This window comes from Rhinoderma darwinii, unplaced genomic scaffold (assembly GCF_050947455.1).
Source record: "Rhinoderma darwinii isolate aRhiDar2 unplaced genomic scaffold, aRhiDar2.hap1 Scaffold_439, whole genome shotgun sequence".
Taxonomy (NCBI): Eukaryota; Metazoa; Chordata; class Amphibia; order Anura; family Rhinodermatidae; genus Rhinoderma; species Rhinoderma darwinii.
Genome location: NW_027463865.1, coordinates 102,501 through 218,438, shown reverse-complemented (window position 1 = coordinate 218,438; position 115,938 = coordinate 102,501). Strand labels below are relative to the sequence as shown.

Here is a 115,938-nt window from a genome sequence, read left to right as displayed (position 1 = left end):
TCTATCAGTGTATAGATATATGCCTGTGTACTATCAGTATATAGATATATGCCTGTGTACTATCAGTATATAGATATATGCCTGTGTACTATCAGTATATAGATATATGCCTGTGTATTATCAGTGTATAGATATATGCCTGTGTACTATCAGTATATAGATATATGCCTGTGTACTATCAGTATATAGATATATGCCTGTGTATTATCAGTGTATAGATATATGCCTGTGTATTATCAGTGTATAGATATATGCCTGTGTACTATCAGTATATAGATATATGCCTGTGTACTATCAGTATATAGATATATGCCTGTGTACTATCAGTATATAGATATATGCCAGTGTACTATCAGTATATAGATATATGCCTGTGTGCTATCAGTGTATAGATATATGCCTGTGTACTATCAGTATATAGATATATGCCTGTGTACTATCAGTATATAGATATATGCCTGTGTGCTATCAGTATATAGATATAGGCCTGTGTACTATCAGTATATAGATATATGCCTGTGTACTATCAGTATATAGATATATGGCTGTGTACTATCAGTGTATAGATATATGCCTGTGTGCTATCAGTGTATAGATATATGCCTGTGTACTATCAGTATATAGATATATGCCTGTGTACTATCAGTATATAGATATATGCCTGTGTATTATCAGTGTATAGATATATGCCTGTGTACTATCAGTATATAGATATATGCCTGTGTACTATCAGTATATAGATATATGCCTGTGTATTATCAGTGTATAGATATATGCCTGTGTACTATCAGTATATAGATATATGCCTGTGTGCTATCAGTATATAGATATATGCCTGTGTGCTATCAGTATATAGATATAGGCCTGTGTACTATCAGTGTATAGATATATGCCTGTGTGCTATAAGTATATAGATATATGCCTGTGTGCTATCAGTATATAGATATATGCCTGTGTACTATCAGTGTATAGATATATGCCTGTGTACTATCAGTATATAGATATATGCCTGTGTACTATCAGTATATAGATATATGCCTGTGTACTATCAGTATATAGATATATGCCTCTGTACTATCAGTGTATAGATATATGCCTGTGTACTATCTGTATATAGATATACGCCTGTGTGCTATCAGTATATAGATATACGCCTGTGTACTATCAGTATATAGATATATGCCTGTGTACTATCAGTATATAGATATATGCCTGTGTACTATCAGTATATAGATATATGCCTGTGTACTATCAGTATATAGATATATGTCTGTGTACTATCAGTATATAGATATATGCCTGTGTGCTATCAGTATATAGATATATGCCTGTGTACTATCAGTATATAGATGTATGCCTGTGTGCTATCAGTATATAGATATATGCCTGTGTACTATCAGTATATAGATATATGGCTGTGTACTATCAGTATATAGATATATGCCTGTGTGCTATCAGTATATAGATATATGCCTGTGTACTATCAGTATATAGATATATGCCTGTGTACTATCAGTATATAGATATATGCCTGTGTATTATCAGTGTATAGATATATGCCTGTGTACTATCAGTGTATAGATATATGCCTGTGTACTATCAGTATATAGATATATGCCTGTGTATTATCAGTGTATAGATATATGCCTGTGTACTATCAGTATATAGATATATGCCTGTGTGCTATCAGTATATAGATATATGCCTGTGTGCTATCAGTATATAGATATAGGCCTGTGTACTATCAGTGTATAGATATATGCCTGTGTGCTATCAGTGTATAGATATATGCCTGTGTGCTATCAGTATATAGATATACGCCTGTGTACTATCAGTATATAGATATACGCCTGTGTACTATCAGTATATAGATATATGCCTGTGTACTATCAGTATATAGATATATGCCTGTGTACTATCAGTATATAGATATATGTCTGTGTACTATCAGTATATAGATATATGCCTGTGTGCTATCAGTATATAGATATATGCCTGTGTACTATCAGTATATAGATGTATGCCTGTGTGCTATCAGTATATAGATATATGCCTGTGTACTATCAGTATATAGATATATGGCTGTGTACTATCAGTATATAGATATATGCCTGTGTGCTATCAGTATATAGATATATGCCTGTGTACTATCAGTATATAGATATATGCCTGTGTACTATCAGTATATAGATATATGCCTGTGTATTATCAGTGTATAGATATATGCCTGTGTACTATCAGTGTATAGATATATGCCTGTGTACTATCAGTATATAGATATATGCCTGTGTATTATCAGTGTATAGATATATGCCTGTGTACTATCAGTATATAGATATATGCCTGTGTGCTATCAGTATATAGATATATGCCTGTGTGCTATCAGTATATAGATATAGGCCTGTGTACTATCAGTGTATAGATATATGCCTGTGTGCTATCAGTGTATAGATATATGCCTGTGTACTATCAGTATATAGATATATGCCTGTGTACTATCATTATATAGATATATGCCTGTGTGCTATCAGTATATAGATATATGCCTGTGTGCTATCAGTATATAGATATATGCCTGTGTGCTATCAGTATATAGATATAGGCCTGTGTACTATCAGTATATAGATATATGCCTGTGTACTATCAGTATATAGATATATGGCTGTGTACTATCAGTGTATAGATATATGCCTGTGTGCTATCAGTGTATAGATATATGCCTGTGTACTATCAGTATATAGATATATGCCTGTGTACTATCAGTATATAGATATATGCCTGTGTATTATCAGTGTATAGATATATGCCTGTGTACTATCAGTATATAGATATATGCCTGTGTACTATCAGTATATAGATATATGCCTGTGTATTATCAGTGTATAGATATATGCCTGTGTACTATCAGTATATAGATATATGCCTGTGTGCTATCAGTATATAGATATATGCCTGTGTGCTATCAGTATATAGATATAGGCCTGTGTACTATCAGTGTATAGATATATGCCTGTGTACTATCAGTGTATAGATATATGCCTGTGTACTATCAGTATATAGATATATGCCTGTGTACTATCAGTATATAGATATATGCCTGTGTACTATCAGTATATAGATATATGCCTCTGTACTATCAGTGTATAGATATATGCCTGTGTACTATCTGTATATAGATATACGCCTGTGTACTATCAGTATATAGATATACGCCTGTGTACTATCAGTATATAGATATACGCCTGTGTACTATCAGTATATAGATATACGCCGGTGTACTATCAGTATATAGATATATGCCTGTGTACTATCAGTATATAGATATATGCCTGTGTACTATCAGTATATAGATATATGGCTGTGTACTATCAGTATATAGATATATGCCTGTGTGCTATCAGTATATAGATATATGCCTGTGTACTATCAGTATATAGATATATGCCTGTGTACTATCAGTATATAGATATATGCCTGTGTATTATCAGTGTATAGATATATGCCTGTGTACTATCAGTGTATAGATATATGCCTGTGTACTATCAGTATATAGATATATGCCTGTGTATTATCAGTGTATAGATATATGCCTGTGTACTATCAGTATATAGATATATGCCTGTGTGCTATCAGTATATAGATATATGCCTGTGTGCTATCAGTATATAGATATAGGCCTGTGTACTATCAGTGTATAGATATATGCCTGTGTGCTATCAGTGTATAGATATATGCCTGTGTACTATCAGTATATAGATATATGCCTGTGTACTATCATTATATAGATATATGCCTGTGTGCTATCAGTATATAGATATATGCCTGTGTGCTATCAGTATATAGATATATGCCTGTGTGCTATCAGTATATAGATATATGCCTGTGTGCTATCAGTATATAGATATATGCCTGTGTACTATCAGTATATAGATATATGCCTGTGTACTATCAGTATATAGATATATGGCTGTGTACTATCAGTGTATAGATATATGCCTGTGTGCTATCAGTGTATAGATATATGCCTGTGTACTATCAGTATATAGATATATGCCTGTGTACTATCAGTATATAGATATATGCCTGTGTATTATCAGTGTATAGATATATGCCTGTGTACTATCAGTATATAGATATATGCCTGTGTACTATCAGTATATAGATATATGCCTGTGTATTATCAGTGTATAGATATATGCCTGTGTACTATCAGTATATAGATATATGCCTGTGTGCTATCAGTATATAGATATATGCCTGTGTGCTATCAGTATATAGATATAGGCCTGTGTACTATCAGTGTATAGATATATGCCTGTGTACTATCAGTGTATAGATATATGCCTGTGTACTATCAGTATATAGATATATGCCTGTGTACTATCAGTATATAGATATATGCCTGTGTACTATCAGTATATAGATATATGCCTCTGTACTATCAGTGTATAGATATATGCCTGTGTACTATCTGTATATAGATATACGCCTGTGTACTATCAGTATATAGATATACGCCTGTGTACTATCAGTATATAGATATACGCCTGTGTACTATCAGTATATAGATATACGCCGGTGTACTATCAGTATATAGATATATGCCTGTGTACTATCAGTATATAGATATATGCCTGTGTGCTATCAGTATATAGATATATGCCTGTGTACTATTAGTATATAGATATATGCCTGTGTACTATCAGTATATAGATATACGCCTGTGTACTATCAGTATATAGATATATGCCTGTGTACTATTAGTATATAGATATATGCCTGTGTACTATCAGTATATAGATATATGCCTGTGTACTATCAGTATATAGATATATGCCTGTGTGCTATCAGTATATAGATATATGGCTGTGTACTAATATATGCCTGTGTTCTATCAGTGTATAGATATATGCCTGTGTGCTATCAGTATATAGATATATACCTGTGTACTATCAGTATATAGATATATGCCTGTGTACTATCAGTATATAGATATATGCCTGTGTATTATCAGTGTATAGATATATGCCTGTGTACTATCAGTATATAGATATATGCCTGTGTACTATCAGTATATAGATATATGCCAGTGTACTATCAGTATATAGATATATGCCTGTGTGCTATCAGTGTATAGATATATGCCTGTGTACTATCAGTATATAGATATATGCCTGTGTACTATCAGTATATAGATATATGGCTGTGTACTATCAGTGTATAGATATATGCCTGTGTGCTATCAGTGTATAGATATATGCCTGTGTACTATCAGTATATAGATATATGCCTGTGTGCTATCAGTATATAGATATATGCCTGTGTGCTATCAGTATATAGATATACGCCTGTGTACTATCAGTATATAGATATATGCCTGTGTACTATCAGTATATAGATATATGCCTGTGTACTATCAGTATATAGATATATGCCTGTGTATTATCAGTGTATAGATATATGCCTGTGTACTATCAGTATATAGATATATGCCTGTGTGCTATCAGTATATAGATATATGCCTGTGTGCTATCAGTATATAGATATAGGCCTGTGTACTATCAGTGTATAGATATATGCCTGTGTGCTATCAGTGTATAGATATATGCCTGTGTACTGTCAGTATATAGATATATGCCTGTGTACTATCAGTATATAGATATATGCCTGTGTACTATCAGTATATAGATATATGCCTGTGCACTATCAGTATATAGATATATGCCTGTGTACTATCAGTATATAGATATATGCCTGTGTACTATCAGTATATAGATATATGCCTGTGTACTATCAGTATATAGATATATGCCTGTGTACTATCAGTATATAGATATATGTCTGTGTACTATCAGTATATAGATATATGCCTGTGTGCTATCAGTATATAGATGTATGCCTGTGTACTATCAGTATATAGATGTATGCCTGTGTGCTATCAGTATATAGATATATGCCTGTGTACTATCAGTATATAGATATATGGCTGTGTACTATCAGTATATAGATATATGCCTGTGTGCTATCAGTATATAGATATATGCCTGTGTACTATCAGTATATAGATATATGCCTGTGTACTATCAGTATATAGATATATGCCTGTGTACTATTAGTATATAGATATATGCCTGTGTACTATCAGTGTATAGATATATGCCTGTGTACTATCAGTATATAGATATATGCCTGTGTGCTATCAGTATATAGATATATGCCTGTGTGCTATCAGTATATAGATATATACCTGTGTACTATCAGTATATAGATATATGCCTGTGTACTATCAGTATATAGATATATGCCTGTGTACTATCAGTATATAGATATATGCCTGTGTACTATCAGTATATAGATATATGCCTGTGTATTATCAGTGTATAGATATATGCCTGTGTACTATCAGTATATAGATATATGCCTGTGTACTATCAGTATATAGATATATGCCTGTGTATTATCAGTGTATAGATATATGCCTGTGTACTATCAGTATATAGATATATGCCTGTGTACTATCAGTATATAGATATATGCCTGTGTGCTATCAGTGTATAGATATATGCCTGTGTACTATCAGTATATAGATATATGCCTGTGTACTATCAGTATATAGATATATGCCTGTGTGCTATCAGTATATAGATATAGGCCTGTGTACTATCAGTGTATAGATATATGCCTGTGTGCTATCAGTGTATAGATATATGCCTGTGTACTATCAGTATATAGATATATGCCTGTGTACTATCAGTATATAGATATATGCCTGTGTATTATCAGTGTATAGATATATGCCTGTGTACTATCAGTATATAGATATATGCCTGTGTACTATCAGTATATAGATATATGCCTGTGTATTATCAGTGTATAGATATATGCCTGTGTACTATCAGTATATAGATATATGCCTGTGTGCTATCAGTATATAGATATATGCCTGTGTGCTATCAGTATATAGATATAGGCCTGTGTACTATCAGTGTATAGATATATGCCTGTGTGCTATCAGTGTATAGATATATGCCTGTGTACTGTCAGTATATAGATATATGCCTGTGTACTATCAGTATATAGATATATGCCTGTGTACTATTAGTATATAGATATATGCCTGTGTACTATCAGTATATAGATATATGCCTGTGTACTATCAGTATATAGATATATGCCTGTGTGCTATCAGTATATAGATATATGGCTGTGTACTAATATATGCCTGTGTTCTATCAGTGTATAGATATATGCCTGTGTACTATCAGTATATAGATATATGCCTGTGTACTATCAGTATATAGATATATGCCTGTGTATTATCAGTGTATAGATATATGCCTGTGTACTATCAGTATATAGATATATGCCTGTGTACTATCAGTATATAGATATATGCCTGTGTACTATCAGTGTATAGATATATGCCTGTGTACTATCAGTATATAGATATATGCCTGTGTGCTATCAGTATATAGATATATGCCTGTGTGCTATCAGTATATAGATATATGCCTGTGTACTATCAGTATATAGATATATGCCTGTGTACTATCAGTATATAGATATATGCCTGTGTACTATCAGTATATAGATATATGCCTGTGCACTATCAGTGTATAGATATATGCCTGTGTGCTATCAGTATATAGATATATGCCTGTGTACTATCAGTATATAGATATATGCCTGTGTACTATCAGTATATAGATATATGCCTGTGTACTATCAGTATATAGATATACGCCTGTGTACTATCAGTATATAGATATATGCCTGTGTACTATTAGTATATAGATATATGCCTGTGTACTATCAGTATATAGATATATGCCTGTGTACTATCAGTATATAGATATATGCCTGTGTGCTATCAGTATATAGATATATGGCTGTGTACTAATATATGCCTGTGTTCTATCAGTGTATAGATATATGCCTGTGTACTATCAGTATATAGATATATGCCTGTGTACTATCAGTATATAGATATATGCCTGTGTATTATCAGTGTATAGATATATGCCTGTGTACTATCAGTATATAGATATATGCCTGTGTACTATCAGTATATAGATATATGCCTGTGTATTATCAGTGTATAGATATATGCCTGTGTACTATCAGTATATAGATATATGCCTGTGTACTATCAGTATATAGATATATGCCAGTGTACTATCAGTATATAGATATATGCCTGTGTGCTATCAGTGTATAGATATATGCCTGTGTACTATCAGTATATAGATATATGCCTGTGTACTATCAGTATATAGATATATGCCTGTGTGCTATCAGTATATAGATATAGGCCTGTGTACTATCAGTATATAGATATATGCCTGTGTACTATCAGTATATAGATATAGGCCTGTGTACTATCAGTGTATAGATATATGCCTGTGTACTATCAGTGTATAGATATATGCCTGTGTACTATCAGTATATAGATATATGCCTGTGTACTATCAGTATATAGATATATGCCTGTGTACTATCAGTATATAGATATATGCCTCTGTACTATCAGTGTATAGATATATGCCTGTGTACTATCTGTATATAGATATACGCCTGTGTACTATCAGTATATAGATATACGCCTGTGTACTATCAGTATATAGATATACGCCTGTGTACTATCAGTATATAGATATACGCCGGTGTACTATCAGTATATAGATATATGCCTGTGTACTATCAGTATATAGATATATGCCTGTGTACTATCAGTATATAGATATATGGCTGTGTACTATCAGTATATAGATATATGCCTGTGTGCTATCAGTATATAGATATATGCCTGTGTACTATCAGTATATAGATATATGCCTGTGTACTATCAGTATATAGATATATGCCTGTGTATTATCAGTGTATAGATATATGCCTGTGTACTATCAGTGTATAGATATATGCCTGTGTACTATCAGTATATAGATATATGCCTGTGTATTATCAGTGTATAGATATATGCCTGTGTACTATCAGTATATAGATATATGCCTGTGTGCTATCAGTATATAGATATATGCCTGTGTGCTATCAGTATATAGATATAGGCCTGTGTACTATCAGTGTATAGATATATGCCTGTGTGCTATCAGTGTATAGATATATGCCTGTGTACTATCAGTATATAGATATATGCCTGTGTACTATCATTATATAGATATATGCCTGTGTGCTATCAGTATATAGATATATGCCTGTGTGCTATCAGTATATAGATATATGCCTGTGTGCTATCAGTATATAGATATAGGCCTGTGTACTATCAGTATATAGATATATGCCTGTGTACTATCAGTATATAGATATATGGCTGTGTACTATCAGTGTATAGATATATGCCTGTGTGCTATCAGTGTATAGATATATGCCTGTGTACTATCAGTATATAGATATATGCCTGTGTACTATCAGTATATAGATATATGCCTGTGTATTATCAGTGTATAGATATATGCCTGTGTACTATCAGTATATAGATATATGCCTGTGTACTATCAGTATATAGATATATGCCTGTGTATTATCAGTGTATAGATATATGCCTGTGTACTATCAGTATATAGATATATGCCTGTGTGCTATCAGTATATAGATATATGCCTGTGTGCTATCAGTATATAGATATAGGCCTGTGTACTATCAGTGTATAGATATATGCCTGTGTACTATCAGTGTATAGATATATGCCTGTGTACTATCAGTATATAGATATATGCCTGTGTACTATCAGTATATAGATATATGCCTGTGTACTATCAGTATATAGATATATGCCTCTGTACTATCAGTGTATAGATATATGCCTGTGTACTATCTGTATATAGATATACGCCTGTGTACTATCAGTATATAGATATACGCCTGTGTACTATCAGTATATAGATATACGCCTGTGTACTATCAGTATATAGATATACGCCGGTGTACTATCAGTATATAGATATATGCCTGTGTACTATCAGTATATAGATATATGCCTGTGTGCTATCAGTATATAGATATATGCCTGTGTACTATTAGTATATAGATATATGCCTGTGTACTATCAGTATATAGATATACGCCTGTGTACTATCAGTATATAGATATATGCCTGTGTACTATTAGTATATAGATATATGCCTGTGTACTATCAGTATATAGATATATGCCTGTGTACTATCAGTATATAGATATATGCCTGTGTGCTATCAGTATATAGATATATGGCTGTGTACTAATATATGCCTGTGTTCTATCAGTGTATAGATATATGCCTGTGTGCTATCAGTATATAGATATATACCTGTGTACTATCAGTATATAGATATATGCCTGTGTACTATCAGTATATAGATATATGCCTGTGTATTATCAGTGTATAGATATATGCCTGTGTACTATCAGTATATAGATATATGCCTGTGTACTATCAGTATATAGATATATGCCAGTGTACTATCAGTATATAGATATATGCCTGTGTGCTATCAGTGTATAGATATATGCCTGTGTACTATCAGTATATAGATATATGCCTGTGTACTATCAGTATATAGATATATGGCTGTGTACTATCAGTGTATAGATATATGCCTGTGTGCTATCAGTGTATAGATATATGCCTGTGTACTATCAGTATATAGATATATGCCTGTGTGCTATCAGTATATAGATATATGCCTGTGTGCTATCAGTATATAGATATACGCCTGTGTACTATCAGTATATAGATATATGCCTGTGTACTATCAGTATATAGATATATGCCTGTGTACTATCAGTATATAGATATATGCCTGTGTATTATCAGTGTATAGATATATGCCTGTGTACTATCAGTATATAGATATATGCCTGTGTGCTATCAGTATATAGATATATGCCTGTGTGCTATCAGTATATAGATATAGGCCTGTGTACTATCAGTGTATAGATATATGCCTGTGTGCTATCAGTGTATAGATATATGCCTGTGTACTGTCAGTATATAGATATATGCCTGTGTACTATCAGTATATAGATATATGCCTGTGTACTATCAGTATATAGATATATGCCTGTGCACTATCAGTATATAGATATATGCCTGTGTACTATCAGTATATAGATATATGCCTGTGTACTATCAGTATATAGATATATGCCTGTGTACTATCAGTATATAGATATATGCCTGTGTACTATCAGTATATAGATATATGTCTGTGTACTATCAGTATATAGATATATGCCTGTGTGCTATCAGTATATAGATGTATGCCTGTGTACTATCAGTATATAGATGTATGCCTGTGTGCTATCAGTATATAGATATATGCCTGTGTACTATCAGTATATAGATATATGGCTGTGTACTATCAGTATATAGATATATGCCTGTGTGCTATCAGTATATAGATATATGCCTGTGTACTATCAGTATATAGATATATGCCTGTGTACTATCAGTATATAGATATATGCCTGTGTATTATCAGTGTATAGATATATGCCTGTGTACTATCAGTGTATAGATATATGCCTGTGTACTATCAGTATATAGATATATGCCTGTGTATTATCAGTGTATAGATATATGCCTGTGTACTATCAGTATATAGATATATGCCTGTGTGCTATCAGTATATAGATATATGACTGTGTGCTATCAGTATATAGATATAGGCCTGTGTACTATCAGTGTATAGATATATGCCTGTGTGCTATCAGTGTATAGATATATGCCTGTGTACTATCAGTATATAGATATATGCCTGTGTACTATCATTATATAGATATATGCCTGTGTGCTATCAGTATATAGATATATGCCTGTGTGCTATCAGTATATAGATATATGCCTGTGTGCTATCAGTATATAGATATAGGCCTGTGTACTATCAGTATATAGATATATGCCTGTGTACTATCAGTATATAGATATATGGCTGTGTACTATCAGTGTATAGATATATGCCTGTGTGCTATCAGTGTATAGATATATGCCTGTGTACTATCAGTATATAGATATATGCCTGTGTACTATCAGTATATAGATATATGCCTGTGTATTATCAGTGTATAGATATATGCCTGTGTACTATCAGTATATAGATATATGCCTGTGTACTATCAGTATATAGATATATGCCTGTGTATTATCAGTGTATAGATATATGCCTGTGTACTATCAGTATATAGATATATGCCTGTGTACTATCAGTATATAGATATATGCCTGTGTATTATCAGTGTATAGATATATGCCAGTGTACTATCAGTATATAGATATATGCCTGTGTGCTATCAGTATATAGATATAGGCCTGTGTACTATCAGTGTATAGATATATGCCTGTGTGCTATAAGTATATAGATATATGCCTGTGTGCTATCAGTATATAGATATATGCCTGTGTACTATCAGTGTATAGATATATGCCTGTGTACTATCAGTATATAGATATATGCCTGTGTACTATCAGTATATAGATATATGCCTGTGTACTATCAGTATATAGATATATGCCTCTGTACTATCAGTGTATAGATATACGCCTGTGTACTATCTGTATATAGATATACGCCTGTGTACTATCAGTATATAGATATACGCCTGTGTACTATCAGTATATAGATATACGCCTGTGTACTATCAGTATATAGATATACGCCGGTGTACTATCAGTATATAGATATATGCCTGTGTATTATCAGTGTATAGATATATGCCTGTGTACTATCAGTATATAGATATATGCCTGTGTACTATCAGTATATAGATATATGCCTGTGTACTATCAGTATATAGATATATGCCTGTGTACTATCAGTATATAGATATATGCCTGTGTGCTATCAGTATATAGATATATGGCTGTGTACTAATATATGCCTGTGTTCTATCAGTGTATAGATATATGCCTGTGTGCTATCAGTATATAGATATATGCCTGTGTGCTATCAGTATATAGATATATGCCTGTGTACTATCAGTATATAGATATATGCCTGTGTGCTATCAGTATATAGATATATGCCTGTGTACTATCAGTATATAGATATATGCCTGTGTACTATCAGTATATAGATGTATGCCTGTGTACTATTAGTATATAGATATATGCCTGTGTACTATCAGTGTATAGATATATGCCTGTGTACTATCAGTATATAGATATATGCCTGTGTGCTATCAGTATATAGATATATGCCTGTGTGCTATCAGTATATAGATATATACCTGTGTACTATCAGTATATAGATATATGCCTGTGTACTATCAGTATATAGATATATGCCTGTGTACTATCAGTATATAGATATATGCCTGTGTACTATCAGTATATAGATATATGCCTGTGTATTATCAGTGTATAGATATATGCCTGTGTACTATCAGTATATAGATATATGCCTGTGTACTATCAGTATATAGATATATGCCTGTGTATTATCAGTGTATAGATATATGCCTGTGTACTATCAGTATATAGATATATGCCTGTGTACTATCAGTATATAGATATATGCCTGTGTGCTATCAGTGTATAGATATATGCCTGTGTACTATCAGTATATAGATATATGCCTGTGTACTATCAGTATATAGATATATGCCTGTGTGCTATCAGTATATAGATATAGGCCTGTGTACTATCAGTGTATAGATATATGCCTGTGTGCTATCAGTGTATAGATATATGCCTGTGTACTATCAGTATATAGATATATGCCTGTGTACTATCAGTATATAGATATATGCCTGTGTATTATCAGTGTATAGATATATGCCTGTGTACTATCAGTATATAGATATATGCCTGTGTACTATCAGTATATAGATATATGCCTGTGTATTATCAGTGTATAGATATATGCCTGTGTACTATCAGTATATAGATATATGCCTGTGTGCTATCAGTATATAGATATATGACTGTGTGCTATCAGTATATAGATATAGGCCTGTGTACTATCAGTGTATAGATATATGCCTGTGTGCTATCAGTGTATAGATATATGCCTGTGTACTGTCAGTATATAGATATATGCCTGTGTACTATCAGTATATAGATATATGCCTGTGTACTATTAGTATATAGATATATGCCTGTGTACTATCAGTATATAGATATATGCCTGTGTACTATCAGTATATAGATATATGCCTGTGTACTATCAGTATATAGATATATGCCTGTGTGCTATCAGTATATAGATATATGGCTGTGTACTAATATATGCCTGTGTTCTATCAGTGTATAGATATATGCCTGTGTACTATCAGTATATAGATATATGCCTGTGTACTATCAGTATATAGATATATGCCTGTGTATTATCAGTGTATAGATATATGCCTGTGTACTATCAGTATATAGATATATGCCTGTGTACTATCAGTATATAGATATATGCCTGTGTACTATCAGTGTATAGATATATGCCTGTGTACTATCAGTATATAGATATATGCCTGTGTGCTATCAGTATATAGATATATGCCTGTGTGCTATCAGTATATAGATATATGCCTGTGTACTATCAGTATATAGATATATGCCTGTGTACTATCAGTATATAGATATATGCCTGTGTACTATCAGTATATAGATATATGCCTGTGCACTATCAGTGTATAGATATATGCCTGTGTGCTATCAGTATATAGATATATGCCTGTGTACTATCAGTATATAGATATATGCCTGTGTACTATCAGTATATAGATATATGCCTGTGTACTATCAGTATATAGATATACGCCTGTGTACTATCAGTATATAGATATATGCCTGTGTACTATTAGTATATAGATATATGCCTGTGTACTATCAGTATATAGATATATGCCTGTGTACTATCAGTATATAGATATATGCCTGTGTGCTATCAGTATATAGATATATGGCTGTGTACTAATATATGCCTGTGTTCTATCAGTGTATAGATATATGCCTGTGTACTATCAGTATATAGATATATGCCTGTGTACTATCAGTATATAGATATATGCCTGTGTACTATCAGTATATAGATATATGCCTGTGTATTATCAGTGTATAGATATATGCCTGTGTACTATCAGTATATAGATATATGCCTGTGTACTATCAGTATATAGATATATGCCTGTGTATTATCAGTGTATAGATATATGCCTGTGTATTATCAGTGTATAGATATATGCCTGTGTACTATCAGTATATAGATATATGCCTGTGTACTATCAGTATATAGATATATGCCAGTGTACTATCAGTATATAGATATATGCCTGTGTGCTATCAGTGTATAGATATATGCCTGTGTACTATCAGTATATAGATATATGCCTGTGTACTATCAGTATATAGATATATGCCTGTGTGCTATCAGTATATAGATATAGGCCTGTGTACTATCAGTATATAGATATATGCCTGTGTACTATCAGTATATAGATATATGGCTGTGTACTATCAGTGTATAGATATATGCCTGTGTGCTATCAGTGTATAGATATATGCCTGTGTACTATCAGTATATAGATATATGCCTGTGTACTATCAGTATATAGATATATGCCTGTGTATTATCAGTGTATAGATATATGCCTGTGTACTATCAGTATATAGATATATGCCTGTGTACTATCAGTATATAGATATATGCCTGTGTATTATCAGTGTATAGATATATGCCTGTGTACTATCAGTATATAGATATATGCCTGTGTGCTATCAGTATATAGATATATGCCTGTGTGCTATCAGTATATAGATATAGGCCTGTGTACTATCAGTGTATAGATATATGCCTGTGTGCTATAAGTATATAGATATATGCCTGTGTGCTATCAGTATATAGATATATGCCTGTGTACTATCAGTGTATAGATATATGCCTGTGTACTATCAGTATATAGATATATGCCTGTGTACTATCAGTATATAGATATATGCCTGTGTACTATCAGTATATAGATATATGCCTCTGTACTATCAGTGTATAGATATATGCCTGTGTACTATCTGTATATAGATATATGCCTGTGTGCTATCAGTATATAGATATACGCCTGTGTACTATCAGTATATAGATATATGCCTGTGTACTATCAGTATATAGATATATGCCTGTGTACTATCAGTATATAGATATATGCCTGTGTACTATCAGTATATAGATATATGTCTGTGTACTATCAGTATATAGATATATGCCTGTGTGCTATCAGTATATAGATATATGCCTGTGTACTATCAGTATATAGATGTATGCCTGTGTGCTATCAGTATATAGATATATGCCTGTGTACTATCAGTATATAGATATATGGCTGTGTACTATCAGTATATAGATATATGCCTGTGTGCTATCAGTATATAGATATATGCCTGTGTACTATCAGTATATAGATATATGCCTGTGTACTATCAGTATATAGATATATGCCTGTGTATTATCAGTGTATAGATATATGCCTGTGTACTATCAGTGTATAGATATATGCCTGTGTACTATCAGTATATAGATATATGCCTGTGTATTATCAGTGTATAGATATATGCCTGTGTACTATCAGTATATAGATATATGCCTGTGTGCTATCAGTATATAGATATATGCCTGTGTGCTATCAGTATATAGATATAGGCCTGTGTACTATCAGTGTATAGATATATGCCTGTGTGCTATCAGTGTATAGATATATGCCTGTGTGCTATCAGTATATAGATATACGCCTGTGTACTATCAGTATATAGATATACGCCTGTGTACTATCAGTATATAGATATATGCCTGTGTACTATCAGTATATAGATATATGCCTGTGTACTATCAGTATATAGATATATGTCTGTGTACTATCAGTATATAGATATATGCCTGTGTGCTATCAGTATATAGATATATGCCTGTGTACTATCAGTATATAGATGTATGCCTGTGTGCTATCAGTATATAGATATATGCCTGTGTACTATCAGTATATAGATATATGGCTGTGTACTATCAGTATATAGATATATGCCTGTGTGCTATCAGTATATAGATATATGCCTGTGTACTATCAGTATATAGATATATGCCTGTGTACTATCAGTATATAGATATATGCCTGTGTATTATCAGTGTATAGATATATGCCTGTGTACTATCAGTGTATAGATATATGCCTGTGTACTATCAGTATATAGATATATGCCTGTGTATTATCAGTGTATAGATATATGCCTGTGTACTATCAGTATATAGATATATGCCTGTGTGCTATCAGTATATAGATATATGCCTGTGTGCTATCAGTATATAGATATAGGCCTGTGTACTATCAGTGTATAGATATATGCCTGTGTGCTATCAGTGTATAGATATATGCCTGTGTACTATCAGTATATAGATATATGCCTGTGTACTATCATTATATAGATATATGCCTGTGTGCTATCAGTATATAGATATATGCCTGTGTGCTATCAGTATATAGATATATGCCTGTGTGCTATCAGTATATAGATATAGGCCTGTGTACTATCAGTATATAGATATATGCCTGTGTACTATCAGTATATAGATATATGGCTGTGTACTATCAGTGTATAGATATATGCCTGTGTGCTATCAGTGTATAGATATATGCCTGTGTACTATCAGTATATAGATATATGCCTGTGTACTATCAGTATATAGATATATGCCTGTGTATTATCAGTGTATAGATATATGCCTGTGTACTATCAGTATATAGATATATGCCTGTGTACTATCAGTATATAGATATATGCCTGTGTATTATTAGTGTATAGATATATGCCTGTGTACTATCAGTATATAGATATATGCCTGTGTGCTATCAGTATATAGATATATGCCTGTGTGCTATCAGTATATAGATATAGGCCTGTGTACTATCAGTGTATAGATATATGCCTGTGTACTATCAGTGTATAGATATATGCCTGTGTACTATCAGTATATAGATATATGCCTGTGTACTATCAGTATATAGATATATGCCTGTGTACTATCAGTATATAGATATATGCCTCTGTACTATCAGTGTATAGATATATGCCTGTGTACTATCTGTATATAGATATACGCCTGTGTACTATCAGTATATAGATATACGCCTGTGTACTATCAGTATATAGATATACGCCTGTGTACTATCAGTATATAGATATACGCCGGTGTACTATCAGTATATAGATATATGCCTGTGTACTATCAGTATATAGATATATGCCTGTGTACTATCAGTATATAGATATATGGCTGTGTACTATCAGTATATAGATATATGCCTGTGTGCTATCAGTATATAGATATATGCCTGTGTGCTATCAGTATATAGATATATGCCTGTGTACTATCAGTATATAGATATATGCCTGTGTATTATCAGTGTATAGATATATGCCTGTGTACTATCAGTGTATAGATATATGCCTGTGTACTATCAGTATATAGATATATGCCTGTGTATTATCAGTGTATAGATATATGCCTGTGTACTATCAGTATATAGATATATGCCTGTGTGCTATCAGTATATAGATATATGCCTGTGTGCTATCAGTATATAGATATAGGCCTGTGTACTATCAGTGTATAGATATATGCCTGTGTGCTATCAGTGTATAGATATATGCCTGTGTACTATCAGTATATAGATATATGCCTGTGTACTATCATTATATAGATATATGCCTGTGTGCTATCAGTATATAGATATATGCCTGTGTGCTATCAGTATATAGATATATGCCTGTGTGCTATCAGTATATAGATATAGGCCTGTGTACTATCAGTATATAGATATATGCCTGTGTACTATCAGTATATAGATATATGGCTGTGTACTATCAGTGTATAGATATATGCCTGTGTGCTATCAGTGTATAGATATATGCCTGTGTACTATCAGTATATAGATATATGCCTGTGTACTATCAGTATATAGATATATGCCTGTGTATTATCAGTGTATAGATATATGCCTGTGTACTATCAGTATATAGATATATGCCTGTGTACTATCAGTATATAGATATATGCCTGTGTATTATCAGTGTATAGATATATGCCTGTGTACTATCAGTATATAGATATATGCCTGTGTGCTATCAGTATATAGATATATGCCTGTGTGCTATCAGTATATAGATATAGGCCTGTGTACTATCAGTGTATAGATATATGCCTGTGTACTATCAGTGTATAGATATATGCCTGTGTACTATCAGTATATAGATATATGCCTGTGTACTATCAGTATATAGATATATGCCTGTGTACTATCAGTATATAGATATATGCCTCTGTACTATCAGTGTATAGATATACGCCTGTGTACTATCTGTATATAGATATACGCCTGTGTACTATCAGTATATAGATATACGCCTGTGTACTATCAGTATATAGATATACGCCTGTGTACTATCAGTATATAGATATACGCCGGTGTACTATCAGTATATAGATATATGCCTGTGTACTATCAGTATATAGATATATGCCTGTGTGCTATCAGTATATAGATATATGCCTGTGTACTATTAGTATATAGATATATGCCTGTGTACTATCAGTATATAGATATACGCCTGTGTACTATCAGTATATAGATATATGCCTGTGTACTATCAGTATATAGATATATGCCTGTGTACTATCAGTATATAGATATATGCCTGTGTACTATCAGTATATAGATATATGCCTGTGTGCTATCAGTATATAGATATATGGCTGTGTACTAATATATGCCTGTGTTCTATCAGTGTATAGATATATGCCTGTGTGCTATCAGTATATAGATATATACCTGTGTACTATCAGTATATAGATATATGCCTGTGTACTATCAGTATATAGATATATGCCTGTGTATTATCAGTGTATAGATATATGCCTGTGTACTATCAGTATATAGATATATGCCTGTGTACTATCAGTATATAGATATATGCCAGTGTACTATCAGTGTATAGATATATGCCTGTGTGCTATCAGTGTATAGATATATGCCTGTGTACTATCAGTATATAGATATATGCCTGTGTACTATCAGTATATAGATATATGGCTGTGTACTATCAGTGTATAGATATATGCCTGTGTGCTATCAGTGTATAGATATATGCCTGTGTACTATCAGTATATAGATATATGCCTGTGTGCTATCAGTATATAGATATAGGCCTGTGTACTATCAGTATATAGATATACGCCTGTGTACTATCAGTATATAGATATACGCCTGTGTACTATCAGTATATAGATATACGCCGGTGTACTATCAGTATATAGATATATGCCTGTGTACTATTAGTATATAGATATATGCCTGTGTACTATCAGTATATAGATATATGCCTGTGTACTATCAGTATATAGATATATGGCTGTGTGCTATCAGTATATAGATATATGCCTGTGTACTATCAGTATATAGATATATGCCTGTGTACTATCAGTATATAGATATATGCCTGTGTACTATCAGTATATAGATATATGCCTGTGTATTATCAGTGTATAGATATATGCCTGTGTACTATCAGTATATAGATATATGCCTGTGTACTATCAGTATATAGATATATGCCTGTGTATTATCAGTGTATAGATATATGCCTGTGTACTATCAGTATATAGATATATGCCTGTGTACTATCAGTATATAGATATATGCCAGTGTACTATCAGTATATAGATATATGCCTGTGTGCTATCAGTGTATAGATATATGCTTGTGTACTATCAGTATATAGATATATGCCTGTGTACTATCAGTATATAGATATATGCCTGTGTGCTATCAGTATATAGATATAGGCCTGTGTACTATCAGTGTATAGATATATGCCTGTGTACTATCAGTATATAGATATATGCCTGTGTACTATCAGTATATAGATATATGCCTGTGTACTATCAGTATATAGATATATGCCTGTGTATTATCAGTGTATAGATATATGCCTGTGTACTATCAGTATATAGATATATGCCTGTGTGCTATCAGTATATAGATATATGCCTGTGTGCTATCAGTGTATAGATATACGCCTGTGTGCTATCAGTGTATAGATATATGCCTGTGTACTATCAGTATATAGATATATGCCTGTGTACTATCAGTATATAGATATATGCCTGTGTACTATCAGTATATAGATATACGCCTGTGTGCTATCAGTATATAGATATAGGCCTGTGTACTATCAGTGTATATATATATGCCTGTGTGCTATCAGTGTATAGATATATGCCTGTGTACTGTCAGTATATAGATATATGCCTGTGTACTATCAGTATATAGATATATGCCTGTGTACTATTAGTATATAGATATATGCCTGTGTACTATCAGTATATAGATATATGCCTGTGTGCTATCAGTATATAGATATATGGCTGTGTACTAATATATGCCTGTGTTCTATCAGTGTATAGATATATGCCTGTGTGCTATCAGTATATAGATATATGCCTGTGTGCTATCAGTATATAGATATATACCTGTGTACTATCAGTATATAGATATATGCCTGTGTACTATCAGTATATAGATATATGCCTGTGTACTATCAGTATATAGATATACGCCTGTGTACTATCAGTATATAGATATATGCCTGTGTACTATTAGTATATAGATATATGCCTGTGTACTATCAGTATATAGATATATGCCTGTGTACTATCAGTATATAGATATATGCCTGTGTGCTATCAGTATATAGATATATGGCTGTGTACTAATATATGCCTGTGTTCTATCAGTGTATAGATATATGTCTGTGTGCTATCAGTATATAGATATATACCTGTGTACTATCAGTATATAGATATATGCCTGTGTACTATCAGTATATAGATATATGCCTGTGTACTATCAGTATATAGATATATGCCTGTGTATTATCAGTGTATAGATATATGCCTGTGTACTATCAGTATATAGATATATGCCTGTGTACTATCAGTATATAGATATATGCCAGTGTACTATCAGTATATAGATATATGCCTGTGTGCTATCAGTGTATAGATATATGCCTGTGTACTATCAGTATATAGATATATGCCTGTGTACTATCAGTATATAGATATATGCCTGTGTGCTATCAGTATATAGATATAGGCCTGTGTACTATCAGTATATAGATATATGCCTGTGTACTATCAGTATATAGATATATGGCTGTGTACTATCAGTGTATAGATATATGCCTGTGTACTATCAGTATATAGATATATGCCTGTGTACTATCAGTATATAGATATATGCCTGTGTACTATCAGTATATAGATATATGGCTGTGTACTATCAGTATATAGATATATGCCTGTGTACTATCAGTATATAGATATATGCCTGTGTACTATCAGTATATAGATATATGCCTGTGTATTATCAGTGTATAGATATATGCCTGTGTACTATCAGTATATAGATATATGCCTGTGTACTATCAGTATATAGATATATGGCTGTGTACTATCAGTGTATAGATATATGCCTGTGTGCTATCAGTGTATAGATATATGCCTGTGTACTATCAGTATATAGATATATGCCTGTGTGCTATCAGTATATAGATATATGCCTGTGTGCTATCAGTATATAGATATACGCCTGTGTACTATCAGTATATAGATATAGGCCTGTGTACTATCAGTGTATAGATATATGCCTGTGTGCTATCAGTGTATAGATATATGCCTGTGTACTGTCAGTATATAGATATATGCCTGTGTACTATCAGTATATAGATATATGCCTGTGTACTATTAGTATATAGATATATGCCTGTGTACTATCAGTATATAGATATATGCCTGTGTACTATCAGTATATAGATATATGCCTGTGTGCTATCAGTATATAGATATATGGCTGTGTACTAATATATGCCTGTGTTCTATCAGTGTATAGATATATGCCTGTGTGCTATCAGTATATAGATATATGCCTGTGTGCTATCAGTATATAGATATATACCTGTGTACTATCAGTATATAGATATATGCCTGTGTACTATCAGTATATAGATATATGCCTGTGTACTATCAGTATATAGATATACGCCTGTGTACTATCAGTATATAGATATATGCCTGTGTACTATTAGTATATAGATATATGCCTGTGTACTATCAGTATATAGATATATGCCTGTGTACTATCAGTATATAGATATATGCCTGTGTGCTATCAGTATATAGATATATGGCTGTGTACTAATATATGCCTGTGTTCTATCAGTGTATAGATATATGCCTGTGTGCTATCAGTATAATAGATATATACCTGTGTACTATCAGTATATAGATATATGCCTGTGTACTATCAGTATATAGATATATGCCTGTGTATTATCAGTGTATAGATATATGCCTGTGTACTATCAGTATATAGATATATGCCTGTGTACTATCAGTATATAGATATATGCCTGTGTACTATCAGTATATAGATATATGCCTGTGTATTATCAGTGTATAGATATATGCCTGTGTACTATCAGTATATAGATATATGCCTGTGTGCTATCAGTATATAGATATATGCCTGTGTGCTATCAGTATATAGATATAGGCCTGTGTACTATCAGTGTATAGATATATGCCTGTGTGCTATCAGTGTATAGATATATGCCTGTGTACTGTCAGTATATAGATATATGCCTGTGTACTATCAGTATATAGATATATGCCTGTGTACTATCAGTATATAGATATATGCCTGTGTACTATCAGTATATAGATATATGCCTGTGTACTATCAGTATATAGATATATGCCTGTGTACTATCAGTATATAGATATATGCCTGTGTACTATCAGTATATAGATATATGTCTGTGTACTATCAGTATATAGATATATGCCTGTGTGCTATCAGTATATAGATGTATGCCTGTGTACTATCAGTATATAGATGTATGCCTGTGTGCTATCAGTATATAGATATATGCCTGTGTACTATCAGTATATAGATATATGGCTGTGTACTATCAGTATATAGATATATGCCTGTGTGCTATCAGTATATAGATATATGCCTGTGTACTATCATTATATAGATATATGCCTGTGTGCTATCAGTATATAGATATATGCCTGTGTGCTATCAGTATATAGATATATGCCTGTGTGCTATCAGTATATAGATATAGTCCTGTGTACTATCAGTATATAGATATATGCCTGTGTACTATCAGTATATAGATATATGGCTGTGTACTATCAGTGTATAGATATATGCCTGTGTGCTATCAGTGTATAGATATATGCCTGTGTACTATCAGTATATAGATATATGCCTGTGTACTATCAGTATATAGATATATGCCTGTGTATTATCAGTGTATAGATATATGCCTGTGTACTATCAGTATATAGATATATGCCTGTGTACTATCAGTATATAGATATATGCCTGTGTATTATCAGTGTATAGATATATGCCTGTGTACTATCAGTATATAGATATATGCCTGTGTGCTATCAGTATATAGATATATGCCTGTGTGCTATCAGTATATAGATATAGGCCTGTGTACTATCAGTGTATAGATATAGGCCTGTGTACTATCAGTGTATAGATATAGGCCTGTGTACTATCAGTATATAGATATATGCCTGTGTACTATCAGTATATAGATATATGCCTGTGTACTATCAGTATATAGATATATGCCTCTGTACTATCAGTGTATAGATATATGCCTGTGTACTATCTGTATATAGATATACGCCTGTGTACTATCAGTATATAGATATACGCCTGTGTACTATCAGTATATAGATATACGCCTGTGTACTATCAGTATATAGATATACGCCGGTGTACTATCAGTATATAGATATATGCCTGTGTACTATCAGTATATAGATATATGCCTGTGTGCTATCAGTATATAGATATATGCCTGTGTACTATCAGTATATAGATATATGCCTGTGTACTATCAGTATATAGATATACGCCTGTGTACTATCAGTATATAGATATACGCCTGTGTACTATCAGTATATAGATATATGCCTGTGTACTATTAGTATATAGATATATGCCTGTGTACTATCAGTATATAGATATATGCCTGTGTACTATCAGTATATAGATATATGCCTGTGTGCTATCAGTATATAGATATATGCCTGTGTACTATCAGTATATAGATATATGCCTGTGTACTATCAGTATATAGATATATGCCTGTGTACTATTAGTATATAGATATATGCCTGTGTACTATCAGTGTATAGATATATGCCTGTGTACTATCAGTATATAGATATATGCCTGTGTGCTATCAGTATATAGATATAGGCCTGTGTACTATCAGTGTATAGATATAGGCCTGTGTACTATCAGTGTATAGATATATGCCTGTGTACTATCAGTATATAGATATATGCCTGTGTACTATCAGTATATAGATATATGCCTGTGTACTATCAGTATATAGATATATGCCTCTGTACTATCAGTGTATAGATATATGCCTGTGTACTATCTGTATATAGATATACGCCTGTGTACTATCAGTATATAGATATACGCCTGTGTACTATCAGTATATAGATATACGCCTGTGTACTATCAGTATATAGATATACGCCGGTGTACTATCAGTATATAGATATATGCCTGTGTACTATCAGTATATAGATATATGCCTGTGTGCTATCAGTATATAGATATATGCCTGTGTACTATCAGTATATAGATATATGCCTGTGTACTATCAGTATATAGATATACGCCTGTGTACTATCAGTATATAGATATACGCCTGTGTACTATCAGTATATAGATATATGCCTGTGTACTATTAGTATATAGATATATGCCTGTGTACTATCAGTATATAGATATATGCCTGTGTACTATCAGTATATAGATATATGCCTGTGTGCTATCAGTATATAGATATATGCCTGTGTACTATCAGTATATAGATATATGCCTGTGTACTATCAGTATATAGATATATGCCTGTGTACTATTAGTATATAGATATATGCCTGTGTACTATCAGTGTATAGATATATGCCTGTGTACTATCAGTATATAGATATATGCCTGTGTGCTATCAGTATATAGATATATGCCTGTGTGCTATCAGTATATAGATATATACCTGTGTACTATCAGTATATAGATATATGCCTGTGTACTATCAGTATATAGATATATGCCTGTGTACTATCAGTATATAGATATATGCCTGTGTACTATCAGTATATAGATATATGCCTGTGTATTATCAGTGTATAGATATATGCCTGTGTACTATCAGTATATAGATATATGCCTGTGTACTATCAGTATATAGATATATGCCTGTGTATTATCAGTGTATAGATATATGCCTGTGTACTATCAGTATATAGATATATGCCTGTGTACTATCAGTATATAGATATATGCCTGTGTGCTATCAGTGTATAGATATATGCCTGTGTACTATCAGTATATAGATATATGCCTGTGTACTATCAGTATATAGATATATGCCTGTGTGCTATCAGTATATAGATATAGGCCTGTGTACTATCAGTGTATAGATATATGCCTGTGTGCTATCAGTGTATAGATATATGCCTGTGTACTATCAGTATATAGATATATGCCTGTGTACTATCAGTATATAGATATATGCCTGTGTATTATCAGTGTATAGATATATGCCTGTGTACTATCAGTATATAGATATATGCCTGTGTACTATCAGTATATAGATATATGCCTGTGTATTATCAGTGTATAGATATATGCCTGTGTACTATCAGTATATAGATATATGCCTGTGTGCTATCAGTATATAGATATATGCCTGTGTGCTATCAGTATATAGATATAGGCCTGTGTACTATCAGTGTATAGATATATGCCTGTGTGCTATCAGTGTATAGATATATGCCTGTGTACTGTCAGTATATAGATATATGCCTGTGTACTATCAGTATATAGATATATGCCTGTGTACTATTAGTATATAGATATATGCCTGTGTACTATCAGTATATAGATATATGCCTGTGTACTATCAGTATATAGATATATGCCTGTGTGCTATCAGTATATAGATATATGGCTGTGTACTAATATATGCCTGTGTTCTATCAGTGTATAGATATATGCCTGTGTACTATCAGTATATAGATATATGCCTGTGTACTATCAGTATATAGATATATGCCTGTGTATTATCAGTGTATAGATATATGCCTGTGTACTATCAGTATATAGATATATGCCTGTGTACTATCAGTATATAGATATATGCCTGTGTACTATCAGTGTATAGATATATGCCTGTGTACTATCAGTATATAGATATATGCCTGTGTGCTATCAGTATATAGATATATGCCTGTGTGCTATCAGTATATAGATATATGCCTGTGTACTATCAGTATATAGATATATGCCTGTGTACTATCAGTATATAGATATATGCCTGTGTACTATCAGTATATAGATATATGCCTGTGCACTATCAGTGTATAGATATATGCCTGTGTGCTATCAGTATATAGATATATGCCTGTGTACTATCAGTATATAGATATATGCCTGTGTACTATCAGTATATAGATATATGCCTGTGTACTATCAGTATATAGATATACGCCTGTGTACTATCAGTATATAGATATATGCCTGTGTACTATCAGTATATAGATATATGCCTGTGTACTATCAGTATATAGATATATGCCTGTGTACTATCAGTATATAGATATATGCCTGTGTGCTATCAGTATATAGATATATGGCTGTGTACTAATATATGCCTGTGTTCTATCAGTGTATAGATATATGCCTGTGTGCTATCAGTATATAGATATATACCTGTGTACTATCAGTATATAGATATATGCCTGTGTACTATCAGTATATAGATATATGCCTGTGTACTATCAGTATATAGATATATGCCTGTGTATTATCAGTGTATAGATATATGCCTGTGTACTATCAGTATATAGATATATGCCTGTGTACTATCAGTATATAGATATATGCCTGTGTATTATCAGTGTATAGATATATGCCTGTGTATTATCAGTGTATAGATATATGCCTGTGTACTATCAGTATATAGATATATGCCTGTGTACTATCAGTATATAGATATATGCCAGTGTACTATCAGTATATAGATATATGCCTGTGTGCTATCAGTGTATAGATATATGCCTGTGTACTATCAGTATATAGATATATGCCTGTGTACTATCAGTATATAGATATATGCCTGTGTGCTATCAGTATATAGATATAGGCCTGTGTACTATCAGTATATAGATATATGCCTGTGTACTATCAGTATATAGATATATGGCTGTGTACTATCAGTGTATAGATATATGCCTGTGTGCTATCAGTGTATAGATATATGCCTGTGTACTATCAGTATATAGATATATGCCTGTGTACTATCAGTATATAGATATATGCCTGTGTATTATCAGTGTATAGATATATGCCTGTGTACTATCAGTATATAGATATATGCCTGTGTACTATCAGTATATAGATATATGCCTGTGTACTATCAGTATATAGATATACGCCTGTGTACTATCAGTATATAGATATATGCCTGTGTACTATCAGTATATAGATATATGCCTGTGTGCTATCAGTATATAGATATAGGCCTGTGTACTATCAGTGTATAGATATATGCCTGTGTACTATCAGTATATAGATATATGGCTGTGTACTATCAGTGTATAGATATATGCCTGTGTGCTATCAGTGTATAGATATATGCCTGTGTACTATCAGTATATAGATATATGCCTGTGTACTATCAGTATATAGATATATGCCTGTGTATTATCAGTGTATAGATATATGCCTGTGTACTATCAGTATATAGATATATGCCTGTGTACTATCAGTATATAGATATATGCCTGTGTATTATCAGTGTATAGATATATGCCTGTGTACTATCAGTATATAGATATATGCCTGTGTGCTATCAGTATATAGATATATGCCTGTGTGCTATCAGTATATAGATATATGCCTGTGTACTATCAGTATATAGATATATGCCTGTGTACTATCAGTGTATAGATATATGCCTGTGTGCTATCAGTGTATAGATATATGCCTGTGTACTGTCAGTATATAGATATATGCCTGTGTACTATCAGTATATAGATATATGCCTGTGTACTATCAGTATATAGATATATGCCTGTGTACTATCAGTATATAGATATATGCCTGTATGCTATCAGTATATAGATATATGCCTGTGTACTATCAGTATATAGATATATGCCTGTGTACTATCAGTATATAGATGTATGCCTGTGTACTATCAGTATATAGATATATGCCTGTGTACTATCAGTATATAGATATATGCCTGTGTATTATCAGTGTATAGATATATGCCTGTGTGCTATCAGTATATAGATATATGCCTGTGTACTATCAGTATATAGATATATGCCTGTGTGCTATCAGTATATAGATATATGCCTGTGTACTATCAGTATATAGATATATACCTGTGTACTATCAGTATATAGATATATGCCTGTGTACTATCAGTATATAGATATACGCCTGTGTACTATCAGTATATAGATATACGCCTGTGTACTATCAGTATATAGATATATGCCTGTGTACTATCAGTATATAGATATACGCCTGTGTGCTATCAGTATATAGATATATGCCTGTGTGCTATCAGTATATAGATATATGCCTGTGTACTATCAGTGTATAGATATATGCCTGTGTACTATCAGTATATAGATATATGCCTGTGTACTATCAGTATATAGATATATGCCTGTGTACTATCAGTATATAGATATACGCCTGTGTACTATCAGTATATAGATATATGCCTGTGTACTATCAGTATATAGATATACGCCTGTGTGCTATCAGTATATAGATATATGCCTGTGTGCTATCAGTATATAGATATATGCCTGTGTACTATCAGTATATAGATATATGCCTGTGTGCTATCAGTATATAGATATATGCCTGTGTACTATCAGTATATAGATATATACCTGTGTACTATCAGTATATAGATATATGCCTGTGTACTATCAGTATATAGATATATGCCTGTGTGCTATCAGTATATAGATATATGCCTGTGTACTATCAGTATATAGATATATGCCTGTGTACTATCAGTATATAGATATATGCCTGTGTATTATCAGTGTATAGATATATGCCTGTGTACTATCAGTGTATAGATATATGCCTGTGTACTATCAGTATATAGATATATGCCTGTGTACTATCAGTATATAGATATATGCCTGTGTACTATCAGTATATAGATATATGCCTGTGTATTATCAGTGTATAGATATATGCCTGTGTACTATCAGTATATAGATATATGCCTGTGTGCTATCAGTATATAGATATATGCCTGTGTGCTATCAGTATATAGATATAGGCCTGTGTGCTATCAGTGTATAGATATAGGCCTGTGTACTATCAGTATATAGATATATGCCTGTGTACTATCATTATATAGATATATGCCTGTGTACTATCAGTGTATAGATATATGGCTGTGTACTATCAGTATATAGATATATGCCTGTGTACTATCAGTATATAGATATATGCCTGTGTACTATCAGTATATAGATATATGCCTGTGTATTATCAGTGTATAGATATATGCCTGTGTACTATCAGTATATAGATATATGCCTGTGTACTATCAGTATATAGATATATGCCTGTGTATTATCAGTGTATAGATATATGCCTGTGTATTATCAGTGTATAGATATATGCCTGTGTACTATCAGTATATAGATATATGCCAGTGTACTATCAGTATATAGATATATGCCTGTGTGCTATCAGTGTATAGATATATGCCTGTGTACTATCAGTATATAGATATATGCCTGTGTACTATCAGTATATAGATATATGCCTGTGTGCTATCAGTATATAGATATAGGCCTGTGTACTATCAGTATATAGATATATGCCTGTGTACTATCAGTATATAGATATATGGCTGTGTACTATCAGTGTATAGATATATGCCTGTGTGCTATCAGTGTATAGATATATGCCTGTGTACTATCAGTATATAGATATATGCCTGTGTACTATCAGTATATAGATATATGCCTGTGTATTATCAGTGTATAGATATATGCCTGTGTACTATCAGTATATAGATATATGCCTGTGTACTATCAGTATATAGATATATGCCTGTGTACTATCAGTATATAGATATACGCCTGTGTACTATCAGTATATAGATATATGCCTGTGTACTATCAGTATATAGATATATGCCTGTGTGCTATCAGTATATAGATATAGGCCTGTGTACTATCAGTGTATAGATATATGCCTGTGTACTATCAGTATATAGATATATGGCTGTGTACTATCAGTGTATAGATATATGCCTGTGTGCTATCAGTGTATAGATATATGCCTGTGTACTATCAGTATATAGATATATGCCTGTGTACTATCAGTATATAGATATATGCCTGTGTATTATCAGTGTATAGATATATGCCTGTGTACTATCAGTATATAGATATATGCCTGTGTACTATCAGTATATAGATATATGCCTGTGTATTATCAGTGTATAGATATATGCCTGTGTACTATCAGTATATAGATATATGCCTGTGTGCTATCAGTATATAGATATATGCCTGTGTGCTATCAGTATATAGATATATGCCTGTGTACTATCAGTATATAGATATATGCCTGTGTACTATCAGTGTATAGATATATGCCTGTGTGCTATCAGTGTATAGATATATGCCTGTGTACTGTCAGTATATAGATATATGCCTGTGTACTATCAGTATATAGATATATGCCTGTGTACTGTCAGTGTATAGATATATGCCTGTGTACTATCAGTATATAGATATACGCCTGTGTACTATCAGTATATAGATATATGCCTGTGTATTATCAGTATATAGATATATGCCTGTGTATTATCAGTATATAGATATATGCCTGTGTACTATCAGTGTATAGATATATGCCTGTGTACTATCAGTGTATAGATATACGCCTGTGTACTATCAGTATATAGATATATGCCTGTGTACTATCAGTATATAGATATATGCCTGTGTACTATCAGTATATAGATATATGCCTGTGTACTATCAGTATATAGATATATGCCTGTGTACTATCAGTATATAGATATATGCCTGTGTACTATCAGTATATAGATGTATGCCTGTGTACTATCAGTATATAGATATATGCCTGTGTATTATCAGTGTATAGATATATGCCTGTGTATTATCAGTGTATAGATATATGCCTGTGTACTATCAGTATATAGATATATGCCAGTGTACTATCAGTATATAGATATATGCCTGTGTGCTATCAGTGTATAGATATATGCCTGTGTACTATCAGTATATAGATATATGCCTGTGTACTATCAGTATATAGATATATGCCTGTGTGCTATCAGTATATAGATATAGGCCTGTGTACTATCAGTATATAGATATATGCCTGTGTACTATCAGTATATAGATATATGGCTGTGTACTATCAGTGTATAGATATATGCCTGTGTGCTATCAGTGTATAGATATATGCCTGTGTACTATCAGTATATAGATATATGCCTGTGTACTATCAGTATATAGATATATGCCTGTGTATTATCAGTGTATAGATATATGCCTGTGTACTATCAGTATATAGATATATGCCTGTGTACTATCAGTATATAGATATATGCCTGTGTACTATCAGTATATAGATATACGCCTGTGTACTATCAGTATATAGATATATGCCTGTGTACTATCAGTATATAGATATATGCCTGTGTGCTATCAGTATATAGATATAGGCCTGTGTACTATCAGTGTATAGATATATGCCTGTGTACTATCAGTATATAGATATATGGCTGTGTACTATCAGTGTATAGATATATGCCTGTGTGCTATCAGTGTATAGATATATGCCTGTGTACTATCAGTATATAGATATATGCCTGTGTACTATCAGTATATAGATATATGCCTGTGTATTATCAGTGTATAGATATATGCCTGTGTACTATCAGTATATAGATATATGCCTGTGTACTATCAGTATATAGATATATGCCTGTGTATTATCAGTGTATAGATATATGCCTGTGTACTATCAGTATATAGATATATGCCTGTGTGCTATCAGTATATAGATATATGCCTGTGTGCTATCAGTATATAGATATATGCCTGTGTACTATCAGTATATAGATATATGCCTGTGTACTATCAGTGTATAGATATATGCCTGTGTGCTATCAGTGTATAGATATATGCCTGTGTACTGTCAGTATATAGATATATGCCTGTGTACTATCAGTATATAGATATATGCCTGTGTACTGTCAGTGTATAGATATATGCCTGTGTACTATCAGTATATAGATATACGCCTGTGTACTATCAGTATATAGATATATGCCTGTGTATTATCAGTATATAGATATATGCCTGTGTATTATCAGTATATAGATATATGCCTGTGTACTATCAGTGTATAGATATATGCCTGTGTACTATCAGTGTATAGATATACGCCTGTGTACTATCAGTATATAGATATATGCCTGTGTACTATCAGTATATAGATATATGCCTGTGTACTATCAGTATATAGATATATGCCTGTGTACTATCAGTATATAGATATATGCCTGTGTACTATCAGTATATAGATATATGCCTGTGTACTATCAGTATATAGATGTATGCCTGTGTACTATCAGTATATAGATATATGCCTGTGTACTATCAGTATATAGATATATGCCTGTGTATTATCAGTGTATAGATATATGCCTGTGTGCTATCAGTATATAGATATATGCCTGTGTACTATCAGTATATAGATATATGCCTGTGTGCTATCAGTATATAGATATATGCCTGTGTACTATCAGTATATAGATATATACCTGTGTACTATCAGTATATAGATATATGCCTGTGTACTATCAGTATATAGATATATGCCTGTGTACTATCAGTATATAGATATACGCCTGTGTACTATCAGTATATAGATATACGCCTGTGTACTATCAGTATATAGATATATGCCTGTGTACTATCAGTATATAGATATACGCCTGTGTGCTATCAGTATATAGATATATGCCTGTGTGCTATCAGTATATAGATATATGCCTGTGTACTATCAGTGTATAGATATATGCCTGTGTACTATCAGTATATAGATATATGCCTGTGTACTATCAGTATATAGATATATGCCTGTGTACTATCAGTATATAGATATACGCCTGTGTACTATCAGTATATAGATATATGCCTGTGTACTATCAGTATATAGATATACGCCTGTGTGCTATCAGTATATAGATATATGCCTGTGTGCTATCAGTATATAGATATATGCCTGTGTACTATCAGTATATAGATATATGCCTGTGTGCTATCAGTATATAGATATATGCCTGTGTACTATCAGTATATAGATATATACCTGTGTACTATCAGTATATAGATATATGCCTGTGTACTATCAGTATATAGATATATGCCTGTGTGCTATCAGTATATAGATATATGCCTGTGTACTATCAGTATATAGATATATGCCTGTGTACTATCAGTATATAGATATATGCCTGTGTACTATCAGTATATAGATATATGCCTGTGTATTATCAGTGTATAGATATATGCCTGTGTACTATCAGTATATAGATATATGCCTGTGTGCTATCAGTATATAGATATATGCCTGTGTGCTATCAGTATATAGATATAGGCCTGTGTGCTATCAGTGTATAGATATAGGCCTGTGTACTATCAGTATATAGATATATGCCTGTGTACTATCATTATATAGATATATGCCTGTGTACTATCAGTGTATAGATATATGGCTGTGTACTATCAGTATATAGATATATGCCTGTGTACTATCAGTATATAGATATATGCCTGTGTACTATCAGTGTATAGATATATGCCTGTGTGCTATCAGTATATAGATATATGCCTGTGTACTATCAGTATATAGATATATGCCTGTGTGCTATCAGTATATAGATATATGCCTGTGTACTATCAGTATATAGATATATGCCTGTGTACTATCAGTATATAGATATATGCCTGTGTGCTATCAGTATATAGATATATGCCTGTGTGCTATCAGTATATAGATATATGCCTGTGTACTATCAGTATATAGATATATGCCTGTGTACTATCAGTATATAGATATATGCCTGTGTACTATCAGTATATAGATATATGCCTGTGTACTATCAGTATATAGATATATGCCTGTGTACTATCAGTATATAGATATATATGCCTGTGTACTATCAGTATATAGATATATGCCTGTGTACTATCAGTATATAGATATATGCCTGTGTACTGTCAGTGTATAGATATATGCCTGTGTACTATCAGTATATAGATATACGCCTGTGTACTATCAGTATATAGATATATGCCTGTGTATTATCAGTATATAGATATATGCCTGTGTATTATCAGTATATAGATATATGCCTGTGTACTATCAGTGTATAGATATATGCCTGTGTACTATCAGTGTATAGATATACGCCTGTGTACTATCAGTATATAGATATATGCCTGTGTACTATCAGTATATAGATATATGCCTGTGTACTATCAGTATATAGATATATGCCTGTGTACTATCAGTATATAGATATATGCCTGTGTACTATCAGTATATAGATATATGCCTGTGTGCTATCAGTGTATAGATATATGCCTGTGTACTATCAGTGTATAGATATATGCCTGTGTACTATCAGTATATAGATATATGCCTGTGTACTATCAGTATATAGATATATGCCTGTGTACTATCAGTATATAGATATATGCCTGTGTGCTATCAGTATATAGATATATGCCTGTGTACTATCAGTATATAGATATATGCCTGTGTACTATCAGTATATAGATATATGCCTGTGTACTATCAGTATATAGATATATGCCTGTGTACTATCAGTATATAGATATATGCCTGTGTGCTATCAGTATATAGATATATGCCTCTGTACTATCAGTGTATAGATATATGCCTGTGTGCTATCAGTGTATAGATATATACCTGTGTACTATCAGTATATAGATATATACCTGTGTACTATCTGTATATAGATATATGCCTGTGTACTATCAGTATATAGATATATGCCTGTGTACTATCAGTGTATAGATATATGCCTGTGTACTATCAGTATATAGATATATGCCTGTGTACTATCAGTATATAGATATATGCCTGTGTGCTATCAGTATATAGATATATGCCTGTGTACTATCAGTATATAGATATATGCCTGTGTATTATCAGTGTATAGATATATGCCTGTGTGCTATCAGTATATAGATATATGCCTGTGTACTATCAGTATATAGATATATGCCTGTGTACTATCAGTATATAGATATATGCCTGTGTACTATCAGTATATAGATATATGCCTGTGTACTATCAGTATATAGATATAGGCCTGTGTACTATCAGTATATAGATATATGCCTGTGTACTATCAGTATATAGATATATGCCTGTGTACTATCAGTATATAGATATATGCCTGTGTACTATCAGTATATAGATATATGCCTGTGTACTATCAGTGTATAGATATATGCCTGTGTACTATCAGTATATAGATATATGCCTGTGTACTATCAGTATATAGATATATGCCTGTGTACTATCAGTGTATAGATATATGCCTGTGTACTATCAGTATATAGATATATGCCTGTGTGCTATCAGTATATAGATATATGCCTGTGTACTATCAGTATATAGATATATGCCTGTGTGCTATCAGTATATAGATATATGCCTGTGTGCTATCAGTATATAGATATATGCCTGTGTACTATCAGTATATAGATATATGCCTGTGTATTATCAGTGTATAGATATATGCCTGTGTACTATCAGTATATAGATATATGCCTGTGTACTATCAGTATATAGATATATGCCTGTGTATTATCAGTATATAGATATATGCCTGTGTGCTATCAGTATATAGATATATGCCTGTGTGCTATCAGTGTATAGATATATGCCTGTGTACTATCAGTATATAGATATATGGCTGTGTACTATCAGTATATAGATATATGCCTGTGTACTATCAGTATATATTTCTATCACTTATTATTGTGGGGCACGAGGCGTGATGATGAATGTAACCTCCATGTGCCTCAGTAATAGTAATTAACCCCTTCATGTACCTCACACATTAACCCATTATGACGGAGAAACATGATGGGGTTAATTACTATTAATGAGGTACATGGAGGTTACATTCATCATCACGCCTCGCGTCTCACATCAGAAAACGGAAGAACTTTTTTATTATTTTTTTATTACTGCTGGTAAAGTATCGTTTTGATATCGAAATCGCAATACTACACGAAGTATCGGTATCGGAGTCCAAATTCTGGTATCGTGACATCCCTAATGACTGCAGGACCGAAAAGCTCCGCACCCCCCTATATAGATCTGGTATACGGCTCAGCTTCATCTACCTGATGATTCTCTGGGACATTGGGATTTTCCTCTGGACAGTCCTGGGAATACAGAGGACTGGGACATCTCTCTGGTGGATTTCTCCTACTGGATCCATCTGTAGGAAACACACAGTGACTGAATACATGACTACTGTATATCTGTCTATATATCACACACTTCTCTCTACACTTCTATGTTTACTGATCAGAGCCGGAATTACAATGTTGAGGTCCTCACTACCGGTGTCGAGGTCCCTGCACCTTGTAAGCCACAGGCCTAAAGTAGACTGTGCCCTACCAGAGCGAACGGCGGGGCGTAACTGGCTCCCTGCTCCACCATAGTATTTACCTGTATCTGCCCTCTGTGGACGCGGATACACATGAAAGTGGCGGGACACAGGACGCCTCTATTTAGTTACCTGCAACCAAAAATGGTCTGGGTGTCACTTGCTTATTAGCCTCTTAAAGGCTGTGTACACCTCTGTAGGCAATATTTTCTATACATATTAATTAACCCCTTCACGACATGGCTATATACTTTCCAACTCCTGATGCCCTGGGCAGGTGTCACATAAATAAATATTGGCAGAATGGAACAGGGTTGTACTTTCCTGTCCGCCGGCTCTCTCCACAAGTGCCGGCACATCTCCCCCTTAGTTTAATCAAACTTATGCCAAACCCCTGCAGATAGCACCTCATCCCCTGTAGATAGCGCCACTGAAGCTCCCTCTAGGAGCGGAATCATTTGCCAGAGCGTTGCCGTCAACTTGGCTGGAAATTGTGCTTCTAGAGGGAGCCCCTGACGTCTCTGTCCATATATGGACAGTGATGTCAGGGACTCCTCTGGGAGTGGAATCCATGGCCTATTTTTGACCTGTTTAAGAGAACCATTTCTCAAATCTGACGTGTTACTTTAAGGGTATGTGCACACGGGGCTGATAAGATGCAGATTTTCTGCAAAGTATTTAATTGCGAGAAAATCTGCAGCGTATTACAGTAGTAGCAATGAGGGTGAGATTTTAACAAATCTCATCTACACGTCGCGCCAAAAATGAGTTTTGGACGTTCCGCCGTGTTTACGCCATGTGGAGACGTATCATAAGTGGGAATAAGATTTTACTTATCCAAGACATTGTGAGATTGTTTTTTCAGAACACGTTGTACTTTATATTCGTGGTAAATTTAGCTTCATACATTCTGTGTTACAGTTACTAAGGATGAAGAAAGACACAAGTCCATCAAGACCAACCTATAATCCGACCGTGTTGATCCAGAGGAAGATAAACCCCCATGAGGTGGATGACAATTGTCTCATTAGGGGAAAACTCCTCCCCGACTCCAAATCTGGAAATCAGAATAAATCCCTGGATCAGCGTCCCATCTCCAGAATCTAGTGCCCAGAACTTGTAATATTAAAGAGAACCTCCGATTATACTGACATTATATAGGAAACTATTATACTGCCGGAGTGTGCCGATAATCGTCTTTCTACATGACTTGTATTACCAGGTTTACTTCTGACTACAGCACAGACTGCCCATAGTCCTCGCTGCCGGCTGCCCATAACTCTGCATTAGGAGACAGCGCGTCCTGCCCGTCTTCATGGCTCCTGTATCCAGAACGGCCGCCAGCGCTGTACAATGTAATGTGACCTGTAATGCAGAGTTATGAGCAGCCGGCAGCACGAAACACAGGGATCTAATGTGATGTAAAAGGAGCCGAAATTGTGGAGCTCCTACATTACATGTCATTGTACACACGTGTATATGTGCTGCACATGACGGTATTAAGGCCTCAACATGACCGCCAGTCCAGCCTGTGCCCACAGTAATGCCAGTATAGATCTGTCTCTTCTTACCTTGTGATGTGCGGGGCCGGTAGTCCTCCATCATGACCTCCTCGTACAGATCCTTGTGTCCTTCTAGATACTCCCACTCCTCCATGGAGAGATAGACAGTGACATCCTGACTCCTTATAGGAACCTGACACACACAATGATACAGTCATTACCCAGACACCTCCAGTGCTGTTACTGGAGAATTTCCCAGCATTCCCAGCAGTGTCACCTCTCCAGTCAGCAGCTCAGTCATCTTGTAGATCAGTTCTAAGATCTTCTTCTCATGTATCCGGGAGTGAGGGGGAGGCTCTGTGATGGGACTACTGCTCCATCCTCCTGACTCATGGATGATGGGAGTCGTACAGTCACCCGATGTCTTCTTCACTATGGTGTACTCCTGTGTATGGAGAGAGACACTTAGAGAACTGAACACAGTATTTCCCCCTCAGTAGAAAGAGGGAGATTGTGACCCCGCTGTATAGAGCTCTAGTGACCCCACATCTGTAATACTGGAGACCTCTCCTACAAAAAGACATTGAGAAAATAGAACGAGGCCAAAACTAAAAAGGATATAATATTGGGGGGGACTAGATGGACCATGTGCTCTCCTCCTGCCGTCATCTCCTATGTTTCTATATAGATGTCATCCTGATCCTCCTGGTTCCTGGTCATTCTCATTGCTCTACAACATTACTATTGCTGCATTGGTGACATGACACATAACTGACCATATCGGTGGCTGATCTGCAGCTTCTTGACGTCACTTGGAAGGTCTGGACGTTGTTATACAGGACACTGGATTCTTCCTATTATGTATTGTCCCTTCCCTATGTGGGACTTGTTCTATAATGTAGAAAAGTTTACCTCTCCGCTCAACAGGTAGATGATCTCCAAGGTGAAGTCTAATATTCTTCTGCTCATCTCATTCCTGTCCTTGTCCATCCTTGGTGGGTCATTCAGCAGAAGGAACGTTGTGGAGGAGAAGATGAGAAAACTGGAGGAACTGGAGGATCTAGTACTGCAGATGTCTTTATGAAGAAAGGAGAAGATGGAAATCATACAGGGGACATCATGTGTGACATACAGAACCTCACTTATTGATCATTGAGAGAAACATCTTCTCAGAGCCGTCACCACATGGAATAAAGGGGTATTCCCAACACGGACATTTCTCCCAGGAGATGCCAGGAATGTCTGATAGATGCGGCTCCACCTCTGGGTGGCCTTGTTAGGCGGTTCCCGTAACTCCTATAGAAGAGAATGGAGAGACACAATCTGCTCAGGTCCTCCTGCTATATAATCTGCTGCCAACAGATCAGACGGGTGGTCAATGTGACAGATGCCCTTTATGAATGAATACACCCCTAATATAAGTTTTTACAGATATTAGAAGTTACCTCAGAGATCCTGGATCTTCAGAGACATCTAAAATTCTTAATTATTATAGTATTCCCCTTTTCCTTGTAGATTATTTTACCGGATAGTAACTTTATTCACATCTGAAAGACAGATACTAACCATGGTTAATGGGAACCGGCGGTCACGTGTGAATGTGCAGAAGGTCCCGCCAGTCCTGCGAGCATGTGCGGAAGGTCCCGCCAGTCCTGCGAGCATGTGCGGAAGGTCCCGCCAGACCAGTGTGGAGGAGCGGAAGGTCCCGCCAGACCAGTGGGCAGGCGGCGGAAGGTCCCGCCAGACCAGCGGGCAGGCGCGGAAGGTCCCGCCAGACCAGCGGGCAGGCGCGGAAGGTCCCGCCAGACCAGTGCGCAGGCGCGGAAGGTCCGGCCAGACCAGTGCGCAGGCGCAGAAGGTCCCGCCAGACCAGTGCGCAGGCGCGGAAGGTCACGCCAGACCAGTGTGCAGGCGCGGAAGGTCCCGCCAGACCAGTGTGCAGGCGCGGAAGGTCCCGCCAGACCAGTGTGCAGGCGCGGAAGGTCCCGCCAGACCAGTGTGCAGGCGCGGAAGTTGCCGCCAGTCCAGTGCGCAGGAGCAGAAGATCCCGCCAGACCAGTGTGCATGCGCAGAACGTCCCACCAATACAGTGTGTATGTCCTGGTAGTTTAGTGTGAGGAAGCAGCATGTATTGTGCTGGGTGTGCAGGATCTCTGCATCATCTTATCACTTAGCAGTCACATCTTACACACTGACTTCTGTAAAGCGTGACCTGTCCTCCATCGTCTACATTACTTGGTGCTTTTCCTTTTAAACCTGTTCCCCCACTTCTTCATTATTCTGTGCTCCTTCTAGACCTGTCCTCTTCTTCTACATTACTCTGTGCTCCTCTTTCTAGACCTGTCCTCTGCTTCTACATTACTCTGTGCTCCTCCTTCTAGACCTGTCCTCTGCTTCTACATTACTCTGTGCTCCTCCTTCTAGACCTGTCCTCTGCTTCTACATTACTCTGTGCTCCTCCTTCTAGACCTGTCCTCTGCTTCTACATTACTCTGTGCTCCTCCTTCTAGACCTGTCCTCTGCTTCTACATTGCTCTGTGCTCCTCCTTCTAGACCTGTCCTCTGCTTCTACATTACTCTGTGCTCCTTCTTCTAGACCTGTCCTCTGCTTCTACATTACTCTGTGCTCCTCCTTCTTCTAGACCTGTCCTCTGCTTCTACATTACTCTGTGCTCCTCCTTCTAGACCTGTCCTCTGCTTCTACATTAGTCTGTGCTCCTCCTTCTAGACCTGTCCTCTGCTTCTACATTACTCTGTGCTCCTCCTTCTAGACCTGTCCTCTGCTTCTACATTACTGTGTGCTCCTCCTTCTAGACCTGTCCTCTGCTTCTACATTACTCTGTGCTCCTCCTTCTAGACCTGTCCTCTGCTTCTACATTACTCTGTGCTCCTCCTTCTAGACCTGTCCTCTGCTTCTACATTACTCTGTGCTCCTCCTTCTAGACCTGTCCTCTGCTTCTACATTGCTCTGTGCTCCTCCTTCTAGACCTGTCCTCTGCTTCTACATTACTCTGTGCTCCTTCTTCTAGACCTGTCCTCTGCTTCTACATTACTCTGTGCTCCTCCTTCTTCTAGACCTGTCCTCTGCTTCTAGATCCCGCCAGACCAGTGTGCATGCGCAGAACGTCCCACCAATACAGTGTGTATGTCCTGGTAGTTTAGTGTGAGGAAGCAGCATGTATTGTGCTGGGTGTGCAGGATCTCTGCATCATCTTATCACTTAGCAGTCACATCTTACACACAGACTTCTGTAAAGCGTGACCTGTCCTCCATCGTCTACATTACTTGGTGCTTTTCCTTTTAAACCTGTTCCCCCACTTCTTCATTATTCTGTGCTCCTTCTAGACCTGTCCTCTGCTTCTACATTACTCTGTGCTCCTCTTTCTAGACCTGTCCTCTGCTTCTACATTACTCTGTGCTCCTCCTTCTAGACCTGTCCTCTGCTTCTACATTACTCTGTGCTCCTCCTTCTAGACCTGTCCTCTGCTTCTACATTACTCTGTGCTCCTCCTTCTAGACCTGTCCTCTGCTTCTACATTACTCTGTGCTCCTCCTTCTAGACCTGTCCTCTGCTTCTACATTGCTCTGTGCTCCTCCTTCTAGACCTGTCCTCTGCTTCTACATTACTCTGTGCTCCTTCTTCTAGACCTGTCCTCTGCTTCTACATTACTCTGTGCTCCTCCTTCTTCTAGACCTGTCCTCTGCTTCTACATTACTCTGTGCTCCTCCTTCTAGACCTGTCCTCTGCTTCTACATTACTCTGTGCTCCTCCTTCTAGACCTGTCCTCTGCTTCTACATTACTCTGTGCTCCTCCTTCTAGACCTGTCCTCTGCTTCTACATTACTGTGTGCTCCTCCTTCTAGACCTGTCCTCTGCTTCTACATTACTCTGTGCTCCTCCTTCTTCTAGACCTGTCCTCTGCTTCTACATTACTCTGTGCTCCTCCTTTTAGACCTGTCCTCTGCTTCTACATTACTCTGTGCTCCTCCTTCTAGACCTGTCCTCTGCTTCTACATTACTCTGTGCTCCTCCTTCTAGACCTGTCCTCTGCTTCTACATTACTCTGTGCCTCTCCTTCTAGACCTGTCCTCTGCTTCTACATTACTCTGTGCTCCTCCTTCTAGACCTGTCCTCTGCTTCTACATTACTCTGTGCCTCTCCTTCTAGACCTGTCCTCTGCTTCTACATTACTCTGTGCTCCTCCTTCTAGACCGGTCCTCTGCTTCTACATTACTCTGTGCCTCTCCTTCTAGACCTGTCCTCTGCTTCTACATTACTCTGTGCTCCTCCTTCTAGACCTGTCCTCTGCTTCTACATTACTCTGTGCTCCTCCTTCTTCTAGACCTGTCCTCTGCTTCTACATTACTCTGTGCTCCTCCTTCTTCTAGACCTGTCCTCTGCTTCTACATTACTCTGTGCTCCTCCTTCTAGACCTGTCCACCACCTTCGGCACAGTCGATCACACCCTCCTGATACAAATTCTCTAGTCCCTTGACATCACAGACTTGGCCCTCTCCTGGATCTCCTCATACCTTACCAACTAAAGATTTACTATCGCTCCCTTATGGGTCTCAGTGTTCTGGATCCCTTACTCTTCTCCATCTAAATCTTTGGTCAAATTTACCTCTGGTCTTGATGTTACCTCCCTGCTATCTAGAGTGTCTAACAGTTATCTCCTCTTTCACCTCCCACTTCCTTAAGATTAACATGGAGAAAACGGAATCATCTTTTCCCCATTTCACTCAACCCCCTTACCAGAACTATCAAATCACAGTTAATGGCTCCACACATTTCCCGGTCTCACAGGTCCGCTGCATTGGGATAACCCTTAATTTCAAATAGCACAGCCTAAGCGCTTACCACTTCTTGCTGTCTCCACCTCAAAAACCTCTTGAAGTCAGTCTTTCCTCGAACAGACAAACATGCTAGTATATATGTCCTCATCATCTACTGTCTAGACTACTCCAACACCCTTCTCTGTGGCTTCCCATCTAACACTATTGCACCCCTCCTACCCATTCTCAACTCTGCTGCAAGGGTAAATCTACCACTCCCCTCATTCCACCTCTGCGGTCACTGGCCACCCATTACCTACTAAATTAAGTTATACATATTAAAAATGACATGCAAGGCTGTCAACAAACCATCCCCTCCATACATCTCTGCCCTAATCTCCTGATACCTCCCCACACATAATCTCCGGTCCTCACAAGACCTTCTTTGTTCTCATTTTATCTGTTCCTCACATCATCATCTAGATTTCTCCCGTGCTTCCCCTAGTAGTCTACGAGGGCAGGGTCTCTCTCCCTCTGGACCAGTCTGTCATTCATTAATGTTTGTCTCTTCTTATGTACTTAACCCCTTGGACACGCAGCCAATTCAAATTTTTCCTCCCTCCTTCCAAAAGCCAGAACTTTTTTGTTTTTCCGTTGGCATAGCCGTATGAGAACATGTCTTGTGCTGGACGTGAAGTAATTTTAAAAGGGGTTTTCCACGATCAGACAACGGATGACCTCCACTGGATAGGTCATCAGTATATGATGGTGGGGGTCCGACACCCGGACCCCGAACAGATCAGCTGCTCCGGCTGCCGGATGTTTTGAACGGTATGCAGTAGTTGGAGCCGGAAGCAAATGGCTCCGACCACTGCACAGCGGCCGTTCTGCAGAACTAAATGCTCTGCTCCTATTCACTTTAACACAGCAGCACGACCGCTCTATTCCGTGACCGGAGCATCTGCTTTCAGCATGGACTTCTGGTGCCCGGAGGCAGCTGGAGCAGATGATCGGTGCGGAGTCCGGGTGTCGGACCCACACAGATCATATACTGATGACCTATCTGGTGAAGGTCATCAGTTGTCCGATCGTGGAAAACCCCTTTATTGTCCCCTATAATGTGCTGGGAAAGAGGAAACAATTGTGGGCTGGAATAGAGGAAAACGCAGTGAATCCTATTGATTTTTAGGTTTAGTTTTTGCGGCGTTCACCATGCGGTGAAAATGACTTGTTACCTTTATTCTCCGGGTCAATACGATTACGACGACACCAAATTTTGAGATTTATCTTCGACAAGTAAAGAAAAATTTGTTCAAAAAAGAAAACCGTTTTGCGTCGCTATTTTGTGAGACAGAACGTTTTATATTTCCGGTGATTGCGCGGTGAGAGGAGTTTTATATTTCTGATGATTGCGCGGTGTGAGGAGTTTTATATTTCCGGTGATTGCGCGGTGTGAGGGGTTTTATATTTCCGGTGATTGCGCGGTGTTAGGGGTTTTATATTTCCGGTGATTGCGCGGTGTGAGGGGTTTTATATTTCCGGTGATTGTGCAGTGTGAGGAGGTTTATATTTCCTGTGATTGCGGGGTGTGAGGGGTTTATATTTCCGGTGATTGCGCGGTGTGACGGGTTTATATTTCCGGTGATTGCGCGGTGTGAGGGGTTTTATATTTCCGGTGATTGCGCGGTGAGGGGTTTATATTTCCGGTGATTGCGCGGTGAGAGGAGTTTTATATTTCCGGTGATTGCGCGGTGTGAGGTGTTTTATATTTCCGGTGATTGCGCGGTGTGAGGGGTTTATATTTCCGGTGATTCCGCGGTGTGTGGGGGGTTTATATTTCCGGTGATTGCGCGGTGTGAGGGGTTTATATTTCCGGTGATTCCGCGGTGTGTGGGGGGTTTATATTTCCGGTGATTGTGCGGTGTGGGGGGGTTTATATTTCCGGTGATTGCGCGGTGTGAGGAGTTTTATATTTCCGGTGATTGCGCGGTGTGAGGGGTTTATGTTTCCGGTGATTCCGCGGTGTGTGGGGGGTTTATATTTCCGGTGATTGCGCTGTGTGTGGGGGGGGGGTTTATATTTCCAGTGATTGCGCGGTGTGCGGGGGGTTTTATATTTTCGGTGATTGCGCGGTGTGAGGGGTTTATATTTCCGGTGATTGCGCGGTGTGGGGGGGGGGTTTATATTTCCGGTGATTGCGCGGTGTGAGGGCTTTTATATTTCCGATGATTGTGCGATTTGGGGGGGGTTTATATTTCCGGTGATTGCGCGGCGTGAGGGGTTTATATTTCCGGTGATTGCGCGGTGTGAGGGGTTTATATTTCCTGTGATTGCGCGGTGTGAGGGGGTTTTATATTTCCGGTGATTGCGCGGTGTGAGGGGGTTTTATATTTCCTGTGAGTGCGCGGTGTGAGGGGTTTTATATTTCCGGAGATTGCGCGGTGTGGGGGGATTATATTTCCGGTGATTGCGCGGTGTGAGGGCTTTTATATTTCCGGTGATTGCGCGATGTGGGGGGGGGGGGTTTATATTTCCGGTGATTGCGCGGTGTGAAGGGTTTATATTTCCGGTGATTGCACGGTGTCGGGGGGGTTTATATTTCCGGTGATTGCGTGGTGTGAGGGGTTTATATCTCCGGTGATTGCGCGGTGTGAGGGGTTTATATTTCCGGTGATTGCGCGGTGTGAGGGGTTTTATATTTCCGGTGATTGTGCGGTGTGAGGGGGTTTATATTTCCGGTGATTGCGCGGTGTGAGGGGTTTATATTTCCGGTGATTGCGCGGTGTGAGGGGTTTATATTTCCTGTGATTGCACGGTGTGAGGGGTTTTATATTTCCGGTGATTGCGCAGTGTGAGGGGTTTTATATTTCCGGTGATTGCGCGGTGTGAGGGGTTTTATATTTCCGGTGATTGCGCGGTGTGAGGGGTTTTATATTTCCGGTGATTGCGCGGTGTGGTGTGAGGGGTTTTATATTTCCGGTGATTGTGCGGTGTGAGGGGTTTTATATTTCTGGTGATTGCGCGGTGTGAGGGGTTTATATTTCCGGTGATTGCGCGGTGTGAAGGGGTTTTATATTTCCGGTGATTGCGTGGTGTGAGGGGTTTTATATTTCCGGTGATTGCGTGGTGTGAGAGGTTTATATTTCCGGTGATTGCGCGGTGTGAGGGGTTTATATTTCCGGTGATTGCGCGGTGTGGGGGAGGGTTTTATATTTCCGGTGATTGCGCGGTGTGAGGGATTTTATATTTCGGGTGATTGCGCGGTGTGAGGGGTTTTATATTTCCGGTGATTGCGCGGTGTGAGGGGTTTATATTTCCGGTGATTGCGCGGTGTGGGGGGTTTTATATTTCCGGTGATTGTGCGGTGTGACGGGTTTTATATTTCCGGTGATTGAGCGGTGTGAGGGGTTTTATATTTCCGGCGATTGCGCGGTGTGAGGGGTTTTATATTTCCGGTGATTGCGCGGTGTGTGTGGTTTTATATTTCCGGTGATTGCGCGGTGTGGGGGGGTTTATATTTCCGGTGATTGCGCGGTGTGAGGGGGGGTTTATATTTCCGGTGATTGCGCGGTGTGAGGGCTTTATATTTCCGGTGACTGCGCGGTGTAAGGGGGGTTTATATTTCCTGTGATTGCGCGGTGTGAGGGGTTTATATTACCGGCGATTGCGCGGTGTGAGGGGGGGTTTATATTTCCGGTGATTGCGCGGTGTGAGGGGTTTATATTTCCGGTGATTGCGCTGTGTGGGGGGTTTTATATCTCCGGTGATTGCACGGTGTGAGGGGTTTTATATTTCCGGTGATTGCGCGGTGTGGGGAGGGGTTTTATATTTCCGGTGATTGCGCGGTGTGAGGGGGTTTTATATTTACGGTGATTGCGCGGTGTGAGGGGTTTATATTTCCGGTGATTGCGCGGTGTGAGGGGTTTTATATTTCCGGTGATTGCGCGGTGTGAGGGGTTTTATATTTCCGGTGATTGCGCGGTGTGAGGGGTTTATATTTCCGGTGATTGCGCGGTGTGGGGGGTTTTATATTTCCGGTGATTGTGCGGTGTGACGGGTTTTATATTTCCGGTGATTGCGCGGTGTGAGGGGTTTTATATTTCCGGTGATTGCGCGGTGTGAGGGGTTTTATATTTCCGGTGATTGCGCGGTGTGTGTGGTTTTATATTTCCGGTGACTGCGCGGTGTGGGGGGTTTATATTTCCGGTGATTGCGCGGTGTGAGGGGGGGTTTATATTTCCGGTGATTGCGCGGTGTGAGGGGTTTTATATTTCCGGTGATTGCGCGGTGTGGGGAGGGGTTTTATATTTCCGGTGATTGCGCGGTGTGAGGGGGTTTTATATTTCCGGTGATTGCGCGGTGTGAGGGGTTTATATTTCCGGTGATTGCGCGGTGTGAGGGGTTTTATATTTCCGGTGATTGCGCGGTGTGAGGGGGTTTATATTTCCGGTGATTGCGCGGTGTGAGGGGTTTTATATTTCCGGTGATTGCGCGGTGGGAGGGGTTTTATATTTCCGGTGATTGCGCGGTGTGAGGGGTTTTATATTTCCGGTGATTGCGCGGTGTGAGGGGGTTTTATATTTCCGGTGATTGCGCGGTGTGAGGGGTTTATATTCCCAGTGATTGCGCGGTGTGAGGGGTTTATATTTCCGGTGATTGCGCGGTGTGAGGGGTTTATATTTCCGGTGATTGCGCGGTGTGAGGGGTTTTATATTTCCGGTGATTGCGCGGTGTGGGGGGGTTTTATATTTCCGGTGATTGCGCGGTGTGAGGGGTTTATATTTCCGGTGATTGCGCGGTGTGAGGGGTTTTATATTTCCGGTGATTGCGCAGTGTGAGGGGTTTTATATTTCCGGTGATTGCGCGGTGTGAGGGGTTTTATATTTCCGGTGATTGCGCGGTGTGAGGGGGTTTTATATTTCCGGTGTTTGCACAGTGTGGGGGGGTTTTGCTCCCTGTAGATATTACCACACACACACACACACACACACACACACTGCCCCCTGTAGATATTACCACACACACTGCTCCCTGTAGATATTACCACACACTGCTCCCTGTAGATATTACCACACACTGCTCCCTGTAGATATTACCACACACTGCTCCCTGTAGATATTACCACACACTGCTCCCTGTAGATATTACCACACACACTGCTCCCTGTAGATATTACCACACACACTGCTCCCTGTAGATATTACCACACACACTGCTCCCTGTAGATACCACACACACAGCCCCCCTGTAGATATTACCACACACTGCTCCCTGTAGATATTACCACACACACTGCTCCCTGTAGATATTACCACACACACTGCACCCTGTATATATTACCACACACACTGCTCCCTGTATATATTACCACACACTGCTCCCTGTAGATATTACCACACACACTGCTCCCTGTAGATATTACCACACACACTGCTCCCTGTATATATTACCACACACTGCTCCCTGTACATATTACCACACACACTGCTCCCTGTAGATATTACCACACACTGCTCCCTGTAGATATTACCACACACACTGCTCCCTGTACATATTACCACACACTGCTCCCTGTAGATATTACCACACACTGCTCCCTGTATATATTACCACACACACTGCTCCCTGTAGATATTACCACACACACTGCTCCCTGTAGATATTACCACACACACTGCTCCCTGTAGATACCACACACACAGCCCCCCTGTAGATATTACCACACACTGCTCCCTGTAGATATTACCACACACACTGCTCCCTGTAGATATTACCACACACACTGCTCCCTGTAGATATTACCACACACTGCTCCCTGTAGATATTACCACACACTGCTCCCTGTAGATATTACCACACACACTGCTCCCTGTAGATATTACCACACACTGCTCCCTGTAGATATTACCACACACTGCTCCCTGTAGATATTACCACACACACTGCTCCCTGTAGATATTACCACACACACTGCTCCCTGTAGATATTACCACACACACTGCTCCCTGTAGATATTACCACACACACTGCTCCCTGTAGATATTACCACACACACTGCTCCCTGTAGATATTACCACACACACTGCTCCCTGTAGATATTACCACACACACTGCTCCCTGTAGATATTACCACACACACTGCTCCCTGTAGATATTACCACACACACTGCTCCCTGTAGATATTACCACACACTGCTCCCTGTAGATATTACCACACACTGCTCCCTGTAGATATTACCACACACACACTGCTCCCTGTAAATATTACCATACACTGCTCCCTGTAGATATTACCACACACACTGCTCCCTGTAGATATTACCACACACACTGCTCCCTGTAGATATTACCACACACACTGCCCCCTGTAGATATTACCACACACACTGCTCCCTGTAGATATTACCACACACACTGCTCCCTGTAGATATTACCACACACACTGCTCCCTGTAGATATTACCACACACTGCTCCCTGTAGATATTACCACACACACACTGCTCCCTGTAGATATTACCACACTGCTCCCTGTAGATATTACCACACACGCTGCTCCCTGTACATATTACCACACACACACTGCTCCCTGTAGATATTACCACACACTGCTCTCTGTAGATATTACCACACACGCTGCTCCCTGTAGATATTACCACACACGCTGCTCCCTGTACATATTACCACACAAACACTGCTCCCTGTACATATTACCACACCCTGCTCTCTGTAGATATTACCACACACACTGCTCCCTGTAGATATTACCACACACACTGCTCCCTGTAGATATTACCACACACTGCTCCCTGTAGATATTACCACACACTGCTCCCTGTAGATATTACCACATACACTGCTCCCTGTAGATATTACCACACACGCTGCTCCCTGTACATATTACCACACACACACTGCTCCCTGTAGATATTACCACATACTGCTCCCTGTAGATATTACCACACACACACTGCTCCCTGTAGATATTACCACACACACTGCTCCCTGTAGATATTACCACACACTGCTCCCTGTAGATATTACCACACACACACTGCTCCCTGTAGATATTACCACACACACTGCTCCCTGTAGATATTACCACACACACTGCTCCCTGTAGATATTACCACACACTGCTCCCAGTAGATATTACCACACACACTGCTCCCTGTAGATATTACCACACACTGCTCCCTGTAGATATTACCACACACTGCTCCCTGTAGATATTACCACACACACTGCTCCCTGTAGATATTACCACACACACTGCTCCCTGTAGATATTACCACACACACTGCTCCCTGTAGATATTACCACACACTGCTCCCTGTAGATATTACCACACACTGCTCCCTGTAGATATTACCACACACACACTGCTCCCTGTAAATATTACCATACACTGCTCCCTGTAGATATTACCACACACACTGCTCCCTGTAGATATTACCACACACACTGCTCCCTGTAGATATTACCACACACACTGCCCCCTGTAGATATTACCACACACACTGCTCCCTGTAGATATTACCACACACACTGCTCCCTGTAGATATTACCACACACACTGCTCCCTGTAGATATTACCACACACTGCTCCCTGTAGATATTACCACACACACACTGCTCCCTGTAGATATTACCACACTGCTCCCTGTAGATATTACCACACACGCTGCTCCCTGTACATATTACCACACACACACTGCTCCCTGTAGATATTACCACACACTGCTCTCTGTAGATATTACCACACACGCTGCTCCCTGTAGATATTACCACACACGCTGCTCCCTGTACATATTACCACACACACACTGCTCCCTGTACATATTACCACACCCTGCTCTCTGTAGATATTACCACACACACTGCTCCCTGTAGATATTACCACACACACTGCTCCCTGTAGATATTACCACACACTGCTCCCTGTAGATATTACCACACACTGCTCCCTGTAGATATTACCACATACACTGCTCCCTGTAGATATTACCACACACGCTGCTCCCTGTACATATTACCACACACACACTGCTCCCTGTAGATATTACCACATACTGCTCCCTGTAGATATTACCACACACACACTGCTCCCTGTAGATATTACCACACACACTGCTCCCTGTAGATATTACCACACACTGCTCCCTGTAGATATTACCACACACACACTGCTCCCTGTAGATATTACCACACACACTGCTCCCTGTAGATATTACCACACACACTGCTCCCTGTAGATATTACCACACACACTGCTCCCTGTAGATATTACCACACACTGCTCCCTGTAGATATTACCACACACTGCTCCCTGTAGATATTACCACACACACTGCTCCCTGTAGATATTACCACACACACTGCTCCCTGTAGATATTACCACACACACTGCTCCCTGTAGATATTACCACACACACTGCTCCCTGTAGATATTACCACACACACACTGCTCCCTGTAGATATTACCACACACACTGCTCCCTGTAGATATTACCACACACACTGCTCCCTGTAGATATTACCACACACACACTGCTCCCTGTAGATATTACCACACACACTGCCCCCTGTAGATATTACCACACACTGCTCCCTGTAGATATTACCACACACACTGCTCCCTGTAGATATTACCACACACACTGCTCCCTGTAGATATTACCACACACTGCTCACTGTAGATATTACCACACACACTGCTCCCTGTAGATATTACCACACACTGCTCCCTGTAGATATTACCACACACACTGCTCCCTGTAGATATTACCACACACTGTTCCCTGTAGATATTACCACACACACACACTGCTCGCTGTAGATATTACCACACACACTGCTCCCTGTAGATATTACCACACACTGCTCCCTGTAGATATTACCACACACTGTTCCCTGTAGATATTACCACACACACACACACTGCTCGCTGTAGATATTACCACACACACACTGCTCCCTGTAGATATTACCACACACACACTGCTCCCTGTATATATTACCACACACACTGCTCCCTGTAGATATTACCACACACGCTGCTCCCTGTAGATATTACCACACACTGCTCCCTGTATATATTACCACACACACTGCTCCCTGTAGATATTACCACACACACTGCTCCCTGTAGATATTACCACACACTGCTCCCTGTAGATATTACCACACACACCTCCCTGTATAATATTACCACAGACACACTGCTCCCTGTAGATATTACCACATACACACTGCTCCCTGTAGATATTACCACACACTGCTCCCTGTATATATTACCACACACACTGCTCCCTGTAGATATTACCACACACACTGCTCCCTGTAGATATTATCACACACACTGCTCCCTGTAGATATTACCACACACACTGCTCCCTGTAGATATTACCACACACTGCTCCCTGTAGATATTACCACACACGCTGCTCCCTGTAGATATTACCACACACTGCTGCCTGTAGATATTACCACACACTGCTCCCTGTAGCTATTACCACACACACTGCTCCCTGTAGATATTACCACACACTGCTCCCTGTACATATTACCACACACTGCTCCCTGTAGATATTACCACACACTGCTCCCTGTAGATATTACCACACACACTGCTCCCTGTAGATATTACCACACACACTGCTCCCTGTAGATATTACCACACACACTGCTCCCTGTACATATTACAACACACTGCTCCCTGTAGATATTACCACACACTGCTCCCTGTAGATATTACCATACACTGCTCCCTGTAGATATTACCACACACACTGCTCGCTGCACATATTACCACACACTGCTCCCTGTAGATATTACCACACACACTGCTCCCTGTAAATATTACCACACACACTGCACCCTGTAGATATTACCACACACACACTGCTCCCTGTATATATTACCACACACACTGCCCCCTGTAGATATTACCACATACACTGCTCCCTGTAGATATTACCACACACACTGCTCCCTGTAGAGATTACCACACACTGCTCCCTGTAGATATTACCACACACTGCTCCCTGTAGATATTACCACACACTGCTCCCTGTAGATATTACCACACACTGCTCCCTGTAGATATTACCACACACACTGCTCCCTGTAGATATTACCACACACTGCCCCCTGTAGATATTACCACACACTGCTCCCTGTAGATATTACCACACACACTGCTCCCTGTAGATATTACCACACACACTGCTCCCTGTAGATATTACCACACACACTGCTCCCTGTAGATATTACCACACACACTGCTCCCTGTAGATATTACCACACTGCTCCCTGTAGATATTACCACACACACTGCTCTCTGTAGATATTACCACACACACTGCTCTCTGTAGATATTACCACACACACTGCTCCCTGTAGATATTACCACACTGCTCCCTGTAGATATTACCACACACACTGCTCTCTGTAGATATTACCACACACACTGCTCCCTGTATATATTACCACAGACCCTGCTCCCTGTAGATATTACCACACACACTGCTCCCTGTAGATATTACCACACACACTGCTCCCTGTAGATATTACCACACACACTGCTCCCTGTAGATATTACCACACACACTGCTCCCTGTAGATAATGCCACACACTGCTCCCTGTAGATATTACCACACACACTGCTCCCTGTATATATTACCACACACACTGCTCCCTGTACATATTACCACACACTGCTCCCTGTAGATATTACCACACACTGCTCCCTGTAGATATTACCACACACACACACTGCTCCCTGTACATATTACCACACACAGCCCACTATAGATAGGGCCACACACAGCCCCCCCTGTAGATATTACCACACACTGCTCCCTGTAGATATTACCACACACACACACTGCTCCCTGTAGATATTACCACACACACTGCTCCCTGTAGATATTACCACACACACACTGCTCCCTGTATATATTACCACACACACTGCTCCCTGTAGATATTACCACACACTGCTCCCTGTAGATATTACCACACTGCTCCCTGTAGATATTACCACACACACAGCCCCCCTGTAGATATTACCACACACACACACTGCTCCCTGTATATATTACCACACACACAGCTCCCTGTACATATTACCACACACACTGCTCCCTGTAGATATTACCACACACTGCTCCCTGTAGATATTACCACACACACTGCTCCCTGTAGATATTACCAGACACACTGCCCCCTGTAGATATTACCACACACACTGCTCCCTGTAGATATTACCACACACTGCTCCCTGTAGATATTACCACACACACTGCTCCCTGTAGATATTACCACACACACTGCTCCCTGTAGATATTACCACACACACTGCTCCCTGTAGATTTTACCACACACTGCTCCCTGTAGATATTACCACACACACTGCTCCCTGTAGATATTACCACTCACAGCCCCCCCTGTAGATATTACCACACACACTGCTCCCTGTAGATATTACCACACACTGCTCCCTGTAGATATTACCACACACACTGCTCTCTGTAGATATTACCACACACACTGCTCCCTGTATATATTACCACAGACACTGCTCCCTGTAGATATTACCACACACTGCTCCCTGTAGATATTACCATACACTGCTCCCTGTAGATATTACCACACACACTGCTCCCTGTAGATATTACCACACACACTGCTCCCTGTAGATATTACCACACACACTGCTCCCTGTAGATATTACCACACACTGCTCGCTGTACATATTACCACACACTGCTCCCTGTAGATATTACCACACACACTGCTCCCTGTAAATATTACCACACACTGCTCCCTGTAGATATTACCACACACACTGCTCCCTGTAGATATTACCACACACACACTGCTCCCTGTAGATATTACCACACACACTGCCCCCTGTAGATATTACCACATACACTGCTCCCTGTAGATATTACCACACACACTGCTCCCTGTAGATATTACCACACACACTGCTCCCTGTAGATATTACCACACACACACTGCTCCCTGTAGATATTACCACACACACTGCCCCCTGTAGATATTACCACACACACTGCCCCCTGTAGATATTACCACACACACTGCTCCCTGTAGATATTACCACACACACTGCTCCCTGTAGAGATTACCACACACTGCTCCCTGTAGATATTACCACACACTGCTCCCTGTAGATATTACCACACACTGCTCCCTGTAGATATTACCACACACACTGCTCCCTGTAGATATTACCACACACACTGCTCCCTGTAAATATTACCACACACTGCTCCCTGTAGATATTACCACACACACACTGCACCCTGTAGATATTACCACACACACTGCCCCCTGTAGATATTACCACACACACTGCCCCCTGTAGATATTACCACACACACTGCTCCCTGTAGATATTACCACACACACTGCTCCCTGTAGATATTACTACACACTTCTCCCTGTAGATATTACCACACACTGCTCCCTGTAGATATTACCACACACTGCTCCCTGTAGATATTACCACACACACTGCTCCCTGTAGATATTACCACACACTGCTCCCTGTAGATATTACCACACACACACACTGCTCCCTGTATATATTACCACACACGCTGCTCCCTGTAGATATTACCACACACTGCTCCCTGTAGATATTACCACACACTGCTCCCTGTAGCTATTACCACACACACGCTGCTCCCTGTAGATATTACCACACACTGCTCCCTGTAGATATTACCACACACTGCTCCCTGTAGATATTACCACACACTGCTCCCTGTAGATATTACCACACACACTGCTCCCTGTACATATTACCACACACTGCTCCCTGTAGATATTACCACACACTGCTCCCTGTAGATATTACCATACACTGCTCCCTGTAGATATTACCACACACATTGCTCGCTGTACATATTACCACACACTGCTCCCTGTAGATATTACCACACACACTGCTCCCTGTAAATATTACCACACACTGCTCCCTGTAGATATTACCACACACACTGCTCCCTGTAGATATTACCACACACACACTGCTCCCTGTAGATATTACCACACACACTGCCCCCTGTAGATATTACCACATACACTGCTCCCTGTAGATATTACCACACACACTGCTCCCTGTAAATATTACCACACACTGCTCCCTGTAGATATTACCACACACACACTGCACCCTGTAGATATTACCACACACACTGCCCCCTGTAGATATTACCACACACACTGCCCCCTGTAGATATTACCACACACACTGCTCCCTGTAGATATTACCACACACTGCTCCCTGTAGATATTACTACACACTTCTCCCTGTAGATATTACCACACACTGCTCCCTGTAGATATTACCACACACTGCTCCCTGTAGATATTACCACACACACTGCTCCCTGTAGATATTACCACACACTGCTCCCTGTAGATATTACCACACACACACACTGCTCCCTGTATATATTACCACACACGCTGCTCCCTGTAGATATTACCACACACTGCTCCCTGTAGATATTACCACACACTGCTCCCTGTAGCTATTACCACACACACGCTGCTCCCTGTAGATATTACCACACACTGCTCCCTGTAGATATTACCACACACTGCTCCCTGTAGATATTACCACACACTGCTCCCTGTAGATATTACCACACACTGCTCCCTGTAGATATTACCACACACACTGCTCCCTGTACATATTACCACACACTGCTCCCTGTAGATATTACCACACACTGCTCCCTGTAGATATTACCATACACTGCTCCCTGTAGATATTACCACACACATTGCTCGCTGTACATATTACCACACACTGCTCCCTGTAGATATTACCACACACACTGCTCCCTGTAAATATTACCACACACTGCTCCCTGTAGATATTACCACACACACTGCTCCCTGTAGATATTACCACACACACACTGCTCCCTGTAGATATTACCACACACACTGCCCCCTGTAGATATTACCACACACACTGCTCCCTGTAGATATTACCACACACACTGCTCCCTGTAGATATTACCACACACACTGCTCCCTGTAGATATTACCACACACACTGCTCCCTGTAGATATTACCACACACACTGCTCTCTGTAGATATTACCACACACACTGCTCCCTGTAGATATTACCACACACTGCTCCCTGTAGATATTACCACACACTGCTCCCTGTAGATATTACCACACACACTGCTCCCTGTAGATATTACCACACACACTGCTCCCTGTAGATATTACCACACACACACTGCTCCCTGTAGAGATTACCACACGCTGCTCCCTGTAGATATTACCACACACTGCTCCCTGTAGATATTACCACACACTGCTCCCTGTATATATTACCACACACACTGCTCCCTGTAGATATTACCACACACTGCTCCCTGTAGATATTACCACACACTGCTCCCTGTAGATATTACCACACACACCTCCCTGTATATATTACCACAGACACACTGCTCCCTGTAGATATTACCACATACACACTGCTCCCTGTAGATATTACCACACACTGCTCCCTGTATATATTACCACACACACTGCTCCCTGTAGATATTACCACACACTGCTCCCTGTAGATATTACCACACACACAGCCCCCCTGTAGATATTACCACACACACTGCTCCCTGTAGATATTATCACACACACTGCTCCCTGTAGATATTACCACACACTGCTCCCTGTATATATTACCACACACACTGCTCCCTGTAGATATTACCACACACACTGCTCCCTGTAGATATTACCACACACACTGCTCCCTGTAGATATTACCACACACTGCTCCCTGTAGATATTACCACACACTGCTCCCTGTAGATATTACCATACACACTGCTCCCTGTAGATATTACCACACACACACACACTGCTCCCTGTAGATATTACCACACACTGCTCCCTGTAGATATTACCACACACACTGCTCCCTGTAGATATTACCACACTGCTCCCTGTAGATATTACCACACACGCTGCTCCCTGTATATATTACCACACACACAATGCTCCCTGTAGATATTACCACACACTGCTCTCTGTAGATATTACCACACACACTGCTCCCTGTAGATATTACCACACACACTGCTCCCTGTAGATATTACCACACACGCTGCTCCCTGTACATATTACCACACACACACTGCTCCCTGTAGATATTACCACACACTGCTCTCTGTAGATATTACCACACACACTGCTCCCTGTAGATATTACCACACACTGCTCCCTGTAGATATTACCACACACACACTGCTCCCTGTAGATATTACCACACACACTGCTCCCTGTAGATATTACCACACACACACTGCTCCCTGTAGATATTACCACATACTGCTAGATATTACCACACACACACTGCTCCCTGTAGATATTACCACACACACTGCTCCCTGTAGATATTACCACACACGCTGCTCCCTGTACATATTACCACACACACACTGCTCCCTGTAGATATTACCACACACTGCTCTCTGTAGATATTACCACACACACTGCTCCCTGTAGATATTACCACACACTGCTCCCTGTAGATATTACCACACACACACTGCTCCCTGTAGATATTACCACACACACTGCTCCCTGTAGATATTACCACACACACACACACTGCTCCCTGTAGATATTACCACATACTGCTCCCTGTAGATATTACCACACACACACTGCTCCCTGTAGATATTACCACACACACTGCTCCCTGTAGATATTACCACACACACTGCTCCCTGTAGAGATTACCACACACACTGCTCCCTGTAGATATTACCACACACACTGCTCCCTGTAGATATTACCACACACACTGCTCCTTGTAGATATTACCAGACACACTGCTCCCTGTAGATATTACCACACACACTGCTCTCTGTAGATATTACCACACACACTGCTCCCTGTAGATATTACCACACACTGCTCCCTGTAGATATTACCACACACACTGCTCTCTGTAGATATTACCACACACTGCTCTCTGTAGATATTACCACACACACTGCTCCCTGTATATATTACCACAGACACTGCTCCTTGTAGATATTACCACACACTGCTCCCTGTAGATATTACCACACACTGCTCCCTGTAGATATTACCACACACACTGCTCCCTGTAAATATTACCACACACTGCTCCCTGTAGATATTACCACACACACAGCCCCCCTGTAGATATTACCACACACACTGCTCCCTGTAGATATTACCACACACACACTGCACCCTGTAGATATTACCACACACACTGCCCCCTGTAGATATTACCACACACACTGCCCCCTGTAGATATTACCACACACACTGCCCCCTGTAGATATTACCACACACTGCTCCCTGTAGATATTACCACACACACTGCTCCCTGTAGATATTACCACACACACACTGCACCCTGTAGATATTACCACACACACTGCCCCCTGTAGATATTACCACACACACTGCCCCCTGTAGATATTACCACACACACTGCCCCCTGTAGATATTACCACACACTGCCCCCTGTAGATATTACCACACACACTGCTCCCTGTAGATATTACCACACACACTGCTCCCTGTATATATTACCACACACACTGCTCCCTGTACATATTACCACACACTGCTCCCTGTAGATATTACCACACACACGCTGCTCCCTGTAGATATTACCACACACTGCTCCCTGTAGATATTACTACACACTTCTCCCTGTAGATATTACCACACACTGCTCCCTGTAGATATTACCACACACTGCTCCCTGTAGATATTACCACACACACACTGCTCCCTGTAGATATTACCACACTGCTCCCTGTAGCTATTACCACACACACTGCTCCCTGTAGATATTACCACACACGCTGCTCCCTGTAGATATTACTACACACTGCTCCCTGTAGATATTACCACACACTGCTCCCTGTATATATTACCACACACACTGCTCCCTGTAGATATTACCACACACTGCTCCCTGTAGATATTACCACACACTGCTCCCTGTAGATATTACCACACACACCTCCCTGTATATATTACCACAGACACACTGCTCCCTGTAGATATTACCACATACACACTGCTCCCTGTACATATTACCACACACTGCTCCCTGTATATATTACCACACACACTGCTCCCTGTATATATTACCACACACTGCCCCCTGTAGATAATACCACACACACTGCTCCCTGTATATATTACCACACACACTGCTCCCTGTAGATATTACCACACACTGCTCCCTGTATATATTACCACAGACACTGCTCCCTGTACATATTACCACACACTGCTCCCTGTAGATATTACCACTCACAGCCCACTATAGATAGGGTCACACACAGCCCCCCCTGTAGATATTACCACACACACTGCTCCCTGTAGATATTACCACACACTGCTCCCTGTAGATATTACCACACACACTGCTCCCTGTAGATATTACCACACTGCTCCCTGTAGATATTACCACACACACAGACCCCCTGTAGATATTACCACACACACTGCTCCCTGTAGATATTACCACACACACACTGCTCCCTGTAGATATTACCACACACACACACTGCTCCCTGTAGATATTACCACACACTGCTCCCTGTAGATATTACCACACACTGCTCCCTGTAGATATTACCACACACACTGCTCCCTGTAGATATTACCACACACACTGCTCCCTGTAGATATTACCACACACTGCTCCCTGTAGATATTACCACACACTGCTCCCTGTAGATATTACCACACACACTGCTCCCTGTAGATATTACCACACACACTGCTCCCTGTAGATATTACCACACACTGCTCTCTGTAGATATTACCACACACTGCTCCCTGTAGATATTACCACACACTGCTCCCTGTAGATATTACCACACACACTGCTCCCTGTAGATATTACCACACACTGCTCCCTGTAGATATTACCACACACTGCTCCCTGTAGATATTACCACACACTGCTCCCTGTAGATATTACCACACACACACTGCTCCCTGTAGATATTACCACACACACTGCTCCCTGTAGATATTACCACACACACTGCTCCCTGTAAATATTACCACACACTGCTCCCTGTAGATATTACCACACACACACTGCACCCTGTAGATATTACCACACACACTGCCCCCTGTAGATATTACCACACACACTGCTCCCTGTAGATATTACCACACACACTGCCCCCTGTAGATATTACCACACACACTGCTCCCTGTAGATATTACCACACACACTTCTCCCTGTAGATATTACCACACACTGCTCCCTGTAGATATTACCACACACTGCTCCCTGTAGATATTGCCACACACACTGCTCCCTGTAGATATTACCACACACACTGCTCCCTGTACATATTACCACACACTGCTCCCTGTAGATATTACCACACACTGCTCCCTGTAGATATTACCACACACACTGCTCCCTGTAGATATTACCACACACACTGCTCCCTGTACATATTACCACACACTGCTCCCTGTAGATATTACCACACACACACACACTGCTCCCTGTATATATTACCACACACGCTGCTCCCTGTAGATATTACCACACACGCTGCTCCCTGTAGATATTACCACACACGCTGCTCCCTGTAGATATTACCACACACTGCTCCCTGTAGATATTACCACACACTGCTCCCTGTAGCTATTACCACACACACTGCTCCCTGTAGATATTACCACACACTGCTCCCTGTAGATATTACCACACACTGCTCCCTGTAGATATTACCACACACTGCTCCCTGTAGATATTACCACACACACTGCTCCCTGTACATATTACCACACACTGCTCCCTGTAGATATTACCATACACTGCTCCCTGTAGATATTACCACACACACTGCTCGCTGTACATATTACCACACACTGCTCCCTGTAGATATTACCACACACACTGCTCCCTGTAAATATTACCACACACTGCTCCCTGTAGATATTACCACACACACTGCTCCCTGTAGATATTACCACACACACACTGCTCCCTGTAGATATTACCACACACACTGCCCCCTGTAGATATTACCACATACACTGCTCCCTGTAGATATTACCACACACACTGCTCCCTGTAAATATTACCACACACTGCTCCCTGTAGATATTACCACACACACTGCTCCCTGTAGATATTACCACACACACACTGCTCCCTGTAGATATTACCACACACACTGCCCCCTGTAGATATTACCACACACACTGCTCCCTGTAGATATTACCACACACACTGTTCCCTGTAGATATTACCACACACACTGCTCCCTGTAGATATTACTACACACTGCTCCCTGTAGATATTACCACACACTGCTCCCTGTAGATATTACCACACACACTGCTCCCTGTAGATATTACCACACACACTGCTCTCTGTAGATATTACCACACACACTGCTCCCTGTATATATTACCACACACACTGCTCCCTGTAGAGATTACCACACACTGCTCCCTGTAGATATTACCACACACACTGCTCCCTGTAAATATTACCACACACTGCTCCCTGTAGATATTACCACACACACAGCCCCCCTGTAGATCTTACCACACACACACTGCTCCCTGTAGATATTACCACACACACACTGCACCCTGTAGATATTACCACACACACTGCCCCCTGTAGATATTACCACACACTGCTCCCTGTAGATATTACCACACACTGCTCCCTGTAGATATTACCATACACACTGCTCCCTGTAGATATTACCACACACTGCTCCCTGTAGATATTACCACACACACTGCTCCCTGTAGATAATACCACACACTGCTCCCTGTAGATATTACCACACACACTGCTCCCTGTAGATATTACCACACACTGCTCCCTGTAGATATTACCACACACACTGCTCCCTGTAGATATTACCACACACTGCTCCCTGTAGATATTACCACACACACACTGCTCCCTGTAGATATTACCACACACACTGCTCCCTGTATATATTACCACACACACACTGCTCCCTGTAGATATTACCACACACTGCTCTCTGTAGATATTACCACACACGCTGCTCCCTGTAGATATTACCACACACGCTGCTCCCTGTACATATTACCACACACACACTGCTCCCTGTAGATATTACCACACACTGCTCTCTGTAGATATTACCACACACACTGCTCCCTGTAGATATTACCACACACTGCTCCCTGTAGATATTACCACACACACTGCTCCCTGTAGATATTACCACACACGCTGCTCCCTGTACATATTACCACACACACACTGCTCCCTGTAGATATTACCACATACTGCTCCCTGTAGATATTACCACACACACACTGCTCCCTGTAGATATTACCACACACACTGCTCCCTGTAGATATTACCACACACACTGCTCCCTGTAGAGATTACCACACACACTGCTCCCTGTAGATATTACCACACACACTGCTCCCTGTAGATATTACCACACACACTGCTCCTTGTAGATATTACCAGACACACTGCTCCCTGTAGATATTACCACACACTGCTCCCTGTAGATATTACCACACACACTGCTCCTTGTAGATATTACCAGACACACTGCTCCCTGTAGATATTACCACACACTGCTCTCTGTAGATATTACCAGACACACTGCTCCCTGTAGATATTACCACACACTGCTCCCTGTAGATATTACCACACACACTGCTCCCTGTAGATATTACCACACACACTGCTCTCTGTAGATATTACCACACACACTGCTCCCTGTAGATATTACCACAGACACTGCTCCCTGTAGATATTACCACACACACTGCTCTCTGTAGATATTACCACACACACTGCTCCCTGTAGATATTACCACACACTGCTCCCTGTAGATATTACCACACACACTGCTCCCTGTAGATATTACCACACACACTGCTCTCTGTAGATATTACCACATACACTGCTCCCTGTAGATATTACCACAGACACTGCTCCCTGTAGATATTACCACACACACTGCTCCCTGTAGATATTACCACACACTGCTCCCTGTAGATAATACCACACACACTGCTCCCTGTAGATATTACCACACACTGCTCCCTGTAGATATTACCACACACACTGCTCCCTGTAGATATTACCACACACACTGCTCTCTGTAGATATTACCACACACACTGCTCTCTGTAGATATTACCACACACACTGCTCCCTGTATATATTACCACAGACACTGCTCCTTGTAGATATTACCACACACTGCTCCCTGTAGATATTACCACACACTGCTCCCTGTAGATATTACCACACACACTGCTCCCTGTAGATATTACCACACTGCTCCCTGTAGATATTACCACACACTGCTCCCTGTACATATTACCACACACTGCTCCCTGTACATATTACCACACACTGCTCCCTGTATATATTACCACACACACTGCTCCCTGTATATATTACCACACACTGCCCCCTGTAGATAATACCACACACACTGCTCCCTGTATATATTACCACACACACTGCTCCCTGTAGATATTACCACACACTGCTCCCTGTATATATTACCACACACACTGCTCCCTGTAGATATTACCACACACACTGCTCTCTGTAGATATTACCACACACACTGCTCCCTGTATATATTACCACAGACACTGCTCCCTGTACATATTACCACACACTGCTCCCTGTAGATATTACCACACACACTGCTCCCTGTAGATATTACCACACACACTGCTCCCTGTAGATATTACCACACACTGCTCTCTGTAGATATTACCACACACAGCCCCCCCCTGTAGATATTACCACACACTGCTCCCTGTAGATATTACCACACACTGCTCCCTGTAGATATTACCACACACACTGCTCCCTGTAGATATTACCACACACTGCTCCCTGTAGATATTACCACACACTGCTCCCTGTAGATATTACCACACACTGCTCCCTGTAGATCTTACCACACACACACTGCTCCCTGTAGATATTACCACACACACTGCTCCCTGTAGATATTACCACACACACTGCTCCCTGTAGATATTACCACACACACTGCTCCCTGTAGATATCACCACACACTGCTCCCTGTAGATATTACCACACACGCTGCCCCCTGTAGATATTACCACACACACTGCTCTCTGTAGATATTACCACACACACTGCTCCCTGTAGATATTACCACACTACTCCCTGTAGATATTACCACACACACTGCTCCCTGTAGATATTACCACACACACTGCTCCCTGTAGATATTACCACACACACTGCTCCCTGTAGATATTACCACACACACTGCTCCCTGTAGATATTACCACACACACTGCTCCCTGTAGATATTACCACACACACTGCTCCCTGTAGATATTACCACACACACTGCTCCCTGGAGTTATTACCACACACACTGCTCCCTGTAGATATTACCACACACACTGCTCCCTGTAGATATTACCACACACACTGCTCTCTGTAGATATTACCACACACACTGCTCTCTGTAGATATTACCACACACACTGCTCCCTGTAGATATTACCACACTGCTCCCTGTAGATATTACCACACACACTGCTCTCTGTAGATATTACCACACACACTGCTCCCTGTATATATTACCACAGACACTGCTCCCTGTAGATATTACCACACACTGCTCCCTGTAGATATTACCACACACACACACACTGCTCCCTGTATATATTACCACACACAGCCCACTATAGATAGGGCCACACACAGCCCCCCCTGTAGATATTACCACACACTGCTCCCTGTAGATATTACCACACACACTGCTCCCTGTAGATATTACCACACACACACTGCTCCCTGTATATATTACCACACACACTGCTCCCTGTAGATATTACCACACACACTGCTCCCTGTAGATATTACCACACACTGCTCCCTGTAGATATTACCACACACACTGCTCCCTGTAGATAATACCACACACTGCTCCCTGTAGATATTACCACACACACTGCTCCCTGTAGATATTACCACACACTGCTCCCTGTAGATATTACCACACACTGCTCCCTGTAGATATTACCATACACTGCTCCCTGTAGATATTACCACACACACTGCTCGCTGTACATATTACCACACACTGCTCCCTGTAGATATTACCACACACACTGCTCCCTGTAAATATTACCACACACTGCTCCCTGTAGATATTACCACACACACTGCTCCCTGTAGATATTACCACACACACACTGCTCCCTGTAGATATTACCACATACACTGCTCCCTGTAGATATTACCACACACACTGCTCCCTGTAGATATTACCACACACACTGCTCCCTGTAGATATTACCACACACACACTGCTCCCTGTAGATATTACCACACACACTGCCCCCTGTAGATATTACCACACACACTGCCCCCTGTAGATATTACCACACACACTGCTCCCTGTAGATATTACCACACACACTGCCCCCTGTAGATATTACCACACACACTGCTCCCTGTAGATATTACCACACACACTGCTCCCTGTAGAGATTACCACACACTGCTCCCTGTAGATATTACCACACACTGCTCCCTGTAGATATTACCACACACTGCTCCCTGTAGATATTACCACACACACTGCTCCCTGTAGATATTACCACACACACTGCTCCCTGTAAATATTACCACACACTGCTCCCTGTAGATATTACCACACACACACTGCACCCTGTAGATATTACCACACACACTGCCCCCTGTAGATATTACCACACACACTGCCCCCTGTAGATATTACCACACACACTGCTCCCTGTAGATATTACCACACACACTGCTCCCTGTAGATATTACTACACACTTCTCCCTGTAGATATTACCACACACTGCTCCCTGTAGATATTACCACACACTGCTCCCTGTAGATATTACCACACACACTGCTCCCTGTAGATATTACCACACACTGCTCCCTGTAGATATTACCACACACACACACTGCTCCCTGTATATATTACCACACACGCTGCTCCCTGTAGATATTACCACACACGCTGCTCCCTGTAGATATTACCACACACTGCTCCCTGTAGATATTACCACACACTGCTCCCTGTAGCTATTACCACACACACTGCTCCCTGTAGATATTACCACACACTGCTCCCTGTAGATATTACCACACACTGCTCCCTGTAGATATTACCACACACTGCTCACTGTAGATATTACCACACACACTGCTCCCTGTACATATTACCACACACTGCTCCCTGTAGATATTACCACACACTGCTCCCTGTAGATATTACCATACACTGCTCCCTGTAGATATTACCACACACACTGCTCGCTGTACATATTACCACACACTGCTCCCTGTAGATATTACCACACACACTGCTCCCTGTAAATATTACCACACACTGCTCCCTGTAGATATTACCACACACACTGCTCCCTGTAGATATTACCACACACACACTGCTCCCTGTAGATATTACCACACACTGCCCCCTGTAGATATTACCACATACACTGCTCCCTGTAGATATTACCACACACACTGCTCCCTGTAAATATTACCACACACTGCTCCCTGTAGATATTACCACACACACTGCTCCCTGTAGATATTACCACACACACACTGCTCCCTGTAGATATTACCACACACACTGCCCCCTGTAGATATTACCACACACACTGCTCCCTGTAGATATTACCACACACACTGCTCCCTGTAGATATTACCACACACACTGCTCCCTGTAGATATTACTACACACTGCTCCCTGTAGATATTACCACACACTGCTCCCTGTAGATATTACCACACACACTGCTAACTGTAGATATTACCACACACACTGCTCCCTGTAGATATTACCACACACACTGCTCCCTGTAGATATTACCACACACACTGCTCCCTGTAGAGATTACCACACACTGCTCCCTGTAGATATTACCACACACACTGCTCCCTGTAAATATTACCACACACTGCTCCCTGTAGATATTACCACACACACAGCCCCCCTGTAGATATTACCACACACACTGCTCCCTGTAGATATTACCACACACACACTGCACCCTGTAGATATTACCACACACACTGCCCCCTGTAGATATTACCACACACACTGGCCCCTGTAGATATTACCACACACACTGCTCCCTGTAGATATTACCACACACACTGCTCCCTGTAGATATTACTACACACTTCTCCCTGTAGATATTACCACACACTGCTCCCTGTAGATATTACCACACACTGCTCCCTGTAGATATTACCACACACACACTGCTCCCTGTAGATATTACCACACACTGCTCCCTGTAGCTATTACCACACACACTGCTCCCTGTAGATATTACCACACACGCTGCTCCCTGTAGATATTACTACACACTGCTCCCTGTAGATATTACCACACACTGCTCCCTGTATATATTACCACACACACTGCTCCCTGTAGATATTACCACACACTGCTCCCTGTAGATATTACCACACACTGCTCCCTGTAGATATTACCACACACACCTCCCTGTATATATTACCACAGACACACTGCTCCCTGTTGATATTACCACATACACACTGCTCCCTGTAGATATTACCACACACACTGCTCCCTGTAGAGATTACCACACGCACTGCTCCCTGTAGATATTACCACACACACTGCTCCCTGTAGATATTACCACACACTGCTCCCTGTAGATATTACCACACACACTGCTCCCTGTAGATATTACCACACACTGCTCCCTGTAGATATTACCACACACACTGCTCCCTGTAGATATTACCACACACACTGCTCCCTGTAGATATTACCACACACACTGCTCCCTGTAGATATTACCACACACGCTGCTCCCTGTAGATATTACCAGACACACTGCTCCCTGTAGATATTACCACACACACTGCTCTCTGTAGATATTACCACACACACTGCTCTCTGTAGATATTACCACACACACTGCTCCCTGTAGATATTACCACACACTGCTCCCTGTAGATATTACCACACACACTGCTCTCTGTAGATATTACCACACACACTGCTCTCTGTAGATATTACCACACACACTGCTCCCTGTAGATATTACCACACACTGCTCCCTGTAGATATTACCACACACTGCTCCCTGTAGATATTACCACACACTGCTCCCTGTAGATATTACCACACACACTGCTGCCTGTAGATATTACCACACTGCTCCCTGTAGATATTACCACACACTGCTCCCTGTACATATTACCACACACTGCTCCCTGTATATATTACCACACACTGCCCCCTGTAGATAATACCACACACACTGCTCCCTGTATATATTACCACACACACTGCTCCCTGTAGATATTACCACACACTGCTCCCTGTATATATTACCACACACACTGCTCCCTGTAGATATTACCACACACACTGCTCTCTGTAGATATTACCACACACACTGCTCCCTGTACATATTACCACAGACACTGCTCCCTGTACATATTACCACACACTGCTCCCTGTAGATATTACCACACACACTGCCCCCTGTAGATATTACCACACACACTGCTCCCTGTAGATATTACCACACACACTGCTCCCTGTAGATATTACCACACACTGCTCTCTGTAGATATTACCACACACACTGCTCCCTGTAGATATTACCACACACACTGCTCCCTGTAGATATTACCACACACTGCTCCCTGTAGATATTACCACACACTGCTCTCTGTAGATATTACCACACACAGCCCCCCCTGTAGATATTACCACACACTGCTCCCTGTAGATATTACCACACACTGCTCCCTGTAGATATTACCACACACACTGCTCCCTGTAGATATTACCACACACTGCTCCCTGTAGATATTACCACACACTGCTCCCTGTAGATATTACCACACACTGCTCCCTGTAGCTATTACCACACACACTGCTCCCTGTAGATATTACCACACACTGCTCCCTGTAGATATTACCACACACTGCTCCCTGTAGATATTACCACACACTGCTCACTGTAGATATTACCACACACACTGCTCCCTGTACATATTACCACACACTGCTCCCTGTAGATATTACCACACACTGCTCCCTGTAGATATTACCATACACTGCTCCCTGTAGATATTACCACACACACTGCTCGCTGTACATATTACCACACACTGCTCCCTGTAGATATTACCACACACACTGCTCCCTGTAAATATTACCACACACTGCTCCCTGTAGATATTACCACACACACTGCTCCCTGTAGATATTACCACACACACACTGCTCCCTGTAGATATTACCACACACTGCCCCCTGTAGATATTACCACATACACTGCTCCCTGTAGATATTACCACACACACTGCTCCCTGTAAATATTACCACACACTGCTCCCTGTAGATATTACCACACACACTGCTCCCTGTAGATATTACCACACACACACTGCTCCCTGTAGATATTACCACACACACTGCCCCCTGTAGATATTACCACACACACTGCTCCCTGTAGATATTACCACACACACTGCTCCCTGTAGATATTACCACACACACTGCTCCCTGTAGATATTACTACACACTGCTCCCTGTAGATATTACCACACACTGCTCCCTGTAGATATTACCACACACACTGCTAACTGTAGATATTACCACACACACTGCTCCCTGTAGATATTACCACACACACTGCTCCCTGTAGATATTACCACACACACTGCTCCCTGTAGAGATTACCACACACTGCTCCCTGTAAATATTACCACACACTGCTCCCTGTAGATATTACCACACACACAGCCCCCCTGTAGATATTACCACACACACTGCTCCCTGTAGATATTACCACACACACACTGCACCCTGTAGATATTACCACACACACTGCCCCCTGTAGATATTACCACACACACTGGCCCCTGTAGATATTACCACACACACTGCTCCCTGTAGATATTACCACACACACTGCTCCCTGTAGATATTACTACACACTTCTCCCTGTAGATATTACCACACACTGCTCCCTGTAGATATTACCACACACTGCTCCCTGTAGATATTACCACACACACACTGCTCCCTGTAGATATTACCACACACTGCTCCCTGTAGCTATTACCACACACACTGCTCCCTGTAGATATTACCACACACGCTGCTCCCTGTAGATATTACTACACACTGCTCCCTGTAGATATTACCACACACTGCTCCCTGTATATATTACCACACACACTGCTCCCTGTAGATATTACCACACACTGCTCCCTGTAGATATTACCACACACTGCTCCCTGTAGATATTACCACACACACCTCCCTGTATATATTACCACAGACACACTGCTCCCTGTTGATATTACCACATACACACTGCTCCCTGTAGATATTACCACACACACTGCTCCCTGTAGAGATTACCACACGCACTGCTCCCTGTAGATATTACCACACACACTGCTCCCTGTAGATATTACCACACACTGCTCCCTGTAGATATTACCACACACACTGCTCCCTGTAGATATTACCACACACTGCTCCCTGTAGATATTACCACACACACTGCTCCCTGTAGATATTACCACACACACTGCTCCCTGTAGATATTACCACACACACTGCTCCCTGTAGATATTACCACACACACTGCTCCCTGTAGATATTACCACACACGCTGCTCCCTGTAGATATTACCAGACACACTGCTCCCTGTAGATATTACCACACACACTGCTCTCTGTAGATATTACCACACACACTGCTCTCTGTAGATATTACCACACACACTGCTCCCTGTAGATATTACCACACACTGCTCCCTGTAGATATTACCACACACACTGCTCTCTGTAGATATTACCACACACACTGCTCTCTGTAGATATTACCACACACACTGCTCCCTGTAGATATTACCACACACTGCTCCCTGTAGATATTACCACACACTGCTCCCTGTAGATATTACCACACACTGCTCCCTGTAGATATTACCACACACACTGCTGCCTGTAGATATTACCACACTGCTCCCTGTAGATATTACCACACACTGCTCCCTGTACATATTACCACACACTGCTCCCTGTATATATTACCACACACTGCCCCCTGTAGATAATACCACACACACTGCTCCCTGTATATATTACCACACACACTGCTCCCTGTAGATATTACCACACACTGCTCCCTGTATATATTACCACACACACTGCTCCCTGTAGATATTACCACACACACTGCTCTCTGTAGATATTACCACACACACTGCTCCCTGTACATATTACCACAGACACTGCTCCCTGTACATATTACCACACACTGCTCCCTGTAGATATTACCACACACACTGCCCCCTGTAGATATTACCACACACACTGCTCCCTGTAGATATTACCACACACACTGCTCCCTGTAGATATTACCACACACTGCTCTCTGTAGATATTACCACACACACTGCTCCCTGTAGATATTACCACACACACTGCTCCCTGTAGATATTACCACACACTGCTCCCTGTAGATATTACCACACACTGCTCTCTGTAGATATTACCACACACAGCCCCCCCTGTAGATATTACCACACACTGCTCCCTGTAGATATTACCACACACTGCTCCCTGTAGATATTACCACACACACTGCTCCCTGTAGATATTACCACACACTGCTCCCTGTAGATATTACCACACACTGCTCCCTGTAGATATTACCACACACTGCTCCCTGTAGATCTTACCACACACACACTGCTCCCTGTAGATATTACCACACACACTGCTCCCTGTAGATATTACCACACACACTGCTCCCTGTAGATATTACCACACACACTGCTCCCTGTAGATATTACCACACACACTGCTCCCTGTAGATATCACCACACACACTGCTCTCTGTAGATATTACCACACACACTGCTCCCTGTAGATATTACCACACTGCTCCCTGTAGATATTACCACACACACTGCTCCCTGTAGATATTACCACACACACTGCTCCCTGTAGATATTACCACACACACTGCTCCCTGTAGATATTACCACACTGCTCCCTGTAGATATTACCACACACACTGCTCTCTGTAGATATTACCACACACACTGCTCTCTGTAGATATTACCACACACACTGCTCCCTGTAGATATTACCACACTGCTCCCTGTAGATATTACCACACACACTGCTCTCTGTAGATATTACCACACACACTGCTCCCTGTATATATTACCACAGACACTGCTCCCTGTAGATATTACCACACACTGCTCCCTGTAGCTATTACCACACACACACACTGCTCCCTGTATATATTACCACACACAGCCCCCCCTGTAGATATTACCACACACTGCTCCCTGTAGATATTACCACACACACTGCTCCCTGTAGATATTACCACACACACACTGCTCCCTGTATATATTACCACACACACTGCTCCCTGTAGATATTACCACACACACTGCTCCCTGTAGATATTACCACACACACTGCTCCCTTTAGATATTACCACACTGCTCCCTGTAGATATTACCACACACACAGCCCCCCTGTAGATATTACCACACACACACACTGCTCCCTGTAGATATTACCACACACACAGCCCCCCTGTAGATATTACCACACACACACTGCTCCCTGTATATATTACCACACACACTGCTCCCTGTAGATATTACCACACACTGCTCCCTGTAGATATTACCACACACACTGCTCCCTGTAGATATTACCACACTGCTCCCTGTAGATATTACCACACACTGCTCCCTGTACATATTACCACACACTGCTCCCTGTATATATTACCACACACTGCCCCCTGTAGATAATACCACACACACTGCTCCCTGTATATATTACCACACACACTGCTCCCTGTAGATATTACCACAGACACTGCTCCCTGTACATATTACCACACACTGCTCCCTGTAGATATTACCACACACACTGCCCCCTGTAGATATTACCACACACACTGCTCCCTGTAGATATTACCACACACACTGCTCCCTGTAGATATTACCACACACTGCTCTCTGTAGATATTACCACACACACTGCTCCCTGTAGATATTACCACACACACTGCTCCCTGTAGATATTACCACACACTGCTCCCTGTAGATATTACCACACACTGCTCTCTGTAGATATTACCACACACAGCCCCCCCTGTAGATATTACCACACACTGCTCCCTGTAGATATTACCACACACTGCTCCCTGTAGATATTACCACACACACTGCTCCCTGTAGATATTACCACACACTGCTCCCTGTAGATATTACCACACACTGCTCCCTGTAGATATTACCACACACTGCTCCCTGTAGATCTTACCACACACACACTGCTCCCTGTAGATATTACCACACACACTGCTCCCTGTAGATATTACCACACACACTGCTCCCTGTAGATATTACCACACACACTGCTCCCTGTAGATATCACCACACACACTGCTCCCTGTAGATATTACCACACACACTGCTCCCTGTAGATATTACCACACTGCTCCCTGTAGATATTACCACACACACTGCTCCCTGTAGATATTACCACACACACTGCTCCCTGTAGATATTACCACACACACTGCTCCCTGTAGATATTACCACACTGCTCCCTGTAGATATTACCACACACACTGCTCTCTGTAGATATTACCACACACACTGCTCCCTGTAGATATTACCACACACACTGCTCCCTGTAGATATTACCACACTGCTCCCTGTAGATATTACCACACACACTGCTCTCTGTAGATATTACCACACACACTGCTCCCTGTATATATTACCACAGACACTGCTCCCTGTAGATATTACCACACACTGCTCCCTGTAGCTATTACCACACACACACACACACTGCTCCCTGTATATATTACCACACACAGCCCCCCCTGTAGATATTACCACACACTGCTCCCTGTAGATATTACCACACACACTGCTCCCTGTAGATATTACCACACACACACTGCTCCCTGTATATATTACCACACACACTGCTCCCTGTAGATATTACCACACACACTGCTCCCTGTAGATATTACCACACACACTGCTCCCTTTAGATATTACCACACTGCTCCCTGTAGATATTACCACACACACAGCCCCCCCGTAGATATTACCACACACACACACTGCTCCCTGTAGATATTACCACACACACAGCCCCCCTGTAGATATTACCACACACACACTGCTCCCTGTATATATTACCACACACACTGCTCCCTGTAGATATTACCACACACTGCTCCCTGTAGATACTACCACACACACTGCTCCCTGTAGATATTACCACACACACTGCTCCCTGTAGATATTACCACACACACTGCTCCCTGGAGTTATTACCACACACTGCTCCCTGTAGATATTACCACACACACTGCTCCCTGTAGATATTACCACACACACTGCTCTCTGTAGATATTACCACACACACTGCTCTCTGTAGATATTACCACACACACTGCTCCCTGTAGATATTACCACACTGCTCCCTGTAGATATTACCACACACACTGCTCTCTGTAGATATTACCACACACTGCTCCCTGTATATATTACCACAGACACTGCTCCCTGTAGATATTACCACACACTGCTCCCTGTAGATATTACCACACACACACACTGCTCCCTGTATATATTACCACACACAGCCCACTATAGATAGGGCCACACACAGCCCCCCCTGTAGATATTACCACACACTGCTCCCTGTAGATATTACCACACACACTGCTCCCTGTAGATATTACCACACACACTGCTCCCTGTATATATTACCACACACACTGCTCCCTGTAGATATTACCACACACACTGCTCCCTGTAGATATTACCACACACTGCTCCCTGTAGATATTACCACACACACTGCTCCCTGTAGATATTACCACACACTGCTCCCTGTAGATATTACCACACACTGCTCCCTGTAGATATTACCACACACTGCTCACTGTAGATATTACCACACACTGCTCCCTGTAGATATTACCACACACACTGCTCTCTGTAGATATTACCACACACACTGCTCCCTGTAGATATTACCACACACACTGCTCCCTGTAGATATTACCACACACACACTGCTCCCTGTAAATATTACCACACACACTGCTCCCTGTAGATATTACCACACACACTGCTCCCTGTAGATATTACCACAGACACTGCTCCCTGTAGATATTACCACACACTGCTCCCTGTAGATATTACCATACACTGCTCCCTGTAGATATTACCACACACACTGCTCGCTGTACATATTACCACACACTGCTCCCTGTAGATATTACCACACACACTGCTCCCTGTAAATATTACCACACACTGCTCCCTGTAGATATTACCACACACACTGCTCCCTGTAGATATTACCACACACACTGTTCTCTGTAGATATTACCACACACACTGCCCCCTGTAGATATTACCACACACACTGCCCCCTGTAGATATTACCACACACACTGCTCCCTGTAGGGAATGCCACACACTGCTCCCTGTAGGGAATGCCACACACTGCCCCTTGTAGATAGGGCCACACACAGCCCCCCTGTAGATAGGGCCACACACAGCCCCCCTGTAGATAGGGCCACACACAGCCCCCCTGTAGATAGGGCCACACACAGCCCCCCTGTAGATAGGGCCACACACAGCCCCCCTGTAGATAGGGCCACACACAGCCCCCCTGTAGATAGGGCCACACACAGCCCCCCTGTAGATAGGGCCACACACAGCCCCCCTGTAGATAGGGCCACACACAGCCCCCCTGTAGATAGGGCCACACACAGCCCCCCTGTAGATAGGGCCACACACAGCCCCCCTGTAGATAGGGCCACACACAGCCCCCCTGTAGATAGGGCCACACACAGCTTCCCTGTAGATAGGGCCACACACAGCCCCCTTGTAGATAGGGCCACACACAGCCCCCCTGTAGAAAGGGCCACACACAGCCCCCCTGTAGATAGCGCCACACACAGCCACCCTGTAGATAGCGCCACACACAGCCACCTTGTAGATAGGGCCACACACAGCCCACCTGTACATAGCGCCACACACAGCCCCCTGTAGATAGCGAGACCAAAAGAGAAAATAAATGCTGAGAAACAAAGAAGTAATGAAAATACAAAAATATTTTATTAACATATAATAAGACATGTAAAAAGAATCCATAAACCCACAGTAAAAACACGGATCCTTGACTGGAGCATTAACCAAACCATGTATCTATATATGAACGGTTAGTGAGACACATGTGTATCCCTTGATGGAAAATAATATGACATGAGTGTGTGAGCGTCTTTGAGAGTATAGTCTATTAAAGTAAATAGGTCAGCTATGTGCATATGTGAATGCAAAGTACTGTAGACTAAATAGAATCACACCCTATAGTCAAAAAATAAGTTAGCAGTACTATGGTACAATAAACGTAACAACACACATGTCATTTATAAATGCAATGGGATCAAACATGCAGAGATTCCGTAATAAGGTAAGTAAAGTACACAAAGTAGATGAGGTCTCACATACCCATAATGAATGAACAGAATGAATGCAGCCAAGGTCCACCCCAACGCGCGTTTCGGCGCTAATGCCACACACTGCTCCCTGTAGGGAATGCCACACACTGCTCCCTGTAGGGAATGCCACACATTGCTCCCTGTAGGGAATGCCACACACTGCCCCTTGTAGATAGTGCCACACAGCCCCCCTGTAGATAGCGCCACACACAGCCCCCTGTAGATAGCGCCACACTCAGTGCCCCTTGTAGATGGCGCTCAACACTGCCCCTGTAGATAGCGCCACACACAGCCCCCCTGTAGATAGCGCCAAAAACAACCCTACTGTAGATAGCGCCACACAGCCCCCTGTAGATAGGGCCACATACAGCCCCCCTGTAGATAGGGCCACATACAGCCCCCCTGTAGATAGGGCCACATACAGCCCCCCTGTAGATAAGGCCACATACAGCCCCCCTGTAGATAGGGCCACATACAGCCCCCCTGTAGATATGGCCACACACATCGCACCTGTAGATAGGGACACACACAGCCTACTTGTAGATAGTGCCACACACAGCCCCCTGTAGATCGCGCCACAAACAGTCCTACTGTGGATAGCGCCACAAACAGCCCCCCTATAGATAGCACCACACCCCCCCCCTTGTAGAAAGCACCACACCCCCTTGTAGATTGCTCCACACACAGCCCTCCTGTAGATTGCGCCACACACAGCCCTTCAGTAGATTGCGCCACACACAGCCCCCTTGTAGGGAGAGCCACACACATCACCTTGTGGATAATGCCACACACATCCCCTTGTAGATAACGCCACATACCCCCCTTGTAGATAGCGCCACAAACATCCCCTTGTAGAAAGCGCCACACACCCCTTGTACATAGTGCCACAAAGGGCCGGCCAGAACGGTGTGCCATTGCACTGGGTGCATCACTCTAGCAGGTGGAAGGGGGCGCTGCACTGGCTACCTTTCCCCTGCTTGTTTCAGAAGCGCCCGCGCCCGGTGACTCAGCATCCGCCTTTCCGCCCATAGCAGCCATAGCGGCGACACCGGGAATGAGGACGCCCATGCTGCCAGTCGGGATCGGCCCCCCATGGCCGGCGGCACCACTAGCAGCTGCTACAGCTGTAGCAACGCCACATTCAATAGTGTCTGCGTGATCAGTACACAGGTACTATTAAATACTATAGCAAAGCAGGAAGGTATCTCCCAGCTCTGCTATCTGCTAGCGCCACTGTGTGGCTGGGGATTCCGCTCCTGGATGAAGCGCTTGATGTAACTGTCCATATATGGACAGTGACATCAGGGGCAACTCCTGAAGCGTAATCCCCGTCCACAGCGTTGCCGATGCAGTGACCGGGGATTCCACTTCAGTAGAGGCCCTTGACGTCACTGTCCATAAATAGACAGAGTCATCAAGCGCTCCGTCCAGGAGCGGAATCTCCAGCCACAGGATTCCGCTCTTTCAGGGAGCTACAGTAGCGCTATGTACAGGAAGGGGGGGGGGGTTCTATCATCTACAATGGGGCTGTGTGGCACTATCTACAGGGGAATCTGTGAGTGGTGGGCTGATGGTCATTTAAGTGAGAGTGGCAGGCTGATGGTCTTCAAGTGGTTTTCACCTCTGACCTCCAATTAAAGTTAATAGGAGGCAGAAAATACCTGTGGCGTTCGTTTGGAGCTTTCTTTGCCTACGTCTTTTCCGTTAGCTTCAACGGCTTAAAAAAAAAGTCAAACAACGCTGTCAATTTAAAATCTGCGTTAAAATTCCTGAAGGAATTTTGGGGGGAGTATGGCACTGTCTACATTGGGAGGTGGGGGGCTGTATGGCACTGTCTACAAGGGGGAGGTGAGGGGCTGTATGGCACAATCTACAGGGGGCACTATCTACAAGGGGGGCTGTGTGTGTGCCAGCGAGGGGAGGGGGGCATTATAAAATTCCTGAAGGAATTTTGAGGAAGATATTTTCTGCCTTACAAAAAACGCTGTGTGAACATATTCTCAGTGTAGTGCTTGTTTTTAGCTGTTTTCTGTCTTTCTCGAAACAATTTTTGGTAGGGGTGCCCTGAGGAAATTTTATTTCTCCAGTGGTGCCTCGAGTCCGAAAAGGTTGGGAAACTCTGCACTAGGCTACAGGATCACGCCGGCCTACGCAAGGATCCCGTCGCGGAGCAGCTCAGTTCCTCTTGGGAACGGGGCCTAGAGGAGTACAATTTTTTTGTGTTTGGGGCACTGTCTACAAGGAGCAGGTGGGGGGTTGGGGGGAGTATGGCACTGTCTACATCGGGAGGTGGGGGGCTGTATGGCACTGTCTACAAGGGGGAGGTGAGGGGCTGTATGGCACTGTCTACATGGGGGAGGTGGGGGGCTATATGGCATGATCTACAAGGGGGAGTTGCGGCTCTGTATAGCACTGTCTACATGGGGGAGGTGGGGGGTTGTATGTCACGATCTACAAGGGGGAGGTGGGGGAATGAACAGCACTGTCTACAAGGGGGAGGTGGTGGGCTGTATGACACTGTCAACAAGGAGGGGTGGCGGATTATGGCACAGTCTACAGGGAGGCTGTATGGCACAATCTACAGGGGGCACTATCTACAAGGGGGGCTGTGTGTGTGCCAGCGAGGGGAGGGGGGCATTATACTGTGTGAAGGCCACTAAGCAGACATTATTCTGTGTAAGGGCACTACAGGGGGAAATCTACTGTGTATGGCACTTAGGGGGCAAAACACTGTGTGGGCACAATTAGAGGACAAAATACTGTGTCCTTAAAGGGGTAATAATATATTATATTATTAAATATTATTATTATTTTTGGGGCGTGGCCAGCAAGCAGCATGGATAGTCGTATCTGAGCTGAGCTCCCGGGGACCGTAACTTCTCCTGCTGATTATCCTGTCATCCTGGCTGGTAAATCTTTTTACTGGGACCAGACAAACTCTGGGCATACCTCTCCCCATCGCAGGCTACCCAGGGACATTCTTCGGTGACTTCGTCGGCCCTGCGGACGGAAACAGTGCACGACGGCCTGGTGTTCTGCTGCAGCCTGCACTCGACGCACTTCCACTTGATATTAACCCAGCCTAGGAGACAACGAAGGACTTGCATCCACTTGCATCGGAGGTACACTGTTTATGCCCGACATCTCTTGCTTCTCCCAGGTGTCTTTTGGTCCTCTCTGTCAGACTCCGTGGTCCTGGTTGCATGGGCTTCTGTTCCTCGTGGCGGCTGGTGGTTAATGGCGGCCTGTCTGTGTCTGCAAGGCACGCATGGTGAAACATTCTTTATCTGTCTCCCCTGACAGCCGGTGAAGGTACAGACCTCAGGCTCAGTTGGGGACGACAGTTTTTATTTCTCTCAGGGGAGACCCTGAGATTCCATTGTTACCAGTATCTGGGTGGTGAGTTGCGGCCTAACGGAGCCATTTTGCATATATGCCTGTTATACATCTATGTCACTGATTTGGCTCACCTGCTCACTATACATTCTGGGACTGCCTGCCTACCCGGTCCTTTGTCTATAGAGCTTACTTACCATATATAACTTCATACCAGTGTGCCATACTCTGTTAAAAGGAGACTGTATCTGCTGCCTTACTTTTCCTGCTACACTATTGGTGGGGTGAGACCTACCTATTTCAGCTATACTGTGCACCATGCGTAAATCTAAACCTCAGTCTGCAGTGGATAAGCTAAAAGATTTTGCTCGTACTGATCAGGACGAAGATAATTCCTCTCCACGTAAAACGAGATCTACTCACCTCAAAAATAAAGAGGACGATGCCCGACCGAGTGGCGGCATGGATTCCGACACGGAGACTAAACCTACGTTACGTCAGGTTTCATTGCAACTTCTATCGGCCATTGATGCTTGCAAAACTTCTTTAACAGGCCAGATTGATGAGATAAACCTTGATGTCAGTTTGCTCCGTCACAACATGCAGAACCTGAAAGGCTGTATGGGAGAGATGGAGGGGCGACTTTCTCAAGTAGAGGACAGGATTGGTCCTCTTGCTACTACCCTGGCTGCTACTACACGGAAGGCGGATGCTTGTCAATCCAAAACTGATGACCTTGAAAATAGACTGCGTCGTAATAATTTACGTATAATTGGCTTACCGGAAAAATCTGAGGGCAAAACTCCTGAACCGTTTATTGAACAATGGCTCAAGACTAACTTAGAGGCGCCAGCCTTTTCCACTTGCTTTGTGGTTGAGAGGGCACATCGTGTTCCGGCTAAGCCGCCGCCTCAAGGTGCAGCCCCTCGGCTATTCCTGGTTGGGATTCTAAATTACAGAGATCGAGACACGTCTTTGCGTCAGTCCAGGTTGAAAGCTCCATTCAAATTCAACAATTCCACTATTTCCATATTTCCTGACTTTTGTGCAGACCTCCAGAAGCAGCGTGCCATCTCTATGGAGCTCAAAAGAAAGTTTAAGGAGTGAAACATTCCATACTCAATGGCATACCCTGCTCGTCTCCGAATTGCCTATGATGACAAAGTGGTCTTCTTGCATAGCCCGGCGAGAGAGTGGCTCCAGATGCATCCTCCGGTGGCTTGACTGACTCTTCAGCATTCACATGTGGGCCCTTCGAGAATGCTCCGTTGATCAGCCTGACATTCTTCACATGATGAACGTTACTGGGTGATATGTTGTATATTTTATGATGTTATACCGTACCTTATGTCGCTATATCTACCATTGGCTACTCAGGTCAGTTGATCCAGAGGGGGATCTCTCTCCTTTCTATATATTGTTCTCATCTGATTCACTGGTAAAAAACAAACAAAAAGACCCAGAACATTTTTCTTATATGCTTACTGATGCCAGGATGTATGCCTGACCAAGACGTAGTCGAGTATTCCCCATTCTAATTTTTCTACCCCAAATGTCTGCCCTACCTATGGTTCTTGGTGGGGACATTTCTGGGTTCTTTTCCTCGGTTACTTTGTTATGTTTGATTGTTGTTCATGTGTATGTCTATGCCACTGACTCTGATAACTCTGTCCATACCTTTTTCTGCTCATCCATTGTATGCTGCTGTACTGCCCAGGACTGGCAATTGATCCTTGATGACGGGCCTCGGTGTTCCCTCATATTAGGCGATCCCGTCCCCACCTAATCTGTTTACAGGAGACTCACCTCGTTAGTGAAAGATCTAGTTATCTTAAGAAACCTTGGATACAATGGGCGTGCCACTCCTTTCACACTTTTTATTCTAGAGGGGTTTCCCTGCTGATACATCGCACTGTACGATGGAATCCAATACAGACGCGAAGAGACCCAGCTGGAGGTTTCGTTTTTGTTTATGCTGAAATAGACACGAAGCCATATGTTATTCTGTGTATATATAATCCACCACAGGCTAACACCTCCGTCCTTCAGGCAGCTATTGCTTTTGTACATCAAATTAGGTAATGTCTTCGGCTATAGACCGTTTCTCACAAGATCCCGCCCATAATTTAACACCCACTACTCCTTTGTGTCAGCTGATAGAAGGTTTGGGCTGGATTGATCTATGAAGACATTGTCACCCACAGGTTCTGGAATACACTTGTCATTCTCCTGGGAGACAGGCTCTCTCCAGGATTGATCTATGAAGACATTGTCACCCACAGGTTCTGGAATACACTTGTCATTCTCCTGGGAGACAGGCTCTCTCCAGGATTGATCTATGAAGACATTGTCACCCACAGGTTCTGGAATACACTTGTCATTCTCCTGGGAGACAGGCTCTCTCCAGGATTGATCTATGAAGACATTGTCACCCACAGGTTCTGGAATACACTTGTCATTCTCCTGGGAGACAGACTCTCTCCAGGATTGATCTATGAAGACATTGTCACCCACAGGTTCTGGAATACACTTGTCATTCTCCTGGGAGACAGGCTCTCTCCAGGATTGATCTATGAAGACATTGTCACCCACAGGTTCTGGAATACACTTGTCATTCTCCTGGGAGACAGGTTCTCTCCAGGATTGATTATGATTTTGGTTCTCCTGCCTTATCTCTTTATGTGTCCTCCAGATCACTCTCTTCCAGGGGGATTTCGGACCACAGTGCGATACTGGTCAGGTCGGAATTTCCTGGACAGCGATTGTTACCTACTTGGAAGTTGCATCCTTTCTGGTTGACACTTATTGGACCCTCTGATCGCATCCCAGACCAAATTATACAATGTTTACAAGTACATGATGCACCTATTTCTCATACCCTGAAGTGGGATACCTTTAAGGCGTACTTGCGTGGTTGTTTGCGATCTACAATTTCTTGTATTATAAAGTCCACGGCTCACTCTGAGAGGGAGGCGGGGGAATGTGTGGCCTCCGCAGAGTTGCTGTATATTTCGGAACCCACGGACGCACACAAGGCTAGTTGGTTACATTTCACTCGTTTATATAAACATGTGCTTCACCTTAAGACTAAGCGCAAATTGTTTTATTACACGTCAATATTATTTTGAGATGGAGAATCAATCCAGTCAGTTATTGGCCCACTTAATTAGACACAATAACTCCTCCAATTCAGGATAATGAGGGTGGTCTATTAACAGAGGGGGATGCCATTGCTACCAGATTTAGAAAGGACTATACCATTTTATATAGTTCCACCTCTAATCATACCATCGCAGACGTTGTAGTTTATCTGAGGGATCTGACTTTTCCTACTCTCTCTTCATCGCAGGTTACATTGCTTGACTCCCCTATGATGATGGCGGAACTTCAAGAGGCTATTCAGGAAATGTCTCTCCATAAATCCCCAGGTCCTGATGGGCTCCCTATTGAAGGTTATAGGAGGTATCGGGAACATATGGGCCCCATGTTGTTAGATACTCTTAACCAGGCTTTACTCAGCCACTCACTTCCCTCTACATTTGATGATGCTTCTATCATTGTGCTACTGAAGCCGGATAAAGACCCTGTTGATTGTGGTTCTTATAGACCAATTTCCCTAGTTAACGTGGACTATAAAATCCTACCTAAGATCCTGGCAAAGCGACTGAATCAAGTTGTTCTAACAATTATTCACCCTGACCAAACTGAATTCATGCGCGGTAAATCTACATCTATAAACATTACACGTGTACAGACACTTATGCAGATGGGTAGAATGCGGCATTTGCCTTGGGCTGTCGCTTCATTAGATACTATGAAGGCGTTCGACTCTGTTGAGTGCTCCTTCCTTCTGGCCGGCCTTCACAGCTTTGCTCCTACATTTATCTCATGGATCCAACTTCTCTATAAATCCCTTATGGCTATTGTGGTGGTCAATGGCATCCCCTCTGATTCTTCTCCTCTGGCACGGGGTACGCGGCAGGGATGTCCCCTCTCACCGCTTTTATTTGCTATTGCCATTGAAGCTATAGCTATTAGATTGAGATCCACCCCTATGGTAACTGGTGTGCAGTGGGAGGGAGGGTCTGCTGTGGTGGGCCTGTACGCTGACGAGAAGGTCCTTTTCCTGCGCAGCCCTCATGAGTCTTTTGGTCACGGTGTCCGCTTGTTAGATGCCTTTTTGCCATTTTCTGGGCTTAGGGTTAATTGGCAGAAGTGTCCTGTTTCCTACATAAGGAGATCGGCGCTGTAATGTCGGTGACAGTAATGCTTTATATTTAGAAAAACGATCTATATTTACCACGTTAGGAGCGATTTTACATTTATGCTAATGAGTTTCTTAATGCCCAAGTGGGCGTGTTTTTACTTTAGACCAAGTGGGCGTTGTACAGAGGAGTGTATCACGCTGACCAATCAGCATCATGCACTCCTCTCCATTCATTTAGTCAGTGCATAGTGACACTGCGTTGTTCACGATCTGCTGTCTTATACTGACACATTAACGTTACTGAAGTGTTTAGACAGTGAATAGACATTCCTTCCAGCCAGGACGCGATGTCTATTCACAATCCCGACACTTCGGTAACGTTTACAGCAGAGCAAAGCGTAATCTCCCTGTAACCGGTCATTAACAGCGAGATCTCGCGAGATTACACTTTGCTCTGCTGTAAGTACCACAGAAACGTTACCGAAGTGTCGGGATTGTGAATAGACATGGCGTCCTGGCTGGAAGGAATGTCTATTCACTGTCTAAACACTTCAGTAACGTTAATGTGTAAGTGACTGAGCCCAGGCTAAGTGTAGAATCCCCAGTCAGAGGGTTGCCGACGCTCTGGCCGGGTATTCCGCTCCCGGAGGAGTGAATGGCAGAGCAGGGAGCGGAGAGTTTCCTGCTCCGCCACAGTATTCAGTAGTACCTGCGTCCTGAGGATGCAAATACAATTGAAAATGGCCGGGACAGTTATTTGCCGGGACTGTCTCTGTAAATTTGGGACAGTCCCGGCAAATTCAGGACTGTTGGCCACTATGAGAATATGGCGACACTAAATAACATTGTTTTCTAACAAAAAGTTATTTCTATGTAAATATCGCACATCATGAAAAAAACCATAGAAATTTGGTATCGTCCGGCAGAATCTAATCCTCGCACCGCGGGACCGGCAGAAAAATAACCAAGAAATAGATCTGAGGGAACAACTAAACCCGTCCTGGTCATTAAGGGGTTAACCTGTGGTGCGGATTATAGACACGCAGGATATCGCATTTATACCGCGGAGTCGCTGCGCATTTGTTGCAGAATTTCCCCATTAAGTGAAATGGAAAGTCAAGTTCCGCAACAACCGCCATTGTTCCCAGAATCCTCTGCGGCTCCACCGCGTGTTCACAGCAACGCTGCAGGTTACACATATATAAAAAAGAAGGCGTCATGTGACCCCTGCAGCCAATCACAGGCCGGAGAGGTCACATGTCATTATAGGGGTCACCTGGACACCGCCGGAAGAGCAGGGGCGTGTTGCTATGGTAACGCTGGGAGAGGTGAGGATCGGCCTTGCTGTATTTCTGTAGTAGATATTCGGGAGGATTATACGTCCACCATTTGGGGTGAATATTCGGGGTGATTTCCTTGCGTGTTGTGGGTCGTATTCGCTACGTGTGAACATTCCCTTAAACCGCACGGTGAACGACATTAACAAGAAATGTATAAAAGTCAGTGAATAAGTTGTAAGTCCCGAATATTATGTCATTACAAAACACGACTCGTCCCACAAACCATCCGACCACTACAAAGACCAGAAATAACCACTTACCCCAAAGAGGCCGGCACTGGAGGGGTTAAATCCCGGCAAGGAGTCCAGTGGGCGGGGTCACTCAATGATTGACAACAGAGAGAACACCCGACCAGCGCTGCTCTTTACCTCATCACGTAACAGCTGAAGGACCTGTGATGACGTCACCACCAAGTGACAGGAAAAGGCGGAGCTTATTAGTGAAGAGAGGCGGAGGTGGAAGGACCTGGGATATCAAGGTCACGTGACCGCGGCATCAGGGGGGGGGGGGTTTAGAAGTGTGAGCGATGTATGAAGGACCTGCGTGATGATCAAGTGACATGAGGGGTCCTGAGCATCATATGAGCGATGAAGGAGTGATCGGTCATAACAGTGCAAAATATAATGTGTTGTGGTAAAAGGACCTGTGATGACATCACCACCACGTGACTGGGACGGGTGGAGCTTATCATTTGAGAAAAGTGGTGGAGGAAAGACCTGTGAAGCTGATCACGTGACATGTGGGGCGGAGTTCTGTGAGTGTTCCGGTCTCCTGTGCTATGGTGAGAAGCGTTCATGATTACGTCACATGAGGGGTGGGGCTATGCCTCCTCTCCAGTTATAAGCTCCGCCTCTCTTGTCCCGGTCACATGGTGGTGACGTCATTACTGGTCCTTCAGCTGTTGCCGTGTATGATGTAGAGAGCAGCGCTGGTCGGGTGTACGTGACTTCCGGTCACCGCTGTTGTTTAGTGTTCTCTCTGTTATCAGTCAGGAGATTTCCCATGATGCAGTAGTAAGGTTACATGAGGTCATTTCTGTCCGGTTTTGGTGCGTTTTTGTCTGGCACAGTGTTGGTAATTATTATTATTTATTATTAGCGCTGTAAATATAAAATACAGGAGGGTTTAACCCCTTGGTGACATCAGATCTATAGTATTATGCTGTACGTGCGCCGTCACACTAGAAGGAGCGGAGCCTGCACCGTACACGACTACTGACAGCCGCCTGCAACCGCCAAGATCAGAGACCGCGCAATCCTGGCCGCTTAACCCCTCGTGATTAATAGCGACCGCGGAATTTGATCAGTTATAGATCGCGGCTTCCTCTGTCCTCCGAAGAGACTGCGCGATGCCGACCGGTTATATAAACCCCCTCACACCGCGCAATCACCGGAAATATAAACCCCCTCACACCGCGCAATCACCGGAAATATAAACCCCTCACACCGCGCAATCACCGGAAATATAAACCCCCCACACCGCGCAATTACCGGAAATATAACCCCTCCCACCGCGCAATCACCGGAAATATAAACCCCTCACACCGCGCAATCAGCGGAAATATAAAACCCCCCACACCGCGCAATCACCGGAAATATAAAACACCTCACACCGCGCAATCACCGGAAATATAAACCCCCCACACCGCGCAATCACAGGAAATATAAACCCCCCTCACACCGCGCAATCACCGGAAATATAAACCCCTCACACCGCGCAATCACCGGAAATATAAACCCATCACACCGCGCAATCACCGGAAATATAAACCCCTCACACCGCGCAATCACCGGAAATATAAAACCCCTCACACCGCGCAATCACCAGAAATATAAACCCCTCACACCGCGCAATCACCTGAAATATAAACCCCTCACACCGCGCAATCACCGGAAATATAAACCCCTCACACCGCGCAATCACCGGAAATATAAAACACCTCACACCGCGCAATCACCGGAAATATAAACCCCTCACACAGCGCAATCACCAGAAATATAAACCCCCTCACACCGCGCAATCACCGGAAATATAAAACCCCTCACACCGCGCAATCACCGGAAATATAAACCCCTCACACCGCGCAATCACCGGAAATATAAACCCCCCACACCGCGCAATCACCGGAAATATAAAACCCCTCACACCGCGCAATCACTGGAAATATAAACCCCTCACACCGCGCAATCACCGGAAATATAAAACCCCTCACACCGCGCAATCACCGGAAATATAAACCCCTCACACCGCACAATCACCGGAAATATAAAACCCCTCACACCGCGCAATCACTGGAAATATAAACCCCTCACACCGCGCAATCACCGGAAATATAAAACCCCCTCACACCGCGCAATCACCGGAAATATAAACCCCTCACACCGCACAATCCCCGGAAATATAAACCCCCCACACCGCGCAATAACCGGAAATATAAACCCCCCCACACCGCGCAATCACCGGAAATATAAACCCCTCACACCGCGCAATCACCGGAAATATAAAACCCCCTCACACCGCGCAATCACCGGAAATATAAACCCCCCCCCACACCGCGCAATCACCGGAAATATAAAACTCCTCACACCGCGCAATCACCTGAAATATAAAACCCCTCACACCGCGCAATCACCGGAAATATAAAACCTCTCACACCGCGCAATCACCGGAAATATAAACCCCTCACACCGCGCAATCACTGGAAATATAAAACCCCTCACACTGCGCAATCACCAGAAATATAAAACCCCTCACACCGCGCAATCACCGGAAATATAAAACCCCTCACACCGTGCAATCACCGGAAATATAAACCCCTCACACCGCGCAATCACTGGAAATATAAAACCCCTCACACTGCGCAATCACCAGAAATATAAAACTCCTCACACCGCGCAATCACCGGAAATATAAAACCCCTCACACCGCGCAATCACCGGAAATATAAAACCCCTCACACCGCGCAATCACCGGAAATATAAAACCCCTCACACCGCTCAATCACCGGAAATATAAAACCCCCACACACCGCGCAATCACCGGAAATATAAACCCCTCACACCGCGCAATCAGCGGAAATATAAAACCCCTCACACCGCGCAATCACCGGAAATATAAACCCCTCACACCGCGCAATCACTGGAAATATAAAACCCCTCACACTGCGCAATCACCAGAAATATAAAACCCCTCACACCGCGCAATCACCGGAAATATAAACCCCCCCACACCGCGCAATCACCGGAAATATAAAACCCTTCACACCGCGCAATCACCGGAAATATAAAACACCTCACACTGCGCAATCACCGGAAATATAAAACCCCCACACTGCGCAATCACCGGAAATATAAAACCCCCACACCGCACAATCACCGGAAATATAAAACCCCTCACACCACGCAATCACCGGAAATATAAAACCCCCACACTGCGCAATCACCGGAAATATAAAACACCTCACACCGCGCAATCACCGGAAATATAAAACCCCCACACTGCGCAATCACCGGAAATATAAACCCCTCACACCGCGCAATCACCGGAAATATAAACCACTCACACCGCGCAATCACTGTAAATATAAAACCCCTCACACCGCGCAATCACCGGAAATATAAAACCCCCCACACCGCGCAATCACCGGAAATATAAACCCCTCACACCGCGCAATCACCGGAAATATAAACCACTCACACCGCGCAATCACCGGAAATATAAACCCCTTACACCGCGCAATCACCGGAAATATAAACCCCTCACCGCGCAATCACCGGAAATATAAACCCCTCACACCGCGCAATCACCGGAAATATAACCCCCCCACACCGCGCAATCACCGGAAATATAAACCCCTCACCGCGCAATCACCGGAAATATAAACCCCTCACCGCGCAATCACCGGAAATATAAACCCCTCACACCGCGCAATCACTGGAAATATAAACCCCCCCACACCGCGCAATCACCGGAAATATAAACCCCTCACACCGCGCAATCACCGGAAATATAACCCCCCCACACCGCGCAATCACCGGAAATATAAACCCCCCACACCGCGCAATCACCGGAAATATAAACCCCCACACTGCGCAATCACCGGAAATATAAACCCCCACACCGCGCAATCACCGGAAATATAAACCCCTCACACCGCGCAATCACCGGAAATATAAACCCCTCACACACCGCGCAATCACCGGAAATATAAACCCCCTCACACCACGCAATCACCGGAAATATAAACCCCTCACACCGCGCAATCACCGGAAATATAAACCCCTCACACCGCGCAATCACCGGAAATATAAACCCCTCACACCGCGCAATCACCGGAAATATAACCCCCCCCCACACCGCGCAATCACCGGAAATATAAACCCCCTCACACCGCGCAATCACTGGAAATATAAACCCCTCACACCGCGCAATCACCGGAAATATAAAACCCTCCACACCGCGCAATCACCGGAAATATAAACCCCCACACTGCGCAATCACCGGAAATATAAACCCCCACACCGCGCAATCACCGGAAATATAAACCCCTCACACCGCGCAATCACCGGAAATATAAACCCCCCCACACCGCGCAATCACCGGAAATATAAACCCCCACACTGCGCAATCACCGGAAATATAAACCCCCACACCGCGCAATCACCGGAAATATAAACCCCTCACACCGCGCAATCACCGGAAATATAAACCCCTCACACACCGCGCAATCACCGGAAATATAAACCCCCTCACACCACGCAATCACCGGAAATATAAACCCCTCACACCGCGCAATCACCGGAAATATAAACCCCTCACACCGCGCAATCACCGGAAATATAAACCCCTCACACCGCGCAATCACCGGAAATATAACCCCCCCCCCACACCGCGCAATCACCGGAAATATAAACCCCCTCACACCGCGCAATCACTGGAAATATAAACCCCTCACACCGCGCAATCACCGGAAATATAAAACCCTCCACACCGCGCAATCACCGGAAATATAAACCACTCACACCACGCAATCACCGGCAATATAAACCCCTCACACCGCGCAATCACCGGAAATATAAACCCCTCACACCGCGCAATCACCGGAAATATAAACCGCTCACACCGCGCAATCACCGGAAATATAAACCCCTCACACCGCGCAATCACCGGAAATATAAAACCCCCCACACCGCGCAATCACCGGAAATATAAACCGCTCACACCACGCAATCTCCGGAAATATAAACCCCTCACACCGCGCAATCACCGGAAATATAAACCCCTCACACCGCGCAATCACCGGAAATATAAACCACTCACACCACGCAATCACCGGCAATATAAAACCCCTCACACCGCGCAATCACCGGAAATATAAAACACCTCACACCGCGCAATCACCGGAAATATAAAACCCCTCACACCGCGCAATCACCGGAAATATAAAACCCCTCACACCGCGCAATCACCGGAAATATAAACCCCCCACACCGCGCAATCACTGGAAATATAAACCCCCACACTGCGCAATCACCGGAAATATAAACCCCCCCTCACACCGCGCAATCACTGGAAATATAAACCCCCTCACACCTCGCAATCACCGGAAATATAAAACCCCTCACACCGCGCAATCACCGGAAATATAAAACCCCTCACACCGCGCAATCACCGGAAATATAAAACCCCTCACACCGCGCAATCACCGGAAATATAAAACCCCTCACACCGCGCAATCACCGGAAATATAAACCCCCCACACCGCGCAATCACCGGAAATATAAACCCCTCACACCGCGCAATCACCGGAAATATAAAACCCCTCACACCGCGCAATCACCGGAAATATAAAACCCTTCACACCGCGCAATCACCGGAAATATAAACCCCCCACACCGCGCAATCACCGGAAATATAAACCCCTCACACCGCGCAATCACCGGAAATATAAACCCCCCACACCGCGCAATCACCGGAAATATAAAACCCCTCACACCGCGCAATCACCGGAAATATAAACCCCTCACACCGCGCACTCACAGGAAATATAAACCCCTCACACCGCGCAATCACCGGAAATATAAACCCCCCACACCGCGCAATCACCGGAAATATAAACCCCCTCACACCGCGCAATCACCGGAAATATAAACCCCCCACACCGCGCAATCACCGGAAATATAAAACCCCCTCACACCGCGCAATCACCGGAAATATAAACCCCTCACACCGCGCAATTACCGAAAATATAAACCCCTCACACCGCGCAATCACCGGAAATATAAAATCCCCCACACCGCGCAATCACTGGAAATATAAACCCCCCCCCACACCGCGTAATCACAGGAAATATAAACCCCTCACACCGCGCAATCACCGGAAATATAAACCCCTCACGCCGCGCAATCACCGGGAATATAAACCCCTCACACCGCGCAATCACCGGAAATATAAACCCCTCACACCGCGCAATCACCGGAAATATAAACCCCTCACACCGCGCAATCACCGGAAATATAAAACCCCTCACACCGTGCAATCACCGGAAATATAAACCCCCCCCACACCGCGCAATCACCGGAAATATAAAACCCCCCACACCGCGCAATCACCGGAAATATAAAACCCCTCACACCGCGCAATCACCGGAAATATAAACCCCCTCACACCGCGCAATCACCGGAAATATAAACCCCCCACACCGCGCAATCACCGGAAATATAAAACCCCTCACACCGCACAATCACCGGAAATATAAACCCCTCACACCGCGCAATCACCGGAAATATAAAACCCCTCACACCGCGCAATCACCGGAAATATAAACCCATCACACCACGCAATCACCGGAAATATAAACTCCTCACACCGCGCAATCACAGGAAATATAAACCCCTCACACCGCGCAATCACCGGAAATATAAAACCCCTCACACCGCGCAATCACCGGAAATATAAAACCCCCCACACCACGCAATCTCCGGAAATATAAACCCCCTCACACCGCGCAATCACCGGAAATATAAACCCCTCACACCGCGCAATCACCGGAAATATAAACCCCCCACACCGCGCAATCACCGGAAATATAAACCCCTCACACCGCGCAATCACCGGAAATATAAAACCCCTCACACCGCGCAATCACCGGAAATATAAACCCCTCACACCGCGCAATCACCGGAAATATAAACCCCTCACACTGCGCAATCACCGGAAATATAAACCCCCCCACACCGCGCAATCACCGGAAATATAAACCTCCCCCACACCGCGTAATCACCGGAAATATAAAACCCCTCACACCGCGCAATCACCGGAAATATAAAACACCTCACACCGTGCAATCACCGGAAATATAAACCCCCCACACCGCGCAATCACCGGAAATATAAACCCCCCCCCCCCCACACCGCGCAATCACCGGAAATATAAACCCCTCACACCGCGCAATCACCGGAAATATAAACCCCCCCACACCACGCAATCACCGGAAATACAAACCCCCCACACCGCGCAATCACCGGAAATATAAACCCCCCCCACACCACGCAATCACCGGAAATACAAACCCCCCACACCGCGCAATCACCGGAAATATAAACCCCTCACCGCGCATTCACCGGAAATACAAACCCCCACACTGCGCAATCACCGGAAATATAAACCCCCACACTGCGCAATCACCGGAAATATAAACCCCCACACTGCGCAATCACCGGAAATATAAACCCCCTCACACCGCGCAATCACTGGAAATATAAACCCCTCACACCGCGCAATCACCGGAAATATAAACCACTCACACCGCGCAATCACCGGAAATATAAACCACTCACACCGCGCAATCACCGGAAATATAAACCACTCACACCGCGCAATCACCGGAAATATAAACCACTCACACCGCGCAATCACCGGAAATATAAACCCCTCACACCGCGCAATCACTGGAAATATAAACCCCCCCACACCGCGCAATCACCGGAAATATAACCCCCCCACACCGCGCAATCACCGGAAATATAACCCCCCCACACCGCGCAATCACCGGAAATATAAACCCCCACACTGCGCAATCACCGGAAATATAAACCCCCTCACACCGCGCAATCACTGGAAATATAAACCCCCACACTGCGCAATCACCGGAAATATAAACCCCCCCTCACACCGCGCAATCACTGGAAATATAAACCCCCTCACACCTCGCAATCACCGGAAATATAAAACCCCTCACACCGCGCAATCACCGGAAATATAAAACCCCTCACACCGCGCAATCACCGGAAATATAAAACCCCTCACACCGCGCAATCACCGGAAATATAAACCCCCCACACCGCGCAATCACCGGAAATATAAACCCCTCACACCGCGCAATCACCGGAAATATAAAACCCCTCACACCGCGCAATCACCGGAAATATAAAACCCTTCACACCGCGCAATCACCGGAAATATAAACCCCCCACACCGCGCAATCACCGGAAATATAAACCCCTCACACCGCGCAATCACCGGAAATATAAACCCCCCACACCGCGCAATCACCGGAAATATAAAACCCCTCACACCGCGCAATCACCGGAAATATAAACCCCTCACACCGCGCACTCACAGGAAATATAAACCCCTCACACCGCGCAATCACCGGAAATATAAACCCCCCACACCGCGCAATCACCGGAAATATAAACCCCCTCACACCGCGCAATCACCGGAAATATAAACCCCCCACACCGCGCAATCACCGGAAATATAAAACCCCCTCACACCGCGCAATCACCGGAAATATAAACCCCTCACACCGCGCAATTACCGGAAATATAAACCCCTCACACCGCGCAATCACCGGAAATATAAAATCCCCCACACCGCGCAATCACTGGAAATATAAACCCCCCCCCACACCGCGTAATCACAGGAAATATAAACCCCTCACACCGCGCAATCACCGGAAATATAAACCCCTCACACCGCGCAATCACCGGGAATATAAACCCCTCACACCGCGCAATCACCGGAAATATAAACCCCTCACACCGCGCAATCACCGGAAATATAAACCCCTCACACCGCGCAATCACCGGAAATATAAAACCCCTCACACCGTGCAATCACCGGAAATATAAACCCCCCCCACACCGCGCAATCACCGGAAATATAAAACCCCCCACACCGCGCAATCACCGGAAATATAAAACCCCTCACACCGCGCAATCACCGGAAATATAAACCCCCTCACACCGCGCAATCACCGGAAATATAAACCCCCCACACCGCGCAATCACCGGAAATATAAAACCCCTCACACCGCACAATCACCGGAAATATAAACCCCTCACACCGCGCAATCACCGGAAATATAAAACCCCTCACACCGCGCAATCACCGGAAATATAAACCCATCACACCACGCAATCACCGGAAATATAAACTCCTCACACCGCGCAATCACAGGAAATATAAACCCCTCACACCGCGCAATCACCGGAAATATAAAACCCCTCACACCGCGCAATCACCGGAAATATAAAACCCCCCACACCACGCAATCTCCGGAAATATAAACCCCCTCACACCGCGCAATCACCGGAAATATAAACCCCTCACACCGCGCAATCACCGGAAATATAAACCCCTCACACCGCGCAATCACCGGAAATATAAACCCCTCACACCGCGCAATCACCGGAAATATAAACCCCTCACACTGCGCAATCACCGGAAATATAAACCCCCCCACACCGCGCAATCACCGGAAATATAAACCTCCCCCACACCGCGTAATCACCGGAAATATAAAACCCCTCACACCGCGCAATCACCGGAAATATAAAACACCTCACACCGTGCAATCACCGGAAATATAAACCCCCCACACCGCGCAATCACCGGAAATATAAACCCCCCCCCCCACACCGCGCAATCACCGGAAATATAAACCCCTCACACCGCGCAATCACCGGAAATATAAACCCCCCCACACCACGCAATCACCGGAAATACAAACCCCCCACACCGCGCAATCACCGGAAATATAAACCCCCCCCACACCACGCAATCACCGGAAATACAAACCCCCCACACCGCGCAATCACCGGAAATATAAACCCCTCACCGCGCATTCACCGGAAATACAAACCCCCCACACCGCGCAATCACCGGAAATATAAACCCCTCACACCGCGCAATCACCGGAAATATAAAACCCCCCACACCGCGCAATCACCGGAAATATAAACCCCTCACACCGCGCAATCACCGGAAATATAAAACCCCTCACACCGCGCAACCACCGGAAATATAAACCCCCCCCCCACACCGCGCAATCACCGGAAATATAAACCCCTCACACTGCGCAATCACCGGAAATATAAACCCCTCACACCGCGCAATCACCTTAAATATAAACCCCTCACACCGCGCAATCACCGGAAATATTAACCCCCCCCCACACCGCGCAATCACCGGAAATTTAAAACCCCCCCACACCGCGCAATCACCGGAAATATAAACCCCTCACACCGCGCAATCACCGGAAATATAAACCCCTCACACCGCGCAATCACCGGAAATATAAACCCCCCCCACACCGCGCAATCACCGGGAATATAAAACCCCCTCACACCGCGCAATCACCGGAAATATAAACCCCTCACACCGCGCAATCACCGGAAATATAAAACCCCACACACCGCGCAATCACCGGAAATATAAAACCCCCCACAACGCGCAATCACCGGAAATATAAAACCTCTCACACCGCGCAATCACCGGAAATATAAAACCCCTCACACCGCGCAATCACCGGAAATATCAAACCCCTCACACCGCGCAATCACCGGAAATATAAAACCCCCACACCGTGCAATCACCGGAAATATAAAACCCCTCACACCGCGCAATCACCGGAAATATAAACCCCCTCACACCGCGCAATCACCGTAAATATAAACCCCTCACACCGCGCAATCACCGGAAATATAAACCCCTCACACAGCACAATAACCGGAAATATAAAAACCCCCACACCGCGCAATCTCCGGAAATATAAAACCCCCCACACCTCGCAATCAGCGGAAATATAAAACCCCTCACACCGCGCAATCACCGGAAATATAAAACCCCCCACACCTCGCAATCAGCGGAAATATAAAACCCCTCACACCGCGCAATCACTGGAAATATAAAACCCCTCACACCGGGCAATCACCGGAAATATAAACCCCTGATACCGCGCAATCTCCGGAAATATAAAACCCCCCACACAGCACAATCTCCGGAAATATAAAACCCCCCACACCTCGCAATCACCGGAAATATTAACCCCCTCACACCGCACAATCACCGGAAATATAAAACCCCTCACACCGCGCAATCACCGGAAGTATAAACCCCTCACACCGCGCAATCACCGGAAATATAAAACCTCCCCACACCACGCAATCACCGGAAATATAATCCCCCACACCGCGCAATCACCGGAAATATAAACCCCTCACACCGCGCAATCACCGGAAATATAAAACCCCTCACACCGCGCAATCACTGGAAATATAAAACCCCTCACACCGCTCATTCACCGGAAATATAAAACCCCTCACACCGGAAATATAAAACCCCTCACACCGCGCAATCACCGGAAATATAAACCCCTCACACCGCGCAATCACCGGAAATATAAAACCCCTCACAACGCGCAATCACCGGAAATATAAAACCCCTCACACCGCGCAATCACCGGAAATATTAACCCCCTCACACCGCGCAATCACCGGAAATATAAACCCCTCACACCGCGCAATTACCGGAAATATAAACCCCTTACACCGCGAAATAACCGGAAATATAAAGCCCCTCACACCGCGCAATCACCAGAAATATAAACCCCTCACACCACGCAATCTCCGGAAATATAAACCCCTCCACACCACGCAATCACCGGAAATATAAACCCCTCCACACCGCGCAATCACCGGAAATATAAAACCCCTCACACCGCGCAATCACCGGAAATATAAACCCCTCACACCGCATAATCACCGGAAATATAAAACCCCTCACACCGCGCAATCACCGGAAATATAAACCCCTCACACCACGCAATCTCCGGAAATATAAACCCCCCACACCGCGCAATCACCGGAAATATAATCCCCTCCACACCGCGCAATCACCAGAAATATAAAACCCCTCACACCGCGCAATCACCGGAAATATAAAACCCCTCACACCGCGCAATCACCGGAAATATAAAACCCCTCACACCGCGCAATCACCGGAAATATAAACCCCTCACACCGCGCAATCACCGGAAATATAAAACCCCTCACACCGCGCAATCACCGGAAATATAAAACCTCTCACACCGCGCAATCACCGGAAATATAAACCCCTCACACCACGCAATCTCCGGAAATATAAACCCCCCCCCCACACCGTGCAATCACCGGAAATATAAACCCCTCCACACCACGCAATCACCGGAAATATAAAACCCCTCACACCGCGCAGTCACCGGAAATATAAACTCCTCACACCGCGCAATCACCGGAAATATAAACCCCCTCACACCTCGCAATCACCGGAAATATAAAACACTCACACCGCGCAATCACCGAATATATAAACCCCCCCACACCGCGCAATCACCGGAAATATAAAACCCCTCACACCGCGCAATCACCGGAAATATAAACCCCTCACACCCCGCAATCACAGGAAATATAAAACCCCTCACACCGCACAATCACCGGAAATATAAACCCCCCCCCACACCGCGCAATCGCCGGAAATATAAAACCCCTCACACCGCGCAATCACCGGAAATATAAAACCCCTCACACCGCGCAATCACCGGAAATATAAACCCCTCACACGGCGCAATCACCGGAAATATAAAACCCCTCACACCGCCAATCACCGGAAATATAAACCCCTCACACTGCGCAATCACCGGAAATATAAACCCCTCACACCGCGCAATCAACGGAAATATAAACCACTCACACCGCGCAATCACCGGAAATATAAAACCCCTCACACCGCGCAATCACCGGAAATATAAACCCCCCCACAGCGCGCAATCACCGTAAATATAAACCCCTCCACACCGCGCAATCACCGGAAATATAAAACCCCTCACACCGCACAATCACCGGAAATATAAACCCCTCACACCGCGCAATCACCGGAAATATAAAACCCCTCACACCGCACAATCACCGGAAATATAAAACCCCCCCACACCACGCAATCACCGGAAATATAATCCCCCACACCGCGCAATCACCGGAAATATAAAACCCCTCACACCGCGCAATCACCGGAAATATAAACCCCTCACACCGCGCAATCACCGGAAATATAAAACCCCTCACACCGCGCAATCACTGGAAATATAAAACCCCTCACACCGCGCATTCACTGGAAATATAAAACCCCTCACACCGGAAATATAAAACCCCTCACACCGCGCAATCACCGGAAATATAAACCCCTCACACCGCGCAATCACCGGAAATATAAAACCCCTCACAACGCGCAATCACCGGAAATATAAAACCCCTCACACCGCGCAATCACCGGAAATATTAACCCCCTCACACCGCGCAATCACCAGAAATATAAACCCCTCACACCGCGCAATTACCGGAAATATAAACCCCTTACACCGCGAAATAACCGGAAATATAAAGCCCCTCACACCGCGCAATCACCAGAAATATAAACCCCTCACACCACGCAATCTCCGGAAATATAAACCCCCCCACACCACGCAATCACCGGAAATATAAACCCCTCCACACCGCGCAATCACCGGAAATATAAAACCCCTCACACCGCGCAATCACCGGAAATATAAACCCCTCACACCGCATAATCACCGGAAATATAAAACCCCTCACACCGCGCAATCACCGGAAATATAAACCCCTCACACCACGCAATCTCCGGAAATATAAAACCCCCCACACCTCGCAATCAGCGGAAATATAAAACCCCTCACACCGCGCAATCACCGGAAATATAAAACCCCTCACACCTCGCAATCAGCGGAAATATAAAACCCCTCACACCGCGCAATCACTGGAAATATAAAACCCCTCACACCGGGCAATCACCGGAAATATAAACCCCTGATACCGCGCAATCTCCGGAAATATAAAACCCCCCACACAGCACAATCTCCGGAAATATAAAACCCCCCACACCTCGCAATCACCGGAAATATTAACCCCCTCACACCGCACAATCACCGGAAATATAAAACCCCTCACACCGCGCAATCACCGGAAGTATAAACCCCTCACACCGCGCAATCACCGGAAATATAAAACCTCCCCACACCACGCAATCACCGGAAATATAATCCCCCACACCGCGCAATCACCGGAAATATAAACCCCTCACACCGCGCAATCACCGGAAATATAAAACCCCTCACACAGCGCAATCACTGGAAATATAAAACCCCTCACACCGCGCATTCACCGGAAATATAAAACCCCTCACACCGGAAATATAAAACCCCTCACACCGCGCAATCACCGGAAATATAAACCCCTCACACCGCGCAATCACCGGAAATATAAAACCCCTCACAACGCGCAATCACCGGAAATATAAACCCCTCCACACCGCGCAATCACCGGAAATATAAAACCCCTCACACCGCGCAATCACCGGAAATATAAACCCCTCACACCGCATAATCACCGGAAATATAAAACCCCTCACACCGCGCAATCACCGGAAATATAAACCCCTCACACCACGCAATCTCCGGAAATATAAACCCCCCACACCGCGCAATCACCGGAAATATAATCCCCTCCACACCGCGCAATCACCAGAAATATAAAACCCCTCACACCGCGCAATCACCGGAAATATAAAACCCCTCACACCGCGCAATCACCGGAAATATAAAACCCCTCACACCGCGCAATCACCGGAAATATAAACCCCTCACACCGCGCAATCACCGGAAATATAAAACCCCTCACACCGCGCAATCACCGGAAATATAAAACCTGTCACACCGCGCAATCACCGGAAATATAAACCCCTCACACCACGCAATCTCCGGAAATATAAACCCCCCCCACACCGTGCAATCACCGGAAATATAAACCCCTCCACACCACGCAATCACCGGAAATATAAAACCCCTCACACCGCGCAGTCACCGGAAATATAAACTCCTTACACCGCGCAATCACCGGAAATATAAACCCCCTCACACCTCGCAATCACCGGAAATATAAAACACTCACACCGCGCAATCACCGAATATATAAACCCCCCCACACCGCGCAATCACCGGAAATATAAAACCCCTCACACCGCGCAATCACCGGAAATATAAACCCCTCACACCCCGCAATCACAGGAAATATAAAACCCCTCACACCGCACAATCACCGGAAATATAAACCCCCTCACACCGCGCAATCACCGGAAATATAAAACCCCTCACACCGCGCAATCACCAGAAATATAAAACCCCTCACACCGCGCAATCACCGGAAATATAAACCCCTCACACGGCGCAATCACCGGAAATATAAAACCCCTCACACCGTGCAATCACCGGAAATATAAACCCCCTCACACCGCGCAATCACCGGAAATATAAACCCCTCACACTGCGCAATCACCGGAAATATAAACCCCTCACACCGCGCAATCAACGGAAATATAAACCACTCACACCGCGCAATCACCGGAAATATAAAACCCCTCACAACGCGCAATCACCGGAAATATAAAACCCTCACACCGCGCAATCACCGGAAATATAAACCCCTCACAGCGCGCAATCACCGGAAATATAAAACCCCTCACACCGCGCAATCACCGGAAATATAAAACCCCTCACACCGCGCAATCACCGGAGATATAAACCCCTCACACCGCGCAATCACCGGAAATATAAACCCCTCACACCGCGCAATCACCGGAAATATAAAACCCCTCACACCGCGCAATCACCGGAAATATAAACCCCCTCCCACCGCGCAGTCACCGGAAATATAAAACCCCCCACACCGCGCAATCACCGGAAATATAAACCCCCTCACATCGCGCAATCACCGGAAATATAAAACCCCTCACACCGGGCAATCACCGGAAATATAAAACCCCTCACACCGGGCAATCACCGGAAATATAAATCCCTCATACCGCGCAATCACCGGAAATATGAAAACCCCCACACCGCGCAATCTCCGGAAATATAAAACCCCCCACACCTCGCAATCAGCGGAAATATAAAACCCCTCACACCGCGCAATCACCGGAAATATAAAACCCCCCACACCTCGCAATCAGCGGAAATATAAAACCCCTCACACCGCGCAATCACTGGAAATATAAAACCCCTCACACCGGGCAATCACCGGAAATATAAACCCCTGATACCGCGCAATCACCGGAAATATAAAACCCCCCACACCTCGCAATCACCGGAAATATTAACCCCCTCACACCGCGCAATCACCGGAAATATAAAACCTCTCACACCGCGCAATCACCGGAAGTATAAACCCCTCACACCGCGCAATCACCGGAAATATAAAACCCCCCCACACCACGCAATCACCGGAAATATAATCCCCCACACCGCGCAATCACCGGAAATATAAACCCCTCACACCGCGCAATCACCGGAAATATAAAACCCCTCACACCGCGCAATCACTGGAAATATAAAACCCCTCACACCGCGCATTCACCGGAAATATAAAACCCCTCACACCGCGCAATTACCGGAAATATAAACCCCTTACACCGCGAAATAACCGGAAATATAAAGCCCCTCACACCGCGCAATCACCAGAAATATAAACCCCTCACACCACGCAATCTCCGGAAATATAAACCCCCCCACACCACGCAATCACCGGAAATATAAACCCCTCCACACCGCGCAATCACCGGAAATATAAAACCCCTCACACCGCGCAATCACCGGAAATATAAACCCCTCACACCGCATAATCACCGGAAATATAAAACCCCTCACACCGCGCAATCACCGGAAATATAAACCCCTCACACCACGCAATCTCCGGAAATATAAACCCCCCACACCGCGCAATCACCGGAAATATAATCCCCTCCACACCGCGCAATCACCAGAAATATAAAACCCCTCACACCGCGCAATCACCGGAAATATAAAACCCCTCACACCGCGCAATCACCGGAAATATAAAACCCCTCACACCGCGCAATCACCGGAAATATAAACCCCTCACACCGCGCAATCACCGGAAATATAAAACCCCTCACACCGCGCAATCACCGGAAATATAAAACCTCTCACACCGCGCAATCACCGGAAATATAAACCCCTCACACCACGCAATCTCCGGAAATATAAACCCCCCCCACACCGTGCAATCACCGGAAATATAAACCCCTCCACACCACGCAATCACCGGAAATATAAAACCCCTCACACCGCGCAGTCACCGGAAATATAAACTCCTCACACCGCGCAATCACCGGAAATATAAACCCCCTCACACCTCGCAATCACCGGAAATATAAAACACTCACACCGCGCAATCACCGAATATATAAACCCCCCCCAACACCGCGCAATCACCGGAAATATAAAACCCCTCACACCGCGCAATCACCGGAAATATAAACCCCTCACACCCCGCAATCACAGGAAATATAAAACCCCTCACACCGCACAATCACCGGAAATATAAACCCCCCCCCCCCCACACTGCGCAATCGCCGGAAATATAAAACCCCTCACACCGCGCAATCACCAGAAATATAAAACCCCTCACACCGCGCAATCACCGGAAATATAAACCCCCCACACCGCGCAATCACCGGAAATATAAAACCCCCCCACACCGCGCTATCACCGGAAATATAAAACCCCTCACACCGCGCAATCACCGGAAATATAAAACCCCTCACACCGCGCAATCACAGGAAATATAAAACCCCTCACACCGCGCAATCACCGGAAATATAAAACCCCTCACACCGCGCAATAACCGGAAATATAAAACCCCTCACACCGCGCAATCACCGGAAATATAAAACCCCTCACACCGCGCAATCACCGGAAATATAAACCCCTCACACCGCGCAATCACCGGAAATATAAAACCCCTCACACCGCGCAATCACCGGAAATATAAAACCTCTCACACCGCGCAATCACCGGAAATATAAACCCCTCACACCAAGCAATCTCCGGAAATATAAACCCCCCCCCACACCGTGCAATCACCGGAAATATAAACCCCTCCACACCACGCAATCACCGGAAATATAAAACCCCTCACACCGCGCAGTCACCGGAAATATAAACTCCTCACACCGCGCAATCACCGGAAATATAAACCCCCTCACACCTCGCAATCACCGGAAATATAAAACACTCACACCGCGCAATCACCGGAAATATAAACCCCCCCACACCGCGCAATCACCAGAAATATAAAACCCCTCACACTGCGCAATCACCGGAAATATAAACCCCTCACACCCCGCAATCACAGGAAATATAAAACCCCTCACACCGCACAATCACCGGAAATATAACCCCCCCCCCACACCGCGCAATCACCGGAAATATAAACCCCTCACACCGCGCAATCACCGGAAATATTAACCCTTCACACCGCGCAATCACCGGAAATATAAAACCCCCCACACCGCGCAATCACCGGAAATATAAACCTCCTCACACCGCGCAATCACCGGAAATATAAACCCCTCACACCGCGCAATCACCGGAAATATAAACCCCCACACACCGCGCAATCACCGGAAATATAAACCCCCCCACACCGCGCAATCACCGGAAATATAAACCCCCCACACCGCGCAATCACCGGAAATATAAACCCCTCACACCGCGCAATCACCGGAAATATTAACCCTTCACACCGCGCAATCACCGGAAATATAAAACCCCCCACACCGCGCAATCACCGGAAATATAAACCCCTCACATCGCGCAATCACCGGAAATATAAACCCCTCACACCGCGCAATCACCGGAAATATAAACCCCCCACACCGCGCAATCACCGGAAATATAAACCCCCCCACACCGCGCAATCACCGGAAATATAAACCCCCTCACACCGCGCAATCACCGGAAATATAAACCCCTCACACCGCGCAATCTCCGGAAATATAAAACCCCTCACACCGCGCAATCACCGGAAATATAAACCCCCTCACACCGCGCAATCACCGGAAATATAAACCCCTCACACCGCGCAATCACCGGAAATATAAACCCCTCACACCGCGCAATCACCGGAAATATAAACCCCTCACACCGCGCAATCACCGGAAATATGAAACCCCTCACACCGCGCAATCACTGGAAATATAAAACCCCTCACACCGCGCAATCACCGGAAATATAAAACCCCTCACACCGGGCAATCACTGGAAATATAAACCCCTCACACCGCGCAATCACCGGAAATATAAAACCCCTCACACCGCGCAATCACCGGAAATATAAACCCCCTCACACCGCGCAATCACCGGAAATATAAACCCCTCACACCGCGCAATCACCGGAAATATAAACCCCCCCACACCGCGCAATCACCGGAAATATAAACCCCCCCACACGCGCAATCACCGGAAATATAAACCCCCCACACCGCGCAATCACCGGAAATATAAACCCCTCACACCGCGCAATCACCGGAAATATTAACCCTTCACACCGCGCAATCACCGGAAATATAAAACCCCCCACACCGCGCAATCACCGGAAATATAAACCTCCTCACACCGCGCAATCACCGGAAATATAAACCCCTCACACCGCGCAATCACCGGAAATATAAACCCCCACACACCGCGCAATCACCGGAAATATAAACCCCCCCACACCGCGCAATCACCGGAAATATAAACCCCCCACACCGCGCAATCACCGAAAATATAAACCCCTCACACCGCGCAATCACCGGAAATATTAACCCTTCACACCGCGCAATCACCGGAAATATAAAACCCCCCACACCGCGCAATCACCGGAAATATAAACCCCCCCCCCACACCGCGCAATCACCGGAAATATAAACCCCCCCACAATGCGCAATCACCGGAAATATAACCCCCCCACACCGCGCAATCACCGGAAATATAAAACCCCTCACACCACGCAATCACCAGAAATATAAAACCCCTCACACCGCGCAATCACCGGAAATATAAACCCCCCTCACACCGCGCAATCACCGGAAATATAAACCCCCCCACAGCGCGCAATCACCAGAAATATAAACCCCCTCACACCGCGCAATCACCGGAAATATAAACCCCCCCCCCCCCCACACCGCGCAATCACCAGAAATATAAACCCCCTCACACCGCGCAATCACCGGAAATATAAAACCCCCCCCCACACCGCGCAATCACCGGAAATATAAAACCCCTCACACCGCGCAATCACCAGAAATATAAAACCTCTCACACCGCGCAATCACCGGAAATATAAACCCCTCACACCGCACAATCACCGGAAATATAAAACCCCTCACACCGCACAATCACCGGAAATATAAAACCCATCACACCGCGCAATCACCGGAAATATAAACCCCTCACACAGCACAATAACCGGAAATATAAACTCCTCACACCGCGCAATCACCGGAAATATAAACTCCTCACACCGCGCAATCACCGGAAATATAAACCCCTCACACCGCGCAATCACCGGAAATATAAACCCCTCACATCGCGCAATCACCGGAAATATAAACCCCTCACACCGCGCAATCACCGGAAATATAAAACCCCTCACACCGCGCAATCACCGGAAATATAAAACCCCTCACACCGCGCAATCACTGGAAATATAAAACACCTCACACCGTGCAATCACCGGAAATATAAACCCCCCACACCGCGCAATCACCGGAAATATAAACCCCCCCCCACACCGCGCAATCACCGGAAATATAAACCCCTCACACCGCGCAATCACCGGAAATATAAACCCCCTCACACCGCGCAATCACTGGAAATATAAACCCCCCCACACCACGCAATCACCGGAAATACAAACCCCCCACACCGCGCAATCACCGGAAATACAAACCCCCCACACCGCGCAATCACCGGAAATATAAACCCCCCCCACACCACGCAATCACCGGAAATACAAACCCCCCACACCGCGCAATCTCCGGAAATATAAAACCCCCCACACCTCGCAATCAGCAGAAATATAAAACCCCTCACACCACGCAATCACCGGAAATATAAAACCCCCCACACCGCGCAATCATCGGAAATATAACCCCCTCACACCGCGCAATCACCGGAAATATAAACCCCCTCACACCGCGCAATCACCGGAAATATAAACCCCTCACACCGCGCAACCACCGGAAATCTAAAACCCCTCACACCGCGCAATCACCGGAAATATAAACCCCTCACACCGCGCAATCACCGGAAATCTAAACCCCTCACACAGCGCAATCACCGGAAATATAAAATCTTCACACCGCGCAATCACCGGAAATATAACACCTCACACCGCGCAATCATCGGAAATATAAAACCCCTCACACCGCGCAATCACTGGAAATATAAAACACCTCACACCGTGCAATCACCGGAAATATAAACCCCCCACACCGCGCAATCACCGGAAATATAAACCCCCCCCCCCACACCGCGCAATCACCGGAAATATAAACCCCTCACACCGCGCAATCACCGGAAATATAAACCCCCCCACACCACGCAATCACCGGAAATACAAACCCCCCACACCGCGCAATCACCGGAAATACAAACCCCCCACACCGCGCAATCACCGGAAATATAAACCCCCCCCACACCACGCAATCACCGGAAATACAAACCCCCCACACCGCGCAATCACCGGAAATATAAACCCCTCACACCGCGCAATCACCGGAAATACAAACCCCCCACACCGCGCAATCACCGGAAATATAAACCCCTCACACCGCGAAATCCCTGGAAATATAAAACCCCCCACACCGCGCAATCACCGGAAATATAAACCCCTCACACCGCGCAATCACCGGAAATATAAAACCCCTCACACCGCGCAACCACCGGAAATATAAACCCCCACACCGCGCAATCAACGGAAATATAAACCCCTCACACTGCGCAATCACCGGAAATATAAACCCCTCACACCGCGCAATCACCGGAAATATAAACCCCTCACACCGCGCAATCACCGGAAATATTAACCCCCCCCACACCGCGCAATCACCGGAAATGTAAAACCCCCCACACCGCGCAATCACCGGAAATATAAACCCCTCACACCGCGCAATCACCGGAAATATAAACCCCCCCCACACCGCGCAATCACCGGGAATATAAAACCCCCTCACACCGCGCAATCACCGGAAATATAAACCCCTCACACCGCGCAATCACCGGAAATATAAACCCCTCACACCGCGCAATCACCGGAAATATAAAACCCCACACACCGCGCAATCACCGGAAATATAAAACCCCCCACAACGCGCAATCACCGGAAATATAAAACCCTCACACCGCGCAATCACCGGAAATATAAAACCCCTCACACCGCGCAATCACCGGAAATATCAAACCCCTCACACCGCGCAATCACCGGAAATATAAAACCCCCACACCGTGCAATCACCGGAAATATAAAACCCCTCACACCGCGCAATCACCGGAAATATAAACCCCCTCACACCGCGCAATCACCGTAAATATAAACCCCTCACACCGCGCAATCACCGGAAATATAAACCCCTCACACAGCACAATAACCGGAAATATAAAACCCCTCACACCGCGCAATCACCGGAAATATAAACCCCTCACACCGCGCAATCACCGGAAATATAAAACCCCCACACCGAGCAATCTCCGGAAATATAAAACCCCTCACACCGCGCAATTACCGGAAATATAAAACCCCTCACACCGCGCAATCTCCGGAAATATAAACCCCCCCACAGCGCGCAATCACCGTAAATATAAACCCCTCCACACCGCGCAATCACCGGAAATATAAAACCCCTCACACCGCGCAATCACCGGAAATATAAACCCCTCACACCGCGCAATCATCGGAAATATAAAACCCCTCACACCGCGCAATCACCGGAAATATAAACCCCCCACACCGCGCAATCACCGGAAATATAAACCCCTCACACCGCGCAATCACCGGAAATATAAAACCCCTCACACCGCGCAATCACCGGAAATATAAAACCCCTCACACCGCGCAATCACTGGAAATATAAAACCCCTCACACCGCGCAATCACCGGAAATATAAAACCCCACACACCGCGCAATCACCGGAAATATAAACCCCCTCCCACCGCGCAGTCACCGGAAATATAAAACCCCCCCACACCGCGCAATCACCGGAAATATAAACCCCCTCACATCGCGCAATCACCGGAAATATAAAACCCCCACACCGCGCAATCACCGGAAATATAAAACCCCTCACACCGGGCAATCACCGGAAATATAAATCCCTCATACCGCGCAATCACCGGAAATATAAAAACCCCCACACCGCGCAATCTCCGGAAATATAAAACCCCCCACACCTCGCAATCAGCAGAAATATAAAACCCCTCACACCACGCAATCACCGGAAATATAAAACCCCCCACACCGCGCAATCATCGGAAATATAACCCCCTCACACCGCGCAATCACCGGAAATATAAACCCCCTCACACCGCGCAATCACCGGAAATATAAACCCCTCACACCGCGCAACCACCGGAAATCTAAAACCCCTCACACCGCGCAATCACCGGAAATATAAACCCCTCACACCGCGCAATCACCGGAAATCTAAACCCCTCACACCGCGCAATCATCGGAAATATGAAACCCCTCACACCGCGCAATCATCGGAAATATGAAACCCCTCACACCGCGCAATCACCGGAAATATAAAATCTTCACACCGCGCAATCACCGGAAATATAACACCTCACACCGCGCAATCATCGGAAATATGAAACCCCTCACACCGCGCAATCACCGGAAATATAAACATTTTACATATATCCTGATGTACCCCGCACAGATTACATATACCCTGATGTACTCCTCACATATTACATATACCCTGATGTACTCCTCACAGATTACATATACCCTGATGTACTCCTCACATCTTACATATATCCTGATGTACTCCTCACAGATTACATATACCCTGATGTACTCCTCACATCTTACATATACCCTGATGTACTCCTCACATATTACATATACCCTGATGTACTCCTCACATATTACATATATCCTGATGTACTCCTCACAGATTACATATACCCTGATGTACTCCTCACAGATTACATATACCCTGATGTACTCCGCACAGATTACATATACCCTGATGTACTCCTCACAGATTACATATACCCTGATGTACTCCTCACATCTTACATATACCCTGATGTACTCCTCACAGATTACATATACCCTGATGTACTCCTCACAGATTACATATACCCTGATTTACTCCTCACAGATTACATATACCCTGCTGTACTCCGTACAGATTACATATACCCTGATGTACTCCTCACAGATTACATATACCCTGATGTACTCCTCACAGCTTACATATACCCTGATGTACTCCTCACAGATTACATATACCCTGATGTACTCCTCACAGATTACATATACCCTGATGTACTCCTCACATATTACATATACCCTGATGTACTCCTCGCATATTACATACACCCTGATGTACTCCTCACAGATTACATACATCCTGATGTACTCCTCACATATTACATATATCCTGATGTACTCCTCACATCTTACATATACCCTGATGTACGCCTCACATATTACATATACCCTGATGTACTCCTCACATATTACATATACCCTGATGTACTCCTCACAGATTACATATACCCTGATGTACTCCTCACAGATTACATATATCCTGATGTACTCCTCACAGATTACATATATCCTGATGTACTCCTTACATATTACATATACCCTGATGTACTCCTCACATATTACATATACCCTGATGTACTCCTCACATATTACATATATCCTGATGCACTCCTCACATATTACATATACCCTGATGTACTCCTCACATATTACATATACCCTGATGTACTCCTCACAGATTACATATACCCTGATGTACTCCTCACATATTACATATACCCTGATGTACTCCTCATAGATTACATATACCCTGATGTACTCCTCACAGATTACATATACCCTGATGTACTCCTCACAGATTACATATACCCTGATGTACTCCTCACAGATTACATATACCCTGATGTACTCCTCACAGATTACATATATCCTGATGTACTCCTCACAGATTACATATAGTCTGATGTACTCCTCACATATTACATATACACTGATGTACTCCTCACAGATTACATATACCCTGATGTACTCCTCACATATTACATATACCCTGATGTACTACTCACATATTACATATACCCTGATGTACTCCTCACATATTACATATACCCTGATGTACTCCTCACATATTACATATACCCTGATGTACTACTCACATATTACATATACCCTGATGTACTCCTCACATATTACATATATCCTGATGCACTCCTCACATATTACATATACCCTGATGTACTCCTCGCATATTACATACACCCTGATGTACTCCTCACAGATTACATATATCCTGATGTACTCCTCACATATTACATATATCTTGATGTACTCCTCACATCTTACATATACCCTGATGTACGCCTCACATATTACATATACCCTGATGTACTCCTCACATATTACATATACCCTGATGTACTCCTCACAGATTACATATACCCTGATGTACTCCTCACAGATTACATATATCCTGATGTACTCCTCACATATTACATATACCCTGATGTACTCCTCACAGATTGCATATATCCTGATGTACTCCTCACATATTACATATACCCTGATGTACTCCTCACAGATTACATATATCCTGATGTACTCCTTACATATTACATATACCCTGATGTACTCCTCACATATTACATATACCCTGATGTACTCCTCACATATTACATATATCCTGATGCACTCCTCACATATTACATATACCCTGATGTACTCCTCACAGATTACATATACCCTGATGTACTCCTCACATATTACATATACCCTGATGTACTCCTCACAGATTACATATACCCTGATGTACTCCTCACAGATTACATATATCCTGATGTACTCCTCACATATTACATATACCCTGATGTACTCCTCACATATTACATATACCCTGATATACGCCTCACAGATTACATATACCCTGATATACTCCTCACAGTTTACATATACCCTGATGTACTCCTCACAGATTACATATACCCTGATATACGCCTCACAGATTACATATACCCTGATGTACTCCTCACAGATTACATATACCCTGATGTACTCCTCGCAGATTACATATACCCTGATGTACTCCTCACAGATTACATATACCCTGATGTACTCCTCGCAGATTACATATACCCTGATGTACTCCTCACATATTACATATACCCTGATGTACTCCTCACATATTACATACACCCTGATGTACTCCTCACAGATTAGATATACCCTGATGTACTCCTCACATATTACATATACCCTGATGTACTCCTCACATATTACATACACCCTGATGTACTCCTCACAGATTAGATATACCCTGATGTACTCCTCACATATTACATATACCCTGATGTACTCCTCACAGATTACATATACCCTGATATACTCCTCACAGATTACATATATCCTGATGTACTCCTCACAGATTACATATACCCTGATGTACTCCTCACATATTACATATACCCTGATGTACTCCTCACAGATTACATATACCCTGATGCACTCCTCACATATTACATATACCCTGATGTACTCCTCACAGCTTACATATACCCTGATGTACTCCTCACAGATTACATATACCCTGATGTACTCCTCACAGATTACATATACCCTGATGTACTCCTTGTTATCGTTTCTTTCTTTTTGAATATAAAGAAATTTTGAGCTAAAACAACTTTTTATTTCCACTGCTCAATTCTAATACAATCGATGTAACACCTGTGGGGTCAAAATGCTCACTGCGGCCCTAAATGCTCACCCTGAGGGGTGTAGAATCCAAAATGGGGTCATTTGGGGAGGGTCTCCATACCTCCCAACAGTCCCAGATTCCAGGTGGTGTCCCGATCGGCCGCTGGCATGTCCCGGTGTCAACTGCATCTGCGTTCTCAGGACACAGATCAGGGCCACCGTACACACATGGTCGAACCGGGCAAATGCCGGGGCCCCCTGCTCTTATACGAGGGTCCACTCAGCTGACGGGTGCTTTATGCTGCCCAGCTCAATCTCACTTTGCACAAACTGGGGGTCTTTCATATTTGTTCTCCCGTTTCTGCCGCCGCGTGAGTTGCTCCGCAAAGAGTCCAGTAAGTCACATGGCACACTAGGGCCACATATGTCATATCACTAAACACTGCAGAATCGGGGTAATAAATATTGAGCTGTGATTCTCTGTTATCATCTGCTGTGTTAGTGAAATAAAGGAATAAAATGATATCTGCAGAATAAGAGAAACATTCGGACATTTCACCCCCACTTTTTATGGGGGGGGGGGGGTAATAGATTGTCCCTTGTTGGCATTACTTTATCTGTCCTTCTGTTTTATGTCGTTAGAAAATGTATAAATTTACCAGCAATTGTTTATATTTTCAAGAAAAATTCCAAAAAGCCTCCAGACAGATACAGAGTGATATATTCTGCAGATTATTGCACCACTGTCCTCTCTAGATATCTGCAGAACATTGCTCTGTCCTCTCCACCTCCTGACAGATACAGAGTGATATATTCTGCAGAGTATTACACCTATAACCTTCGGACCCCCATAGAACACAGGTTCCCTGGATAAATTCCCCAATCTAGAAATGAAAACACTAAAAATGGTAAAAATAAATCTGTTTATTATAGAATCTGGTAGAATTTCTGTGCGGTTTTCTGTGGCTCCGGCCCTTTAACATGCGATGATCGGTGAGATGAAGAGGGGGAGGGTCCTTCTTCACCCGTGGA

At 43.0% G+C, this 115,938-nt stretch overlaps 2 protein-coding genes across 4 annotated transcripts in view; both read right to left on the bottom strand.

Annotated features, from left to right (window-relative positions):
- Positions 1-37,486: 37,486 nt before the first annotated feature.
- Positions 37,487-88,517, bottom strand: LOC142714055 (gastrula zinc finger protein XlCGF66.1-like). Of its 2 annotated transcripts, XM_075848633.1 has the most exons (6): positions 88,024-88,517; positions 40,315-40,478; positions 39,680-39,847; positions 39,472-39,595; positions 38,863-38,957; positions 37,487-37,729 (listed from the first exon to the last, which is right to left on the bottom strand). In XM_075848633.1, exons 2-5 carry the CDS (start codon positions 40,390-40,392, stop codon positions 38,863-38,865), a joined length of 465 nt encoding a protein of 154 aa, XP_075704748.1. In that variant the 5' UTR covers positions 40,393-40,478; positions 88,024-88,517; the 3' UTR covers positions 37,487-37,729. The 2 variants fall into 2 exon arrangements, with proteins under 2 accessions (XP_075704748.1, XP_075704747.1); XM_075848632.1 differs by lacking the exon at positions 88,024-88,517 and having other exon boundaries at positions 40,315-40,620.
- A 27,295-nt stretch (positions 88,518-115,812) lies between these two features.
- The window catches only part of LOC142714054 (oocyte zinc finger protein XlCOF8.4-like), a 99,253-nt gene continuing 99,127 nt past the window's right edge, over positions 115,813-115,938 (bottom strand). For both annotated transcript variants that reach the window (XM_075848629.1, XM_075848631.1), the window contains one exon: positions 115,813-115,938. This exon is cut by the window's right edge and continues 84 nt beyond it. The gene's annotated coding sequence lies outside the window, so the exon portion shown is untranslated.

Excerpts from the sequence above, each read along its gene's own strand:
- LOC142714055 (XM_075848632.1), bottom strand. The coding sequence starts at position 40,509 with ATGATTTCCATCTTCTCCTTTCTTCATAAAGACATCTGCAGTACTAGA. Across the intron at positions 39,848-40,314 it reads TCTACCTGTTGAGCGGAGAG|GAGTACACCATAGTGAAGAA; the intron begins GTAAACTTTTCT and ends CTCCATACACAG. Across the intron at positions 39,596-39,679 it reads CTGAGCTGCTGACTGGAGAG|GTTCCTATAAGGAGTCAGGA; the intron begins GTGACACTGCTG and ends TGTGTGTGTCAG.